Raw genomic sequence first — 144,179 nt, 5'->3', positions numbered from 1 at the left:
TCTGTAGTGATTGGGGTATTTTGAATTGTATTACTATAGAGATCCAAAGGGGTCGAAGAGGGTGATGAAGGTATAATAAAATGAACTTTTGGTGTTGCAAGGTTTCCATTTCTTCGAGCGTGAATAATTTGTCTAATGATTGTAGATGTTAAAGTTGGTTTTGTCTAGGATGTCTAGTTCTGTTAAGATCCTGTCCTGTTGAAGTGAGTGATAGATGTTTTATGTTGACTCGTATTGTGGATCACTTAGGCGTGCTTGGCCAGTAGCTGGTTTTAAAGATTCGGATCATGATGCGTGTCTTTCTTTAAATTTACAGGATTTTTATGCAAAAGAAAAGCATGTAGATGATTAAGGTTGATTTGTTTGACTAGATGTTGGCGTTGTTGGGGGTCCTGGGTTGCATTGGTTGGTGGGCATTGTTTAATTGGTTGCTGATTAGCATTTTTGGATGTTTTTTGATAGAAATTTTTTTCTTAATTATACCCATTTTGTTTATAGTATTCTTCGATGATCATTATCAGAAAAATTGTTGCCAATGTGAAGATAAGTATTGCTTCTTGTTAAAGAAATGTCGTAGCTTTTAAAATGTTAATGAAATTTCGTACCTGAGAAGGTGGTCAATGATTTTTGACAAATTGTGGTAGGTTTTTTTTGCTAAAAGGTAGTAGAAAAATAATAAAATGCTGCAAAATGTTATTAAACGAAGGAATGCTATTTCTAGAGTGCCGATGATAAAAAATAACACAAAATTGGAAAATTGTTACAAATGTTGCAAAGAGAGTTGAAATGGTTAATTTGAAATGGCTATAAGATAGCTAACTGTGATTGAAAAACTGATTTGAAATGGCTATAAGATAGCGAACTGATTGAAAAACTTCACAATAATGGAAAAAACAACTGTTAGTTTTGATGAGTCTTGTGAAGAAATTTCAAATATCAAGGAAGTAACAAGAGACTGATTACAATATATATTAAGCATAACTTGTTTCATCAAAGCAAATTAGGAAGAGATGTAGAGCTACAAAACACAAATATAGTCTTATTCATGTCACCGAGAAATGTTTACAAAACAATGCAATAAGTCAACCACTAGGTCTAGGATCTCAATTGAAAGAGTGGTATTTACTTCCAAAAACAATTAATTTGTTAAGATATTGCACAAACAGCGGTTCAGTTCCATCAAAATTTTATTGACCAGCAGAACAGCAGGAACTAAAAAAAATGTCTGGACGATGAGTATACACTACGTCTCTATACTCACAGAATTGTTCCCAGAAACAATTCATCCTCCATTGTCCAAAAAACTCATTCAATTCCTCAGCGAATCTCTAGTAGGTTTGCTACGAGGCGAGATACAGGATCTCCAAAAGTAGAATAGTGAAATATCGAAGTGAAATATCAGATTTCACACGAAGAAGAACTTCACTGCATAAAAAGAGATTTAAGTTAAGCTCGGCCAAAGGCGTTATAATTAGTGGAGAAGGGCTGCATAAACCTCAGTATTCTTAAGACATTATAAGAGCTACAGGATCTCCAAAAAGTAGAAGTAGTAAATATCGAAGAGAAATATCAGGACTCACACGAAGAAGAACTTCACTGCATAAAAAGAGAACTAATTTATGCTCGCCTAAAGGAGTTATAATTAGTGGAGAAGGACTGCATAAACCTCAGTATTCTTACGACATTATAAAAAAACATTCTTTGATGAGATATAGTGATGTTATAGAAAATAACATAGTCAGTGATACAAAAACCTCTTCACTGCGTTGTATTCCAATCAACTCCAAAGTCAGAAGTGTATATATAAATTCTACGGGACAGTACATTATTTATCAGTCCCCTTTAATTTTGCACTTAGAAAACTGTTAACAAAAACTCTTTTCATAAAATCAATAAAGAACTAAGAGATAGTACAGGCAAAAAATTTTATTTTGTGTCCGTAAGTTTTACACGAGTTGTTCTCCTGTTCCGCAAGGTTTCGAGTAATCATTTTTGACTTATACTTCAGACGAAATGGTTGCTCAAAGTTCAGCTGATTTCCCCATTTTTCGAAGACATACAGGACAACGTGGAAGAGGTTTTGGTGCTAATGCAAAAACTCATGGGAGAAGTGCGATTCCCTTTTTCAAAATAAAAACAAAGACCCAGCTGCACAAAAAGAATTAGAGCAGATTTGTTTGAAATCGTTGCTCCAGAGCTTGGGGAAGCTGTTAGTGGACACAAAAACTCAAAAAATTTGCAAAAATTGTCGGAACAAAAACAGTTCGTAAAAATTAGGAGATGAAAAAATCCAAGCGTAGAACTAGAAGAGCCAGTCCCTCGCGCAGAGACAATTTTGATTTTTGACATTATAAAATAAGTCTATACCAAAGAAGTCAATTTCGGTACGGAGCTATTATAAATTTTTCATTGGTGATTTTTGACAAAGTCTGCGTTTTGGAAACAATTATGTCATCTTACACACGAAAAGTATTCCCCAGTACTTCTCTAGATAAAAGCAAAATTTAGATTGAAAATGAAACCGATCGTAATGCGTGATGCGTGATTGTCGTCTCAGTTTAAAGCTTCAATTATTCAAAGGAAAGTTATTTGATGCTTTCAAGAGGCAAAAAAAGCAGAACAATAAAGCAAAAACCGAGGATGAATGAGATGAGGAACCATAATATTATTTAATTTATGTAAACAATCTACTAAAATCACTATTCTCCAACTATGAAGTTTATTTTAACAATTCAATATTCACAACACCAATGGATTAATTCCTCATGAGGCACAAATATCGAACGAACTCAGCTCGATGACAGTGAGTAATAAAGTATACTTCCATGGGTACAGTTTTGAATAACTTCCTGATGCATTTGATATGCATCCGTTCACTGATAAAGATAATCCTTAGGAACTGTGATAATTTTTTCATTCTATGGGAGGCTTGCCATTGATTTGTTCACTTGCGATAAGCTGTTCCAATCAAATACCAAAGTTCGAATTAAACTAATTTGAGTTAGACCTATTTTGTACATGCAGTCTGAAAAATGTTGGTTGTTCGCGGTTCACTAGAAAAGCTTTAGTTGCTGAACCTAATCATCAACAATTGCAATAGAATATGGAAAGAGAACCTGCTCGATTCAATAACATGGAAACTATAGCAAGGACCTTTATCCTTCCATCTCGTCAAAACCAGTTCATACAAGGATATATATTCGAATACGCTCCAATATGAAGGATAGCTGTCGCAGTGAATACACACTCAGATGTTGCAAAATTTTATATAAACCCTTTTAACTATCATTATTTTCATTTGAAAGAGCTTAGAATTATTCAGGGTGGAAGAGCAGTTGTTTCATTAGATACACCTTCTCCTTGCCGCCCTTATGTTACAACAATGAAAGCAATGCAGTTTAACGAATATTTCACAGCTCTTTCTATGGAAGCTCTTCAAAACCACTGTTTTCTTATTTTTCACTCGACTTCACTGCGGATGCAGCTGAACAGTTGCATTATCCAGAACTTAGTGGAGACAGCTTGAGACTAGAAACGTTTTTCCAGTTTTCACTGGAGCAAGAAACCAAAAAAATAGTCTTGGGAGAATGACTATCAAATTTTCATATTGACAAATTCGAAACACTCACTAAAAATAATTAATTTGTTTTTGAGTTTTCAAGTTCCTATAAAACTATTGTAATTTTTTTGGGACTTTTCATTGTCTCTGTACCATCTATTTTGTCTTTCTTCAGATTCAAATTGCCAAAAGAGTAGACAATGAATGCAGTTTAATTAAAAACTTGAGCAATTTCTTTATCTAGACTGTGGAACAGTGTTCAATAACCTTTGTCGACTTCATTAGACATGTGTATGGCAAACCAGACTTTGTTGATTCAATACCTAAATGCGGGTGAGTCATTATTCTTACTTTTTTATCTTAAAACACATTATCAAGCTATAAATTTCTTTGTTTTTAGATTTAAATCAGCAATCAATTGCAAAGATGGATAGTTCTTCAGTACTGCAAATTATTGAAAGAATTTTTGAGCTCAGTTTTATGTACATGGGATCGTACCCATCAGATAAAGTACCTCAACTAACAAAAAACTCTTTTGTGGTCATCAACTCAGCTCCAAACAATGATAGAGGAAAACACTGAATCATGACTGCTCGAATGGACAAAACTTACTAATTTTTAGAATCTTGAGACAAAAAAGAACAACTTATTCTTTAGTAACAAAAAGGTTTGGCAAATAGTTCCCAGAAAACTACAAAAAACTGATAATTTTTGCGCAATTTATTCAGCAATTCTTCTTTTTGAAATCTACCAGAGAAACTTGAATATTATTCATGACGCGCTTAGTTTCAATTTCCAAAGTCATATTAGTTAAATGAGTTCTTCTTTAATTGTAAGTGTAAATCAAGGCAGTAAATTTACTATGAGATGCAGTGATTTATAAACTTTCAATGTAATTTAAATTTTTTTTCATAAACACCCGGTTTTTCGAAATTTCAGTAGGTTTAAGAATAGCTTCAGGTAAATAGAGCTATGGTTAAGAAAAAACGATTGTCTAATAGAATAGTTGATAGGTCGAACTATACCAAATCTCACCGTGTTTTAAATGTTTTAAAAGCTCTTACCATTGATTTACCTTGAACCAAAAAAACTATTTACAAGACCTTCATTCCACTACCTACACAAAATTAACCGTTGGTATTTACCCATTAGTTAATGCTGACCGAAATTCTTGCAAAAAAAAATTGACATTTCCTTCAAAATCTAAAAACATACCGTTTTTCTTACCATTCTCTTACCATCACACAAACTCTGAAACCTTACCAATTCTATTCCCCATCATAATACATTGTAGGCTATGTGGCTTTCAAGTCACATGGTAATTGTACCTTTTCTAATTGAATTTTCCAATCAAAACACATGATTTCTTGGTAACCTTTGTCTTTGTGTTTGCTTTACAGTTCGAGAGTTCACTATTTCCTATGTGTTTTATCCAATTTTTATCAAGTGAAACATAAGTTAAGCGTCCGTGTGCACCGTAATACGGGTATTCCTTGTCTTATTTCATATGACCTTGGTGTCTTTCGTTTTCTGCCTGTTGCGTAGAGTCTGATAAAACTTAAAAACTTACTATTTTACGATTTGTGCCTTTTTTGCGGTTATTTTTTTTTCATTGTAATCTATATTTGCGATCTTCAGGGTTAAGAAGCAAAAGCCCTTCTTTATTCATTTGATAAAATGACTCGTGATCGAGACTGTTTTTATTTCCAGTTAAGACTTGTGAACAATTTACTTTCTTTTCTGAGGATTTTGCTGTAAGTTTACATACTGTTAGAGTTGTAGCTCGTGCTTTCGAGTAAAGTGTTGCTTTTCTATTTGTTGATTCTTTGTCTTGTGGCTCGGATTCACATTGTGTTTCTTGATTAATTGCGTATTTATGTAGTGTTTTTGTTGGTTTTTTTTCCCAATCATAATGTGTAAACAGGAGATCTCGTGGTCTTATTCGAAGGAAAGGATTTTGATGATATGTGGGTTCTAAAAGTACAAGGGGGGAAAAAGTTTTGAGGAAGAGAACTATTATAAGATACATGTATCATATTTATAGGTAAGTTCTGTTGTGATAAACGGAGGGGGTAAGGATTGAGCTGTTATGTTTGGTGGAAATAATGGTAGTGGGTGATGAACTACATTGGTTAGTTTTACTGTTTTTGCGAATTTAGGTGTTGAGTTATCTTGAGTAAGCATTTGTATATTATGTTCTTGAATATCTTTTTGAATGTCATGTCTGTTTTGGTAATCGGTTTAGTGCCCATTTATGAAGTCGATTACTATCAAGATGCTGGCCAAAGGGTTGAGGGTTGCTACAAATATATTACGATCTAATCGTAAAGGTATACTTGTGCTGAGAAGTTCTCGATATCGATCGTGTAGATTAGAAAGAAAATTTAGAAGGAACGTAGTGGTAGGGTTTTTGGCAATGATGAAGAAATGTCTGATGAAAAATCTATGGGGTCGCTTACTAAGTTTGGTTCGCCTTCCGAGATTGCTTGTGTAATGCTTGTATAATCCGAGAAGACGTTGTGTTGACCTAGGAAGATTAAAAAGATGAATTTGAGGTTGGTGTTGAACCTAAAAAATCTGAGGGGATATTTGGAGTCTTTTGTTGGGAAAATGTCTGTAGTGATTGGGGTATTTTGAATTGTATTACTATAGAGATCCAAAGGGGTCGAAGAGGGTGATGAATGTATAATAAAATGAACTTTTGGTGTTGCAAGGTTTCCATTTCTTCGAGCGTGAATAATTTGTCTAATGATTGTAGATGTTAAAGTTGGTTTTGTCTAGGATGTCTAGTTCTGTTAAGATCCTGTCCTGTTGAAGTGAGTGATAGATGTTTTATGTTGACTCGTATTGTGGATCACTTAGGCGTGCTTGGCCAGTAGCTGGTTTTAAAGATTCGGATCATGATGCGTGTCTTTCTTTAAATTTACAGGATTTTTATGCAAAAGAAAAGCATGTAGATGATTAAGGTTGGTTTGTTTGACTAGATGTTGGTGTTGTTGGGGGTCCTGGGTTGCATTGGTTGGTGGGCATTGTTTAGTTGGTTGCTGATTAGCATTTTTGGATGTTTTTTGATAGACATTTTTTTCTTAATTATACCCATTTTGTTTATAGTATTCTTCGATGATCATTATCAGAAAAATTGTTGCTAATGTGAAGATAAGTATTGCCTCTTGTTAAAGAAATGTCGTAGCTTTTAAAATGTTTATGAAATTTCGTACCTGAGAAGGTAGTCAATGATTTTTGACAAATTGTGGTAGGTTTTTTTTGCTAAAAGGTAGTAGAAAAATAATAAAATGCTGCAAAATGTTTTTAAACGAAGGAATGCTATTTCTAGAGTGTCGATGATAAAAAATAACACAAAATTGGAAAATTGTTACAAATGTTGCAAAGAGAATTGAAATGGCTAATTTGAAATGGCTATAAGATAGCTAACTGTGATTGAAAAACTGATTTGAAATGGCTATAAGATAGCGAACTGATTGAAAAACTTCACAATAATGGAAAAAACAACTGTTAGTTTTTGATGAGTCCTGTGAAGAAATTTCAAATATCAAGGAAGTAACAAGAGACTGAATACAATATATATTAAGCATAATTAGGAAGAGATGTAGAGCTACAAAACACAAACATAGTCTTATTCATGTCACCGAGAAATGTTTACAAAACAATGCAATAAGTCAACCACTAGGTGTGGGATCTCAATTGAAAGAGTGGTATTTACTTTCAAAAACAATTAATTCGTTAAGATATTGCACAAACAGCGGTTCAGTTCCATCAAAATTTTATTGACCAGCAGAACAGCAGGAACTAAAAAAAATGTCTGGACAATGAGCATACACTACGTCTCTATACTCACAGAATTGTTCCCAGAAACAATTCATCCTCCATTGTCCAAAAAACTCATTCAATTCCTCAGCGAATCTCTAGTAGGTTTGCTACGAGGCGAGCTACAGGATCTCCAAAAGTAGAATAGTGAAATATCGAAGAGAAATATCAGAACTCACACGAAGAAGAACTTCACTGGGTAAAAAGATTTTTAATTTAAGCTCGGCCAAAGGCGTTATAATTAGTGGAGAAGGGTTGCATAAACCTCAGTATTCTTACGACATTATAAGAGCTACAGGATCTCCAAAAAAAAGAAGTAGTAAATATCGAAGAGAAATATCAGGACTCACACGAAGAAAAACTTCACTGCATAAAAGGAGAACTAATTTATGCTCGCCTAAAGGCGTTATAATTAGTGGAGAAGGACTGCATAAACCTCAGTATTCTTACGACATTATAAAAAAACATTCTTTGATGAGATATAGTGATGTTATAGAAAATAACATAGTCAGTGATACAAAAACCTCTTCACTGCGTTGTATTCCAATCAACTCCAAAGTCAGTAGTGTATATATAAATTCTACGAGACAGTACATTATTTATCAGTCCCCTACAAATTTGCACTTAGAAAACTGTTAACAAAAACTCTTTTCATAAAATCAAAAAAGAACTAAGAGATAGTACAGGCAAAAAATTTTATTTTGTGTCCGTAAGTTTTACATGAGTTGTTCTCCTGTTCCGCAAGATTTCGTGTAATCATTTTTGACTTATACTTCAGACAAAATGGTTGCTCAAAGTTCAGCTGATTTCCCCATTTTTCGAAGACATACAGGACAACGTGGAAGAGGTTTTGGTGCTAATGCAAAAACTCATGGGAGAAGTGCGATCCCCTTTTTTAAAATAAAAACAAAGACCCAGCTGCACAAAAAGAATTAGAGCAGATTTGTTTGAAATCGTTGCTCCAGAGCTTGGGGAAGCTGTTAGTGGACACAAAAACTCAAAAAATTTGCAAAAATTGTCGGAACAAAAACAGTTCGCAAAATTTAGGAGATGAAAAAATCCAAGCGTAGAACTAGAAGAGCCAGATCCGTTTCCCGAAAAAGTAGATTGAAAACCAGTCCCTTGCGCAGAGACAATTTTGATTTTTGACATTATAAAATAAGTCTATACCAAAGAAGTCAATTTCGGTACGGAGCTATTATAAATTTTTCATTGGTGATTTTTGACAAAGTCTCCGTTTTGGAAACAATTATGTCATCTTACGCACGAAAAGTATTCCCCAGTACTTCTCTAGATAAAAGCAAAATTTAGATTGAAAATGAAACGGATCGTAATCTCTAGTTGGATATGCGTGATTGTCGTCTTAGTTTAAAGCTTCAATTATTCAAAGGAAAGTTATTTGATGCTTTCAAGAGGCAAAAAAAGCAGAACATAAAGCAAAAACCGAGGATGAATGAGATGAGGAACCATAATATTATTTAATTTATGTAAACAATCTACTAAAATCACTATTCTCCAATTATGAAGTTTATTTTAACAATTCAATATTCACAACACCAATGGATTAAATCCTCATGAGGCACAAATATCGAACGAACTCAGCTCGATGACAGTGAGTAATAAAGTATACTTCCATGGGTACAGTTTTGAAGAACTTCCTGATGCATTTGATATGCATCCGTTCACTGATAAAGATAATCCTTAGGAACTGTGATAATTTTTTCATTCTATGGGAGGCTTGCCATTGATTTGTTTACTTGCGATAAACTGTTCCAATCAAATACCAAAGTTCGAATTAAACTAAATTGAGCTAGACCTATTTTTTACATGCAGTCTGAAAAATGTTGGTTGTTCGCGGTTCACTAGAAAAACTTTAGTTGCTGAACCTAATCATCAACAATTGCAATAGAATATGGAAAGAGAACCTGCTCGATTCAATAACATGGAAACTATAGCAAGGACCTTTATCCTTCCATCTCGTCAAAACCAGTTCATACAAGGATATATATTCGAATGCGCTCCAATATGAAGGATAGCTGTTGCAGTGAATACACACTCAGATATTGCAAAATTTTATATAAACCCTTTTAACTATCAATATTTTCATTTGAAAGAGCTTAGAATTATTCAGGGTGGAAGAGCAGTTGTTTCATTAGATAAACCTTCTCCTTGCCGCCCTTATGTTACAACAATGAAAGCAATGCAGTTTAACGAATATTTCACAGCTCTTTCTATGGAAGCTCTTCAAAACCACTGTTTGCTTGTTTTTCACTCGACTTCACTGCGGATGCAGCTGAACAGTTGCATTATCCAGAACTTAGTGGAGACAGCTTGAGACTAGAAACGTTTTTCCAGTTTTCACTGGAGCAAGAAACCAAAAAAATAGTCTTGGGAGAATGACTATCAAATTTTCATATTGACAAATTCGAAACACTCACTAAAAATAATTAATTTGTTTTTGAGTTTTCAAGTTCCTATAAAACTATTGTAATTTTTTTGGGACTTTTCATTGTCTCTGTACCATCTATTTTCTCTTTCTTCAGATTCAAATTGCCAAAAAAGTAGACAATGAATGCAGTTTAAATAAAAACTTGAGCAATTTCTTTATCTAGACTGTGGAACAGTGTTCAATAACCTTTGTCGACTTCATTAGACTTTGTTGATTCAATACCTAAATGCGTGTGAGTCGTTATTCTTACTTTTTTATCTTAAAACACATTATCAAGCTATAAATTTCTTTGTTTTTAGATTTAAATCAGCAATCAATTGCAAACATGGATAGTTCTTCAGTACTGCAAATTATTGAAAGAATTTTTGAGCTCAGTTTTATGTACATGGGATTGTACCCATCAGATAAAGTACCTCAACTAACAAAATACTCTTTTGTGGTCATCAACTCAGCTCCAAACAATGATAGAGGAAAACACTGAATCATGACTGCTCGAATGGACAAAACTTACTACTTTTTAGAATCTTTGGACAAAAAAGAACAACTTATTCCTTAGTAACAAAAAGGTTTGGCAAATAGTTCCCAGAAAACTACAAAAAACTGATAATTTTTGCGCAATTTATTCAGCAATTCTTCTTTTTAAAATCTACCAGAGAAATTTGAATAAAATTCATGACGCGCTTGTTTTCAATTTTCAAAGTCATATTAGTTAAATGAGAATTCTTTATTTGTAAGTGTAAATCAAGGCAGTAAATTTACTATGAGATGCAGTGATTTATAAACTTTCAATGTAATTTAAATTTTTTCTCATAAACACCCGATTTTTCGAAATTTCAGTAGGTTTAAGAATAGCTTCAGGTAAATAGAGCTATGGTTAAGAAAAAACGATTGTCTAATAGAATAGTTAATAGGTCGAACTATACCAAATCTCACCGTGTTTTAAATGTTTTAAAAGCTCTAACCATTGATTTACCTGGAACCAAAAAAACTATTTACAAGACCTTCATTCCACTACCTACACAAAAATAATTATTGGTATTTACCCATTAGTTAATGCTGGCCGAAATTCTTGCAAAAAAATTGACATTTCCTACAAAATCTAAAAACATACCGTTTTTCTTACCATTCTCTTACCATCACACAAACCCTGAAACCTTACCAATTCTATTCCCCATCATAATACGTTGTAGGCTATATGCCCAAAACTAATACATAGCGAGGCTGACCGAAATACTTAAGGTACCTTAATACATAGCGTCATCCACATCAGCCACCCCTCCCCCACCCCCCACTCCCCACTTATTTTACCATTCAGATGACTATTATATAAATTAGAGTGTATAAATTGACAAAAATCATCTACTATTGGTGGAAGCGCTTCACATGAGGCCAGGGATCAACACGCGAGATGAGTTGAGGAGTAGGGACCTAAAAAATAGGTTTGTCCAAAATTAGTTTTGGTTTAGAAAGTTGTTGAAAAAGTAAAATGCTTATCGAAATATTTCAAATCGAGGAGTAAGAGGGAAATAAGGAGTAGGACAAAAAATCTCAGAAGTGTCAGAAACAGTAGGAATTTTAGTATACCAAAGTCTAATGTAATATGGCTCAAAATTGATGGGTGGAAATTTTTGGTTTTTGCTTAGAACAACTTAAGTGTCTTTTATTATGTTTTAACGTTTGTTAATCATTTTATAAGAGTTTTATTTACCTAAAAATGAAAATTTTGATGAGCGTTTTTCAAAAATTGTGAAGAAGTGGTTATTTTCGAGCATGTATTTTCAACATTTTTTTATTTTTTTTAACCTTTCTGATGACTATTATATCAATTAAAGTGTATAAACTGACAAAATTTGATAATTTCTTCTTTCACTGCTCTTGAATTTGTTCCGCACTTAGATCATTCTGTTCATTGATTGGCCACCCTTGATGATAGACATAGTTACCAAAACGTGCGAAATCATATTCAATATTTTTGGTCGGAACGCAACACGTGATCCCAAAGGTTTGCTCGATGAAAAAAAAATAGTTTTACTAGGATATCCTATCGTTGAACTTTGCCGTAAAAAGTGCTGGATGAAAAATTTAACCTGTTCCAAAAAAATTCAAAAATGTTTCGCTTACCAGCTCTGGTTTTTTGCAGGACGTTTTTTTGGATTGCTGAGACAAAACACTAAGAAACTAATTATGCAATGTCACTATTGTGTGAAAATGGATGACAGCCAGTTTTACTGGCAGTTCTACTGGCAACTAAAAGTTGCTTGGCTGTTTCTCTGGCTCTCTTACCAGAGTTGATGAATTGAAGCATATTGTTGGAACTAACTATGATGCGCGTAAACCATTTTTTTTGGAATTGGAAAAATTGAAAAGGTCCCGTGAAACAGTAGCGCAAAAAATTGGCAGAGGAAAGACTTGATTTTGAAACTCGAACCAACGGATGTAAAAATATTCAACGCGTTCCAAAATAGACTTTTGCCTACCAATGGTTGAACGTCGCCCCTTGGTTGAAAGCCTTCTAAGGTTAAAACTATCCAACCAAAAACTCGGAGTCGTCGCGATTGGACTTTGATTAAACTTTTAAACTTGCTAACGGCGTGAAAGACGTTACCAAGTGCAGTTGGCATGGCCTTTTTTGCCTCAAAACCGAAAGGATTTTTCTAGACATTCAAATCTGAGTGCTCTTTTAAAGCATAGTTCATTTGGTACGCACAATCCTTCCGTTTCAGAGTCACGACACCACTACAAGACCGATTAAAGGCGACCGAATGGTTCATTTTGTACTATGAACTGTAAGTAAGAAGTTCTTGTGTGATGTGACCGTAGTAGATTCCCTAGCGCCCAGTAGGATTAGTGCGGGGTCGGTTTGTAACACTGCTTCGGCTGCCGCTGATGCGGAATAGCAACAACATTGATAAGCAACAACATTTTTTTGCATCTTCAGATTTTAAAAACTGAAACTATCTCTACAAAATGATCAGATAAGTTTTTGATAAAAAGTAAATTCAAACGCTTTGGCAATTATGTGTATCGTTAGGATTTTTACAAGAAACTAATGTAAATGACAAAAAAACATCAAATTTCAAATTACAAACGCTATTTACAATAATTCACATAATTTTTTATTCTTAACCATCATATTTAAAAGTTAGCCAATCACAGTTGACTTCTCCAATTACTATTTAGATTAAAACACTTTTAATCTCTAAAATTATTTGAACAAATTTTTTTCAACTTGTGTGGAAGTTTCTTAGTCATAATTTCGATTTGAACATGTACGTTTCAAATAAAAAACCAAAATTAATTTGGAACTAAATTTTCAGTTTTAAAACCCTGCTCATAAACTCATTGCGCGTGTTCAAGCCCGGTTTCTCTTTCCTGATACTTATTGCCTCTAGTGTCAACAGTTTTGTTTGGTTGTTTCATCTATCTATAATTTCCCAATTAAGATCTGCGCTATTTCCCTCAAGACAGCCCTGCTGAAGGTGGAGTCTACCGGTGAGTATGCTTTCTTATGTTCCTCAATTCTAGTGGTCAAACTAGTTTGTCCGACATAGGTGGAAGTGCATCCACTACATGACAGTTTATAAAACACTCTTAACTTGAGGTCATTAGAAAATGCTGACTTCAGTGATGGTAAACTTGATTCTAGTTTCTTGTGGTGAAAACCACTGGGACGCTGATTAAATTTCGTAACCTGCATGCAAATTATTCGCTTTGGTTACCTCTATATTGTACCATCAGCATTGGGGGCTTCACATCCTTTGGTGATTGAATTGACGAACACCTCTCACTATCAAGGGGCTTGCCCTTACCCTCGATGATTTTGCACAGGGCGTCTGCCGCCACCTTTGCGGACCGATTTTCAGGGTACTGAAATTTCAGCCATTGAGCCCTATTAGTTTCCATAGCCTTATAAAATTGCTCCCAGTTAGATATACTCCTAAAAACTCTGTGTACAGTGCCTTGGATAACACTAGGCTTATACTGAGTTGGGGCGCAGCTTCAGTTCAGTATAGTCACAGTATCTGTTGGTTTTTGATACCAATTGCAGCTTATCCCCCCTCCCCCTATCCTGCAACACATTCATGTTCAAATCCAGAAACAGCTAATTCCCCTATGATTTAGTTTCCTGTAGAGTGAACTGCAGATTTGGATGAAGGGAACTGGCGGCATCGAAAACACAACTCGGCTCACCTCTGACTGTTCTAACAATGTCATCCACATACCTGACGAACAGTTTTAACTGTGGAGTATCCTTCTCCTTGGTCTTAGCGCGCAGCAGCTTTCACAGTACCAGAATATTTCGGTTATTCATGCGTACACACAAGCGGATTTTTTTCTGCGTTTTAGACGATACCAGTTTCGGTAACTCCTGTATTCAACCCCTTTTGATATATATGTTACTTTCCTGCAACAACAGGGGCACAAACCGTTTTTGTCATTCATTGTCTGTATCTTTTTTCCCACCGGTATTTCTTGTCTAGGAGCAAACTTGTACTCTTTCAGCCATAGGTTTGCCAAAATGTCAGTGAGGAAAGTGCCCATTGCTAGAACATCAAATTGCACATACCATGAGTCATTACACTCGAAATATACTTTGCTGACCGCCATTTTCAAAATCTTTTTCATGGTTGCTCTTTGAATTTCAGGAGGAGACTCGTGGCTGCACAGCTTCTGTAAGGCAATTTCAATTGCTTTCTTCAAGAGAACATTAGTGAACAAACTTTTCACATCAAGAGGTATTATGGTTTCATCCGGATCTAGAGCAATGTTTTCAATTGTTTCTGTGGCATCTTTAGTATTGATTTCTATATTCGCTCCATCGATATTGTCAAAAAACTTTGCAAGCGCTTTGTTAGGACTTTCATGCGAGCTGCTCGGAAGTGATAGTATTAGTCGTACGGTTGTCTCAGCCTTGTGTACCATAGCTAAAACGTACAAACGAGAGGGTTGCCCTCCTGTTGATCTCATCTTGGATTTTAATTGATCACTTATCTCGTCTCTTTCGTTCATGGCAAATGCTTTTTTTGTTGGGTTCCTTCTCAATTTTTAGTATAACCTCATCAGTGGTTGCCTCTTTTTTCAAAAACTGAAAAAGTTTTCTCTAACCATATCCTTTTTTTGTTATCTTTTCCATACCTAGGAAGTTCTTTGACTTTGAATGGAATATGTGACGAAGGGACTCATGTCTGTAAACTCGGTAACTATGGTAATCTGATTTTAAGGAACAAGAAGACCGGACTCAGTCGGTCTCAAAGTGTTGCAAAAAATGATGCATTTGCGGAAAAGATGTAATCAAATAGAGATGGCATGGCCCATTGTTATGTCACCGACGACAGTACCTTCTTGGAGTCTGAAGTTGTACGCATTCTGGATGAAGGTATCATTGTATCTTCTGTCTCTCCATGGCAAAACCAAGCTTTCACGTACAGGGGAGGAAGCAAACTACGAAAGGTAATTGATTTTTCAGAGACAATCAACAGAAGTAACTGAAATACTGAGCCAAATCGGAGTAACACCAAAAGCCCTAGAACTTAAACGCCTTAGAGTTTAACGCAGAACGGAAAAATTCTAGAACGCCACTGGTAATGGTTTCCAGTCAGACATTACCTTGCGAAATTTTATGAACGATGTGTACATCCTGCCTGCTTTATCAAATTAAGATGCTATCAAAGAAAAGTAAATCATGAAAAGAAGAAGGAAGCTTCTGGATGAAGACGTCCCGCACAAAAAGCTCAAGAAAAGGAACTTGGAGTTGTTTAACGATGGGTTGAAAGTCGAATTTGCCGATAGGAGCCAGTCAACGTGACTAGGTTTCTTGAACGTCTTGCAGCTGAACACCAGAAGCCTCGTCAACCTTGAAAGAAAAACGACATTCGCAAATGCAGTAATTGCCTCTGATTATAACGTTATCTGCCTATGTGAAAATTGGCTAAGGGAAAACATCAATGAATCAGAACTACTGCTAAACGAGTGGTATATCTACCGAAATGGAAGGAGAAGTGTGGACGAAAAAAACTCACACGGAGGAAGCCTTATAGTTTCTTTTTTTTTCAAGATTCATGCGGCTCGTGTAAAGTTAATCTCAACAACTCAGTAGTTTTTATCTGCGCATTCTATAGTCAACCAGAAGCTAGTAAGTATCGTTACACTATCGAAGACTTCCAAAAACTCCTGAAAACATTCCCAAATAAAAATATGCCCTGATCTGTGGGGATCTAAACTTTTCTGAGGCAAATTGGAAACCATCAGAAAGCCTAAATGAAAATGAAAACTTGATAATTGAGTTGTTTGAAGATGATCTCTTCAGACAAGCCATTGATTACCCGACTTCCTTTCAGAGCACTCTGAATGCAGCTTTATATCGTAACTGCTTTCTAAATGAGGAAAAGGACAAAATTTATGATTGCACAGATCACGAAGCTTGTCATCTGTCGTTAGAATGCCCGTTGACCGAATGCAAGTCAAGGTTGTAAATTTTCAGAAGCTTCCGAAATGCAGACTACGAGGTATTAAATGATTACCTATTGAAAAATCCGTTCTAGCCTATCTGTTATACTTAAAGCAACAACCTGTACGATGATCTACACCAGTATCTTGACAAAGCAATTGAGATATATGTTCCAAGAAAAACAAGGCGCAGACAGCGTCTTCCTCCTTGGATCTCTAACTTCACAACAAATTCAATGAAGAAACTGAACGCATAGAGAACTCTATCAAAAGTGAAGCCGACTAACTATAGATGACAACAAGTAGCAAAACTGGAAAAATTAGTTACAGGATGGTGGGAACAAGACAGGGAAATTCACCAGAACAAACCGCTTTACTCCAGATCTAATTTTTAAAAACACCTAAAATCTAAAGAAATCTCCCGGTCTAACAAATTTTCTGATTAGGGGTGAATCTCAGTGTAGCATTCTCAACAAACAAGTCGATATCTGAACAAGTTCTTCCATTCAGTGTTTGCTGCAAGAAAACCATTCAGTATAAAATATGTGGAAACTTAAAATCCAACATTAACAAACTTCAAATCTCTAAAACGAAATTTCACCTCATTTTATACTCCAAACGGTTTACCACCTGCCCTCTTCCAAAAGACGCCCAGTAATATGTGCGAAACCCTTCACAAATTGATTAAGAGCATAAAGAAAGTCCGTAAGATACCCGACAAATGGAAAGTTGCCGCTGTAACCCCAATCCACAAAAAAGGAGACAGACGAAGAGAAGAAAACTACCGACCAGTCTCACTCGCAGTCAGCGATAGCTAAATTCTTGAGAAATCGATATACATTACACTGTATGAACACTTCTGTCGTTACTTAACACCGCACCAACTTGGATCTGTCAGAACAGACAGAAAAAAATTCGTCAGAGTGGACAACACGAGGTCAAGAGTTCTAGATGTTACCAGTGGGGTACCTCAAGGGTCACTCTTGGCACCCATTTTGTTTTGTATCATTAACAAGCTGCCTGATGTTCTGAAGTTCTCTGATCCTTTCATCTTTGCAGACGATCTCAAAAAGTTAGCTGTTCGGAAGAACTTCTAGCAAGTACAGGGTCAAACAGAATAAGATGGAGTTAGCAATGGACAAGTGTGCCAAAATCCCGTTCAGAGGACAGGACCGAAGCTACAAGCTGATGGATGCCAATTTGGAGGAATCTAAAACCGTTAAAGACCTCGGCATCTATGTAGCAGAAGATATAACATGGAAAGCGCACATTGATAAACGACTGAAAAAAGCGAACAAAAGACTCTACATGATCAGAAGGAATGTAGATGTGAACGTAAAAACCTTCATAAAGCTTGGTCTGTACAAATCACTCATTCTGCCAAACTTGTTATATGGATTGTCGTAAAGATCCGCCTCACGAGCAGAACTTCAGTCTCTTGAACGCTTTCAAAAAACAGGTTGTCAGATGGATAACAGGTATAAAGGGATCGTGCTGTGGAAATCATTTCCGACTTCTGAATATTCTGCCACTTCGAATGTTCAACCAAATGAGTGGTATTTTGTTCCTCGCAAAGGTTATGACCGAAGTTTATTAGTTTACCTGAGCGTCAAGACCCGCAAAAAAGAATCACGGAATTGTTTAAACATTACAAGACGAGGACTGAAAAGGCCAGAGGTGAATTTGTCTTCAGAACTTGCAGGCTTGTTAATCGAATCGAGAAATACATCGAAATCAGTAAACCCTTCGGATTAAAAAGTAGATTGACCAAATTCATGTGGAAATTTGTTACCGGTCTTCCAAGACATTAAGCCGAGTTTTTCCAAAGGAACAAGCTAGAGAGTTCTCATCCGTATCTAAATGACATGATTTTAGTTGGTCGGACGAAGAAGGAGAACGACAAAAATCTGGAACGAGTCCTCGAGGCTGCCTACACGAAGGATTAACACTCAATTGCTTTAAGTGTATTTTCCGATCTACAGGTGTTCCATGCTAGGACACTTGATTGAGGCGACTAGCACACAGCCTGACCCACATCGTCTCAAGGCACTATTGGACTTCCCAGTGCCTGAAACATTCAAACAGCTATAACGGTTGATAGGCTTCATTGGTGGTGTCCAAATTCCGTTCATTCTACATTGGTCTTGTGTGGAGAGCCAAAGAATGAAAAGGAGAGAGATTGTTGCGAGAGGTAAAGAAAGAGAGAGAGAGAAGGGAAAAAGAAAAGGAGGAAAGACGAAGAAGAAACAGGAGATAAAAACGGAAGAACAAAGAGAAGAAAAAAGATATTTTTGAGCAATGAGCAGCCAAAACTAACCTAGCTACTCATGTAGTTGTCACTGACTGGACTTCGAAATCTCTCTCTGTTATTCCGTAGCGGAAGTACCGTATTGCAACGATAACACAAAATTAGTAAATTATTGCAACAATAACGCGTGGACAAAAACGAAAAAATATATAGACTTTTGGATATCGCTGAAAAAATTTTTTTCTTTCAATTTCCACAAAAAAAATTAATGAGAGTTTGATTTTTCAACTCGAACGTTTCCGCATATTTTGTGCCCTGTCAAGATTATAAATTAAAATTTAAGGAAATTGATAAACGATCAAAAAAAAGTCTAACATAACTTATATAACATTTTATAAAAATCACTTATGATACTGGAACAACTGTCATAACGTAATCAATTACAGAATTGTTAAACAGCAGATTTCTCAAGTTTCAGATAGACTTCCACTGTTTGTTCCGAATTTCGAAGACAACGGAATATTTATGCTCGTTGTATTTTTTTAATATTCAGTCAAGTTTCACAAATCGAAAAACTAGGCAAAAGATCCGACACTGTACACGCATCAATAACCGACTCTGGTTTTGTGAAAGCTGCTGCCACGCTAAAAACAATGAAAAGGATACTCAACGAGCAAAATTGTTCCTCAGGCATGTGAACGACTTTGTTAGAAAAGGTAAAGATGAGCCGATTTGTGTTCTCGATGCCGCCAATTCTCTTCATCCAAATCTGCAGCTCACTCTAGAGGAAACTAATTCAGAAGGAAACTTGCCGTTCCTGGATTTGAACATAAATATTTCGCAGGATAACGGTATCACCTGCAATTAGTATCAAAAACCAACAGATTCTGGGAATAGTTCGAACTATAGAAGCGGCGCCCCAACTCAGTATAAGCGTAGTGTTATCCAAGGCATTGTACATAGTTTTTAGGAGTAAATCTAAGCAATTTGATAAAACTATGGAAACTAATAGGGCGCAATGGCTCACAAATCAGTGCCCTGAAAATGTTCCGCAACTGTGGCGACAAACGCTCTGTGCAAAACTATCAAGGCCCTGTGCAAACCCATTTTCTTACCATCTCTCTGGTCATTGCAATGTTTTTTGACGTTTTCTTTTCACCTGCAGGCCTCGAGCACTTAAGCTCACGCGACACTCAGCAAGGAAAAAATCTACAATTATTGCGTACCCCCTCCTGGTCTGCGTTCAGATCCGAATCTTCTCTTTCAGATTCTCCCATTTTTCTTCACCCATTTCTGCGGCGACCTTGCATAGCCTCTTTGTCCTTAATCTTATTTTCAAAAAAAACGGACAGAAGGTTCCTGTGGGTCAAAATAACGCAGCGACTTGATTTCCAGCTCACTGGACTGATGAAGCTGGAGATATTTAGCTAACACATAGGGGGTCTGTCTCTTGCCCTAACTGATCAAGTTCTTCGTAGCAGCAATTATTAAAAATATCTGTCTTTGTCTTGGATTATTTCCGGTGTCCGCGTTCGTCTGCAATAAATGATGGCTTTAACCCGCTCTCGCTTCGATTGCAGATATTCAAGGAGTTCGGCCAAGAATCAGGGTTTGTAGTCGTTTATTCTGCGAATAGATAGGCTGTTGATCAGAATATCGTGCCAGATATCTTTCACCGGCAAGTGAATGTTGTTCTAGCATTAACCTTGGATTTTTCCTTCGATTTTTTTGTGCTTGGATTCAGCGACAGTCCTGGTACAGCTTGGACTGTTTTATTTGTCTCCCTTTATTCTTCAATCAATATCGAGGTCCTTCAAACTATGGAAGAGCAACCAGTGGCAGCTACCACTCAGACCATTTCGACCAAATAAAACAACCATAAAAATGGTTGAATAACCACTAAAAAATGAATAAAAAATTGGTAGATATTTCAAAATTACATCAAATAAATCACATCGAGTTCTAAAACTCCTAGTAATTAAAAAACAAAACAAACTTGATTCGTTCTTATCTTTAAAAGTAAAATCAGTCTATTTTATAAATATAGCTAAAGATGCATTTTTTTAATTTGACGAATAATTTTAATGAGAATTTAAAATTGTCAATTCAACGTTTTCGCACATTTTGTGCTTCTTCACAAAATTTAAAGAACAAGATCAGCGATCATTAAAAAATGTTGATCATATCTTATATATCATGTTTAAAAAATTCACAAATCAAATACGAACAACTTCTATTACGTAATCAATTACATCATTATTGATTAATAATGATGTAATGGTTCCCAGATTTCTGATTGGTTTTTATTTTAGTTTTCCATTTTACAAAATTCTTTTACGCCAACATGCCAATAAACTTTTTATTCATTTTATATTTTTATTAAGCTACGTTTATACACAGACTGCAATCTAAGACCTTTTCTCAGCTATGTTAACACATAGTGTACAACTATTTTCATTTAGCTAAATTTTTACATCGACTACAGTTTTATTTATATACTCCATCTTGAATAAATATAACAGATTCCTTTCGTTAATTTTTCCTCTTTTCTTTTTTATATTCAGCAGTTCAAAATTATCATAGTAATCGAGGTAACAGACAGGAGTCTTTTCAGCACATATTCCAGTCAAAATCCTCAGAAGTTTCTAGACAAGGAAGAGTAAAAACAAACTGGATAGAAGTAAAGATAGTCAGATGGTTGGGAGTCATGCCAACAAAAATAAAACACCTGCACAGAACTAATCTCACTCGAAAAAAAATAATTGATCTGAGATGAGGCTACGGGGCTATCAGATACTTAAACTAAGTTGCCCTTTTGCTCCCTTCGCTCTAAAAATGAAAAAATCTTCGGAAGTAATCTTATCATTCATAGTGCAGAGTTCACAGCCAGCGTCGTACGCAGCCTGTATTGCCAGGGAGATACTCTGCTTAAGAAGAGTACCTGCCCTGTGTTCCTCGGTACATGCGCTCAAGTTCTTAAAAAGCTTGTTTAGATAAATCTGTGCTAGGGGGGCCGGACGCACCTTGAACTTATTGATTGAAAAAAAAATCCATCAATAATTAAATGCAGGCAGCAGTCGAAAATCGGATATCGGACAAATATAGAGATGTCAGAATTCCGATCTTCAGATGCTGCCGTTCCGGGGTTACAAACCGAGATTGCGCTTATTTCGTTACTAACGTTACATCTCATAGAAGCTGCCTACCAACAGCTCTTGGGACGAGCGTCAAACCGTCTAGTCTCCCTTCATCTGTCCCGGGGATGTCTTTGGGTCTAAAACAGAAGGAATGTGCGTGAAGCATCCAGCTTATCAATAACTTCCGAAATCGTTTCCAGCTAACATACATTTTCATTCAGCAGTTCTTCGCGACAAGATTCGCCTCTAAGAGAATATAAGATTAGAAGTTCATCCTTGGGTTTGATTTTAACGTTTGGACAAGGTTTTTGAAATTGACCTATAATTGTAACGTACTGCGTACTTGTGGTTTGTCCTAGGAAATGTACAAAAACTTTTTCCAGTTTTTTTTTTCAAAAATCATTTTGTCTCAGTTTTTTTTCGATTTCAGTATGTTTTATCTTATAGTCCTTGTGTAGATGGAATCAATTTTCATTCAATTTTCAATTTTCATCATCTAAAAACCAAACATTTGTTTTGGGTTCAAGTTTTTAACAAGCTTCTGTAATATTTTGGCGAATAGCGAAGGAGCCTGGAGGTCACCTCGTTTTGTTCCGTCTGCCGTTTACGTTGAAAAGGTAACTCGGTTTACTGTAGTCGCAATGAGTATAACTGTACGAAGCCGCGCGATTGGAAAAAAAGTTATTCAGAATAGTTTCTCTATTGAGCGAAATAAATGCATTACTAATAATTAGTTTATGTTCAAACTAGCATTTCGAGTTGTCATCACGATCATTCATTTTCTAAAGGTATGTGCAACAATTTTGGCTCCTCGTTTAGTACATCATACCTGAAAAATCAAAAAAAATTGTCGCTGTGCCAGAGCCGAACTTTCCCCGTATTTAGACGCAAAGCTAATCGGTCGCAAACGTTTGTCAATTTTCATGAGGGCAAAAAGTGTCTCTCCTGAAAAGAAAGCGCTAAAAAGTTCGGGTTTTTAAGTTTCTCCTATAACGTTTAGAAGTTTAGTTAGTGATTTCGAAAAATTTAGCCCCGTATGCCGTATCATTTACTAAGAAGGGTTTTAAAAATTTGCAGAATAGTCTTGTCCAGTCCAACTCTCCAAGCATTTCCAAAAACACTGTTTTTACACTTTGAACTCACTTACGAAAAAGCTATCGACCTTTTTTATCTTCGAGGCATTTCTATCAGCTCATGTTGGTTGCTTAGATACAGACTTTCTCGGAGTTACGAGTCAAAAAAGGTGCGATCTTGTCAATTTAAGCAGCCAGTTTGTTCCCCCTCTCTATTTCGATCACCGAAGTTGCTGCTTATTAGTTTTATTCTCTGCTCGAGATCTGTATAGGGCAGGCTTCACCCTTGAGGAAAGGTTATGGCAGTGAAATAACACTGGCTCTTTTTTCTGTTTACTATAGAGCTCAAACACGTCACTTGTTTACGATAACTTCCTTTGGATTGTTCATGAAAAAACATGAAAAGCCGTCATAAAAACCAGCTAAAAAATAACTTTTTCTACATAGTAGAAACTCTCATTCAATTTATCCGACAAAAATTCTACTAAGGGAGCACGCGAGTTCTAATGTACTCTCCTGAGTTCTTGACCATTAGAATTGACTGTTTTAACACAAATATCTTGCCCTAAGAGTTCATTTTAGTTCTCTTAGGACATTGAAATTATTGGCTCTTGTTCGAGTCGCTAAGTCTTTCTTTTACACAAATGATATGATACCACTTAGAACAACAATCAACTCTCATCCAAATTTAATCCCTGAGGGTTTTAAGTATTCTTTGCTTGTACACTCTTTGTTGTTTTTCGGTATTATGTTACATGTATTTATTAAAAAAACTCGCAGATAAGGAATAAGGACCAATCTCACCCGAGCTCAGAATGTTTAACAGCGCACCACCAGAATCCTTAGACCAGGAACTCCTTCTCCTAAGCCAGAGACCTACTTGAGAGAGCTGTCTCTAAAATCAATCAAAGTCGCATGACAAACAGGTACAAGCATGTCATATTTATTCAGTAAATTCAAACTTAATTGTTTTTTTTCATGTTTGCAGGTTTTAACTCACCTTGAAGATAAGACAATTGATCGCAGGTCAAATATTTTCCACTTTTGAGCTCAGAATTTATATCTATGATGTTTATTTTTTCTCACTGTTGTCTGTATTCTTTGTACTTTTTTTTCTAAAAATTGCTGTTTTTCATTTTTATCACAACTATTGAGTCTCACAACGAAAATTTAAAACTCAAAATGTCTGGAACTTTGACGTATGGGAGAAATTTGTACAAACTGTTTTTTAGTATTTTTCTGGACAAGGCATGCAGATTCCAATTGAATTGAAAGTACTGCAATTTATCTCAGAAAAATTTGAGCTTTCTTTCATTGCCCGGTTCTGCTTTTTTCTGTATAATGAGGAAAACTCTCAATTTACAAGACTGAAAAATTTTTGCCTGTCCTCAAAGAAGCAAAGATAACTATCTTCTTAATGTGTTGCAGTTTGCATTTGTTAGTACTGCGAATGCTTGGAAAGTTCATTTTCAATTGGCATTGGGAACTATAGATAAAAGTTCTGAACAAAAAGTTGTTTTAATTTATATCAAATTAGAACAAAATTCCTCCGCATTGTATAAGTTTTTTCGTTAAAGCGCTTGGTGCTATTTTCAGCATGTTTTTTAGCGTTCAGAGTTGCCTTCCGAGAATACTCCAATTGAATGTATAATTCCCGGGTTATCGCCATATGGTTAATCAGTTTTGTTATAAAAAAAAATTAACACATCAGACCTTATAGTTTACGTAGGTCACCCCATTTACCGCATGTCACAAATGGCATCCTGCTACATCTTCACTGCCTTCCTTAAACTATCACAAAAAGAGCACTTTGAGGATATCTCTTGGATAAAATTATTTTTCTGACTAGTCACGGCATTGCATAAAAAAATTGAAACCTGGACCGCGCCACGCACCAGCTAAAATAAATCTAGCGTTTCTCACAAAAATTTTTAAAAATGGGATTGTCCTAAGTGTTATAGTAAAGAAGCTTTGTGGCTAGATAAAATATTGAGGTACTCAAACTTCAGAATGAGAGCACGCAATTGCCACCAGATCGCCTCAAAGGGATTACGTGTCCTAATCAGTGTCCTATCTCAGGAGTTTTTAAACGTCGAATTCCTTGTCAAAATCTCGCGCAAAAGGGGGTGTGCCCACTTGCTCGTCGCACAGCTTCGAGTTGATGATCATAATCCGACTTGTCGGACAAAGTTTCATCGCCGGGTGAATACTCTGATTCAGACTCAGAATCTGGTTTTGTTTCAACGAACTGTACTCTCCTTCCCATAATGATTTTCAGACTGACAAAAACCCCTTGAGTTTTCAAATTTGCTCTATTTCGAGCTTTTTATTAGATGATCTGGTCAGAACCTCTTTTTGTATCGAAGTTACTAGTTGCTGTACGATATATCGGCAAGTCTGTTATACCTGCTTACTTCGTTTGAGCATCGTTCTGATCTCTGCCTTCTCAGTGACTGACACTCTCCTCATGCTTTCAGTTAACGCAAAACCTGCTCCTTGAATTTCTCTTTCAAGCAAACTGCAGAACTCGTGCATGACGTCCGGAGCTACGTTCACTTTTTTGTTAAGCATTGAGTTGCTGTTAACGCCTAACCTGGTTAGTTCTCGTTGGACTAACTTAAATCGCAAAGATAAATCTATGGGAACTGGTTCACCTTTTGCTAACAGGGGGCTTGAAGTATCCCCGGGGCTTGTCAAACCACCCGGAGAATTGTATTTTATAATAAGTCTCTTAATCTAGAAAAATCCGCGTTCATCTCAGCAAGGTTTGCCTGCTTTTCTCTAAGTCGCCCATAGAACTCCGTTTTCTTGCTGACAATCAGATTATAACCATCCAGCTTCACTATCCATCGACCAAAATAGCTCTTATCCATCGCGTACGTTTTCAACCATGCGAGAGTTTGATTGTCAATAAGCAATTCAAAGAGACCACTTCATAGGTAAGCTGGATACTTCTCAACAGAACAATAACTGCGGAAATTTCAGCCATAGATGCAGCTTAATTCATCTCCGCCGTTTATCTGAGAACTTTGCTACCGTGAGCTATGGGTCGCAGAACGTTTCGACCCTTCCATTATTGTTCTTAATAGAGTATGCTTGTTATCGCCACTGCAGATGCATCAGTGTCTAGTACATATATTCATGTTTCAGTAGGCATACCGAGGATAGGAGCCTCGCATCGCTCACGTTTGATTGTTTTGAAGATAAACTCGCGCGCTTCCTAGTTCCAGTGTAATTTCTTGTACTTGTTCGCATTAGTTGTCCGCAGATCCTGTGATAAACTCACGAGAATAGATTGCAGGAAAAGAAAACTCATCAATTGTGTGTTTTTTGGTGCTTTTAACGTCAATACCACTTGACTGCTTCCGGTTTTGGTATGGTTCTATGTCAACCCATCATGCGACCTAGATATTTTAGGGAACCCCACAGGAGCTAGGACTTTGATGGTTTAGACTTCAACCCGGCTTGTTTAATGCAAGTGAAGACCTCATCTGGTCCTACCGCGTTGGAGTTGCAACCACAACGTCGTCAACAATGCACCTTACCACGTGAATTCTGTATTTTTTTCGTTTTAGTCGAGCGCTTGAACCAGTAACCGTTATAACGTGGCTGGCGCATTGCATATGGTCGCGTAGATGGTCTTTCGGGGAATTTCGAGCAGCTAGGCAGCCCGTGGACAGTCTCTGATTTCAGTGAAAACACCTTTTAAATATTATTTAATTCATTAGTCATTCATTAGTTTGCTTCAAGAGACACTCTTTACCAACACGAAATAGAAATTTTTAGAAAGTTTCGAGTTATTTATACTTTGATACTTGGGGTTCAGCTGCAGAACATATCCAGGCTTTATTTCACGTTGCTTCGTGACCGTCGTAACCTGAGTATTCAACAACACACTCACACATAGTCCACTTTAAAATTGTCCGCTTCTTCCTAAAATTGCTGAGCTTTTAATTTCTGGTTGGATAGTAAACACGCCTGTTTTTCTGTCAAAGTTTGTTCATATTTACCATTCTAAAGGTCTCTATCACGGCTTGATTTGGTTGCAGTTAAACTCTACGATCTGATCTAAAAGATCGGGACCCTGGCGTTGTTTATCAAATTTTTATTGACTGGTTTCTTTTCATACTTTCTTTCAGGGCCTTTTATCGTGATTTTGCCTTCGTTCAATTCGATGGTGACGCACCGAATCGCGTCCCAGGTTGAATTTGTCTCATTCGACATGATCCTGGACTACCAGAAAGCTCACGCAAAGCTGTCTTCCTCCCTACTGCAATGAGATGATCGGTGGTCTTCCAGTCACGTAGATAGCCACTTAGTTGACTCGAGTTCATCAAACCGTGCCTGTCGTATTGCATAACCTAAAAAGCGGTGTTGTTCCAGTCACGTATATAGTCCCTAAGATGACTGCAGTTCATTGAAACGTGTCTGTCGCATTGCATAACCTAAAAGGTATCTTTTTCCACTGGAGCAGTCAAATTTCGCATGTAAAGCTTGTCTTCTTTCTGTCCAGCTTCCTCGGGTGCAGCAGTGAAAATGCAGCTCCAAATTCAACGTGGTGAAGCATTTTGCGTCTCCTAGTTGGGAGAGACTCATCAATTCTGTGTATCAAGTCGTGTTCCATCAACATTTTGATCTAATTTCTACACGCTTTTGCTTTATGTGGGGTCATCCTCCTAATTCCTTCCCTATGACAAGCCGCGCCCTCTATTTCTATTTCGTGCTCCAAAAAACTGCAGAATCCTGCAAATTGCAACATCCAAAAACTGTCTGCTTTCCAAACTCACTCGTCTTCTAAGGATTCTAGTTTTTTATCCTATATCCTGCCTCCTAGATATTTTTTAGGCAAAACCAGTTGGTCTGTTAATTCTGACTCAGATGATCTTTCGGGAAAATTCGAGCAGCTAGACGTAAATTCGAGCAGAAGTCTAGTTGTTTGTCAAATATTCCCCCACACTTTTTCGAAGGGTGTAGACTGAGGGGTCAAACTAAAAACAACTCTTTTAATTGATACCTTTTTTTGAAAATCGGGCAAATTTTCTCAGAACTAAAATTTTTGCAAAAAATGAAAACAATTTTGCATAACAAAAAATGAAATTTTAACAAACGGATTGTTCAACATACAACCAACTGGATAATGCGGAGGGGAGTGCTAAAATTGTATTGATATTGAAGCGTCCCAAAATTAGGTCTTTAAGCCGATGAAAAAATTTTGGCCCAGGAATTTTTCAACGAATTAAAAAACAAGGAAATATGAAGTCAAGGTAAATGAAATTACAAATGTAGGCGTAAATAAAACATCAGAGAAAAATGCGCGCAGCAAAAAGAAACGATTCTGTGATGTGATATCTAAGCCAACAACAGATAAGCAGACAAATAATTGGCCGACAATTTCATTTGAAACAGAATATTTACCGTTTGAAAAAAAAAACAAGTCCTGTTCAGACTCGAACTCACGACCTTTGCCGTCCCAGGCGTATTCGTTACCAACAGGCTAAGCGTGCAAAAAATACTACAAATTTTGAGTTCAAAATGAACTAAGGTACTACCAGTTAAATGAGTCCTGTGGACTAAGTTGTTTACGGGAAAAAGACTAGTACCCATTGCAATACCCTAGCTATTGCAAGGGTAATAAACTGAAAAAAAAACTAAAATCACCCATTTTTCGGATAACATTTGGCCCCAAATATTGCAAAACAAATTGTATCTCCCGGCTAAATTGGCAAGGAACGCTAAGAAACTTGTATACACAATGAAAGAAGGCAGAGATGAGCCAAGACGAGTCCTGTGGACATAGTTGTTCACGGGAAAAAGTCTAGTACCCGGTTGCAATACCCTTGTTTATCGCACGGGCAATAATCGTATAGTCCCGGCTATAGTAAAACTTATAATAGTATTTTTTGGCTTCCGTTTAAAAAACGTATAATCGTATAACTTGAGATCAAAATTCATACTCAATTATAGCAACTGCTCAAAGCTTAGTGATCCATTTAATAAAGAGCAAAAAACAAACCGCAAAAAATCGAGTCTGAGCGCGAAAAAAAACTTGCAACTTTCCTGAAATAAAACTACGAACTTGACCCGACCAATATAAGTAATTCTACACAAACTATTACGTTCATGGATATAGAAACTGTCATTGATGTTTCGTTTTCTTCCAATGATTTTTCTGCTAATTTGAAGTTAGCTAGAACAGTACATCTGGAATGAATGGATTCGATTAGTCTCTTTACTCATAGCCGATCTTTGCAATGCTCAACAGACTGATTTGTTCAGAACTTTTCAAAAGCATATTGGTTAATTTTTATTTATATTTAAAAGAATAACTAAGTTAATTCGAAGCAGAGTAAAGGTTATGACCTTATAATCTTCAAAAATACATTTGTTTTGTATCAATCCTCATCAAGTTTCATTTGAGCAATCGAAATAACTAATCGCATTAAATATGAGTAGGTGGCATGTTAAACATATATAGCTATTGGGAGATGCAAAAACCAAATAAGCAACAATCATTCGAACTTCAACGTCTGATTTGAGTAGGGTACGCACGCCGTACTGAACAAATATTAATTATAAAATATCAATTTTCTAATGACTATTACTAACTGCATCGTGTTTTCAAGCAACTTCCATTTATTTTCCCGGAAAAAAAGGTTGCCCCTTACAAAACCACCTACTCTAATATGATCACCTGCAGTTTATTTAAGAGGTAGATGAGCCTCCTGTGTCTCTAGGAGAAAGAGGCGGCGGCTTGCTCATATCATTAGCGGCGATTACAGCTGCCTTTTCTATCTTTGAGAACTTCTCAACTGGTCGCTTGCAGAAGAAGCACTCGTTCCTGTTCATTAATTGGTGCTGGATGCAGGACTTACAAGACGTGTGGCCACAGGGCTCAAAAGCTACACTGATTTCAGAAGCACAGCAGATCGGACACAGTTCTTCGTCCGCGATCACTCTTCGTCCAATCATGGAGATCGCAGAGCCCGCCGAGTCTTTCTCCGTCTTTAGAATGTGAACCAACTTTTGAATCTGCTCAATCTCTTCTGCCGATATCTAAAATCAATACACTCAGCAAACTGTACATCTATTTAAACCAATTTAAGTTCATTCTTTTAAAATTTTATTGTTTATCAAAAAAATCAAGTTTACAGTTCAGGTTTAAATTTTAGTAATGTTTCATCAGCGTAAGTCTGATCAAACAGGACCTACAATGCAATCTATGACCTATAGTACCAACCTCTTCATAATTGCAAAACGAAAACTTATTTGAGGACACCTCTCCTCCCATTCGATCTTCCCCCTCGCATACTGCAGCTCCTCCGCTTTTGGGCACCATAAACTCCAGCGACTCCAGAGTGAAAGAAGCCTCGTTAAACAAGGCGTTGATAGCCACTTCGCGCCCCTTGGCCGGCGTCTGGAAGGCGAGTCTGGTGAGGATTCCGGCAGTGGCTGTGAGAATGGGGTAGTTGTCAACTGAATCGAGAGACCCGAACTTCTTCTTGCGAATAACTTGTTGGAACGCACCTGTCTGAGATGTCACGCGACAGAACACCTACATACAATAGTACGACTGACTGCATTGAGACTACGGCAATTATATTGCACAATAATTTTATCGAAAACTATAAAAACTACGGCCTGTTATTAAAATATCAGGCACACAGTATTACTAGCCTGGCTAAGTAGCTGCATGAGTCTCTTGAGGAGCAATTCGGAGTTGGGTCTGTTCGGATCTGTGAATAGCTGCGGCGCCACTGCAACTATCAACTCGATCACCCTCAACAGCCCAACCGAGAGGTCAAAACAGGTGGCCACCAGTTTGTGCTTCCTCCTGTTCTCATTCATCCCATTGGAGCTCTCCGATGAGGCGGCAGCAGATGCGGAGAGAGGGGATGTCTGGATCTCGGAGAGTTGGGTGAGGAACTCTGAGAAAGCCCAGTTGAGTTGGTTCAATACACTGTTTATGAACTGCTGCATGGATTCGTCATCTTGAGTCAGCTGCTCGGCCACATGTTGTTGGAACACTTGAAAAGAGGCCTCAAATTGCAATACACATCAACAAAATTTCCCGTGAAAAACAAAGTCAATCGAAGATTGAAAAAGAGTAATGAACGTAACTAAACATAAAAAAACACTGACTTTGTTCTTAGCTTTCGAATTTCAAAGAAAAAAAGAGATACCCTACAAGCTCTTTGAATTTCTAGAACGATTTATGATTGGCGCTTTTTTGATAAAATTAACCCAACTTGAGAAAACTGGATCAACGGGTAAAGTTTTGATTCGACTGGAAATCTAAAAATTAAATACCACTTTGAAACTAGAAATCCTTCACAAATTTTTGCGCCATTTGCACGTTCGTATTTGGAGAGTATTACAGTGCTGATTTAAATTATCCGGACAAAACGAACAAAACTTGAATTTTCAAACGCGTTTTTCTCAAATTGGGTTAAGATTAGACAAAAAGTGAAGAGGCAAAAGTTGCTTACAATTTCACCAGAATTAATATGGTGCCATTTTTTCTCCGAAATTCTCAACAAACATTTTACCCCAAAAATGGGTCATTTTGGCTTTTTTCAATTAATCAAGAATTACGCAGAAGCTACTTTGTTAATTGATGAGAAAATTATATCACAGGAAGCCTCTTACGCAGCTCAACAAAGTTTAAGAAGGGTTAAATCTCCAAAAATTTGCGCAAATTGTTTAAAATTTATTTTTAAACAGAACTTCTGGGTTTTATTTAGTAAAAATCACATTTATTGACTATCAAGTGATAATTTTTTCTCTTATACTGGTTTTTGGAGATTTGACCCTTCTTAAACTTTTTTGAGCTGCGTAAGAGGCTTCCTGTGATATAATTTTCTCATCAATTAACAAAGTAACTTCTGCGTAATTCTTGATTAATTGAAAAAAGCCAAAATGACCCATTTTTGGGGTAAAATTTTTGTTGAGAATTTCGGAGAAAAAATGGCACCATATTAATTCTGGTGAAATTCTAAGCAATTTTTGTTCTCTTCACTTTTTGTCTAATCTTAACCCAATTTGAGAAAAACGCGTTTGAAAATTCAAGTTTTGTTCGTTTTGTCCGGATAATTTAAGATAACGTAAATCAGCACTGTATTTACGTCACTTTCAGCAGATGAATTTCAATTGAACTCAAAAACTGCATATATACCTGAGTGCATCAATATGTTTAGACTTTTTCCTGAAAAAAGCGAAAAACAAAAAATCAGCAAAATATATGAGTCTTCACTACGTTCAATACTCTTAAACAATTTGCCAGTACTTTTCAGTTACCCGCATGAATTTTCAGTCCTCAAAATCATTGAGTTTCATATAACAATGCCAACTGATTGCTAGCATTGCACTATCAAGATAATTACAACGAAAGAAACCTAGATTTAAACGAAACAGATTCGTATCGTACCCGGAGATGGGCATGGTCGTTGAAAGGATGCGCTGTCGTAGTCTTGAGTGTAGTGTCTCAGTCGAACGGGACTCATATGGGGTGGGAAGGCATATCGATAGCCGAAGCCACACCCCTTCCATAAACGCACCAAGATCCAGTTGATCTGGGGCCATGAGCTGAAACCAATCCCATGTGAAGTCAGAGAAATTTTCGAATCCCAACTAACCTACTGTTCGAAAAAAAAATTATTTCCCAAAATACACTCGGAAAAGTGTCAATTAAATAACTCAAGGAGACTGAATGACTTTCCTAAGGTATACCTAGATTTTTCAAGGCTTAAGTAACCGATTTCAATCCAGCAAACATTACTCGCTCAAAATAAGACCACAAACCAGGAGGTTCAAATCAGTTTTCCTTGACATTGAGAGAATTTGAATCACGATTTAAATAGCTCTAATATGATACCTCACACAGACACAATCCGTTCTGATGTCCCTGTTTGTTCTACCTGATTTTGCGTGGGAAAAAGTATGAAAAAACCACACCCGAAGACAAACTTCTTCCCCATGTTCAATGGCCAGAACGAAATCGAAAATAAAAATATCAAAATCAAACTAATCAAAAACAAATTTGAGCGCGACAATTTCTAAGAATTTGTCCTGAAAAAAGGAAAAGAAACGAACACGACCTAAATAAGTGTTTTCAACGGCATTTTAAGAGAAAAAACACAAATCAATTGAAATTTAGTGTATTGATTATGATAAACCTTCTATAGATCCCAATGTGAGGAAAGGAAATCAAAAGAAAATTTCTGAATTCCGCTAGAAATTTTGAAAATAAAATTTATTGAAAATAAAATTTATATGTGAGTCATTCACGTTTCTTCGCAACATTTGCCTTTCTTTTAGCCAATAAATTTGAATTGAGATCAAAAAGAAAGAAGTTATGCGCTCAAAATCAAATCTGAACGTGAACGGATTTTTATAAAAACAAAAAATCAACAAGACCAATATAGTGTCTTCACTATGTTCATTAACAGGACGTCATAATTTACATGTGCAACTTGACCAGATTGGCGCAAAATTCACCGAAAACTGGTTTGATGATTTAGTTAACGACAAAATTTAGCTGGGACAAAACGAGCGTCCAAGAAAAATGAATGCTCAAAAGTTAACACTGCTACTTAAATTTCACTGAATTTAGTTCACTGTAAGACTGATAACCATACAACTTGAACCAAAAACCCCACCGTGACTCGTAGGGCGACAGTAGTGTCCTGATCATGGATTTCCTCATCGTCAAGGACATCTGTTCGAGACTCTTGAGAGATTCCGGGTAGCATACGAAGCATGCCAGAGACTGAATGATGCTGTCCTTCACATCACTGTTCACTATAAAGGATCCTCCAGCCTCCGAGAAGTTGTACGCGAGGAAGAAAGCCATCTCGTTCAGGGTCGAAATGTATCTTTGGGATCCTAAAACACAAGTCAGCATTAACTCGTTGAAAAAGATCAAGCTAGAATCTGCTTGTAAAATCGCACAAGTTTTCCTAATTTATTTCTCTGAGTTTAAATATAACAGTAGCTTAGCTAATCAATCAAATCACTGTAGTTAACGTATGACGCTCTTTTCTAGGACCCACCAAAACTATTTCAGCTCTAGAATCTCACCTTCGAAAGGAGCGACGAAGGAGAAATATCTTGTCAAAGCTTTGTAAGCATCCAACACTACATCCACATAATATTCAGGCAAATAGGAATAGGCGTTGCCATGGTAACCTGCCTTTCTCATAGTCGCCAAGGAACATCTGAGCAACCAATGAACGTCTTCCTGCTTTTCTTTCGAAAATACGACAGCAATCAGCCAGGACAACTGGCGTGAATTCTCCACTACCTTCGTCTTGAGCACTTCTTTCGAATTCAGAAGTTCTTCTCTAACTTCTATCTCACTGTTTTCCACCTCACACATGTGCAATTTGTGACACGTTTCGTTCAATGCGCACGACATTTCCCTGAAATTCTCTCTCAATTCGGACATTTTCATGAGCTGTTTGTGAGAGGCCAATTGGTACAGCATGATGGCACAGTCCAGAATCTCCAGCAGTTCGTTATGCGACGGAGCAATTTCGGAGTGAGCCAGACTTTCGCTCACATGAACTGTCTTTCTGACATGGGCCAGAACTCCTCCAAGTCGCTCCGTCATCACTTTCTGATTTGAAGATTTGCCTTCACCTTCGCTAAAACAGCACACGATAACGAACCAATTTCAGAACTTTCACACAAATTATTCATAGAAAAACGCCTCTATTTTCTCAGAAGACAAGTCTGCTGCTGACTGATGAGCTCAACAACCATTTCAAAATATGAGGATAAAACAAGATTACAAACGATCTTAGTACTAAAACTGTCAAAAGACATCGAATCACATGAAATGAAAACGAAAGCTCAATAAGCTAACATTAAACATAGCCAACTGACAGTTGGAAAAGAGTAATGAGCGCAAGGAAACTGAAACAAAAACTGACTTATTTTTTTCCAAAAATCTCCAATTTTTTGAATTTCGAAGAAAAAATAGATGGCCCTAAAACTCTTTGACTTGTATAACAATTTATGATGGACACTTTTTTGTTAAAACTAACCCAATTTGAATCAAAAACTGGATCAACAGGTTAGACTTTTATTTCACTGGCAAATCTGATAATTAATTTCCATTTTCGAAATTAGAAGTTGATCACGTATTTCGTGACCCTTACATTTTTGCTGTTCGATAGAAGAGTTTGCCTTCTTTTAACAATGGAAATGAACTGAACTAAAAAAATAAATCACAAGTCAAAATTGAGCGTGAAAAATCAAAATTGAGCGTGAAAAAAATTGACTTTTTCCCGAAAAAAAAAAAATCAGCAAGACCTATATAAGAGTACTCACTACCTTCATTTCTCTTAATTATACCACGAGTACTCTAACTGGACATAATGAACATGGTCATGATTAATTGCATCAAGGCTCATCATCGTCATCATCATCATCATAGTTTGATTTTGTCACCCCTTCTTTGAAACTCACAGGTGAGGAGAAATGTCTTCGGCCTTGAACTAGGCTTGTTATCTCTGTGAGTCTGGTGAGTCTTCGGCACTGAGCTGGACCTGTTTTAGAACCCTGCTATTCAATTCTCAGTGAGCTAGGCCTGTTATTCACTTTTAAAATTTTAAAAAATTCAGCCCTGATCTGGGCCTGGTCTCATCTGATAGTCATTTATTAAAAGCTTCCCGAAAATCTGCTGCCAGTTCTCTGACGTGCTTTGCATCTGGATTAATGCCATCAGTTCTCATGTGAAGGCTGTATCTGAATCTTCTGTGATTGTAGCAAGGGACTTTCAGTTACCTCGCTAAATCTCGATAGTAGCCGTTTCGAGCTTTGATAGTGCTGTATTTATCCATTCTGCTCGTTAGTTCCATTAATCCAACAATTAACCCGTGAAATTTCAAATAACGAATCAGATAGTACAGTTGATCAGCCGTTTCTACTGGTCACATCAATGGTCGATTCTCTCGATCGAAGCGGTTATTGCTTCCTCTCATGACTATGTTTTTTGCATCCGAGTTTCTAATATCTCTCAGAACATTGTCGCTGCACAATGGGGAGATGGCTCCACCTGGGCACGAAAAAGTCATTGTATTCTTCAGGAAGACTCCAAATACTAGCGAAGATCCTAGCACACAGTTGTTCACTCGGTTGGTAGAATTAAAAATTATTCTCCGAAATGGCTGCCTTTTGCTTTCAACAACACAGCGATGATTGGCAGGTGACCTTTGAATACCACGGATTCGATTTTTGCAGTCTGCATTATTTCTGGAAGCAAACTTTTCATTAATTCCACTACTTTACACGCCATATGCGTTCTCGAAAAGGTTATGTTTTAAGCGTTCGTTTGAAAGTATAGTGATCTAAAATACTCCATGAGCTCAAGTGGGAGCGAATTCCACTGTTTGGCGCAAGTAGCGAGAACGCACGGTTTCCGAATGATTTTCAAGCTAACTTCATTTCTGCTTGAACATGTTAGGTGTTCTAGTGTGTTACAATGCCGTTGAAATGAGGCCATACCAATCAAGTAAGATGGAATTTCTGTATCGTGTAGTATTAGAGTAATTGATTAGAAAATAACTCTTTGTTCAATGGGAAGCCAGTTCAGGTGGTGCCTAAAGTCTTTACACGAGTCAGATTTCCTTAACCCAAAAATGAATCGACATGCTGAGTTCTGAACTCGTTGTAAGTTAGCAGAAACATACTTGGGTGCCCCATTTGGAATTATTTTGCAGTAGTCTAAACGTGATATAATTAAGCTATTGGCCAGCATAATCCTGCTATCTAGGTTCAAGTAGCGCTGGATCTTGTATAAAGTCGAGAGTTGTGAGTAACAGGAACTGCAAATGTTGTTCGTTTGCAGGGTAAAGCTTAGATTTAAATCAATCTTCACACCGAGGGATATTATACTATTTAGTAGCTTAACTTCAATTCCAGCCAGAATCATTGAATCAAGCTGAAATTTTCAACCCTTGGATCTGGCGCATATAATTTCAGTCTTATCAGGATTTATTTTAAACTTGAGAGAAATGAAGGCTGACACAATCTTTGTGGCAAGATCCTGGATATGCAGACATAACGACGCGTTTGACAAGCTTCTATCAATGGAAATATACAGCAAAGTGTCATCAGCGCATAGCTGATATGGTAGCATTAGTGAACGGAGGAAGTCGCCAATCGGCGTCATATACATATTGAAGAATTTATCCTTGGGGGACTCCATAAAGGACATCGCTTTTCCTTGACATGGTCTTCCGTATTTGAATCATTTGTTTCCTGTTTTGTATGTAAAACAGGATCCATTTCTTGCATGTTTCTTTGATACTAAATCGTTTAACTACAATTTCATCGAGGATATGGAAGTCTATTGTATCAAACGCAGCAGATAGATTCAGACCAAGTACTATGACTAGGTTATCTCTATCCAGATGGGTAAAAATTTCATTTGTTTTCTTCAGCAGGCATGTTTCCGTTGAATGAAGAGCCCTATAAGCGGATTGGTAAGTGTCAATCAACTTTTCGTTTTCAAGGTGAAGTTTCAGTTGAACAGCAGCAACCTGCTCCGGCAACTTGGAGATGGTGTTAGTGTTAGCAAATGGTCTGTGGCCGTTCAGTGATTCAGGATCAAGGGTTTGTTTTTTCAACTTTGGATTGATGCTAGCTATTTTGAGAACCTCTGGGTATACGCCCGTTTCCAAACTGCGATTAACTAAATTGAGGGCGAAACGTTTCCAGGCAAACGAAGTTGATTTCAGATAAAATGTTGGAATGTCATCTAGCAGGCAAGTGCTATTTGACGAGGTTGTGATAGCAGTGATAGCATCTTCTATTGTAACAGTTCGAAAGTGTGACAGCTCAGCTTCATTATTTGCTGGTCTTATATTAAGTTTTCCTGCTTTACTGGGTATTTCAGACTTGATATTAGTTACTTTTTGTTCGTAAAAACTACAGAATGCGTTAGCTATTTCTAGATCAGTATTGTTATTTTTCGGGAAAATGAATGCTTCTTTTAAACCCAATAAATCTCTTATATTGTTAAACTTCTTCTTGATCTCAAAGGTGCGGTTTAAGTTTCCATTGTAGAAAACAGTTTTCTTTTCTTTAAAGATTAGTTTGCATTCGGTAACTGATCTTCTAAACTCAATTTTATTTTCAATACTCGGTTGTTTTCGATATGTAGTTTCCCATTTGCGTCTCTTCCTTTTTAGCAGAAGTAGCTCTGCGTCGAAGAAAGGAAACACGAGGCTTTTGCCGCTTCTTTTCTCAATGGGTCTTAGCTGATGAGCTGCGCTGGATAGAACCTCCAGAATCAAATCTCCCATTTCATCTGGATCCTTAATGTTATCATTAAGTTCTAAGTTTATTTTTACTTCATTAGCGAGCATTTTGAGGTTAGTTTTCTTCCAAATTTGTTTAGCTATTGTGGTACTTTGGCTTTTTGTAGCGATACTTTATAGTTGAATTGAACCAGAAGGCGATCCGAGAAACCAGAATTTATAGGTTCCACATTGGTAACATTAGTCTTGTTGTTCGTTATGACAAGGTCAAGCAGGTTACCTGATCTATGAGTGGCATCAAAGTTAACTTTAGATAGTGATCATTCAAATAAAATATCCTCTAGATTGGCACTATTTGGAAGGTTGAGGTCACACAACAGAATTAATTTGGATTGTAGAGGTCTGTGATATCTCGGTATAGAGAAAATTCCTGAAGGCGTTGATTTGACCGTTGGGCGGTCGATACACAAACAAGACACAAACTTCGAAGAGCACCGCCTCAAGCGAGGGGGACCATAAATGCTTTGAACACGAAAAATTGAGATCAGATTTGTAGATTAACACCAAACGTCCACCTTTGCCGCAAGTTCGTGGGTAATTGAACTGTCGGTATTCAATAGAAGATGTATACCATTGTCTTACCAGATAGTTTTCATCCTTATCCGATGAGGTCCATGACTCTGTTATGAGAAACATATCAAATTCGTCCATGATTATAAGAGGTGAACGTTTTTCAGCTTTGTTGCGTAAGGATTGAGTATTGAAAAGGCCACATTTGAGTCAATCTCGCGAAGTATCCTCACTTTGCGAAAGACCTTTTAACCAATCAAAAGCATTTTTGTTGAGGTAATACCTGCCATGCATCACTCCATCTGGTCAAAAGTCATCATTTTCAACGACTCCAGCGTATTTCTTTTCAAAGACTAAATGGAAACTACGGAGGGTGCTTTCGGGTTTGGTCAGTTCTCTAATATGTGATATTTCAGCCCCATTGCTCGAGCACCAAGATACGATGCCCTCGATTGTATATTCTTTTGTTAATCTTCCTATGTATACGTGTCTTCGTCCCGTCTGTTTCTCAACTCCTGCAAAGCTAGGGTTACTTGCTTTTGTTCCTAGCTTTGGTGGCTCTCTTCTAGGTGCATCGTTTATTATTTGATTGGGTCCCCAGTCATTCGGTGTTGGTCTTTTTACGCTTCCGGTGCTGTTCAGTCTGTTTCTCGCGAAATTGTTTAATTTGAAACCGGTTTTTCAGAAGTTGATGCAGAGCTTGAGCTGCTTTTTAGAGCAGCGCTGTATAGTGGAGCTGTTGTTTTGAAGGAATCTATTGTTATTCGTTCTGGAAGCTTGCTTAGTTTTTCTAGTTCATTCTGCATTTCTCTCAGCGTAGTTAGAATTGATTATGAGGTTGGAGATCTGCAGTCGTCACCGGACCAAGAAAAATGGCCCTTTATATCTAGTGACAGTCCAATGCAATTTGAGTGTGCTCCTTGGTTGCATATTGAGCAGCAAATTGTTCCGTTATCTTGGAGTGCACCTGAGCAGTATGGACATGTCATGTGTTCCGCCCATGACCGCAGTTCTCGGCCTTCATTCATTAGACAATGATACTACAGCCCTAGATCTGGGCCTTTAGTTTCTTTTTTATTCGTAGATGACTTTTAACGGATGTGTTTTCAGCCCTTGATCTGTTCAAGTAACGTTCTGACCCAAATGCCGGATTTTCTGAAATCCTCAAAGAGGTTTTAGATACACCTAAAGCGGCTCAAAAAATCTGAACTGACTTATTAAACAGCAATAGCTATTTAATAAGTTTATCACAACAATTAGGCTAATCTTACCTTTCCTTTGACTTCTTTGTGCTTGCCGTGAAAATCCACACTGGAACAAATGCTTCATTCGACCCCACACATGTGGGGTTATTATTCGCATATGCGTCCCAGTAGAACCTCAGTGCCTTAGTCAGTCGGTGCATAAAACATAGCGTCACCGGAAGTGGACAGGGCGATGGCGCAAACTTCTGACCCTTTTGACACGAGTAGAGAAACTCGCGTAGCTTGATCACGAAAACAGAACGGGAGGTTTTCCCCGACGACGTCTCGCCGGCATCTGAGTCACTCATGAGAAGCTTCAAGATCTCCACTTGAATCTCTTCGATTTCGCCCACTTTAGTTTTCAACGCTGAGCAGTGTCTCAAATATGCCTGCTTCTCTCGAGCTTCACTTTCGTCTTCACTTGTCGCAGAATCGATTGGAGCGAACTCCGGTCCCAAGTTTGTGAAATCGGCGCTATACTTCTGCTCCTTGCTGGACTTGTCCGTTTTGTCCCACCAGACATCAGGAATCAGTTGCTCCAATACCGGATCATCAGGGGGTTTGATGTGCATGAAAAGAGGAAACTGTACAATGTCCCATAGAATGAAATCCAACGCTAAGTGTCTCGTTGGCGCGTGACGCAGCAATGACAACAGAAGCACCAAATAGGTCAGTTGATTTTTCAAATCGACTGTGATTTGCGAGAATCTGTAGCTGTTCAGAATGATGGAAAATAGATTCATCATGCACACTTTTATGTCTTCCTCTTCTAAACAAGTCCACATGAGCTGGAGAATTCGATCCACAAATGGCTGCAGTCCCGTGTGTCTGCTCGCATTACAGAACTTTAATAGCATTTTCAGCAACACTGCTTCTGTAACGTAGGCGCTGTAGAACAAAGGCGCTAGTTTGTCAAATATCTGACTGGCCACTATTATTTTGATGCTCTGACTGATTGCGTCTTTTGTAGGTTGATACTGTCCTTCCGTATTCGCGTTCTGCTGCTGAGGTTGTGGCGTATTGGCAGTATTCGCGGTCAAAAGACGTTCCAGATATTTCACGAGAAGAGAAGCTTGTTGCAGCTGCGCATTTGGAGGATCCTACCAAAATAATCAATAGGAACTTTCTTTGAAAAACTATTGAATCTTTTCATAAATCTTTCAAATGCTTGAGCATTTTTTTTTCAGTCCAATCGCAACAGAGTCGAGACAAAATTTATATTCCAGTCTTTTTATTCCACTCAAAATTAGGTACTCCAAAAAATTTCTAGGAAACTGAATTATATTTTCACATTGCAGTAATTTTATCTATGATTCAATCTGCATAAAATCAACAAAATGTCATCGAACAAAAAACTGTCCCAAGACGTTTACTTTTCAATTTTTCGTGTGATCGGCTATTAAATGCTCATTAGCCGATCATTTCAAGCTCAAAAGACAAGACTTAAAATAGAAGTGCAGCTGAGCTGCGCACCACTTGTAATACAACAAGTATAAAATTAAAACAGCATGACCCGCAAAAATTAATTCGAACAATGAAATTGAAGTTTAGTCCATGATTAAATTTACAGTTCCTAGTGGGGTTGATTTTGAGCAATCTAAAACAGGGTGACAGGCTCTTATTGATCTAAAAAATAGCCGGAAATTTTTTGGAAAAAAAACAACATATCCAACTGACAGTTGGAAAAAAGTAATGATCACAAGGAAGCAGAAAAATAAAACTGGCTTATTTTCTACAAAAAAAACGTTGGAAAGTTAAAGAAAAAATAAATACCCTTGAATCTCGTCAAATTTCACAATTAAATTTATGATTGGTGCTTTTTTGATAAAAATAACCCAATTTGAGAAAAATGGGTCAGTAGGTAGAATATTTTATTTCGTTGATAAATCTGATAATAAATTCCATTTTCGAAATTAGAAGTTGAAGTTTTTAGATCAAGTTTTTCGTAACCTTTACACTTATTTGCCTGAAAACAAATTCATTTAGAAAAAAAAAACATGCCAAAAAACAAAAAGTTAAATTTGCATCGTAGCAAAAGAATCAATAACAAGCCGACAATGCTAATTGCGAGCATAACAACCCTATGGATAATAATTCCGTGCATATTAAACGACGGTGCAAAAAATAAGTATTAAAAAAATTAAAATATCAGGCAAGTAAGCCGAAAAAAGTTGGGACGAAATCCAGTAAGCCACTAATAAATTGAATTCAACTCTGAAAAAGTTTCCAGTGTCAAACATTGCATTAGGAAACACATTTAGATGTTAAAAAGCATCTTGACTAAACTTCTACATTTGAGATCCTGAAATTGAAAATCCTGAGAACAAACTTGGGTACTGGAAAAAGTCTAGTACCAGGTTGCATTACCCTTCCTTCTCCCAAAAGTGAAAATATTGGATCTATTTTATACACAGAGGTGAAGCTGAGCTTCGTACCACTTGCGATACAAATATGAATGACTATAAAAATCGAACGGAAAAAACCAATAAATCTTTTTTGTCAATAAAAATTGCAACAAAAAAGCCAAAATATTCGAAACAAAACTGCTTGCACCAAGAAAAACTCTACAAAGAGCTTTGGGAATGCTATGAAGTAGCCATTTTTATTTAGAAACCCTTTCTGCGAAACTAAGCAGACAAACAATAATCTAAATAAGCAAAGATTTTCTATTTGCAAAAAAAAAACAAGTCTCAACTGGAATCGATTTACTGGGCATTGTCGTCTCAAGCAAATGCCCAGTAAATCTTAAGCAATTGCCGTCACAGCAAATTCGAATCAGGCTGAACCATAAGGCTAATTTATAATTACCAAGTGGTAACAAAGCCGAAAAAACCTGAGCAGAAACCCTTCATGCCGACAAAAAATTCAAAAAAAAATTCTAAACTTGAAAAAAAAGTCAAGTCTTTTTTTCCCGTTAGAGCACACACATACGCGCACAAAAACAAAAACTTTTTCCGTACGTAACGACGCAACAAGAGTCCACTAATTCGACATTCATTAGGCCAAATATTAATAAGGCGATACCAAAGACGAAAAAATGAAAAAAGAGAAATTTTAACAAATCGAGCTGGTTAAAATACAATGGCAAATTTCGATTCGGCCGGATTTTTAAAATGCCAAAAACAACTGCTGTTAAAATTGTTTACAGCTAAAATAAACGATCCTTAGATGTGGCAACTAAACCGATAAAACATAAGCAGACAAATAACAGGCCGAAAATTTTTTGAGCCGGAAAAATTACCGCTTGAAAGAAAACTGGTTCTGGTCAGATTCAAACCCAGGACCTTTGCTACTCATAACTATCAGACTCAGCGTGCAAGAGACACTACGAATTTTGAATTCAATATGAATCAAGGTACCACCACTTCAATGCTTTCTGTGGACTAAGTTGTTTACGGGAAAAAAGTCTAGTACCCGATTGCAATACCTTTGCTAACGTAAGGGTAATAATTAACCAAAACTAAAAATTCAATCTCAGAGTGAACACCGGTTCTTTACCTTTTTTCTTTCGAAAATTTTTAAAGTTGTCAAATTTTCAAAAATTAAATTTTTTCGTCCAAACTTCATTTCACAATTGCACTGCGAAGGTCAAAACATTCTGCAGCATTTGCAAAACAACCCAGTAATTTTATTTAGATTACAGAGCTGATTTAAATTATTCGGACAAAACAAAAAAATCTCGAAGTTTTTCTCAAATTAGGCTAAAATTACACATAAGAGAACAAAATTTTCTTAGAAATTAACCAGAATTATTGTGAGTCACTTACTTTGCAAACTTCGGAACCAAAACTTTACCCCAAAAATGGGTCATATTCGTTTTTTTAGCTTATAAAAATGACACTAAAATTACTGAGTTACTTGATGACAATTGTCTATCGAAAGAAGCTTCTTCCACGTCCGAAAAAAATTTTAGAAGGGTGAAACCTCCAAAAAATTGGGCAAAAAAATTGAAACTTGATTTTAAGCAACGATTTTGGGTTTTACATAGTAAAAATGACCTTTATGGCTATCAAGAAAAAATGCGCACTAATTTTGGAATATTTTACCTTTCTAGATCTTTGTTGGACGAGGCTTCTGTATTATTATAATTCTCATCAATTAACTCGGTAGTTCTAGAAGGAACTTTTACACAGAGTTGAACCTCAGCTTCGCACCACTTGCGATACAAAGATGAATGTTATGAAAATCAAACGGAAAAAATTCAATTAAAATCATTTTTGTCAATTAAAATTGCAACAAAAGCCCAAAATATCCGGAACAAAATTGCCTCCATCTATAGAAACTCTAAAAAGAGCTTTTGGAATGCTAAAAGAAGCCAAGTTTTCAAAAAAAGTCTTTTTGTCGAACTAAGCAATAATCTAAATCAGCCAAAATTTTCTTTTTACAAGAAAACAAGTATCAACTTGAATCTAACTCCAGAGCTTTGTCGTTTCAAGCATGGGGGTCACAGCAAATTGGGATAAGGCTGAACCATCGAGCTATGGGAGCTAAGCCGACCAAAATAAAAAATACATAAGATAATTCGAAAAACCACAAAAACTCTAGTTTGCGAAAAATAGACCGGCCAAATTCGAACTGCAAATCTTTGCCGTGTCAAACAGTTGTTTAACATGCGCTGGATGGTTGAGTGAATTTGAATTTATAATTACCAAGTGGTAACAAAGCCAAAAAACCTGAGCAGAAACCCTTCATGCCGAAATGAAATTCTAAAAAAATCTAAGCTTAAAAAAATGTCAAGCCTTTTTTTCTGTTAGAGTACACACACGCTCCCAAAAACTTTTGTCGTAGGTAACGACGCAAAAAGAGTCCACTAATTCGACATTCATTAGGCCGAAATTTAATAAGGTTAATAAAGCTGGTTAAATTACAATGGCAAATTTCGATTCGGACGGATTTTTAAAATGCCGTAAACAACTCCAGTTAAAATTATTTACAGCTAAAATAAACGATTCTTAGATGTGGCATAAGCAGACAAATAAAAGGCCGACAAATTTTTGAACCGGAACAATTACCGTTTTAAAAAACTGGTCATGGTCAGATTCGAACACAGGACATTTGCCGTGCCAGGCGTATTCATTAGCAACAAGCTAACCGTGCAAGATTGCACTACAAATTTTGAATTCAATATGAACTAAGGTACTACTAATTCAATGAGTCCCGTTTTTTTTACGGAAAAAAGTCTAGTACACAATTGCAATACCCTTGCTATCGCAAAGGTAATGAACTAAGAAAACCAAAATCACCCATTTTTGGGGTACAATTGGGCCCCAAATCTCGCAGAACAAATTGCACTATAATAATTCTGATCGAATATTTATTTTTCTCTTCACTTTTTCTGTAATCTTAACCCAATTTTAGGAAAACGAGTTTGAGGTTTCCATGTTGTTCGCTTCGTACGGTGAATTCAAATCAGAACTGGGGCACTTTCAATGTGACTATGAACTTTTTCGACTTGAGAGAGGACGATTTAGAAATAGAATGTCCTTATTTAAGAAAATTATTAGTACCGCAAACAGTTATTTTTTGGATGAAAAGGGTTTGTCAAAATTTTTCAGAGTTTTTTCAGCGCAGCTTTTGAAAAAATTTTGCATGGGCCGACCAAAAAGGATGTCGTAAATGGTGCCAAGGTGCTCAGTAAGAAACGTGGCAAACCCAAGATTGAGATGACACCTTCGTACATGACCCTTTCGGCACGCTACTGAGTGGTATATCGACGAGTAAAATTTGTCAATAAAAGTGGCTTCATTCCGCTCGCGCAACCTGAATAGGTGGAACACAAAAAAGTGCATGGCCTTTTAATCCCTCTGAGCTAGCTAATTTAACACTCATAAATTACCATATCTGCAAGCGTTCAATTTGAGATTGCACATGAAGTTTTTCTTGCACATTACCTGAAGTGGTCTGTGACCCTCTATTGGGTACTTGAGGGGACTGGAGCCAAAGTTCAACCTCACAGATTCATGTACAGAGAGAGATATAGCCGGCAGATAGGCGAACCCCGGACCCAGTGTTATGTTATCATAGGCCACTCCCAGATACTTCCCATTCCTATAGAACCCAATTTGGCCCTCGTCACAATCAATCGTGCACGAAATGACATCACCCGAGCTCCATGACTCTCCGTATTTCTGCGTATTCATGTTCCATTTTCTGGTTCTGTTGCCGTCGTACGCATACGAATTGGGAGTGTCTCCGACGCCCTCTTGCGGCGAGAAGACACACTTAGTGGTGCACCATCCGATTTGCATGAGACCTTTCGATCCCAGCATCACTTCATAGACCCATTTGCCCTTGAAAACACATGCATTGGCAGTGATGGTCGAAAAGTTTGACAGACTAGTCACTCCAAGTTGGTCGTGCTCGAAGAAGAAGTTTCCATGAGTGAGTTTTCGGTCCAGAAGTACGTAGGCATCACTGTTTCCGAAAACACGACCCTCGTTATCTTCTTCAGATATGTGCTCATTCTAAACACAGTTATTGCAACCGAGAAAAAAATTGAAGACTGCATATTTATCAAGGACAAAAATCATGAAGCATACTGAACACAGAAATCAACAATTTTTAAACAGGTTGAAAATATTACAAAACACATGCAACTGAAACTTTTTTTAACATAGCCAACATACACTTAGAAAAGAGTCAATGAACGCAATGAAATAGAAAAAATGGTATTGACATGTAATTTGAAAAAAAACTTTCGAATTACAGAGAAAAAATGTATGGCCTGGAAGCTCTTTGAATTTCAATAATTTATGAATGCCTTAATTTGCTAAAATAAACCCGATTTGAGAACTTTGGATCAAAAGGCAAATTTTGTATTCCGCTGGGGAATCTTAAACTAAAACTCACTTTCGCGACCTTAACACTTTTTTGGTTCGATAGTCGAGTTTGCCTTCCTTTTATCAAAAAAATGAATGAACTTTGAAAGAAACTCAAAGTGAACCCGCGAAAAAAACTTGAGCTTGACAAAATTTCTAGACTTTTCCTGCAAAAAGAAACAAACAAAAATTACCACGACCTATATGAGAATCTTCACTAAGTTCATCGAATCAATACTGTTCTGGAATAATGTACGCTAATGTTCAGTTTTCACGCAAGTGAGCAAAAATTACTAACAGCAAGGAAATTCTCAAAAAAAAAAGTCAGTCATTTTGCAAGTGTAGATAATGATCCGACCAGTTTTTCTTATAGAAAATCCATTTTTTCCCGTTTATTTTAAAAGCGTTTGAAACCGAAGGCTAATAAATAATTTATTGTTCCGACCATTTGAAAAATGGGGAGAGAACTTTGTATTCGAGTGTGATTTAGTTTTTTCTATTTTTTGTTTTCCACGCAAAACCAGGTACCAAAAATAAATCGGACTGGGTTGAGTGATATAACATACACAGAGGCGTACCGGAGCTTCGCATCACTTGCGAAACCACAAAAATAGCATTGCAAGCTAGCAGACAGGAAAGAAGAGCCACTAAGACCAAAATTTAGTCAGAAATGATGTTCTATTGGCAGAAAACACGTCCAGAAACACATTCGATTGCTTTTAATAAAACTTATAAAACAAAAAATGCGCGAAAATAAAATTGTCATGAAAAATTTATAACTAGATTTCTTTTCTGAGATTTTTAACGTCTTGTGCGATCCGAATGAAAGCATACAAATTATGGTTTCTTTGAACGACCCAAATTTAGGTTAGTAAACCGATAAAATATAAGCCGAAATCATGTAGGCCGAAAAAATTCCGCAGTAAATGAAAGCATAAAAAACAGCTGCAACGAAAGCTACGTACGGCAAAAAAATCTTCAATGGGGCAACTAAGCCAATCAAACATAAGCAGACAAATAATAAACCGGCAATTTTTTGAAACGGAATATTTCCAGTTAAAAAAAAAACAGGTCCTCGGTAGGCTCGAACTCACGACCTTTGCTGTCCCAGGTGTATTCGTTGCCTCCAGACTAAGTGTTCCGGATACACTGCAAAATTTTTCAAGAACCAAGATATAATGATTCAAAACATTCTGTTAAAAAAGTGGTTACCCGAGCGTAACAAAAACCCTATCAGTCGTGATTCGAACAAAAAGAAAAAATTTCCAAAAAAACTTTCAGTGGCGAGGAAAATCGATTTATATGATGACGGAACACCTGTGGTATGCATAAACATGCGTTATTGTTCCGACAGAGGAGCTCTATATTCGGGTTGGTTTAGTTTTTCGCTCTTTTTTTAAACATTTTCTTTCTATTTTCCACGCAAAATCAGATACCACAAATAATTATGGGATTATTTCGAGTGATGTATCATATTGAAGCCCTTTCAGTCGTCTTTCACACAATAGCCTGCTCGCTTGCATTTTTTGCTAACAATAAAAGTTCAAATCAAAAACACTGGGACATTTTGAAAATTTTGTAATGTCGTTCGAATCACGACTGAAAGGGCTTCAATTGTTTTTTTTCTGTTTTTCTCGCCATCTGTTTTTTTTACTGAGCTCTCAATCTCAGATTTAGCAGGGTAGCTTTTGAGAAGTCCTGAAAATTCGAAAAAATGGTCCCAAAAAACAAACTTAACTTTTCCAAAGCAAGCTGTTTTCTAGTTAGATAGCTGTTTTCTACTTAAATAAGGGCATACCAGCTTATCCAGCGAATTAATCTGTTATTTCATTTGAACAATTAATAATGAAATTGGAAGGGTATTTTTTGAGAACAGTAAAAATTTCCAAAAAAAAAAGTCAAAGTATCAATTATTTCCCTAGGCAATTAACTTTTTCCTATAAAACGTAGTGCAAAATCGCTAATGCAGAGAGGATTGTTAAAAACTTTTATTTCGATTAAATTTTTTGATACCACTTGGGCCGGTGGGGTTCTCACAAGCTGCTCTTTCAATTGAACCCTTAATTCAAGATATGACGGGATAGTTTTTGAGAAAAAACTCGAAAAAAAAGACCAAACTTTCGAAAAATGGCCTATTTTGAATCCACTACTTTTTTCTTTTAAAATTATGACGTAGTGGCTTATGTAAAAATGATCTCTACTATCTTTTTTGCCATTGAAATCTTAATTTCAGATTTGGCATGGTGGTCTCTGAAAAAATCCAAAAAATTGAGTCAAATATTCCCCACGTAAAATTTCGAAGACCTTTGAAGGAGGAGAAAGGTTAAAAGAACATGCAGACATACAATGTAAGAACCGATCTTTCATTGGTGCCAACTTTTTGAAAATCAATGAAGAAATTGTCGAGAAAAAGGGAAACTTCAGCGAAAAAAATTCGCCAAAGCGTCTCAAAAGATTAATCAAAACTTAAAAAAAAGGTTTCTTAATTCCCAATTTTCTCGAACAGGAAATTTCTTCCCTCCGAACTACGTAAACGGAAATGATTCTGCAATTCCACAACGCCAAAACCTTTCAATCGAACAAAAAAAATTCTAATACAGAAATTAAAAATCAGATATGGAAAACCGAAAAATTAAAGATTTCAATATTGTAAGAACATCTAAAATCAAAATAAAATCCATGCTTTACAAACTAAGCCAATAACAAACAGTACCAGATAATTTAACTTCAATTTAAAAAAACGGAAACTGAACTGACTGCAAATTAGGCCAAAAACCATTTAGAGAGAACTATTTGAAAAAAGATTAACCCCGGAAACTGTCAACGCTTATTTACTACCTAAATAAAGGTAATTTTATTTGAACATTCAAGAAATTGAGCATGTCTTGAAAATTACCATTCCTACAAAATTGACCATTCTGTGAACTAAGTTATTTACGGGAAAAATTCTAGTAACGGACTGCAATACCCTTGCTTATTGCAAGGGTAAGCGCGACATAGCTGAAGCCCCGCTAATCAAATAGCGATGAGAAAATCAAACTTCAATCAAAAAGAAAAAAGTGAGCAGTATCAGAAAAAACATCACGACCAAACCTGTTCATTTTCCAATTGAGTATTATTTTGCTTCAAACTTTTTTCGATAAAGCCCTCTAGAGTTTCCAGAGTCAGTCGCTTTTTCGACACATTTTCTGCTGAGGAATCACAATGGTAACTGAAACTTGGTGGCGGAGAAAATACTCTGTGCAAAAACTGTTCGACTGCAGGAGCTCTTCCCCCGCTTCCACTTCCAACAATTGCGACTGGAAGCCCACACTGCTGAATCGAAGGCGGAGCCATAGTATTTTACCTGAATTTTTAAATATAAATTATGTTAAGGTCAATGTTTGAGAGATCATAACAAAGGTATAAAAAATGCTCTTCCGTGTTTAGGTTAATCAGAAGGTCAAAACTATCATTATAACTGAACTTTCAGAACAAAGCCGTCAAAATTATATTGATCAGGGAAAGATGAATCAGAAGGTAAGAAATAAACATAGCCAATCAAAGATTGGAAAAGAGTAACGAATGCAAGTAAACATAAAAAAAACACTGACTTTCTTAACACTGACTTTCTTGAAACAATCTCAACTTTCGAATTTCAAAGAAAAAAAAATAGATGCCCTTTAAGCTCTTTGAATTCTAGAACAATTTATGATTGGCGCTTTTTTCATAGAATTAACCCAACTTGAGAAAACTGGATCAAAGGGTAAAGTTTTGATTCCGCTGGAAATCTAAAAATTAAATTACACTTTCGAAACTAGAAATCCGTCACGAATTTTTGCGCCAATTTCACGTTCGTATTTGGAGAGTACTATTTACGTCACTTTCAGCACATGAATTTCAATTCAACTCAAAAACTGCATATATACCTGAGTGCATCAATGTTAAAACTTTTTCCTGAAAAAATAAAAAAGCGAAAAACAAAAAAATCAGCGAGACCTATATAAGAGTCTTCACTACGTTCATTACTCTTAATCATGGTAATCGAAGTTGTTTCACTAGTCCTCCATCATTTCACCTAATCAAAAAACTATTAGACTTTCGTAAATTAAGAAAAAGTAAAGTATAACGTGAACGAATGTTGGGAACCAAGCCAACCAGATTGAGACACCTGCACACAATAAACCGAGTTGAAAAAAAACTCAAAAAGATTGAACTGATATGAGGCCACAGGTCTATCAGATATTTATACTAAGCTGTGCTTTAGCTCTTGGCTCCACAAATAAAAAACTCTTTATCAATTAATTTTCTATCTTTGTTATTTGTTTAACTTCTATCATTAATAATGCCGAGTACACAGGCAGCGATCGCAACCTGCATAGCGAGGGAGATTCTCTGCTTAAGAAAACTAACTGCCCTGAGTTCTTTGGTACACATGTTCAAATTCTTACAGCGCTTACGAAAAACTTGTGATAGGACCAGCGGCACCCTGAATTTGAAAAGCTTTTTGGTTGAAAAAAATCCATCTTTATTTTAATCTCTAAATTTGTCAAATTTGCGATTTTTAGTGTTGGACGCCGCCGTTCCGGGTTTACAAACCGAGCCTGCACTTATTCTACTAGGGGATAGGGAGTCAACTTCCATTACATGCCAAACGAGCTGAGCAGCAACAGCCCAGGTACAAGTGTCAAACCGTGAGGTAGTTTCTGATCTGATTACGGCAATTTCGTGACTCTAAAATAGTAAGAATCTGAGTATACAAATTTGAATGCCTAGAGAGACATTTGCACTTTTCAGACAAGGAAGCTGTTGTGTCTAAAAAAAACACTGCTTAGTTAGGTAAACTTTTCCTGAACAAGTTCATACATCTTTACAAGTTCTGAATAAAACGTCAAATAATATCAAAATATGAATGAAACAAGATAACAGCGAATAACATTCTTCCCCGCTGAAAAAAAAAGAAAAAACAGATGGACCAGAGCTTGATATGGCATTGAAATATCTTTCAGATACGGGTTTCCGTCGGATCCTTTGCGATCGTCGTTACGGCTTCAAAAGAAGAGTTTTTGCATAACGTTGCGCCGTGTTGCTGTTGTTGTAAGCTCGTATGCTACAAATACGGTCTTCTGATACGGTTTGATTGCTTGGTTGTCCGTGTTTTTGATTGGTTTGACAGAGCTTAGTTCGTTTGTTCTCAATACTCTAGTTCAGTTGAAACAGATTGATTTGTTGATTCCGACTCTCTGGCAAACATGCATTGTGACTCTCCCGGGGTGCCTCTGGGTACGAGGAGAGACCGCCAATTCCAGTTCGAGGCCCGCCTATTGTATTAGCGTCTTCACTAGTTGCTAGTCGCATCACTTGTTTGTGCACGTGGTTGAACTTCGGCGTGTTATCGACTCGATGTGAAGATCCTTATGCCTCTGGCTGGTGCCCAAGAGGTAACCTAGTCATCATAAGAGCCATGCTGTTCGCTGAGAGCTAAGAAGGAAGCAGCTTCGATGCGGTCTTCCAATAAACATTCAATTGTGAGATCTGTCAGATTTTGTTGACAGTTGAACAGATGTTTGGTATCTTGAGGCACAATTTTGCTGAGTGGGCATTCATTTGTCCTTTGAAGATATATTCTATTAATGTAGGAGTTTAGGCGGGTACTATACCCGAACGCATTTGTGATAGAATGACTCTTGTGCCTCCTGATAGTTTGAGTTCATACTCATTGATTTTTGTTGGGAGGGAGCCAGTGACTTTGTCGTAGTTGCAACGGATGTATCTTGACACATCATTCCGATGAATATATCTGTGCTTTTTGGTATTCAACCATGTTGGTTTCTTTTTTTATTTTTTTTCAAGTCAAACAAGTCAATTTCATCGCCGGAAAGATCTTTCAATATTGGGTGGATGTCATTGAGAGGCTTTACTTCAAGCATCTCTGTTTCGTCACGATGTTTGGTATCAGCCATTTTCACGTTTCCAGTGATTGATCTGAGAGCAATGTTTTGCTTCACCTGGATATTATTCTAGTTTGTGTTACTAATAGCTGGCGTCCAGATTGGTGCTCCGTAATTGAGTACACTGCGCCCGATGGCCTTGTAAGTAACACTCAGTGTTTCTTTTGAGCCACCCCAATTAGTACCAGATAGCATTTCAATGATATTATTGCGTTTTTGAAAGTTCCCACATGTGTTAGTAATGTGTTATTAGAAATTGAGCATGCTATCAATTGTCACCCCTAAAAAGGCTTGGTCTTCAGTGCGATAGGAGGGACTACTAATTGATAGCTGTGAGTCAAATCTCACCTCTTTGCAGTCGTAATGATTACTAGGTTTTTTTGAAAAGAATAAATTTTTAAAAAACGTCATATCTCGAAAACCAGAAGAATTTGAGCAGTCATACTTGTACGCTAGATTTAGAGCCCTTGAGTGTACGCCGATAGCACCCCACTATGGGGTTGAGAAATTCAAGCTCGGTTAGTTTCTTTTTATATCTTAGTTTTTTGCAAAAAACTGGAAAAATCATAAAAAACGCCATATCTCAAAAACCATTAAAATTTGAGCAGTCATACTTGGACGATAGATTTGCAGCTCTTGAGTGTAGCCCAATAGGACCCCATTAAAGGGTTGAAAAAGTCAAGTTAGATTAGTTTTTTTATATATCTAAGTTTTTTGAAAAATAAAGAAAAAAAAATTTTAAAAACGTCATATCTCAAAAACCAGAAGGATTTGAGCAGTCATACTTGTACGCTAGATTTAGAGCCCTTGAGTGTACCCCCATAGCACCCAACTATGGGGTTGAGAAGTTCAAGCTCGGTTAGTTTTTTTTTATATCTAAGTTTTTTGGAAAAAACTGGAAAAATCATAGAAAAAACGCCATATCTCGAAAACCAGAAAGACTTGAGCAGTAATACTTGGACGCTATATTTGCAGCTCTTGAGTGTAGCCCAATAGGACCCCATTTAAGGGTTGAAAAAATCAAGTTAGATTAGTTTTTTTATATATCTAAGTTTTTTGAAAAATAAAGAAAAAAAAATTTTAAAAACGTCATATCTCGTAAACCAGATGGATTTGAGCAGCCATACTTGTACGCTAGATTAAGAGCTCTTGAGTGTACCCCGATAGCACCCCACTATGGGGTTGAGAAATTCAAGTTCGGTTAGTTTCTTTTTATATCTAAGTTTTTTGAAAAAAAAAACTGAAAAATCATTTAAAAAAATCCATATCTCGAAAACCATAAGGATTTGAGCAGTCATACTTGACGCTAGATTTGCAACTCACGAGTGTACCCCGATAGGACCCCACTATAGCGTTGAGGAAATCAAGTTCGGTTAGTTTTTTATATCTAAATTTTAAAAAAAAAAACAATTTTAAAAAACGTCATATCTCGAAAACCAAAAAGATTTGAGCAGTCATACTTGTACGCTAGCTTTAGAGCTCTTGAGTGTACCCCGATAGCACCCCACTATGGGGTTGAGAAATTCAAGTTCGGTTAGTTTCTTTTTATATCTAAGTTTTTTGAAAAAAAACTGAAAAAATCATTAAAAAATCCATATCTCGAAAACCATAAGGATTTGAGCAGTCAAACTTGGACGCTAGATTTGCAACTCACGAGTGTACCCCGATGAGACCCCACTATAGCGTTCAGGAAATCAAGTTCGGTTAGTTTTTTTATATCCAGTTTTTTGAAAAAAAAACGAAAAAATCATAAAAAACGCCATATCTCGAAAACCATAAGGATTTGAGCAGTCAAACTTGGACGCTAGATTTGCAACTCACGAGTGTACCCCGATAGGACCCCACTATAGCGTTGAGGAGGTCAAGTTCGGTTAGTTTTTTTATATCTAAATTTAAAAAAAAAAAACAATTTTAAAAAACGTCACATCTCGAAAACCAAAAAGATTTGAGCAGTCATACTTGTACGCTAGATTTAGAGCTCTTGAGTGTACCCCGATAGCACCCCACTATGGGGTTGAGAAATTCAAGTTCGGTTACTTTCTTTTTATATCTAAGTTTTTTGAAAAAAAAACTGAAAAAATCATTAAAAAATCCATATCCCGAAAACCATAAGGATTTGAGCAGTCAAACTTGGACGCTAGATTTGCAACTCACGAGTGTACCCTGATAGGAACCCACTATAGCGTTGAGGAAATCAAGTTCGGTTAGTTTTTTTATATCTAAATTTAAAAAAAAACAATTTGAAAAAACGTCATATCTCGAAAACCAAAAAGATTTGAGCAGTCATACTTGTACGCTAGATTTAGAGCTCTTGAATGTACCCCGATAGCACCCCACTATGGGGTTGAGAAATTCAAGTTCGGTTAGTTTCTTTTTATATATAAGTTTTTTGAAAAAAAAACTGAAAAAATCATAAAAAAATCCATATCTCGAAAACCATAAGGATTTGAGCAGTCAAACTTGGACGCTAGATTTGCAACTCACGAGTGTACCCCGATAGGAACCCACTATAGCGTTGAGGAAATCAAGTTCGGTTAGTTTTTTTATATCCAAATTTTTAAAAAAACATTTTTAAAAAACGTCACATCCCGAAAACCAAAAAGATTTGAGCAGTCATACTTGTACGCTAGATTTAGAGCTCTTGAGTGTACCCCGATAGCACCCCACTATGGGGTTGAGAAGTTCAAGTTCGGTTAGTTTCTTTTTATATCTAAGTTTTTTGAAAAAAAAAACTGAAAAAATCATAAAAAAATCCATATCTCGAAAACCATAAGGATTTGAGCAGTCAAACTTGGACTCTAGATTTGCAACTCACGAGTGTACCCCGATAGGAACCCACTATAGCGTTGAGGAAATCAAGTTCGGTTAGTTTTTTTATATCTAAATTTAAAAAAAAACAATTTGAAAAAACGTCATATCTCGAAAACCAAAAAGATTTGAGCAGTCATACTTGTACGCTAGATTTAGAGCTCTTGAATGTACCCCGATAGCACCCCACTATGGGGTTGAGAAATTCAAGTTCGGTTAGTTTCTTTTTATATATAAGTTTTTTGAAAAAAAAAACTGAAAAAAAATCCATATCTCGAAAACCATAAGGATTTGAGCAGTCAAACTTGGACGCTAGATTTGCAACTCACGAGTGTACCCCGATGAGACCCCACTATAGCGTTGAGGAAATCAAGTTCGGTTAGTTTTTTTTATATCGTTTTTTGAAGAAAAAAAAACGAAAAAATCATAAAAAACGCCATATCTCGAAAACCAGATGGATTTGAGCAGCCATACTTGTACGCTAGATTAAGAGCTCTTGAGTGTACCCCGATAGCACCCCATTATGGGGTTGAGAAATTCAAGTTCGGTTAGTTTCTTTTTATATATAAGTTTTTTGAAAAAAAAAACTGAAAAATCATTTAAAAAAATCCATATCTCGAAAACCATAAGGATTTGAGCAGTCATACTTGACGCTAGATTTGCAACTCACGAGTGTACCCCGATAGGACCCCACTATAGCGTTGAGGAAATCAAGTTCGGTTAGTTTTTTTATATCCAAATTTTTAAAAAAAACAATTTTAAAAAACGTCATATCTCGAAAACCAAAAGGATTTGAGCAGTCATACTTGTACGCTAGATTTAGAGCTCTTGAGTGTACCCCGATAGCACCCCATTATGGGGTTGAGAAATTCAAGTTCGGTTAGTTTCTTTTTATATCTAAGTTTTTTGAAAAAAAAACTGAAAAATCAGTTAAAAAAATCCATATCTCGAAAACCATAAGGATTTGAGCAGTCATACTTGACGCTAGATTTGCAACTCACGAGTGTACCCCGATAGGACCCCACTATAGCGTTGAGGAAATCAAGTTCGGTTAGTTTTTTTATATCCAAATTTTAAAAAAAAAAACAATTTTAAAAAACGTCATATCTCGAAAACCAAAAGGATTTGAGCAGTCATACTTGTACGCTAGATTTAGAGCTCATGAGTGTACCCCGATAGCACCCCGCTATGGGGTTGAGAAAATCAAGTTCGATTACTTTCTTTTTATATCTAAGTTTTTTGAAAAAAAAAAACTGAAAAAATCATAAAAAAATCCATATCTCCAAAACCATAAGGATTTGAGCAGTCAAACTTGGACGCTAGATTTGCAACTCACGAGTGTACCCCGATGAGACCCCACTATAGCGTTGAGGAAATCAAATTCGGTTAGTTTTTTTTATATCCAGTTTTTTGAAGAAAAAAAAACGAAAAAATCATAAAAAACGCCATATCTCGAAAACCAGATGGATTTGAGCAGCCATACTTGCACGCTAGATTAAGAGTTCTTGAGTGTACCCCGATAGCACCCCACTATGGGGTTGAGAAATTCAAGTTCGGTTAGTTTCTTTTTATATCTAAATTTTTCGAAAAAAAAAAACTGAAAAATCATTAAAAAATCCTTATCTCGAAAACCATAAGGATTTGAGCAGTCATACTTGACGCTAGATTTGCAACTCACGAGTGTACCCCGATAGGACCCCACTATAGCGTTGAGGAAATCAAGTTCGGTTAGTTTTTTTATATCCAAATTTTAAAAAAAAAAAAACAATTTTAAAAAACGTCATATCTCGAAAACCAAAAGGATTTGAGCAGTCATACTTGTACGTTAGATTTAGAGCTCTTGAGTGTACCCCGATAGCACCCCATTATGGGGTTGAGAAATTCAAGTTCGGTTAGTTTCTTTTTATATATAAGTTTTTTGAAAAAAAAAACTGAAAAATCATTTAAAAAAATCCATATCTCGAAAACCATAAGGATTTGAGCAGTCATACTTGACGCTAGATTTGCAACTCACGAGTGTACCCCGATAGGACCCCACTATAGCGTTGAGGAAATCAAGTTCGGTTAGTTTTTTATATCTAAATTTTAAAAAAAAAAAACAATTTTAAAAAACGTCATATCTCGAAAACCAAAAAGATTTGAGCAGTCATACTTGTACGCTAGCTTTAGAGCTCTTGAGTGTACCCCGATAGCACCCCACTATGGGGTTGAGAAATTCAAGTTCGGTTAGTTTCTTTTTATATCTAAGTTTTTTGAAAAAAAACTGAAAAAATCATTAAAAAATCCATATCTCGAAAACCATAAGGATTTGAGCAGTCAAACTTGGACGCTAGATTTGCAACTCACGAGTGTACCCCGATGAGACCCCACTATAGCGTTCAGGAAATCAAGTTCGGTTAGTTTTTTTATATCCAGTTTTTTGAAAAAAAAACGAAAAAATCATAAAAAACGCCATATCTCGAAAACCATAAGGATTTGAGCAGTCAAACTTGGACGCTAGATTTAGAGCTCTTGAGTGTACCCCGATAGCACCCCACTATGGGGTTGAGAAATTCAAGTTCGGTTACTTTCTTTTTATATCTAAGTTTTTTGAAAAAAAAACTGAAAAAATCATTAAAAAATCCATATCCCGAAAACCATAAGGATTTGAGCAGTCAAACTTGGACGCTAGATTTGCAACTCACGAGTGTACCCCGATAGGAACCCACTATAGCGTTGAGGAAATCAAGTTCGGTTAGTTTTTTTATATCTAAATTTAAAAAAAAAACAATTTGAAAAAACGTCATATCTCGAAAACCAAAAAGATTTGAGCAGTCATACTTGTACGCTAGATTTAGAGCTCTTGAATGTACCCCGATAGCACCCCACTATGGGATTGAGAAATTCAAGTTCGGTTAGTTTCTTTTTATATATAAGTTTTTTGAAAAAAAAACTGAAAAAATCATAAAAAAATCCATATCTCGAAAACCATAAGGATTTGAGCAGTCAAACTTGGACGCTAGATTTGCAACTCACGAGTGTACCCCGATAGGAACCCACTATAGCGTTGAGGAAATCAAGTTCGGTTAGTTTTTTTATATCCAAATTTTAAAAAAAACATTTTTAAAAAACGTCACATCCCGAAAACCAAAAAGATTTGAGCAGTCATACTTGTACGCTAGATTTAGAGCTCTTGAGTGTACCCCGATAGCACCCCACTATGGGGTTGAGAAGTTCAAGTTCGGTTAGTTTCTTTTTATATCTAAGTTTTTTGAAAAAAAAAAACTGAAAAAATCATAAAAAAATCCATATCTCGAAAACCATAAGGATTTGAGCAGTCAAACTTGGACTCTAGATTTGCAACTCACGAGTGTACCCCGATAGGAACCCACTATAGCGTTGAGGAAATCAAGTTCGGTTAGTTTTTTTATATCTAAATTTAAAAAAAAACAATTTGAAAAAACGTCATATCTCGAAAACCAAAAAGATTTGAGCAGTCATACTTGTACGCTAGATTTAGAGCTCTTGAGTGTACCCCGATAGCACCCCACTATGGGGTTGAGAAATTCAAGTTCGGTTAGTTTCTTTTTATATATAAGTTTTTTGAAAAAAAAACTGAAAAAAAATCCATATCTCGAAAACCATAAGGATTTGAGCAGTCAAACTTGGACGCTAGATTTGCAACTCACGAGTGTACCCCGATGAGACCCCACTATAGCGTTGAGGAAATCAAGTTCGGTTAGTTTTTTTTATATCGTTTTTTGAAGAAAAAAAAACGAAAAAATCATAAAAAACGCCATATCTCGAAAACCAGATGGATTTGAGCAGCCATACTTGTACGCTAGATTAAGAGCTCTTGAGTGTACCCCGATAGCACCCCATTATGGGGTTGAGAAATTCAAGTTCGGTTAGTTTCTTTTTATATATAAGTTTTTTGAAAAAAAAAACTGAAAAATCATTTAAAAAAATCCATATCTCGAAAACCATAAGGATTTGAGCAGTCATACTTGACGCTAGATTTGCAACTCACGAGTGTACCCCGATAGGACCCCACTATAGCGTTGAGGAAATCAAGTTCGGTTAGTTTTTTTATATCCAAATTTTTAAAAAAAACAATTTTAAAAAACGTCATATCTCGAAAACCAAAAGGATTTGAGCAGTCATACTTGTACGCTAGATTTAGAGCTCTTGAGTGTACCCCGATAGCACCCCATTATGGGGTTGAGAAATTCAAGTTCGGTTAGTTTCTTTTTATATCTAAGTTTTTTGAAAAAAAAACTGAAAAATCAGTTAAAAAAATCCATATCTCGAAAACCATAAGGATTTGAGCAGTCAAACTTGGACTCTAGATTTGCAACTCACGAGTGTACCCCGATAGGAACCCACTATAGCGTTGAGGAAATCAAGTTCGGTTAGTTTTTTTATATCTAAATTTAAAAAAAACAATTTGAAAAAACGTCATATCTCGAAAACCAAAAAGATTTGAGCAGTCATACTTGTACGCTAGATTTAGAGCTCTTGAGTGTACCCCGATAGCACCCCACTATGGGGTTGAGAAATTCAAGTTCGGTTAGTTTCTTTTTATATATAAGTTTTTTGAAAAAAAAACTGAAAAAAAATCCATATCTCGAAAACCATAAGGATTTGAGCAGTCAAACTTGGACGCTAGATTTGCAACTCACGAGTGTACCCCGATGAGACCCCACTATAGCGTTGAGGAAATCAAGTTCGGTTAGTTTTTTTTATATCGTTTTTTGAAGAAAAAAAAACGAAAAAATCATAAAAAACGCCATATCTCGAAAACCAGATGGATTTGAGCAGCCATACTTGTACGCTAGATTAAGAGCTCTTGAGTGTACCCCGATAGCACCCCATTATGGGGTTGAGAAATTCAAGTTCGGTTAGTTTCTTTTTATATATAAGTTTTTTGAAAAAAAAAACTGAAAAATCATTTAAAAAAATCCATATCTCGAAAACCATAAGGATTTGAGCAGTCATACTTGACGCTAGATTTGCAACTCACGAGTGTACCCCGATAGGACCCCACTATAGCGTTGAGGAAATCAAGTTCGGTTAGTTTTTTTATATCCAAATTTTTAAAAAAAAAACAATTTTAAAAAACGTCATATCTCGAAAACCAAAAGGATTTGAGCAGTCATACTTGTACGCTAGATTTAGAGCTCTTGAGTGTACCCCGATAGCACCCCATTATGGGGTTGAGAAATTCAAGTTCGGTTAGTTTCTTTTTATATCTAAGTTTTTTGAAAAAAAAACTGAAAAATCAGTTAAAAAAATCCATATCTCGAAAACCATAAGGATTTGAGCAGTCAAACTTGGACTCTAGATTTGCAACTCACGAGTGTACCCCGATAGGAACCCACTATAGCGTTGAGGAAATCAAGTTCGGTTAGTTTTTTTATATCTAAATTTAAAAAAAACAATTTGAAAAAACGTCATATCTCGAAAACCAAAAAGATTTGAGCAGTCATACTTGTACGCTAGATTTAGAGCTCTTGAATGTACCCCGATAGCACCCCACTATGGGGTTGAGAAATTCAAGTTTGGTTAGTTTCTTTTTATATATAAGTTTTTTGAAAAAAAAACTGAAAAAAAATCCATATCTCGAAAACCATAAGGATTTGAGCAGTCAAACTTGGACGCTAGATTTGCAACTCACGAGTGTACCCCGATGAGACCCCACTATAGCGTTGAGGAAATCAAGTTCGGTTAGTTTTTTTTATATCGTTTTTTGAAGAAAAAAAAACGAAAAAATCATAAAAAACGCCATATCTCGAAAACCAGATGGATTTGAGCAGCCATACTTGTACGCTAGATTAAGAGCTCTTGAGTGTACCCCGATAGCACCCCATTATGGGGTTGAGAAATTCAAGTTCGGTTAGTTTCTTTTTATATATAAGTTTTTTGAAAAAAAAAACTGAAAAATCATTTAAAAAAATCCATATCTCGAAAACCATAAGGATTTGAGCAGTCATACTTGACGCTAGATTTGCAACTCACGAGTGTACCCCGATAGGACCCCACTATAGCGTTGAGGAAATCAAGTTCGGTTAGTTTTTTTATATCCAAATTTTTAAAAAAAACAATTTTAAAAAACGTCATATCTCGAAAACCAAAAGGATTTGAGCAGTCATACTTGTACGCTAGATTTAGAGCTCTTGAGTGTACCCCGATAGCACCCCATTATGGGGTTGAGAAATTCAAGTTCGGTTAGTTTCTTTTTATATCTAAGTTTTTTGAAAAAAAAACTGAAAAATCAGTTAAAAAAATCCATATCTCGAAAACCATAAGGATTTGAGCAGTCATACTTGACGCTAGATTTGCAACTCACGAGTGTACCCCGATAGGACCCCACTATAGCGTTGAGGAAATCAAGTTCGGTTAGTTTTTTTATATCCAAATTTTTAAAAAAAAAACAATTTTAAAAAACGTCATATCTCGAAAACCAAAAGGATTTGAGCAGTCATACTTGTACGCTAGATTTAGAGCTCATGAGTGTACCCCGATAGCACCCCGCTATGGGGTTGAGAAAATCAAGTTCGATTACTTTCTTTTTATATCTAAGTTTTTTGAAAAAAAAAAACTGAAAAAATCATAAAAAAATCCATATCTCCAAAACCATAAGGATTTGAGCAGTCAAACTTGGACGCTAGATTTGCAACTCACGAGTGTACCCCGATGAGACCCCACTATAGCGTTGAGGAAATCAAATTCGGTTAGTTTTTTTTATATCCAATTTTTTGAAGAAAAAAAAACGAAAAAATCATAAAAAACGCCATATCTCGAAAACCAGATGGATTTGAGCAGCCATACTTGCACGCTAGATTAAGAGTTCTTGAGTGTACCCCGATAGCACCCCACTATGGGGTTGAGAAATTCAAGTTCGGTTAGTTTCTTTTTATATCTAAATTTTTCGAAAAAAAAAAACTGAAAAATCATTAAAAAATCCATATCTCGAAAACCATAAGGATTTGAGCAGTCATACTTGACGCTAGATTTGCAACTCACGAGTGTACCCCGATAGGACCCCACTATAGCGTTGAGGAAATCAAGTTCGGTTAGTTTTTTTATATCCAAATTTTAAAAAAAAAACAATTTTAAAAAACGTCATATCTCGAAAACCAAAAGGATTTGAGCAGTCATACTTGTACGCTAGATTTAGAGCTCTTGAGTGTACCCCGATAGCACCCCATTATGGGGTTGAGAAATTCAAGTTCGGTTAGTTTCTTTTTATATCTAAGTTTTTTGAAAAAAAAACTGAAAAATCAGTTAAAAAAATCCATATCTCGAAAACCATAAGGATTTGAGCAGTCATACTTGACGCTAGATTTGCAACTCACGAGTGTACCCCGATAGGACCCCACTATAGCGTTGAGGAAATCAAGTTCGGTTAGTTTTTTTATATCCAAATTTTAAAAAAAAAACAATTTTAAAAAACGTCATATCTCGAAAACCAAAAGGATTTGAGCAGTCATACTTGTACGCTAGATTTAGAGCTCATGAGTGTACCCCGATAGCACCCCGCTATGGGGTTGAGAAAATCAAGTTCGATTACTTTCTTTTTATATCTAAGTTTTTTGAAAAAAAAAACTGAAAAAATCATAAAAAAATCCATATCTCCAAAACCATAAGGATTTGAGCAGTCAAACTTGGACGCTAGATTTGCAACTCACGAGTGTACCCCGATGAGACCCCACTATAGCGTTGAGGAAATCAAGTTCGGTTAGTTTTTTTTATATCGTTTTTTGAAGAAAAAAAAACGAAAAAATCATAAAAAACGCCATATCTCGAAAACCAGATGGATTTGAGCAGCCATACTTGTACGCTAGATTAAGAGCTCTTGAGTGTACCCCGATAGCACCCCATTATGGGGTTGAGAAATTCAAGTTCGGTTAGTTTCTTTTTATATATAAGTTTTTTGAAAAAAAAAACTGAAAAATCATTTAAAAAAATCCATATCTCGAAAACCATAAGGATTTGAGCAGTCATACTTGACGCTAGATTTGCAACTCACGAGTGTACCCCGATAGGACCCCACTATAGCGTTGAGGAAATCAAGTTCGGTTAGTTTTTTTATATCCAAATTTTTAAAAAAAACAATTTTAAAAAACGTCATATCTCGAAAACCAAAAGGATTTGAGCAGTCATACTTGTACGCTAGATTTAGAGCTCTTGAGTGTACCCCGATAGCACCCCATTATGGGGTTGAGAAATTCAAGTTCGGTTAGTTTCTTTTTATATCTAAGTTTTTTGAAAAAAAAACTGAAAAATCAGTTAAAAAAATCCATATCTCGAAAACCATAAGGATTTGAGCAGTCATACTTGACGCTAGATTTGCAACTCACGAGTGTACCCCGATAGGACCCCACTATAGCGTTGAGGAAATCAAGTTCGGTTAGTTTTTTTATATCCAAATTTTTAAAAAAAAAACAATTTTAAAAAACGTCATATCTCGAAAACCAAAAGGATTTGAGCAGTCATACTTGTACGCTAGATTTAGAGCTCATGAGTGTACCCCGATAGCACCCCGCTATGGGGTTGAGAAAATCAAGTTCGATTACTTTCTTTTTATATCTAAGTTTTTTGAAAAACAAAACTGAAAAAATCATAAAAAAATCCATATCTCCAAAACCATAAGGATTTGAGCAGTCAAACTTGGACGCTAGATTTGCAACTCACGAGTGTACCCCGATGAGACCCCACTATAGCGTTGAGGAAATCAAATTCGGTTAGTTTTTTTTATATCCAATTTTTTGAAGAAAAAAAAAACGAAAAAATCATAAAAAACGCCATATCTCGAAAACCAGATGGATTTGAGCAGCCATACTTGCACGCTAGATTAAGAGTTCTTGAGTGTACCCCGATAGCACCCCACTATGGGGTTGAGAAATTCAAGTTCGGTTAGTTTCTTTTTATATCTAAATTTTTCGAAAAAAAAAAACTGAAAAATCATTAAAAAATCCTTATCTCGAAAACCATAAGGATTTGAGCAGTCATACTTGACGCTAGATTTGCAACTCACGAGTGTACCCCGATAGGACCCCACTATAGGGTTGAGGAAATCAAGTTCGGTTAGTTTTTTTATATCCAAATTTAAAAAAAAAAAAAAACAATTTTAAAAAACGTCATATCTCGAAAACCAAAAGGATTTGAGCAGTCATACTTGTACGTTAGATTTAGAGCTCTTGAGTGTACCCCGATAGCACCCCACTATGGGGTTGAGAAATTCAAGTTCGGTTAGTTTCTTTTTATATCTAAGTTTTTTGAAGAAAAAAAACTGAAAAATCATTTAAAAAAATCAATATCTCGAAAACCATAAGGATTTGAGCAGTCATACTTGACGCTAGATTTGCAACTCACGAGTGTACCCCGATAGGACCCCACTATAGCGTTAAGGAAATCAAGTTCGGTTAGTTTTTTTATATCTAAATTTAAAAAAAAAAAAAACATTTTTAAAAAACGTCATATCTCGAAAACCAAAAGGATTTGAGCAGTCATACTTGTACGCTAGATTTAGAGCTCTTGAGTGTACCCCGATAGCACCCCACTATGGGGTTGAGAAATTCAAGTTCGGTTAGTTTCTTTTTACATCTAAGTTTTTTGAAAAAAAAACTGAAAAAATCATAAAAAAAATCCATATCTCGAAAACCATAAGGATTTGAGCAGTCAAACTTGGACGCTAGATTTGCAACTCACGAGTGTACCCCGATGAGACCCCACTATAGCGTTGAGGAAATCAAGTTCGGTTAGTTTTTTTATATCTAGTTTTTTGAAAAAAAAACGAAAAAATCATAAAAAACGCCATATCTCGAAAACCATAAGGATTTGAGCAATCATACTTGGACGCTATATTGGTAGCTCTTGAGGCTACCCTGATAGCACCCTACTATAGGGTTGAGAAATTCAAATTCGGTTAGTTACTTTTTATATTTAAGTTTTTGGGAAAAAAATTGAAAAAAAAATCTTAAAAAACGCCATACCTCAAAAACCATACAGATTTGAACAGTCATACTTTGACAATAGATTTGCAGCTCTTAAGAGTACTCCGATAGGGCCCCAATATAGGGGATTGAGAAAAACGAAAATCTAGTTCGGTAAATTTTTTTATATCTAAATTTTTTTTAAAATAAAATGAAAAATCATAAAAAGGCCATACCTCGGAAACCATAAAGATTTGAGCAGTGGTACTTGGACGCTAGATTTGTAGCCATCGAACGTACCCCAATAGCCCCCACTGTAGGGTTGAAAAAATCAAGTTCGGTTAGTTTTTTTGTATCTAAATTTTTTGAAGAAAAAAATTTAAAAAGGCCATATCTCGAAAACCATAAGGATTTGAGCAGTCATAATTGGACGCTAGATTTAGAGCCTTTGAGTGTACCCCGATAGGACCCCGCTATAGGGTTGAGATAATCAATTTCGGTTAAGTTTTTTATATCTAATTTTTTTTTTTAAAAAGTATGAAAAATCATAAAAAACGCCATATCTCGAAAACCATAAGGATTTAAGCAGTCATACTTGGACGGTAGATTTGCAGTCCTTGCGTGTACCCTGATACCAAACCACTACGGGGTTGCGAAATTCAAAATTATTTAAGTAATCTGTGAAAGAAAAACTGTGATAGTTCTACGTTGCGAAAAGAGGAAAAAATGTAAAGAGTTTTGAAGCATTCGAGCTCCATCAGATTTCGAAACGCTGACCTGAGTAAACTTTTCAACCCTTGCATGTTTTGTCCTTTTATTAGACCGGCATAAGGACTTCATAAACCTGTGCTAAATGAAATGTCTTGAGCGTTTTAATAAACGATATAGCTTAAACGTGCAGAAAACACTTTCGTTAAACATGCAGATTTGGACGCTAGATTTGTAGCCATCGAACGTACCCCGATAGCCCTCACTATAGGGTTAAAAAATTCAAGTTCGGTTAGTTTTTTTGTATCTAATTTTTTTAAAGAATAAAATGAAAAATCATAAAAAAGCCATATCTCGGAAACCATAAGGATTTGAGCAGTCGTACTTGGACGCTAGATTTGTAGCCATCGAACGTACCCCGATAGCCCCCACTATAGGGTTGAAAAATTATAGTTTGGTTAGTTTTTTTGTATCTAATTTTTTTGAAGAAAAAAATTTAAAAAGGCCATATCCGTAGCCACCGAACGTACCCCGATAGCCCCCACTATAGGGTTGAAAAATTCAAGTTCGGTTAGTTTTTTTATATCTAAGTTTTTTAAAGAATAAAATGAAAAATCATAAAAAGGCCATATCTCGGAAACCATAAGGATTTGAGCAGTCGTACTTGGACGCTAGATTTAAAGCCAAATGTAGAAAATCGTTGAATAATACGTTGAAAGGTTTAAACATGCAAAGATAGGGTTCTCTTAAACATTTCAACATAGGGACTTCTTAAACATGTGTCACATGAAACGCCAATTAAATAATAGATAGATAGATAGATAGACAGATAGATAGATAGAAGATAGATAGATAGATAGATAGATAGATAGATAGATAGATAGATAGATAGATAGATAGATAGATAGATAGATAGATAGATAGATAGATAGATAGATAGATAGATAGATAGATAGGTAGAAATAGATAGATAGATAGATAGATAGATAGATAGGGATATATAGACAGATAGATCGATTGACGATGATTTGTCAGCGGACAGTGCAAGTTTTCATGAGACAAGCCATTCATCCAATTCTGTTAGGTGCGGCGAGGCTTATGAATTCAGTTATTTGACGTCACTGTTGGATGTTTGTATAACGATATCATCAGCAAAGGTTACAATAATTATGTTAAGGGGGCTTCGAAAGAGTGCTCATGTAGATCTTAAATAGCATGGGCAAGATTTTGATTTGGAGCGAGCTCCAGAACTCGACAAAAGTGATCCGCCCTTATAAAACAGCTGCTATCCATCTCTTGGTGTTGTTCGAGATGTTGGCCTCAAAAACATCTTTTAGAAGCGTCGTATGGTCGACCTTGTCAAAATTCGCGGTGAAACCTAACGGTACCAAGAGAACGCGGTCACAAGAATTTTGTTAGTTCAGCCTTGCTCGGATATTATCGGATTTACAATTTAGAGCAGTTATGGTTGATCTGCCACTTCTGAAGCCATGTTGATGGTCTGAGTGAACGATGTTAAAATCATTAGTATGAGTTCTTTTTGCATCTGAAGAGCAAAAAAGAGAAGAAGAAGACGACAAAAGAAGAAAAAGAACTTGATAATTTACAAAGCGCCTGAGAGTACCCACCAAGATGGACATAACAGAAAGGTAGAAGACAAACAACTGATAGAAGCATTTCTAGCATCGGTCGAAATGGGAAACAAAACAGCCACAAGTTTTGTCCGACTTGGGAAGAAGAACGATGAAGCCCCGACAAACAGACCACTGCCTGTATCTTTTGATAACGAAAAAGATGTAAGCGAGATAATGAAAAACTTGAATAAGTTAAAAGATGCCGAATATAAAATCAAAAACTTGCGGATTGGCCCAGACAGGAGTCTCAAGGAACGAGAAGAAGTCAGAAGATTGATAGCAAAGGCAAAAAACTTGAACGAAAAGGAACAAGGAGACTACGTGCACCTTGTGAGAGGGTTGCAAATAATGAGAATGAAGAAAAAACCTCAAACCGGTCTTTATTAAACTGGTACACAAACATAAACACATTAACTCAAGACAAACTGCACGAAATCACGTGGAGAACGAATCAAGAAAAATGCAAGCCTGATGTCATCGCTCTAGCCGGAGGCAAACCGAAAAATTCTCGCGCAGAATGGAATCCAGTATAGCATAAAATGCAATACTATAAAATAGAATCAAAAATATTAACCCATCTGATCAAGGACGCTGAATTTTAGTTTATATTAATGAAAACCTTGACTACTCCTTGAGCACAAATAAATCTTCTTTCTGTGAAAACTTGTTTTTAAAAATCAAAACTGGCAGGAACATCATGAACTTTGGTATATTGTATAGAAGTCCAAACTCAACTAAAGAAAATAACCACCAACTAAAAAATTTGATCGCCAATTTGAACAAAACACAGTCAAATGATTCAACACTAATAGTGGGAGACACAAATCTACCACAGATAGATTGGGAGGCCATGAGTACATTAAAAGATGAAAATAGCACTGAGTTCACCTTTATAGAGGCAATAAAAGACGCACTACTAACACAACATATCAAAGAGCCTACAAGGCTAACTGGCAGAGACAAGGCATCACTGCTTGATGTTGTCATGTCAGATATAGTCTTAAAAGATCTAGACATCACGTTAGAGGCGCCAATCGGAAAAAGTGACCACGTCCTTGTCAAGATAGATGTGCCAGTAAACAGGATTAAATCGAAATGTAAAAACTGGAGAAACTATGAAAAGGGAGACTACCACGGGATGAGAAACCACCTAGCTGACCCTAACGTTCAGTTAAACACATGGGAAAAACTGAAAAACTGCATGAAAGAGTTTTTCGAAAAATTCGTGCCTTTAATTAAGATACGCAGCAGTGGCAACCAAATGCCGCTAACAAGGGCGATGCGCATGAAAATAAAAGAAAAAAAGAAAGCATGGAAAACATTCAAAAATTATCAAACAGCCGACAATTTAACCAAATCTAAAACCAAACGAAATGAAGTTAGATCTGCCACGCGATCGGAGGCACTCACACGTGAAAAAGAAATATCATCAGAAGCTAAAACTAATCCGAAAAAGTTCTGGAGTTACGTGCGCCAAAAAACTACCATAAGAGAAGCAATCCCCGCTTTAATAAAACCAAATGGTATGCTAACTGACACAGACGACGATAAGGCAGAAGCGCTCTTAAATTTCTTTGCATCGGTTTTCACTGACGAACCCCCGGGTAACTGGGAGATCAGCCCTCCACCAACCGCCAGCATTGATGACAACCTGGAGCTAACAATGAATGACATCCGAGAAGAACTCAATCGGTTAGACACTTCAAAGTCGCCTGGACCAGATGGAATTCATCCTAGGGTCCTATTTGAATTACGAGAATTCATCTCAAAACCACTTTTGATTATCTTCCAAACCTCTTGGGAGACAAACAAAATACCCGAAGACTGGAAGTTGGCTAACATTTCTGCAATATTTAAACAAGGTAAAAAATCGATGGCAGATAACTACAGACCAATCAGCTTAACATCAATATGTTGCAAGTTATTCGAAAAGTTTGTTCGAAAGCATTTAATGGATCATTTCAATGAAAAAGGGCTAATAACAAATGCACAATACGGTTTTCGATCTGGACGTTCACTGAACTTACAACTCCTGAAAGTAATTGATGACTTCACGACCAGGCAATGGACAAACATGAAAATGTCGACGTGATATACTTGGACTTCAACAAAGCCATCGATTCGGTACCACACAGAAGACTAATCGGAGTTCTTAGACAGTATGGAGTAACTGGAAGAACCTTGAACTGGATAACAGACTTTCTTTCGGGACGACAACAGAGAGTGGTAATCAAGGATTCAAGATCCTCAGGCAGCCAGTAAAAAGTGGGATACCCCAGGGTTCAGTACTCGGCCCAGTACTGTTTTTGATATACATCAACACAATGCCGGACACAATAGCGTCAAAAATATATCTGTTTGCTGACGATGCGAAATTATATCGTCAAATTGAAGACAAATCGGATGTAACACGCATACATGAAGATTTACAATCACTAGAAACTTGGTCAGGCCAAAGTCTTTTGTCCTTTAATATCGACAAATGTGTTCACATGACAATAGGAAACAAGAAATTGGATATGGAGAGGATTTATAAAATCAATGGCGAAAACATTAGAGAAGTGCAACTCGAAAAAGACCTGGGTATCTGGCTTGACAACAAACTGACATTCGAAACACACATCACTAAAAAAGCCAATAAGGCAAACGGCATGATAGCAGCAATCAAGAAAAGCTTCACTAAAGTCACGAAACAAGTATTTTTAAACATCTACAAATGCTTGATACGGCCACACCTTGAATTTGCGAACCTAATCTGGCACCCAAGACTGATCAAGCATCAAAAGATCTTAGAAAACGTACAAAGCAGAGCGACGCGTCTAGTTAGTGAAATGAAAAATCTATCCTATTACGAACGCCTTACAGAACTGAATCTAACATCGCTGGAATACAGAAGGAACAGAGGGACAATGATAGAAATGTATAAAATCTGCTATGGTTTGTATAATAGGAATGCGACTGCGGGACTATTCGAGCGGAATGATAGGGATTCTAGAGGTAACGCATGTAAAGTAGTAGTACGTAAAGCAAATCTAGAAATGCGAAAAAATTTCTTCACGACTAGAGCACCTCTCGACTGGAACAATCTGCCACAGGAAACAGTGCAAAGCAAGACCATCGACCAATTCAAGTGGAAACTGGACAAACATTGGAAAGCGATTGGAATTGACATGTACGAATTCGAACGGAGATAGGAAAAAAAAACATTCGAAATGACCACAAGAGGCACTGCCTAATGGTCATAAAAACTTGACTTGACTTGAGTTCGGCTAGTTTGGCTACAGGGGACAGAAGGGCAATTTGCCGATAGCTTTTAGATTCCTGAGCGAGTTTGTTGGGTTTTAGCAAAGGAATTACTTTTCAATCAACTCTCCAACTTATCATATGAGCCATGCTGTTAGCTGAGGTTTACGAACGCAGCAGATTTGATGGGGTCTTCGCATAAACATTCAATTGTGAGATCGAATGCGAATACGTTGCGCCGTCATCGGGAATCATCGTCCCATCATGTCTGCATTTTCTCGTTGATTTCTTGTCCAGGAATAGGATCATGTGGTATCGTAGAAGGCACTGATGATTCCTGCAAGTTGATCATAATTCAATTAGTTGCCATCCTTAGGTTTGCGAGATACATCAGCCGAAGAAACCGTATTCACGAGACCATCCATATAAATAACTCGTACCAGCTTCGGTGAGATAACCTCAGTGACCGTGACGGTAGCCACAAGCGACTGATCTTTCGTACGTACATGCCTGCCGGCTTCTAAAATAAACCTTCTCTGCTGGTTTCAGCCAACAAGGGAGCGCAAAACGTTTGTGCTCTCTGCGATCAAATTTGAGAAAAGGTTTGTTGTGGAGTTTCCTTAGTGGTTGTTGTTGTTGTGAATTTTCAGTAGAACACTGATAGGATGATATCCCCAAAGTTCTCAAAATTTTGTCCAGTTATTTCGGCACATGTTACAGTCACAGAAGAGGACCCATGTGCACCTGTTTTGTTCTGAGAATTGATCAGCGAAACACTTCCACATCATCTGTATCAATCTTCACTTTAAGCCTCGCATTTCTCGAAATTCAATTTTCTGATTTAGTCGGTTTATTAGACGGCACGTCCAGAATATAAACTCTCATCTAGCTTTTTCAGTTCTGGTCTTGTTTAGGTTGAAAAGTTCTTTCGTTCTTCCTGGATTTTCAATTTTTGCCGGGAGCTTAATGTGATCGTTTTCTTCATGTATGAAATTCGTCATCATCAGTAAATCGTTCAGCGGGAGAAACAACGCTAGAAGCAGGATGCTTAACAATCTCAGCTGCTCTGTATAGTCAGAATCGTTCCCCGTGATCCATTTTAAGACTTTCTTTTGAAACCATTCTAATCTCCTTAAGTCGTTTCTTGAGATATTGCAAACAATTAGACCATACGTTAGAACAGGAAATATTAAAGATTTGTACAGATCAAGTTTTATGCGCAGTTTGACTTTGAATTCTAAGTTTCTACGGATGCAATAGAACGTTTTATTTCGCTTTCGACATTCTTGGGTCAATATGGGTTGTCCATGTTAAATAATTGAACACATGTATTCCTAGATACTTTATCACATTCGGCCTTTCCACTGCTGTTTCACAAAGAATGAATTCATGTTGGTTTCCTCTAAATTTGACTTTAAAACATTTGTCCAGTGCCAGACTCATTTTGTTTTTGTCTACCCAGTTTTCAACGCTTTTTTTATCCTGTTGGTTGTCTTTTGTGTCTACATTCACTGCTAGTAATTAAAGATCGTCTGCAAAGATATATGGGTCACTAAATTTCAATACTTCAGGAATATCATTTATAAAGATGCAGAAGAATAATGGACCAATCAACGATCCTTGTGGTAAGCCACTTAAAATTTCTAAAGTTTCTACGGATGCAATAGAACGTTTTATTTCGCTTTCGACATTCTTGGGTCAATATGGGTTGTCCATGTTAAATAATTGAACACATGTATTCCTAGATACTTTATCACATTCGGCCTTTCCACTGCTGTTTCACAAAGAATGAATTCATGTTGGTTTCCTCTAAATTTGACTTTAAAACATTTGTCCAGTGCCAGACTCATTTTGTTTTTGTCTACCCAGTTTTCAACGCTTTTTTTATCCTGTTGGTTGTCTTTTGTGTCTACATTCACTGCTAGTAATTAAAGGTCGTCTGCAAATATATATGGGGCACTAAATTTCAATACTTCAGGAATATCATTTATAAAGATGCAGAAGAATAATGGACCAATCAACGATCCTTGTGGTACGCCACTTAAAATTTCTAAAGTTTCTGATGAGAAATTGTCAGCACGAACAAATTGTTTCCTGTTGCTGAGATAGTCTGAGATTATTTCCAGGAAACAGCGCCCAACTCCAATGTTGCTCATTTTCTGTAGTAGTTCGTAGTGCGGGATTTTGTCGAATGCCTCAGAGAAGTCAGTAAGGAATGCAATCACATGGTTTTCAGCGTTGTTGTCAATTGCTTCGTAGATTTCTTTCAAGAAAGATAACATGTTTGTAACAACTGAACGGTTTTTTTAACAAAACCGCGCAAACTTCTTGTGAGAAATGTGATGAAGTGGTCGTACAGTGCTGGATACATGCATTTTTCCAGGAGTTTTTTCATGAGATTTAGGAGTGACACCGGCCGGTAGTTTTCCATTAGTCGTTTGTCACCTTTCTTGTAAATAGGCAACACAGCCTCAACTTTCCAATTATCTGGTATTTTCCTTACCCTCTTGATGTTTTTAAAAACGCAATGCAAAATTTTGGTCATTTCTGTGGCCGTTGGCTGGAGGATAATCGGTGGGAGTCCATCTGGGCCCCGCGATTTTGTTATGTCAAGCTTTGTCATAATTTGGTTTAAATATGTTTCTGAGATACTGAAGTTACTCAATATCGTGTTTTCGCACTTGATGTCACTGAGGTTGAAGCTTGATTTGGGCGAAAAAAAACAGAGTGAAAATAATCATTCAAGAACATCGTTTTTTATTTGGCTTTGGAAACAGCTATGTCGTCCTCGATCATAGTCTTTGGGAGATTTTCTGATTTTTTCAGACTCTTAAAGTGTTTGAAAATTAAATGTGTGTTACAAGTAGACATTTTCCTGATAATTTAATCTATCTTCCTCTACTGCTTCTTCTTCCACCATTTTACCTAGAGATAGAATGAGATTTCTGTGGTAGCTTGTAGGTTTCAATTTGTATATTCTGGTTTGTGTTCGCAGTTTGTTCATGATGTTTGAGGTAATTGGCGTAACCCATGGCGGAAAGGATAGGCGACGTCTCGTTGTTCTGGGCACATGTTGGTTTACCAAATTTTCCAAATAGTCGTAAAGTTCCTCGCACACTCTACTGATATTTGTGTGACATACTGGTGAGAAAGGCTCACTTAGTATTGATTTCTTGATTTCGTTGTAGTTCACGCTACCGAAGCTTCGAAAGTTTTCAAAGCGACTTTTTCCTCATGGTGAGGACAATCAAGTAAAATGCTGATTGCTTTGTGGTCGGAGCAATTGTAAATTTTTGAGAAATTTTTGTCAGGAGTCGCATGAATGTGACAATTTTTGAATAATGTAATGACTAGGGTGTTTTTGCCACAAGTTGGAAAATCTATTGCCTGCTCGAAGTGATGTTGCTCGATTAGTTCAATTATGGAGTTTTCTTGATCTTCGGTGCTACTATAGTCAATCCAGTTTGCATTTGGAAAATTTACATGTCCGCAAATACGTGTTGCAGTTGATTGATAGATTTCTCGGTTTCATTCAAAAATTGTGCAAAATCACCTAGACAATAGCGATATTTGCTGCTCGAAGCCGGATTGTAAAAACAGCAGACAATAGTTCGCTTATCGTTTTTTTGGATGCTGCAAGTTAAACAACATTCAGGTTGCTTATTTGGCAAAAATTTAAAAGGAAAATGTTTGTTTCACTGCCATTAGTACTCCACCAGTTCCAGTTAGGCCTTTTCAGGCAATGCTGCCCTTTTCCCGCCACAACATCACGCACAAGTCCACGCCATTGATGCTTGTCCGCAGCAGTTTCTTTACAGACGTCGAACCAATATTGTTCTCACTTTTTGAAAGTCATCCTGGGGGGTTTCAAATGTGGCTTCAATTCGTTTTGCACCAGTCTCCTCCATGTTTTTCTTGTGCGCCCGGGTGTCCGCCTCTAACTTTCACCTTTGACGAATTCTAATGTTGCGTTTGGTACTTCAACTTCATTCATTCGAGGCACGTGTCCAAGCCAATTTAGCCTTCGATTTTTATTGTATGCAACATGTCGGCAGGGGGATGTGAAGTTTGGTGGTCGTCTTGATTGTGGTTTATATTTAGAGTTGACTTTCTGAAGGCATCTCTTTTCGAAAGTTTGAAATTTTTGTTGATTCTGAAAATTTGATGTGGCTTTCATTTATCGGCCGTGTTTAACTTTCATAAAGTAGGATTGCTTTTACGCATGCATTGAAAATTTTTATTTTGATGTTTCTTGGTATCTTCTTTTGCTTCCAGATGGGGTTTAGGCTGGCCAATGCACCTACGGCTTTCCCGATTCGGGCCTTCACCTCGGACGTTACACTGCCCTTTAATGCAATCCGACTACCCAAGTAGGTGAATTCATCCACTCTCTCTAGAAGCTCGTTCTTCACGGTGAACTTGGCGTTAGGGTTGTTCGAACAGAACTTAGTTTTTTTGGACATTTATCTGGAGATCAACATACGCTGAAGTTTGAGTAACCTTGTTTAGGATTCGTTGCGCATCACTCTTGTTGTCTTCAAGTAGGCATATGTCATCTGCATTTTCCAGATCAGCGATGATCATATCATCCAGTACAATGCCTAACTTGTCACCCTCAAGGGTTCTTTTCATGACCCAGTCAATGGCAAGGTTAACGAGAAAGGGAAATAGCATCGACCTTGTCTGACTCCACTGAGGATGCTGAATTTATCTGTGATACTGTTGTAGCCTCGCACTTGACAGTACGTCTCAGTGTACATTGCTCTGAGAATGTCGATAAGTCCAGAATCTAATCCGAGTGCCTTGCATTTGTGACAGATGCATTCTCTGTGGACACTGTCAAATGCCGTCTTGAAATCAATAAAGATGGGGTGTGTCATTCTCTTGTACTCTTCACGTTACTCGATTTTTTGGCGGATGGAGAAAACTTGTTCTCTACAGCCTCGCTCTGGTTTGAAGCCTGCCTGATTTTTTCTTGCATAACTTGCATAAGCAGGTTCTAGTCTGTTTTTCAGTGCTGCTTCAAGCACTTTGAATGCTATGACTAGAAGCGGGATTCCTCTGTAGTTGGCACAAGCGGCTTTGTCTCCCTTCTTAAAAACGGGTACTACAATAGCAACTTTCCATTCATTTGGGATCTGCTTTGAATACCAAATCAAATTGAGCAGTTCGGTTAATCTACGGGTGAGCGGCTGTCCTCCGTCTTCAAGAAGTTCGGGTGGTATGCCATCTGTTCCTCCCGTTTTGTTTCTCTTCAGTTTGCTGATCGCTTTAGCAACTTTTTTCTCACTTGGTTCTCCAGCACTAACATTTTCAAATGGTTTCGCTCGTTCATGTGTGGTTGCGACTCGGGGTGGAGGGGGTCTATTTAGAGGGTTCTCAAAGTGTGTTGCCCACCTTTTAAGACGCTCCTGGACATCAAGAATAATTTCCCCCTTTTCATCTTTAAGGGTTTCATTCTGTCTTTGTCCCTTCCCTGTGAGTTGCTTATTGGTGGAATAGACCTTCCGTGTATTTTCCTGTCTTGTCAGCATGTGATATTTGTAATAGTTGTTTTTGTCTGCTCGTACGCTTTTTCTATTTTCTTTCCTCAATTTGCTTTTTGTTGCTTGGTTTCTGGTATGGTCTCTTTTTGAAATCAAAGCGATGGTCTGCTCGGATATCCACGGGTTTACTTTATGCTTCGAGAACCTTACGGTCTTTTCAGCAGCATTTCGGATACTATCCCTGAGTCCTTCCCATGCTTTGTCTACAGTGTCCAGGGTTGGAGAGTCCGAGTCAAGAAGCTGCAAGTAATGGTCGCTGGATTTCGCGTCTTTTAGTTCTGCGACGTTGAATCTGACGCTGCTCTCCTTTTTTGTGTACCTCTTGAGTTTGATTAGCAATTTTACTATCACTGGACTATGATAAATTCGGCTTCCTATAGTAAATTGACCGATGTGACCACGTTCCTCCACTTAGGGCTCTCCTACTGTTGCGTTCTTGTCGCCACCATAAGGATATAGTCCTTCCTTGGAACAGTTGCAAGGAGCCGAGTTATGTTGATGTAGAAGCTGTCCTTGTCTTCCATAGGGCTGTCCTCAGGGAGTGCGTATGCGCTAATGATTGTCAACGGTACTGGGCGGACTGACAGACGCAGATAGCATAATCGCTCATTCAGTGCCTTCCACTCTACCACATGGTTTGCCAGACTATGCTTTATAGCTATGGCGTAACCATGTTGCCCTTTTGCCTTATTGCCCGAGCAGTAAAGTTTGTATTTCGTTTTGCCTTGGGTGTTCTGGATCACTCTAACAGAGTCTTGGATGCGAGTTTCCTGGATACATGCTACATCAGTTCCAAATGTATCCAGGTCCCCGGCAAGCAGGCACTCCGCCTCCTCTCTAAAAAGTGTCCATACGTTCCATGACGCAATTTTGACAGTTTCTTTTGCAATGTTGGGGCGCTTGGGGTTTTTTTGATTTGGGGAGTTTGTGGGGGAGGTGTTGGTTGGTTTCATTTGGTCACCCGATATGACCTGGTCGAGCGCCCCAGTTGCCGCTGGGCACGTAGCTTTTAGTTGTTTTCCTGAGCGTAACTTCATTGTGGTTTCTTGGATCGATTTTACAGGAGTCGCCACTTACTAACTCCGCCTCTGGTGGTAACGGTTAGTGGGTTGCTGCGGCAAAGCAGACGAGCATCCGCTGTACTGCCGTGGTTGCTTCTCCCGTTTCAGGAAAACAACTGAATGCTACGTGCCCAGCGGCAACTGGGACGCTCGACCAGGTCATATGGGTGACCAAATGAAACCGACCAACACCTCCCCCACAATTTCCCCAGTACTCCACCGTGCAAATTTTGATCTTTAGCTGATTGTCGTTCTGATCTAAAAAAACTATATTCATTTAGCATTAATTCAGATGATGCAATGTTTTCATTTAACCAAGTCTCGCAGAGACATATTATGTCATAGTTTGATCTTGCTATTCATTCGTCGTTCGAGATTTATGAGACTTCTTACATTCATTTTCAGGATGCTGAGAAAGCCTAGTCAAGCATCATCTGCTTGTTCGGCTTCTATCATCTCTCTTTTCCCATCATTGAACAGCTCGAAATTCCTGATTTTGATTTTCTCCATTGGAACTCCTTCGTCGAGAAGTTCTCTTCGTCTTTTTAGGCATAGGTTTTCCTTCCTCGCATCTTCTTTCGACAATGCTGGCAGACGGTAAGTTTCCTCATCTCGCAGCTGATCTCTTTTTTCGAAGCTCTTAGCCAGCATCAATTGTGCTTCATGTTCCGTTGACAGAGTTATTATTAAAGTTCTTGACTTGATGCGCTCTTTGCTGAATTTCCCTAGCCTTCTTATTACTTCAATTTGTGGTTTAACTCCGTACTTGTTTAGTACCTCATGTACTTTTTCGGTTGTGGGGACAAAATTTCCGCCTTTTGATTTATCGGGATCTTCTCGTTACCCTGTATACGGAAGCTTTTTTTGATTTTATGATGTATTTCATGTTTTACTTCTTTTCCAGCTCCTGGTTGAGCTTTCATATCTTTAACAGGTTTCACACTGAGTACATCTGCGTAGCTTTTTTCCAGTTTTTCGCATGTGGTTTTCGTAGCGTTTTCGACTCTTTCATCAACCAATGCCGTCAACCTTTTTTCCATTATTTCAAGACGTGCTTGTATTCCCTCACTTTCTTTTTCAATTTTCTCGTTTATTTGCATCATGGTCCTACGTTGTATTGATCAGATAAAGAATAGCTGAAAGCGCCGCAGGAAGGTGAGTCTCCAAATCACCACTTAAGGACTGACCGTAATGGAGTAGATATCATACCTCTTTCCAGATGTCTCTATTGTATCTTCCATTCTGGCCATTGCCAGCAGGGTGGTAGGGCGTTGTCTTGACATTGCGATGCCCATATCGTTGCAGAATTCTGAGCCCAGCTGACTGGAACTCCATTCATCTGTCAGAATGGATGAGTGTAGGCTTCTCAAAGATCCTGAAAAGTGTCGTTAGACACTTAATAATAGCTGCCGTCATTCTACCTCAAAGAGGAAAGGCGGACATAAAAACAGCTAGAGAGAGAGAAAGAGAGAGAGAGTGAGAGAGATGGAAAGAGAGAGTTTATGCTTCTGTGTTTTACACAAGGATTTGCACATATAACTTGACGGCTGAGCTGATTTTATGCACCCGGTTGCATATAAAAACCCAGGAACATAAATTGAATTCAGAGTATTCTTTGAGGACGTACTTTCAGTATGATTTTGTTGGGTATAGCTTGTCAATTTGTTCGCGGTCGATATTTCTTTTTCATTATTATGTTTAATAAATGACTGGTTCTTTTCCAGAAATTTTTGTCAGCCTTACTTGTTCGAGTTAATTTTTTCAATATATACGGATTATGTGCTGCCGAACCTTTTCAAAAAAGCCCACATTACGGGCCAATAAAACCAATAAAAAATCTATCTATCTTATGGGCTCATTGCCAAGATAACAATAGTAATAATAAAAATCATAATAATAATAATGGATGAGCGTAGGCTTCTCAAAGATCCTGAAAAGGTTCGTTAGACAGTTAATAATCGCTGCCGTCATTTTAGCTCAAAGAGGAAAGGCGGACATAAAACAGCTAGAACGAGAGGAGATGGAGAGAGAGAGAGCTTAGGAATACAAAACAAGGGTTCGCATAAAACCCAGTCATTGCAGTGTTCAAAATTTAGTTTTTAGTTATTGGTGTAAGTTTTTTCAGATCTCTACACTTGTTGCATTCGCATAAAATGCGCCAAGTACATGTATCTGATTCGTTGTAGCGAGTTTAGAAAAACTTCATGTACATTCCCAGTAGGCTGTTTTTGCATTCTGGGTCAAAAAATATGTCACATTTGAAGTATTCGTTGTACAGATTAGCAAGACGACATGCCCGAAACCAGAAATTCGACTCGCACTTCTTCAGACGCATTTGTTTGCGGACAAAGTTTCGGTGTCATTTGAGCTCTACAGCATTCCAACTTGAAGCTCTTGGTATAGAGACAAAGAAAGGATGTTATGTTTTGCGAGTTTGTCTTTATAGGAGATATGGCTTTTGCTTGTCATGAAAATCCACGAGATCGCTTTCCTTTCTATGATTCCTAAGTCGCCTTTTGATGGTTTCCAGATAGCTGAACCGTGGCACAGAATTGGCACAACGTAACAAATATATGCGTTGTTTCTGGTCGCGAAATTTGCATTTGATAGATTCCTTTTGAGTACGGAGAGAGCGTTTAAGGCTTTTTCAGCCCTCTTTTTTTGCGTGTTGCGTCCAAGAGAGAGTGTTGGTTATCAGATGCCCAGAGGTTTTCATTGGTTTTCATTACTTCAGTGGTGTGCTGAGCCCAGGAGTGCAATCGTAGCTGCTCTTTTCATACTAGGACTTTGCTTTTCGTCAGGTTCAGGTTCTTTGACCACCAGTTTTCCTCGCACCACTTCCAAATTATCATAGCATCTAAGTTGAGAGTTAATGGGTTGTCTGCGAACATTTTTGTTGTCTGCATAACCAAATGTTGCGGAGATGACACAGGACGGTAGATCATTTATGAAGACTAGGAAGAAAAGCGGCCCTGGGAAACGCCGCTGAAGACTTCCAGCTCTCCGGAAATTAGGCTTTCAGCCTCACTGTTTGTTTCCGACTCGAGAGGTAGCTGTGTATCAGAGATAAACAATTTTCTACAGTTCCAGAAAATGACAATTTCTCCATGAGGTTTCCTTGCGAGACCTTCTCAAATGCCTTTTGAAAGTCCAATTAGAAGGTGTTCAGGTAATTGCAGTTTGGCAAATCTAGGCAGCTAAATATCTCGTGTAGATACTTTATTACGTTGGTTATCGTCGATCGTTTGATTCTAAGATCGTGTTGGTCTGGTGTTAGGGTTGGGTAGACCATTGGGGCCAGTTTCTCAAATAGTAGTTTCTCAAGCAGTTTTGACACTGCTGAAAGCAGGCTGATCGGCCTGTAATTTGATACGTCTTGCTTGTCCCCGTCTTTGAAAATTGGTGGGATTTCCGTGATCTTCCATTTTGTTGGAAATATCGCTTTATTTCCATTCAACTTGAAAAGAAGTAAAAAGATTTTGGTAGTGACTTTGCGAGGCTTTTCAGAAGTGCATTACCAATCTTGCCTGGTCCGTTGGCCTTATTTACGTTCAGCACGTTTAGGGCATCTTCTTTTTCATCGATAGTGAACTTGATACCATCAGAAGAACTTTATCTTGTCGTACTGTTTTCTCAATATTGGCGTTTCGAGTGAAAACTGATTGAAAATATATGTTAAGCAATTCAACTTTTTAAGCGTCTGTATTGGCTATTTTTTTATCTAGGAAGATCTCTGAAGGGATCGTGTTAGACTTGGTAATCTATTTCAGGTATCAATTAATTTCACTGAATTTCCCATTCTCAAACAGTATTTTTTCGTGGAGATGCTGGTCATTTTGAAGGGACAGTGTAAGCTCAGTTTGCAGATTTTCAGTTTTGCCTTCGTTCGATGAGGTAGGTTTTCGCTGATTTTTAAGTTGAAGTGTATTTAATTCTTGATAAGTTTTGAGGAATGGCTCTCCACCCAAGAAGCTAGTTCAGACCTGTGTTTTGTAAAGATTGGTAGTAGATCCTGTAGTTATTTGTGTAACCACTCGTACCAATGATCGAGCATCAGTTCAACGTTGCTCAAGCAAAATGGTTGGAAGGGGTCGTTGACGAATGAATTCATCCATTTCTTCCCAGTTTGTTTTCTTGTATGCGAAAATGCCAAAAATTAGTTTTCGTTGGATGGCTGGTGTCTTTTTATGAACAGATCGGTAGTCAAATGTGACTTTGGCATGGAGTGGCAAATGATCGGAACTGAGTAGACTTCTCAGACGGTTGTCAAGTATTACGCTGGTAACAAAATGTGGTTTGATACTAAGGAGAACTTCTAGTGATTTTCCATCAGGGGCTTTTATCAGTTGTTGGAAATTTAACTCACAGAATTTGCCGAGCTCATCTAAAGAAGTTGAAGTATTGACGGCCAAGTGTTAACAGTTAAAGTTTTTATGTCCAACTACATACAAACAAATTGCACCTTATTCAAATTGCTTACGCCTCAGGAATTCTAGGAGTTTGCTAGATCTGAGATATCCTATGTGTATATACTTTTTGAAGGAGCGCTGTAGATGCAGCATATTATAATCGGCTTGTTCAGGGATACGCGGATGACAACACAATCTTGAAACGCGGAATTGATTTGGCTACGTGGAATGTTACGTTTTATTGCTACATGTACTCCACCATATATTGTCATGCCTCTGTCACTCGATCTGTCAATTTAGTGGATAACACAGTTTGTCAAAAAAAAGTGCAGCGTTGCCAATGCTTTCTTTCAACCAGGTTTCAGTTAGGCAGATGACTTGATAAGCGTTTTTTACTTGTGTAGCATTAAAGAAGGTTGTCCGCCGTTGATACCCAAGTATACTTCTGACAATGTAAACAAGGATAATTATCGTCGCTGCTAAACATTTGGGTGCTTCGGATCTGGGGATTTTCTCTCTTATCCCCTTTCCACCTTTCCGAACGTGCAGAATTGCATCGCGATCTCTTAGATCCTTTCTGTCTATAGATTTGTTGATGATAAGTTGCCTTCTTCTGACGAGGGCAAAATGTTCTTGATCAGCTTCTTCCGTCGTCAGTTGTCGGCTGAGGAAAAATTATTGAGGGAGTTTTTCAGTTTCCTCGCAGATAGCAATATCATTTGTCGTTGGTTTGCCTTGGGCACTTTTAATAGGATTGTTCTTGTCTTGTTCTCATCTTGTCGACCCGGGCGTATGACATCACCAATTGAGGCATTGACACCCATTTGGGTCAACACTTTTTGAACTTCAGTGAGATTGTCTTCTTGGCGCAATCTTACTTCCTTATCCGTGGATTCAGGAATTCTTCGTATGAGAAAGGCACCGAGTTCCTCGTTGGATTTCGGTGGCAATTCTTGGCGACTGGCAATCAAATTAGATTGGGTTGGATGATCTGAATCAAATTGTTTTGCGGTTAGCAGCGTTTTGATTTCGGTCAATTTTTTCTTGAGGTCAGTCATCTCGATTTCCAGTGTTTTCATTTGAGTTTCTCGGAGTTCTTTTGAGGTTGTAGTTTCATGGGCAGCTTGGGTCAACCAATTTTTCTTCGACGTATTTGTTGCATATCAGAAGAGCATTTTTTTTAAGGCTGGCGCTCCATTGACAGCGTTTTCACTTAGACCAGTACAGTCTTCATTCAGATGAATTCGTCAACCACGGCAAAAGCATTCAAAAGAGCTTTCATTTTTCAAGATTTTCTCGCAACATGTACTGCAAGAATCAGAGACTGACTTGACTCCATTTCGGGTGTTATGTTTGGACATCTTCAAAGGGGCTCAGGGCCAGAGACTCGATGAGCACGCCTGTTGAGTTTTTGAGTTTAACGCTTTAGGTTTAGTACTCAGATTTGCGTACCTGTTTAGAGTTTTGGTCGTTTAGCTTCGCGCTTCTCGCCAGCCATTCGACGCTTCTTGCCACGTGTTCTGAAGATTCTATTGAAGTCGGGAAAATAGTGCAGCACAGTAGCTAGAGTCCTCAACTCTATGTCAGCAGCCTGTGGCAGTTTTCGGTATTCGGCAATTAACGATTCGTCAATTCTTTCGGAAGCACTGAAAATGTGCTTGGTGTAACAGTCAATGACGTAATAGTCCATTAAATTTAGAAGATAGTCGAATATCTAGAGAGCACCTTTGCGTTGACATTTCACGACGCAAAAGATGTTTGGAATAGTCATAAGGGTCGCGATCAATTCTTCAACTGTTTGGGGTATGTTGCCTTTTTTCGGTTGCGATGTTATTGTGTTTTTAATAAATCGTGCCAGAGAACAATTTTGCACTTCCTAAGAGGGACTGATGTTAGGTAATCAAGGCAGTAATTTGATGTGTTAGGGTCAAGATTCAGGCCAGGGAAAGAGTGAAGAGGATCAGCAAGCTTATCTTGTTCCGATTGGTCAAGTTTACTGATGGAATGGTAAAGAGAAGTAGCAGCTACTATTTTGATCATAAGGTATAGAGGCTAAGAAAAACAATTAAATCAACAAAATTTGAATGAAAACTGATTGGGAATTGGGATGGTGAACACGGCAAGTGGGGAACCGTCCAGTGTGGATTTCCACCGAGTTTACAGTGATAAGTAATTCGGAAAAAATCGTCGTGATCAAACTTTTTAACATTTAAACAGTGACTACTGGTGTCGCCACGGCTGCCCCTTGTATTCATATTTAACTGAAACTATTTAATAATTACCATCTCCCCAAAGGTTTTTAAGAAATGCGGCTAGCGATAAGCACACGTTTAACGTTCCGTAATAGTCTTCTTGACATCATCCAAGCTAAATGGCAGCTTGTTGTTGTTGTTGTTGTTGTTGTTGTTGTTGTTGTTGTTGTTGTTGTTGTTGTTGTTGCTGTTGTTTTTGTTGTTGTTGTTGTTGTTGTTGTTGATGTTGTTGTCGTTGCTGTTGTTGTTGATGTTGTTGTTGTTGTTGTTGAGGATTTAAAGCTAGCTGAAGAGCGCATGGTCCCAAAAGTAGAAAATTGAACTAAAGTCGTCCGATAAATTCTGCATCTGTTGCCACGTGCAGACATTTGTTTCTGAGAATCGTTCGTCAACAAATTTCCACATGATTTTGATCAATCTACTTTTTAATCCGATAGGTTTACTGATGTCGATGTTTTTCTCGATTCGATTAACAAGCCTGCAGTTTCTGAAGACAGATTCACCTCTGGCTTTTTCAGTCCTCGTCTTGTATTGTTTAAACACTTCCGGGATTCTTCTTTGGGGGTCTTGACGCTCAGGTAAACTAAAAATCTCGTCTTTTTTTGTCATAACCTTCGCTATGAACTAAATACCACTCAATTGAATGAACATTCGATTGGCAGAAAAATCAGAAGTCGTAACGGATTTCAATAGCACGATTCCTTTATACCTGTTCTCCATCTGACAAACTTTTTTTTGAAAACGTTCAAGAGAATGGAGTTCTGCTCGGGAGGAAGATACACACGAGAATCCATATAACGGGATTGGCAGAATGAGCGATTTGTACAGACCAAGCTTATTGAAGGTTTTTTCGTTCACAGCTACATTCCTTCTGATCATGTAGAGTCTTTTGTTCGCTTTCTTCAGTCGTTTATCAATGTGCGCTTTCCATGTTAGATCTTCTGCTACAACAATTCCGAGGTCTTTTACGGTTTTAGATTCATCCCGTTTTGTATCCATCAGCTTGTAACTTCGGTCCTATCATCTGAAAGTTTTTTTTACACACTTGTATATTGCTAACTCAATCTTTTTCTTTTTGACCCAGATTTCAACTTGATTTAAATCATCCTGTACTTGCCAAAAATTCTTCCGAACAGCTGAAATTGTTTTCTGTTGTTCAGGTATTTTATTATGATTTCACGCAGACAGTCTCCTACTCCTGTCTTTCACCAGTTCGAGGTGAGGTACTTCGTCGAACGCTTTCGAAAAATCAGCGTAGAACGCAACAATTTCTGAGTTTGGATCGCTGTCCAGTGCTTCGGGTATCATCTGCAGAAATGACAACATATTCGTCAGAACAGATAATCCTTGGTCAGAACAGAACTTGGAAAATCCATGTTGGTGAAGTGTTAAGTAACGACAGAAGTGTTCATAGAGTGTAATGTATATAGATTTCTCAAGAATTTTGCTATCAATGTCTAGGAGTGAGACTGGTCGTTAGTTTTGTTCTTTTCGTCTGTCTTTGTGGATTGGGGTTACAGCAGCAACTTTCCATTTGTCGGGTGTCTCGCGGACTCTCTTTATGTTCTTAATCAGTTTTCGAAGGATTTCTCAAAAATTACGGGAAGTCTTTGGAAAAAGACAGGTGGTAAACTTTTTGGACCACGAGACTTAGTAGTATCTAGCGAGGATACAATGAGGTGAAGTGTCGTTTTAGAGATGTTGAAATTTGTTAATGTCGGATTTTCAGTTTCCATAAATTTTATACTGAATAGTTTTTTGGAGTGAACACTGAGTGGAAGAACTCGTTCAGCATGTTGATTTGTTTGTTAAGAATGGTACACTGAGATTCACCCTTAATCAGAATTTTTGGTAGACTGGGAGATTTCTTGAGACTTTTTAAGTGCTTGAAAATTCGATCTGTTTTTCTGGAGTGAAGCTGTTTGTTCTGGTAGATTTCCCTGTCTTGTTCCGACGATTCTGTCACTAAATTTTTCAGTTATGTTTTTTGTTTCTATAGTTAATCGGCTTTACTTTAGATAGAATTCTCTTTATAATCAGTTTCTTCAAAAAAAATGAAGTGAAGTTAGAGATCCAAGGAGGAAGACGCTGTCTGTGCCTTGTTCTTCTGGGAACATATATCTCAATTGCTTTGCGAGATACTGGTGGAGCTCATCGTACATGTTGTTGATATTAGTATAAGAGAAAGGCTCGAACGGATTTTTCAATAGGTAATCATTTAATACCTCGTAGTCTGCATTTCGGAAGCTTCTGAAGTTTTGCAACACTGGCTTGCATTCAGTCACCGGGCACTCTAATGACAGATGAGAAACTTTGTGATCAGGTGATCAGTGCAATCATAATTTTTATGCAATCCAGACCTCCACAGATGTGACCTTCCAGTCCACAGACTCCTGCGAGACAGCTACCAGGTTTGACCCAGTCCTCTGGTCCACAGCCAGGCAACTCTACTTTGTCTTCTCCGTTGCTCTTAGAGGCTGTCGTCATCGAGTTATAGATGATGTTAAGATCACGCAGGTTACAGTCTGAGTTCAGTTCCCTCTGTACGTCTTGTTCAGCAAGGCTTTCGCTCGTTCGTCGCCTTTTCTTAGCATCTTGACACAAGTGCTCAATGCTGGCACTAAAATTTGTTCTACCATGAACCGAATGAAACAGAGAGCGTCTCTCCGCTTCGCGCACGCTATTGCTGCTCCCTCTTGGGTTATCAAATCTCTCATATTGTCACTAAGAACACCTTTTCTTCCTTCGAGCTTTTCCTTTCTACTGAATCATATTCCCCGTCAGTCCAATCATGCACCAAGAGAACCTCAATTGTAGCTCAGTTCTCACGTAAGGTACTGCTATCAGAGCGTCTATCTTCGGCGTGGTTCTCATTTCCTCTTCGAAGTATCATAACACTACCGCTCTCCATGGAAGGCTCACCAACTGCTCGATCGTTTCTGCATGCATTTCAGACGATACCAGAGTCCCGTATGCCTTCTGCTTCAGGGTGGTGCCTTGCATCATTGTCTCCAAATAACCTTCCATGGCACTTTTGTCTTCCAGAGCCATTAAGTGTCCTCTGGCCGAATTCCTGTACTCCAACATCTCCATGTATCCACTGGCGGGTTCATCTACTGTTACAGTTTCCGACGCTGTCAGTCGGTTATATTCTACTGGGACTAGCTGTCCTACGACACTTCCCTTTCCGTGGTTCATGGGAGACGGTTTAAAGTCTTTCATAGTACTCTCTCCACATTGGCTGTGTATCTCCATTTCTAATGCTGCTCCAGTCAGAGTGTGGTTGCTCCTCTTGGTTTTGTAACCAGTTTATTTTATCCCTGCCATGAGAATAGGTGGCACCATTGCTACATCAGTCAGCATCCGGTCTGTGCCAGGCATTCGATCATCACCCTGTCCCAAATCCATAGCTCCTTCGACGTGTTTTCTTTTCGCTTTGTTGACAGCTTTCATCAATATTTCAGAATCCAGCTTTGTCTTTCCCGATTTACTCAATATCACCTTGCTGTCCAGTTTCATGTTCATTTCATTAACCTTATCAATTACCATTTTTGATCGCATTGTTCCCCTCTGGGTTCTTGACAGATATACTACTTCTCCTTTGTCTTCTTGTGGCGTCATCTTGATAGAAGAGTTTGCCTCACTTTTGTCAGTGGCTGAGTCGATCAACAACTTGCTCAATCCCCCTTCACACTCGTCGAGTTTGTCAAGGACCTCCCGCATTAGTGGTCGGTTGAGACCTAGTTTCAAAATAGACTGGGTACCGTAGCTCTGAAATAATGTCCCGACCTCTTCCATGAAGGCTACTCTATCCATTCTACATCTCGTCCTATTTTCATGGTCTCTGTGATGCACCTCCCACTCTTCTTCGGTCAACGTTCCCAAGAAAGGTACTCTGGCAGCGCCTTCTATTTTACTTCTCCTTGGTGATTCCATCAAGACCTTGCATGGTTTCGTACGCTTGAACCTCTTCTTCTACTCTAGCCCTCTTTGGTGGCGCAGCTACTCTCAGTTGTGAACTAGACGAGGCAGCCTCGCTGTTCATTTCCTGATGCATCCTCCTCAGTCCAGGCCTAGGCTTGGTGGGCAAAGGCATCTCACCTGGTTGGTAGGTCCTCGAACTTCCCAAGCCAGGCTCGTTCGCCAAGTCACTCCCTGAGAGAGCCCTGTTTCTCCACCTCATCACTCTCATGTTTGGGCGGTCTAGTACTCCTCTTTCTCCATATGCTGCCATCAATAAGAGTTCCGTGGGGCGGTCCCCACGGTTATCATGCCCCAAGATTTTGGTTAAGGCTGTCAGCAACATGACTACCTCTGGGTCCTTCAAAGCGAAGTCTCGATCCATCAGCCGACGATAGATCGCATCTATCATCAGTCCCACATATGCCTCTGCCAGATCCATCAATTCGTCCAAGTTGAACTTGTCCATTTTGTTGCAGTTTTGATTCTACTATCGATTCGATGATTTGAAATTAAGTGAGTAATTCAACGATCAATCAGGATCTAGAAAAGAGGTCACGAATATCACATTTGTCAGCTTTACACTAATTTTATATTAAAGTTTGCTTAAAACAGTCAGATAAAGAGATTTTGATATTAAAATTTTTAAAAATCATTCCATTTCCAAAATTTTGGAACTCGACCTAAGATTGGACAGTCCAATTTTTGGATCTATTCCTAAGATCGTCATTCGGTTGTTCATGGTCACTAACCCCTTCTTACCCAGGGTCTTAATAACATAAAACATAACACACATATCACACACAACACACTTTTAGTACAACATCGCCCTGTATACCACCTAAACTCAGCTTATACTTAAGAAATATTTCTTTTGTAAGTATACTTGTATATTAGTATCAGAGAAGATTACGTGTATCAGTGCGTACAGCTCCCGTGGAGGCAGTCGTCCTCTGTTCGGATCGTGCACTGGAAGCGAGAGCTCCTTCACTTCCCTTTCCACAAGGAAGTCTCTCAATCTCGTCAAGGACAAGACTAGGTTTTCCGGGTCCACGTGCCGTTTCTCCGTCGCCCGTGTCACCAAGAAGCATTGATATTTTCTCGGTTTCTGCGACGCCGCCGAAGGCAAGGCTGCTACGCCCCTTATTCCTGGTCTTTGCTTCCAAAGGAATTCTATGTTTTTATATTCTATCTTAAAATCTGCGGCTAATGCTGTTTTAAAACTCATGACTGCTTTGATTGCTATCGCACATGTTCTGTTTGTGAGTATGAAATTGCATTTTGTCAATATTATGCTACTTGAGTATTCATTTGGGGAAATAAAATATGACTCAACTACCCTCCCTATGTCCGGTTTCTAAGGGTCCGCGCCTGTTTCTGCTTCTAGATCACCTGTCTCTCTTGATGCTCTTAATTTTTTTATTAATAAATTTGCAATCCCACCCCCACTCCACGGACAAAAATATCCATTGATGTCCCCGTCGATCGCATACCGGATATCAAGTCGAGGTTGAAAGCCGGAATGAGTAATTGCCCTTCTTGGGCAGCTCAGCAAGGATCCTCTCTTCCGGTTTTTATGTATTTCATGCTTTCACGATCTACATCTTGAATCGTGACACTGGTCTCCTTTGGGTCCGACGTCATTTCGTTCAGCCACTCCAAGACAAGCAGATTCGTCAACTCTTGTTCGTAGGACTGCTTTTACTCGTCGTCGAATTCTACCTCCTGTTTCGACCGGTCCTCGATCCATTCCTCATCGTGGTCATCTACTATGTCGATTTCTTGCGACACGGTTATTCCTTCTAGACCCACCACTGCTTCAACTATCTTCTTTAGACCTATACTGTCCACTACGAAGTCATCGCCGTAAAGGTTATAGTTCTTCCTGGATCTTGTCATGTCCTTCTGTCGAGTCTGTATCGTAAACGGACGATCTGGTTCCAAATTCTAGGGGACCTTCATTTGTTCGGGGTCTTGCCAGACCTCCTCTGCGTAGGATAAGGTTTTAACATCCGCTTGAATCACCTCGTTGGGATCCAGGTCCAGTGGTGGACTTGTTCCTCCCTCTACGACCTCATTTCCATCGTTCTTTTCCCTGGTGCGCTTCTCGTTGACATCACAAGCAGGGTCAGTCCCCCTCATCCATGTCTGCAGGTATACACCAGTCTTCTGTCGATGGGTTGTGTGGCTTAATGTTCTCGTAGTGGGCGGCTCGGCCAGTACTCGGTCTATAAAAGCGTCCCTCCTGGTGCCCTTCCGTAATCATGAAAGGTCCCCTCCAATTTTTCAGGAACTTTATCGTTCCTTTCGGCGGTATAACGTTCTGAAAAACCCATACGTAGTCTCCTACCGAGTAAAGTTTTGTACCGTCTGCTTTTTTATCAAACTTTTTCCTCTGCCTTGCCTGTGCCTGCTGAGTGTTCCGTCTAGATAAGTCGTTTAACTCCTGTTGACGTCTAATCACATCCTGTACATAGACCAGTGGAGAAGTTTTTTTCCCTCATACTCTGGGTCGAAGCAAGTCAAGGACAGAGACTTCTCGTGTCCGGTTAGCATCATGTGTGGACTAACTCCGGTGGTGGAGTGTTGTGTGCTGTTATAAGCTCCCATCACCTGTGGAAGATGTCTGTCCGAATCGGTCATTTACCTGGAACAATATACTTTCAGCATCGACACTTACGTTCGATTCTGCCTTTCCACTATGCCATTCGTCTGGGGATGGTAAGTCGTGGAATGAGCCTGAGCCACCTGTGAACGTCTCATGAGCTCTTTTGTAAGTTCTCCCACGAAAGCTGTCCCGTTGTCGGATTGAAACCATGTCTCGCTATCCACGTATCGATTAGGTGATTGCACGTCTCATCTGCTGAGGCGGTTATGCATGGCACGGCCTCTGCATACTTCGTCAAGTGATCTATCATGACCAAGACTTGATTGTAACTAGTATTTGTCATGCATATCTTTCGGTGATCAAACTGCACCACCCCGTTAAATTCAGATGACTCGATCGACTGCAAGGGAAATTGCAACTTCCTTGGATCCTTGACCTGTTGGCATGACAGACACGCTCTTACCCACTTCTCGCATACCTTTTTCATTCCAGGCCACTCAAAGCGTTTCAGGATCCTCTGGTATACTTTGTCGATTCCCTGATGGCCCATCTGATCATGCGACATGAATAAAAGTTCTGTCTGATAGAGTTGCGGCAACAATATCGCGCTATATTTGTACAGGAATTTATCTTCTTCTCTTCTCTTGCAAGCCACGATTCCGTCCTTGTTCGGATATAACCTTCCCGTTATGCGGACATTTTGTGCGGTCATTTCTCTGCGCTCTTAGTAGGTCCGAGAGCACCAAATCTTCGCCAACGGCTGTGTTTCCTGTTTTAACGGTTGAAGATCAGTCCTGACTACCTCGTTTTGCGGCAGCAAGCTTATCGAACGTTTCGATACTGTTATTGTTTTCAGATCAATTGCTGCGTTGTCAAAGACTCTTTCACTTGGAATGAGGTAGCGATCACTGTCAGGGTCTTGATAAACCTCCCTGTCGAGATTCCTCGCTAGAGTCTCCACTAGAAGTGTGTGGGTCGCTTGCTCTGATAGCTCCGATCCTGAGTTCGCGTTCCTGTCTGAGAATGTGTCAATTCCTGAATTCCGGGAACTGTCATCTATTGAAGAGTCTGCGATGGAGCCTGTTCCCTCTCCTGTGTCAATTCTGTGCGTTCTGCTCATCCACCTGAACTCCCCAGACAAAATTTTGTCCTGCTGGTCCTGTTCCTCATCAGAAACTTTCTCTTCTACATCAAACTCCCCGGACAAACTTTCTTGTCCCGGGTGTCGATCCTGAACTCGCCCTCTCTCTTCACCGTCCGTCTCCCCGGACAAATTTTCTTGCTCTAGGCTTCAAATAACTTCCTCAACTTCCTTCCTCTGGTCATCAAAGGTAACGGTTTTCTTTTTTGTATCGTTCCCCTGTTCTTTCCGTTTGTATGAAGTAATTGTTAAAACTTCTCAGGGTATTGAGGACATTAGTTGCTGAACTATTGTCCTACAATCCCTCTCATTATCTTTGTGTTGTCGTATTGACGGCATGATCTTCACCTTCTCACTGAGTGTCATTGATGCCATAGCTGCTGCCCACTCGGGTTCATCTCTGGTCACTTCTCTCTCTAACAATCCACCCAGCATCTGCGTCACTTGCGGTGTGACCTGCACTGTTTTATCCAACAATGAGAAGCTGTTTATGTTTATGCGAGAGAGTTCCTGCTGGACCAGGTTTGAGCGCAGCAACAGATCCAAGGCACCGGGTCCTCCTTGGATACAATCTTTATCTCGGCTACTTTCTCTACAGGTACCTCAGGATGTCCTGGAATAGGATGTCCAGACTTGTCCAACCTCGTCAAGGTAAGCGCTTCATAAGTTTCTTTGTCCAGAAACGAGAATCCTTCCTTGATTTCTGCCTGATTGGCTTGCTTCTGTTCCAATCTTTCATTGAACTCGGTTTTCTTGCTGAGGCTGCCAGCATTCTGGTGTTTGTCACGCTCCCTGTGCTCGATTATCATGTGGTAGCCATCTAATCTTACTATCCATCTACCAATATAACTCTGGTCCATCAACCAGGATAACGCTCTGTTGTTCACGCGTAACCTAAAGAGAGCGCTCCTCAAGTATGCGCGTTACTTTTCCACGAATGTGACTACTGCAAACATTTCTGCTTTCGGTGCACCATACTTCAGCTCAGTGTCCCTAAACACCTTACTGCCATATGCAATGGGACGGAGAACTGTTCTTCCATTCCATTCCTGCTCCTAATGCAGTATTCTTGAGATGGCTACTACTATTGCGTCTCGGTCAAGAACATACATGCCCTTTTCTGTAGGCATGCCTAGCACTGGCGCTTCGCACAGTTACCGCTTTATGTTTTCGAAGGCAACTTGTGCTTCTTCGTTCCATTCGAACTTCTTTCTTGTGTTGCGCATCAGCCTCTGCATTGGATACACCTTGTCTGTATATCTTTTTATGAACTCGCGGTAATAATTGGCAAACCCTAGGAAGCTCATGAGTTGTGTGTCTGTTCTGGGAGCCTTCTATGTCAACACAGCCTCTACTGCTTCCGGGTCCGGCCTTACGCCATGCATGTCCACCATTCTTCCTAGATACTTGATTGAATACCTAGGACTTCACATCTGGATGGTTTGCATTTCAAGCCTGCTCTTTTCATGCATCCAAAGACCTCGTCGAGCCAATCAATGTGGTCTTCCAGGGTTGGTTTTGCTATGACCACGTCATTCACGTAACACATCACAATATTCCCGTATTTCTTCGTCACTCTGGTCAAAGCCTGAGCCATCAGTCTTTGAAAAGTGGTCGTTGCGTTGCACAAGCCGAAGGGCATCCTCTTCCACTGGTACAACCCCAATTCACATGCGAATCCTGTCTTCTCTCTATCCTTCTTCCGCAGAGGAACCTGCCAGAAGGCAGAACCCAAGTCCAGTGTGGTGAAGAACTTAGCATCACCAAGTTTAGAGAGACCCTCGTCTATCCGCGGTATCGGGTACGCATCTCTTATTGTCACCGCGTTCAAGTAGCGAAAGTCGCAACAGAACCTAAGCTACCCCCCTCTTTTTTGCCATGACTACCCTGCAAACCCACGACAATTTCGGTGGTTCTATCATGTCGTATTCGAACAACATTTCTATTTCCGCTCGGCACGCTTCCGACTTATATGGCGTCATGCGTCTTGCGCCTTCCCTATGAGGAACGGCGCCTTCCTCTAATTTGATTTCCTGTTTGACGAAAATACAACAACCGATATCCGCCTTATGTTTTGAAAATACATCCGCATTCCGATTTAAAACCGCCCGCAAAAAATCAAAATCTCCCTCGCCTGTTTTCCTTTTCAAGTGTTCTATTTCTGGCAAAACCGTTTTTGTCTGATTCTAGTTCATATGACGAGGGGCGTTCCTGAAAATTCGAGCAGCTCGATAAACCGTCGTCCGTTTCAGACTTCATTGAAAAAAGTTTATGAATATATTTTAATTCATTAATCCTTTTTAAAATTTTATCTTTTTTGGTATGATAAGGACAGTCTTTCACACTATATCTCTTCAAGTTTTGTGTCTCCTCATAGTCGGTCCTCATCGGCAAAGCGTAACCAAGTTTCTTTCCACGTTGGATTGAAACCGTAGTGTCCAGTGTGTTCAATAGCACTCTGGCACACAGTCCGTTTCGAGTTACCGAGAAGCTCCGACATAAAATCACTGAACTTTGACTATTTGGATTCGGTACCAAACAAACCTGTTTACTATCACTTAACGAATTCAAAATCCTCATTCTAAAAATCGCAACCACAGCCTGTAGTTTTACCTTTCTATCTAAAAAGATTGTTACCTTGTTTTCATCTGCTTTTATTCTATTAATTGGTTTCCTAACATACATCCGTTCCGGGTTTCTAATCCTTATTAGACCGTTGTTCAAGTCAATCACCATGTCGAAATTCCTGACAAAATCTCTGCCCAAGATGAATCGGTCGGAGTCATCCAGATTCTCTACCACCAGGAAGCTCATCCAAAGATCCCGTCCTCCCATGTGGAGGACCATTATTGGTGTTCTTCCTGCTACGTAAATCGCTCCTCGATCGCGTAAATTGCGGCCAGTCGGAGATTCGTCGGAATTAGATCTTCCTTCGTGAAGCCCATTCTTTCCCAATTTTTTATCGGCATCACGCTCAATACCGCTCCTGTGTCCAGAAGCCCTGTGACTCCGATTTTCTTCCCGTTGGTGTCGAGCAGATGTGCAGTCACATCTACTTCGTATCCAATGTGAAGCGCGTCTTGCTCCATCATGGCGTCGTGGCCTATCCTACGGACTTTAAGTTCTTCTTCACCCAAATAGATCTGCCCTATTTGGTCACTGTCTGTTGTCCAAGTGTAGATACTGATTCCATCCACGTTCAGCGTCATTTGATACGGTCCATAGACTTCCACGTAACGCCCGTGAAGCTCTTTATTCGAGGGCCACCGATTTTTAGTAGTGCTCGAAAGGCTCTTGACTCAGTGCGTGGTTCCACCTTTCTCTTATAATCGGCATATGTATCCAAATGCATCAAAGTGAAATCTGATGGTTCACTCAGATTTCTGATTACCTGGTGTCCCGCTACCGAGATTATTGATTGTATTTTGCTTCCCTGTGGCACCATACCGAACCTCTGCCCGGAGATCACATTTAGTTTCATGCTCAAACTACTTGATTCTTTCGTTTCTTTGACCTCTGATGCCTCGCAGGCGTTCAGCTTTTCCTGTATTTTCTCATTCTCCAATTCGAGCTTCACCTTTTGCTCGATCTCCCTCGTTACCAATTCCTGCTGAACTCTGTTTAGAGCATCCCTCGCGGCTGCCCTATAATCGATCTTGAAGTCATCCACCTCAGTCACCGGTTCCGGTTCACATGTCTCTTCGGTTACCGCCTGCATCTTCTGCGTTGCCAGCTCTTGCGGTTTTTCTTTTCTGCGCGCCTCCGCTTCACTCAACAGGCGAGCCTTGTTGGCTTTCACACCCGATATAGCTTCCTCATGCCTTGGATGCTTGATATCTGCTACAGCATCCGAGAATTGTGGACAATCGGATTTAAAATGACCTTCGAAGTTACAAAAGAAGCACGTCGGGCCGAATTTTGCAATTACTCCTCTCATGAAATCCTCGTGGTTGACTTCTGACGCTTCTTCGTCCTCGAGGCTGAAGCCTATTGCTGTCATGCCCTGTTTGTAGGTTGGGCATGCTGACACATGATGGTCCGTCAAACTGCAATTTGCACAAGAGCGCCTCTTGTCCATATCGTCCCTTGGTTTGTACCAGTTGTTCCCTTGGTTTGCTCATCCGTTGTTAAAAACGCCAAGTTTTTCTTGTAATATCCAGATCTCGAAGGTGGTTTTAATAAAAGATATTCATTTGACTTGAGTCTCAACTCCTCTGGTGTTCGCGCATTGGTTGAGAGTGGTGTGTAATGTGTCGCTAACATTGTTCGAAGTTCATCGTTCTTCACACCATCAATGAATTTTGAGGCTACTGCCAGGTTCATCCTTCTGTTTGACTCATCTGGTTGGCTACGCCTTCTCAGCATCTCCCAATTGTCTAGAAAATTGTCTATTGTCTTATCTTCACGTTGCCTTGGTTTCTCGAAGCGCATCATTGCTTGGTGTCCCTGCACCCCTGAGTCAAAGCGATCTAACAAGATTTGAAATATTTTCTCAGCAGTATCCCGCTGTTCAGGGCTGTCCCTTCCAAGTTACTGGTAAGCCCACTGCATTCTTGCCTTTCTGACAAGTACTCCTCCTCAAAATGCAGTTTCATCACCTCTAGCCAGGTATCAATACAGCCATCAGGTTCGTCTTTGTAGCATCTTGGTTTCTTAAAAACCCTTCTGGACTTTTCGCTACGTTCATTGGTTCTAGATAACCTCGTAAGGAATGTTTCCAAAGACCTATTCAGAGGTTCAAAGGCTGTGGCCATTGATGTAGCATCTCTCAAATGCCCCGCCTGAGTATCATCGCCCCCTGATAAGGGTTCTGTATTTGGTACTTCCCTTATGTCCGAATCGCTGGGATTGTTTCTTCCGCATGACTCGCATGACTCCTGTTCCTGGAATCACATCTCCCAGTCGCATGTATTTCTTGCGTTGGTCGTTCGTTTGAGGTCTGTCTGTTGCCAGTCGAGCTTCCTCTGATGTTTCGGCCACGTGTTCTACTCTCTCCTGCGGCATAGCCTGATGAACTGCCCCTTCCTCTAGTGGATCCATATGTCCTTCTCCCATTCTGCTGTTCATTGAAGTTCACCCTCGGCTCCCTGCTGGGTTCTCCCGAGTTCGATTCTCCATCTTTTGATCCACTCTTACAGCCTAATAGCCCGTCCAACCTATCCATGATAGCCTGAGTTCGCCTCTCCATCATCGCATCTATCTTGATGTCAGGAGTCCCAAGAGTCTGCTCTTGACGAATTCTCAACTTCTCCATGTCATCTCTCAATCGTAATTCTCTTTGCTCAGCTTCCCTCGTCATTCGCGACAACTTCTTCGCCAAGTGTTCATCCGTTCTTTCTATCAAGCGTTTTTCGCTTCTACCAATTTCTTGTGTGTTGCTGCTGATTTCTTCCGGCAGACTTTCACTCTCGACGTGGACTGCTCTTTCTTATTCACTCAGTCTTATGGACATTTGCTCATTTTATTCTCCTATCCTGCCCACTATGTTGGTCAAGGCTTCTTCAATTGATGCTCCGTTGTCCACACAGGGCCGGTGCGTTGCTTTTCCCTGTGTTATTATTCTCTCCAGTTCGCTTTTCCGAGTTTGTCATAGTCACAAAAACTCCTGACTGGCCTGATATGTTTGTGGTTTTGATTATTGTCTTCACTAAACCAAATTGGTCCTTGGTGCCAGTCCCTCTTTCGGTGTATGCTTCATTTTCCTGAGTCGAACTATTGAGGCTGACTCGAGATCCAAAGTCAACTTGCTCATCATCGTCTTCTTTTTCTTCCTGGCATTCTCCTTCATCATCTATATTCGTAAATGGAAAGATGTTTCCGAAAGTGTTCTTCACTCTTTCTGAAAACGATGAGGACGTTGCCTGTTTCTCCGTCACGCCTGCCATCATGGTGTTGTCTGAGGAAGATCTTCTAGTTGTCACAATTTCAGTAGATATGTCGGACAGTTCCGACATCTTTTCTCGGTCCAGTGTCCCGGTGGAAGTGCCAAAATCTTGGCCTTGTTCTACCGGAGTAGATTCACTCACCAACCTTCTGTTTCTTCTCCCCTCCGGTCCATGTCTCTCCTGGTTCTCATCCATGGTCATATGGACCTCCACTTCTAGCATTGCTTTTCGCTCTTCTGAGGACTTTGACTCCTGGTCTTAACCATTCTGCCTGGAACCGTCTCCCATTTGTCGGTCCGGGTTCGTGTGATACTTTCCTAAAAAGGGTCGTTCATTGCTTTTCTGTTTCTCCGGTATAATTTTCTTGAACTATCACTTAGTTTAGGTATCCTTGACTTATCTAGACTCATTTTCAATTTATTACTTCTCACTGCCTATACACTCAATTCGATTGCTAGTGTCCTTTTAGTCTGACTACTGATAATAATAACACAACACAAAAAATTTCAAAAGTTTCTTTTAAATAGTGACCATGAATCCTTGTATGTTATCACAGTACAGCGTGTATACAATTTATTCACAATAATCGATTATTAGTCATAAGATGTGAGACTATCACAGTATGATGATATCAGTCTATTTAAAAGATAGTGTTATCACTACCGAATCGAGCACAAATAAAATTGATTTAAAACCGAAAATGGTTAAAAAAAAAATAAGAATATTTACTATGAAAAACGTATGTGTTTTGTACTTTTAGTCGGTCGCAATACAATAGTCGAACTTGTTTCTAAAGAAAGAGCTTTTCTGCTTGGTGCTGCACCCAACAGACAAAGTTGAAGGCAGTAATTTTCTCAAGTGGGCATCTATTGCACCCACCGAGTCCTGTGTACCTATCTGCCTTCGGACTGCCCGAGCTAGACCTACTAAAATCCTCAGGGCAATCACTTTTCTCAAAAACGATTTGGATTTCAATCCAAACCAATGAGGTACCCTCTCTTTTTTTTTCAATTTAGGCTTATTCTCGCGAATATCCGAGTTTACAGCTGTTTTGTTTTGGTCTGATCTTTTTATAAAAGGCAAGTTACCAGTGCAGTCACTGGTTTTTATCCTGTTTCTTAAAAACCTAATACCTTTTAACTTCTTAATCTTAACAAAATAAAACCCTCCGGATTGACAAAAATAGGACCTCTCCGGATTGGCAAAAATAAGACCCCTCCGGATTGTCAAAAATAAGACCCCTCCGGATTGGCAAAAATAAGACGCCTCCGGATTGGCAAAAACAAGGCCCCTCCGGATTGGCAAAAATAAGACCTCTCCGGATTGTCAAAAATAAGACCCCTCCAGATTGGCAAAAATAAGACCCCTCCGGATTGGCAAAAACAAGACTCCTCCGGATTGGGACCCCTTCGGGTTTGGAAAAGAGAGACCCCTCCAGATTCGGACCCCTCCGGGTTTGTAATCATAGCTTCTCAGAGACTTTCTAAATTTTCAACCGACACCCTTCTGGATACGTTCTTCGATGCTACTATGCTGTTTGAACTAACTAGGAAGGGTGTATCTACTTTCCCAAGACCCTTCCGGATTGAAGCTAAGCCTCTTATTTGTTAATTCACCCTAACGGTGAAGGGTCTTATCACTAGCCTAGTTTCGACTTGAATAAGGTTTTCTGGTGCCCTTAGTCTTCCCTTTTTTCTAGAACAGCGCAAAATTGCTTTATTCAACCGTTTTTACCTTTTGGTAGGGGTGTAAGGGCTTTCCAAATTTTTTTAAATAAAACGTGAAGGGTCTACCTTCCCGAGTTAGTGAATTTGCTAAAAACAATCTTAACAAATTTTCACGCTTACTTTTTTGAATAATTGCTGTTTTTATTAGTAAGCTCAGCTAATTTCTGATCTAATGGTACCAAGATCAATTTCTCTCTTATAGGTTCCGCCTACCTTTTTTCGCAATTCTGTTCTTCTCGACCTAAAACTATTAATCCAAGCTCAAAAAACCTATACTCTTCTAGTTCAATGCAAAAAAAAAACCGATCTAAAATGCTCTAGCTGAAGAAATTTGCCAAAAACTATGCTATTTGGACCCCTACGGATTGATGAATCCACTAAATCAAACACGTTTTCAAATTCGATTTCTCTGTAACCCGGAAAGTTATCGGCAAACGGGTTTTAAAACCTGTCAATTCGCTAGTGAACGTTGTCCAAACAACAACTTTTTTTGTCGTAAGTCAAAAATTTCAAAAAAGTTTCTTATTTTATAGTTTTTGCAAAAATCGCGAAAAATCGGTTATTGGTACCCAAATAGTTCCAACCACTTCTGAACTAAACTCAACCTGTTTTACCTATTATACTAGAACAATATCGATGTAACAGATCAATTTGGCTTTTTTTTTGTTGCAAAAAATATTGATATTTCAAAAACCGCGATTTGTGGGATGATCAAAATATCGCTATTTTGACCCTAAAAACCGCACCGCTTACTGTGTTTTTCACTGAAAAACGATATAGGAGTATTAATATAGGCTGTATAAATAATAATACTAGTAATACTATACCCTCCGGGTTTTTTCAATATCCGAAGGTGCTTAACTCGGAAATTCGCAGTTCGGTGAAGGGTCACTACAATGCAGCACTGTCGAGCCCCCACAGATAACTATCTTAATTTTGTACCAAAAGGGATAAAAAACTTGTTAACGATTTCACAACAGTCGATTGTTGTTGTCGTTGAGCCCCTTTTTGTCGCTCCTTGAAAGCTTGTCGGATCAGTCTTCTTCACTAATCCCGAGACCCTTCCGGATTGAGCGCAAATTAGCATTAACGTGCTTGAATACTCGAATAACCCTACAGTACAAGCACCACAAACAGGCCATAAAATTGGTCGTAACGATCTTGACTGATATAAATGCCTGTAACAACAATATATCTAACAACAACAAACGGGAGGGTCGGATCACATCTTGTCTGGGGGGATGATTTTTTCTGATTTTCTAATTTTTTACTTTTCTTGGTTTTTTTTGGTTATTTTTAAGTTTTTTGTTTTTCTTGGGTACTAAACTACTTTTTGTTTGGTTTCTTGTATATCTTTAAGTGTTTTTGGTCACAGACCTCTCAGGGAACGAGGGAACGACCAATCTCGCCAGTCTTCCTGGAACGTGGATTTTCGGTCTTAACTATGTTAAAAAGCTATTCACGGAAATCCGCCCCGGTTCTGTCGGTCATGATGTTAAGAAAGAATAACACCCAGGAGCGCCATAAAAACATCTATGTAAAATTCGCCCGGAAGTACATATCGACGGAAAATAAAGCAAAGCAATAAAACGACTGGCCAGCGTCTAAACAAAGCTCCACATGCTTTTCACCGTCTCTAACAAAGCCAGTTCTTTTGGTGGTCTTACTAACATCCGGTCGACAAAAACGTTACTGTTCTCCGGCTTCGAACAGAACGCTCAAATTAACTTAATTACATGCTAAATTAGTAAGCTCATGGCTGGGTCTCACTATCCCCAGACCACGAGGCCACTCCTAAAAACAGGGCTACTACTATTTATTATATTTCTATTGATTTTGCTCAGTCGATAAAAATCATCTCCATCAAAGATGGATCAACCCTTTCCCTCAACTCCTTGCTTCGCATTATCTGAAAATGAATCTGAATGTTAATTGAATTCAATTCAGGGCATGACCAGGAAGCTAAAAAGTCGTATAAAATAGTTTAGGTTCAAGTCTCGAGTCCCCTCCGGATTCCTGAATCCGAGGAAAAAACACTCTTAGGCTGGACTCACTGTTCCACCACCCTTCACCGTTTGCGTGAATTGCTTTGTATCGATTGTAGCGACACAATCGCTACAACTCGGAGCGGTCTCTGATACTTCTCTGTTTTCTGTCTTGTTATTTCTCGTCGTTATTTCTATCGCAATTATCGTTGTTGTGTTTTCTTTCTGATTTTCTTCAAAAAATGGCCGTTTCGACGTTTCTCAGAAGTGTGACGTCACCATTCGAGTTTTTAAATTTTAAAAATTCCAGAATCTTCTGACCTTCACGATTCGTCTAACCAATCAAATAACGTTGCTAATCTTCTAAAACTGTCAACTCTCCAGGTCAGCGGCTATCAATTTGAAATTGCATTTTCGTCCATTCTGAGCGAATGTCACAATGCATATAACAAGGATAACAAAATATAGGATCTGAACAAGTTCGTTTTGGTGGCTAAAGAGAGAGAGAAAGGCAAACTGCGTTTGAGAGCAAAAAACATACTGTAATTAAATCCCGATCGATTTTTGATGTGATGGCTGGATTTTAGATCAAAATGCAGGATAAGTCCGAGATCTTTAACCTTGCCGTCAGGAATCAGGGGACAGGTGTTGAAAAACAAACATTCCTCGACCCGAGTTCTGCCAAAAATGATAAACTGGGTTTTCTTTTCGTTGAACACCATCTCATTTTCGGAGCACCACAAAATACAGCTACCGAGGTCACTTTTTAGTAGCTGCAAGGACGTAGATGCTGCTTTCGAATCATCGGCAAATAAGTACAGGAGGCTGTTAATACATGAGTAAAAACGGCAGATCAATGTAAAATAAATTCCAGAAACGTTTTGACATAAAAGTCATCATCAGCCAATCTAAAAAACAAGTCGCCTGTAAAACCGGAATGGAATTGGATGTGTAGAAATTACAAAAAATATATAAAAACTAACTTTAAAAAGAATATAAAAATAGATCAGTTAAGATCCGAGTTAGTCATGTGACTAAAACAAACGGACTTAAAAAACCTCACAACTTGACTGTGAGGTACTTCTGCCGGTATTCCTCGCGCGTGTTGAGGGCAGGTCTTCTCCTCGAAATATGAAGCCTTTCTATGGTCAAACGTTTATTCGTTTTATTCGTGTCTAAGCATCTGTCCAAAATTCTCGCCTCAACTGCAGCCTTGTCTGCTCCGCATTCCTTTAGATGACTACCCACCGGGGCAGAGTCCCTACGGTGTTCAATTTTTCGGGTGATCAGGTGTCGGACGGTCTTTCCAACATGGCAGGAATTGCATCCTGGACAAGATATCTCATAAAACACCCTACTCGTCAAATACCTAGGGAAATCTGTTTTCAAAGTGGGAAGACAGGTTCTGAGTTTGCGGGTCGTGAATATTGTAGAAATACCACAGTTTTGCAGCCTTTTCGCGAAAATATCAGACACTTTTCCTCGATACTGGAGCCGGATAACTGGTTTCTCGTTACTTTCAGGCTATATTGAATTGGTTTTGTTGCTTGTGTGGTCGTGTTTTGGTTTTCCTTGAGTTTAAGAAGAGAATTTGTCACTATGGTTTCATAAAAAGCCGGAGAAAACTGATTTGCTTCTCAATCATTTTTTTCTTTCCTCAAACCTTTATCAAAGGCCTCCCAAGTTGAAGTGGAGTGATCAATTCTGTGCACGGTGCCCTGAACAATGTTTCTCTTGTATTTTTTTGGCGCACAGGCGTGAAACCCAAGGGTGAGTCCAGTGTCTGTAGGTTTGCTGTACCATTCTGTGCTGATAGTACGGCCGGACTGTCTAATAAGCATATCGAGATAAGGAAGCGTTCCATTGAGCTGTAATTCTATCGTGAACTCAAGGTTTGGATGTAGTGTATTCACATATGATAACAGGTGATCAATCTCAGCAACCTTGACCGAACGCAAGATGTCACCTACGTACCTACCAAAAATGTTAGCTGTTTTACCAAAAATTTTCTTCAATACAAGAATCAGGGAGATCGTTAATGAAAATTAGGAATAGAAATGGCGCTAGAGTTGAACCTTGGGGCACGCCACTATAAACCTGCTTAAAACTTAAACACGCATTTCGGAATTTTAGTACACTGGCGTCGATTGCTTAGATAACTTGAAAGTAACTTGAGTAATCTACCGCCAATTCAAAATCACGCAGCTTTCGGAGCAGAATGTGGTCAGGCACCATGTCAAAGGCCTTGCTTAAGTCAATAAAAAATGCACACACGTTTTCGTTTTCATCAAGTTTCCGTGAAACGTTGTCAAGGTAGGTTATCAATTGAGTGACTGTTGAGTGGCGACGACGAAGCCGAAATGATTTTGGTGAATCTTACGTTCGATGAAGTCATGCAGATGTCTGTAGAGCAGCATCTCAAATACCAGCGATAATTTAGGTAGAATACTTATTGGTCGATATGAGGAGACGGAAAGTACGGTCACCGTGTTTGAACACAGGTGAAACATAGGAAAGTTTCCAGTTGCTAGGATAAACACAAGACGACAAAATAGAACTGAACAGTAGAGATACATGAATAGATAACGGGGCTGCTGCATGCCGTAAGAAAGAATCCGGAAGTTTGTCAACGCCAAAGCCAAGTGACACATTTGCGAGATCATTTTCAATCTCCTGTCCACCGAAAGAAACGTGGTTCAATTCATTGTCGGAGAAATCAATTGTGGATGTCATATTAGGTTGTATACTGTACAGAAGTAGTCGTTGAAAGCCTCCGCGATTTCAGTATCTTTGTATACTGGCGTGTCTTGTCTAAGCACGAATCCAGCAATGTCTCCCGTGTTGTTGAGCAGTTTGATCAACTTGAAACAGCCTTGTAGATCAGTGCAGGTAAACTTATTGATAAAAAGAAACGTATCGAGCTCATTAAATCGGTCACAGTCGCGTTCAAGCTGCGTCACGGACTCACTATGTGCCTTTCGAGCCGTATGTAACTTGTTGAGATGATGGACAGTAATGGATGAGTAGTATGAAGGATAAGTAAGGCGTTTAGAACGTTTCCTCTTGAAGAAGGGGAGGAGTAGTTGATTAAACTGGTAAAACCAAAAGTCAGTATACAGAGAATCCTCTGTTGACTTAGTAACGAAAACAAAGCGGTTGAGAATATCAGCTTCAGATCCAAAAAAGACGAACTAGGGATATTCATGGTTTCCGTAAGCATGTTTGAATTTAATACTCCATCAAGTTCAAACCTCAACGTTACAGCAAAATGGTCAGAAAAATCAACCGTATGAGCGTAGCAATCTGTAGAGGCCACGTCAGCAAAATTTGGTCAAGGATATTTCCAGAAATATGTGTAGGGAAGCTAACCAGCGGACACAAGTTCTTTTGAAACAGAAACTCTGAAAAACCTGTGTTGCTGTCAAAAGTCGTCCAACAGGCGTGAGGTTCGTTAAAGTCCCCGCTAACTATGATGTGCCACTGGTTTGGTAAACGCTTCAGGATTGAATCCAGGAAGATCAACAAATCGGCGTTTTTATGACGGTATGCACTATTAAACGGAGGATTATAGTTACATATAATTGCGAGCGGGAGGGACATGAAAAAGGACAATAGTTGCACAGCCAAAGTCGGATGTACCTAAAAGCTCCCGGCTAGCCACGCCGCAGCTGGACAGAATAGCTGTACCGCCGTGAATTCCATGTGATCTATCACGGCGAGCTAATACTCGGTAGGATGTGTGAAGGGTTAAACTTTGGGTAAACGAAGAATCCAGCCATGTTTCTGTAAGACAAACAAACGTGTGATTTTGTAATGATAAATAACTAGTTAAACGGAGTCTCTTGTTGAGGGAAAGAATACTTCTGACGTTGATTGAAGCTAGGGTTAGTCAATTTCCGACTTCAACAATATTGCCGTCAAGATATAATTTGAGGTTGCGGATTTTCAAACGTGATTTACCATGACCATTGCTGAGCATTTCAAATCGCTTTCGAAGAAGAGCCTTTTCAATTACTTTATCGTTGTCTGACAATTCTGGAAGAATAAGAATGCCAGAGCTTTTGTAGTATCTCCGCTCAATGGCTCTGCTACGACACAAGCGTGAGTCCCAAACAGAGTTAACAGTTACTAGAAGCGGTCGATTTTTGCCATCGCTGAATCTCCCAAGACGATGACAGTCACGAATTTGACAATTAACTCCAAGGTCACTAATGACATTATCAACGCTGGTTTTATCTTTCAGTTGTCGTTCTAAGGAAAACTTATTTGTGCTTTCTTTAACACCAATAACCTGCTATTCGTATTCAAAGTCTGGATTATTCACTCCGAGTGGACGATAAGGAACAGAAGAAGGTTTGGTAACGACATTTTCTGCAAGTGTCGTCAGATGTCCTGAATTGGTAACATCAGCACCGTCTTCACTTGGTTCCCATAATTGAGAAACCAATTCTGCACTCAGGTCAAGCTTGTCGTTAATCTCGTTGAGCGCGGGTGAAATACTTGATTGTACCACATTTTTCAGGGTTTCTGACATGTTTTTCTCGATAAATAATTCAGTGAATGAGGATCAGACTTACCTTTGAGAAGTTGTTTTGCTGTAGTAAGGCAATTGCTGCACACCCAGAGAATCCCAGACACAGAAGGAAGATGCTCGTACAAGTGCTAGGGTACTGTTGTGCAGGATAGATGAAACCAGTCATCACATCGGTCACATTGGAGACCCTTGTCCTTCCGTTTCACTGTAGATGAGCAGTGAGAACAGCAGCTAGTTGATGTCGAGCTGGGTAGTCGATCCCGTGAGCCAGTCATGAATCTTAAACTATTTAATAAGTTTATCACAACAATTAGGCTAAGCTTTTGCTTTCACATCTTTCACGATGTCGTGCGTAATTGATCGCTGACTGGCTGACGCTACATATGTCGCAGATCTTTCGTGCGCCCCAGGTATTTCCTTCTCTTTCCCTTGGCGGGGGAGCTTTGTGGAGGTCTCGCTCTGCATGTTCTTCAATGCCTCGCCAGAGTGCATTTCGACTGGGCGTTTGCAGAGCGGGCAAGTATCGATTGGTGTGATTTCTTTGTGCAGTTACCGTTGCAAAATCCGCTCTATCTGTTCTATGTTTTGTGGTCTTGTGGATTTTTTAGCCCGCTTTTGGTCGACATTTCGGATTGCACGTGTTGCAGGTTAGTTTCATTGTATCTTCGAATTGGATTCTCGGAGAGACCTCTTTCCGGTCCGCTTATTCTTCCTCCCATGCCTGAAGGTTACTGTCTCTGGCTTCCACAATGTTTCGTTACTTTTTCCTGTCTTTCACTTTCTCCAGTAGCTGATGGTTGTTTGTCTCTAGAAGTTTTGTGGTGGACTTCTTTCTTTGCCGGGCCACCCTAAAACTACTTGTTTTGTTAGCCATGTGTTATCCATTCGCAACACGTGTCAGATTCTCCGTAGGGTTCTGTTTTCAATCTTCATTCTGATGCTGTTAACTTTCAGATTTTCACATACTGTTACTCCGTTCATGTTCATGTGTTCTTCGGCCATTTGTTATAACGATTGTTTCTTTTTATTGCTCCAAATGTGTCTGTAAAGCTTGTCAGCCTCTTTTTGTAGTTTGTGGACTTCGGAGTTATTCCAAGGGCGTATCGCACAGTCGAATAGCCCCGTAGCTTCCTCTGTGGCTTCTATATTTTTGTTCTGTGGCTTCTACATTGACTATTCTGTATAGTAGTTAAAGTGTTTCTTCTATTTCGGTTCTTTGATTGCGGAAAATGCCTAATATCAGAGGATCATAATCTTGAACAGACCCCAGGAAACAAATGTAATAATAAGGCTTTGCCCACTAATTCCTGTCGAGAGAGAGAGAGAGAGAGGAAGGCTTAATTTACCCCGTGGGGAGTTTACAATCACAAATAATGAAATGCAAACATAAAACGAAAAAAAAAATATAAATATATAAAATAAACTATGACCGGCAGAAGGTACAGCAGCACTTTCCATACCAAGTACACGGAATGTTTTCTTCGAATGTTTGACGTAGCTTCGTATCATAGAACTTCATAACTTCACGCTTGTACCGGGGGAATGATAGACGGACATCAAGCTTCATGAAATTCAATAGTCTAGGAATACGGTCAAAATAAAAGGACTTTGTCTTCTCGTATTTTCGCTTCTTTAATTTGAAAGAGTATATATCAACACTCCGTAATGATACAGATGGGTCATTTATATCAACAAAATCGAAGGGGTTTAAATCGTACTTGTCCTGAAACAGTTTATGGAAAAACAGAAGATTTGAGATTTCAATATGATATGGCAGAGGATAGATTCCTAACTTTATCAGTGACGTTTTATAATCACCTGACAGACCGATCCATCTCACACATCTTCTGTTGAAAGCTTCGAGCTTGGATAAGTCGGTCTTGTTAGGTATCCAGATAGAAGAACCATAAGTAAGCACAGATAGAATACATGCTTTGTAGAGCCGAACCTTCGTTTGTCTCGGAGTACTGCTCGGAACATTTCGCTTTAACATAAAGTACACTTTGTTGCACTTGAATAACTTTTCAGAAACATGGTGCGACCACGATAAATCAGAACTGAAAATGATCCCAAGATCTTTGACGTCTAAAGATTCATCGATTTTGTGATCACCAATATAGAGATCTGGGTTTTCAGAGCTGTGGTTAAAAAACTTCAGGACTTTACATTTGTCAGGATGTAAATCGAGAGAATTTTCGCCACACCAATTGATAACAGCATCTAGATCGCGTTGAAGTACGGGAACAGAGGTACTGCAGCATTTCAGATCATCAGCAAAGAGGGATGGCTTGGATAAGAGATAATCAGGAAGATCGTTCACAAATAACAAGAACAATAACGGCCCCAGAATACTACCTTGCGGGACACCACTCATAATGCTCACAAAATCAGAGAGCACACCATTGATTCGCACACGTTGAAAGCGTCCAGAAAGATAACTTTTAAGTAATTGGAGAAAGCTAACATCCAAACCGAAATCCGCAAGTTTTTTGAGCAATTTATGGTGAGGAACCGAGTCAAACGCCTTTTTGATATCCACATAAAAAACAAAAGACGAAATACCAAGTTCGTGATTCCTATAAAGCTCATCACAGAAGTTTAACAGTTGCGTGACAGTTGAACGCCTTGACATAAAGCCGGATTGGTATTTCGTAATTTTCGGCCTAATGCTAGTGTAAATGTAATCAAATAAGATACGCTCCAGACCGAGGGAAAGTTTCGGTAGCAGGCTGATGGGACGATAATTGGACACATCACTGTGGCTATCCTTCTTGTAAAGAGGAGTTATGTACGCAGTTTTCCAAACATCGGGCCACTTTTTTCGCTTTAAAATGTCTTCATAGAGAGCAGCCACTAGAGGACTCAGTTGAAATGCACAATGTTTTAGGAAAGCCGGCGGGACATCGTCACAGCAGACAGAAGCAGAGTCATTTGCCGACTGAAGAAAATGTAAGACTTTTTCATGACTAACAGACACCTTGCACAACTCAATGGTAGAAGAAGTACTAAGGCTGGTAATCTGAATCTCCCCGGAGGTCTTGAAGACAGACGCAAAAAAGTCATTAAAAAGATTTGCCTTCTCAATAGTAGTGGAAGCAGATCTTTTTGCAAAATGCATTGTGCCTGGGTAGGGAGAAGAATTGCTCAAGCTTTTCAAAATCTTGAAGCAAGAATTGACGTCCATAGTCTCATAGGATTGCAGGAAGCAGACCTTGTCAAGTTCCATTGACACATTTAGTCTGTCTACAAGAGTGCTATGATCGTGCATGGGATTGCGCTTTTTCTGGGTGCCAAGTTTATTTAAAAGGTGGACCGTATGTGAAGAATAATAAAACGGCAGATTTTGACGTTTGAGTCTTTTACGGTAGGAAGAAACACGCACACTCTCATTTAGAATTGAGAAAATCACCACGCTGAAGTCATCATACAAATGGGCATACTGCAGAGCATTATAACCAGAATTAAGCATCACGGAGAACGTAGTATAGTCAAAGGAGGATTTGGAGTAGGCTACTGGTCGAATTTCATCGTCTGATTTAGTAGGAAACGTAATGCTGACAGGCTTGTGATCAGAGAAATCGGACTCCAAAACTTCAATATCACCAGGATTAGCACGGTTAAGCAATAGGATATCGAGAATGCTCCCACTGCAATGTGTTGGTTCAAAGATGTGCTGCTCTAGATCATAATCATGAAACAAAGAAAGCAAGTTTGCGTCATAGCTCGAGGAGCTGTAGCAAGAGTACCAGTCAATATTGGGAAGATTCATATCACCCGAGACAAGGAAGTAGCTGTCGTGCAGAGATCCGCGCTTAGCACATTCAGATTTGAATGCAATATGTGCAGTTTCCAAAAACTCACTAATGCTTATAACGGATAATCTGAAATGCGAAGAAGCGGGAGGATTATAGATGACAGCAATGCAAATAAGGAGCGAAGCTGAAACCAATAAAACTGCACAGCCAACAGGGGATTCGCAAACAACCGGTTGAATATGGAACGTAGAAGGAATTGAGCCCTTTATAGCAATAAGGCTACCTCCGTGTTCACCATTTTTACGATCAGAGCGAGCAAGAACAGTGTAATCAGCATACGGGAAAACAAACGATGATTCAACCGTGCTGGTCAACCAGGTTTCAGTCAAGCAAATAATATCACAATTCCATTTGTATAACATATTAACAAACTTCAATCTTCTTTCCAAAGAGAGCATACTTTGGCAATTGAAAAAGACAATCGATAACTTTTTCTCTAGTCAATTTTGCTTTGGCTCAAGTTGTTGCAACTCGTCATCAAGATAAAGCTTCAGGTCACGAATTTTGATCTGCTTGCGATCATAGCCGCCTTCGATTAGTTCACGACGTCGTTTCAGGAGCTGCCTTTCAAGTTCCTGGCCAGCTTTGGTTAGGGACTTGGAAATATAGACAGCATCACAATACTCTTTCAGATTGTAACTCTTGCTTAGAATCTTCCTTGTAGACCAAACAGAATTGAATTTGATTATAACAGGTCTCGGCTTATTTGGATCCGTATTGGGTTTTCCCACGCGGAAGACCTCCTGAATCCCCGTAGAAGAATTTGCCTCGAGATATTCAAGTATATCAGTCACTGATTTCCCATCATCCTCAAAGCGCTTGTTAGCAGAATTGGCAGAGCTTTCAGGTATGCCTTGAATCCTGATCTCGTCCAACTTCTCAAGTAGCTCCGGTGACGAAACAGATGAAACTTTGATTCGGGGTAATTGGGGATCGGTCTTTTCAAGCTTCTCAACAACAACATCAAGTTTCTTTTCAATAACATCAAGACGTTTATCGGCATCTTCCCCTGCATCAACAGCATGAGTACAACTATTTTGATTATACTTAGCTTCCCGAAGTTGCGTAACAGCTTCGCGCAACAGGCAAAGTATGCTGTCTTTTTTCAGCTTTCCAGTCAGCTTTCCGAACGTCTCAGTGCCGTCAGCCCGAAGTAGATCATCCACGGTTGGGTAGTAGTCAGCGGTCACAAGGCCAGATGTGGAGTTGAGCCGCTGGGGGGCAGGCTGTGTTCCCTCAGGATCAGTCATAACATATGAAACTATTTAATAAGTTTATCACAACAATTAGGCATTTGTGTTTGTTTAAATTTTGCCAGGAACTCGGAAATTTGAGGTCAATCATGGCAGTTTCTAGAACTATCAGAGGTCCAGTAGCGTCATATCAACCTACCACTCCTCTGAACTTCTCTCTAAGTGTTGGACAGACTCCGACGTCAGCCACAATGAACAATAAGAGCCTCTCTCTCAAACAGGTTTATATCAATGAAACAATTTTACCAAATGTACACTATTTTTACGAAAAACTTTTTTTATATGAAAGGACTTCTGAGGAGTCCAATCCTCTGCCTCAGGGGCGCAAAAACTTAATAATACATACAAAGACAGTTCCATCGGTGATATTATTGAGCAGGGTAGATTTTAAATGAAAATTCTCTGGATGCTTTAAAATTGATTTGATTTATTCATAAAGTTTTGCCGATATATATAGCGTTGGTTTGGCCCTACCCAACCTCTGCACGGACCGTCGCAAGATGGATGGGCCCATTTTAATTGACCCTTTAAAAAAGAAATATGCTCCCTTATAAACAAGGTTTACACGTCACGATAAACCAAAACTAAAATGATCATTCTATATCACAACTATCCAGCTCAAAAAAATGCTAAAAATACAAAATCATCAATGCTACTAGAAATTCAACAAAAATCTGCAAAATTTGATATAAAATTACAGTCTTAATACGCTAAGGACGCAACGTTTTAATCGAGCACAACGTTTGAGAATCATTCAGAGCGACCATCAGAGGAAGGAAAATGGACTCGATCCAATTCAAGGCTAGACAGTACCTGCCTAATTTTTGTCCCAAGTTTTGCGTTTACAGATTCGTTTCATTCTGAAACAAATCAGCTAAAAACAGCAACCTCCATGCTAAGAAGAAACTTTTTTCGACCAGATTCAGTCTATATAATGAATTGAACTATTTCAACTTTTCATAACTTAAAAAGCTTGTTGGCAAAACTTAAATTTTTTGCGAACCGATTTGGTCTACGAAATAACTTGAAATATTCCTTGAAAACATTACAATCTAAACTCAATGCTATTGAACTACCGGGACCGTCTGTCATCCCGGCATTGGCTTTAAAATACTGTTATCCCGGCGTAAACCGTATCCTAGTTCCCTTGTTTATGAGAATCTGAAAAACGATATCTTTCCACAGAAGTTAAAAAAGCAATTGTTTTACTAAAATACAAGATAGACTACCCTGAACTGCCAGAGAACTACAGTTTCATCCCAACAACAGGCGCATTCTCAGAAGTTTTTGAAATAATTATACAAATCAACGATTAACTTTGAGGCAGAAACTTTAAAGTATTACTCAGAACCTCCTACTGAACAGTGAATGCAGTACTAATCTGAACCGAAACCCGAAGAAAATCAATTGATAACAATGATTTTGTTCCCTGCTCATTAGACTTTTTTAGAACCTTTGCTTTTTTGATCGTAAGCTTCAGTACCAAGAAGTTTTTAGCTTTTCTGAAAATGCAATGGAAATAGTACCCTTTCATCAGCAAACGACACTTTCAAAAAGCATTTAAAATTTTGGTTGGATTGATTTCTGCACTTTGAGTCAAGGATAATACATATTTTAGCTTACGAAAGTTTATGCTATAGCCTAGACAAAATTGTAATGTTAGATTTAGAAATTGTACAACACGTATCGTGAAATGGATCTTAACCAAATGATGATAAAGATTTAATCGATATGCTCCTTTACTCAGACTCCCCGCTCTTCAATATTTTTCAGCTCTAGAAACCACGATAAAAGGTTTAAGAAGAGAATTTTTATTCAGTTTTGCAGGCTGGCAAAGTTTATTTGATGCAAGCACAAAGTAAACTGGAAAACCGGCGGGTAAAAGTTGGCGTATAATTGGCGGGAAAATCACGCCACTAACTGAGGAAAACCTTTGATGAAAATCAGGATTTAAATTAATGATTTAAATCAAGCAACCCTGTCAATTGACGTCCACTTGCACTTTGAAAGCATTTCAATTAGCTAAAAGTGTATTTAATTTTTTTACCCTCTGTTAGAAGAACTTCCATGAAGCTGGTTTCTGCCTTGCACTAATAAGACATCGTTTTATTGGCAATCAGTTCCGTCGAACAATTTACCATTACTTTGGCCTGAATTCTGGAAACATATCTCTCTGTACAGGTATGATAAATTATTTCGGATTGGCATGTGGACTTTAAATCAGTCTTTTTGTAGATATGCGTGAGCAGTGAAAACATCCAAGTTAGTGTGGTGAAGAGAGACGCAGTGATCTATGCGGCAGAACTAGAAATCAACTCCCTCCCCAGCTCAGTGTGCGAGACACTCATCAGAGGTCAGTCCGCTTCATAGCTGCAGTGTTCTGTTTCGTCATTTTACACTAACCGGGAACAAGACTTTTACCCCCAACAACTTTCTTACAAATTTGTAAGAAATTTAACTTGCTCTATTATTGAACCTTTCTAGGATCCTGTCCACATGGTCTAGAGGCAAAGCGGTTGCTTTTGCATCAAGGTTTAGGGTTCTAGTCCCGGTCGAACCTTGTTTTTTTCAGTATGCGGGAAAAAACGAGTTGTCGGGCTATTTAAGAGTAATGAACCTAGTGATGACTCTTATATAGGTCTTGGTGATTTTGTTTTCAGGAAAAAATCTTAAAATACTCTAATAACTACAAATTTGTATTCATACATATTCATGCATTTATTAATGCTTTTAGGTATGTATGCACTTTTTGAGTTCAATAGAAATTCATCTGTTGAAAGTAAAGTAAATAGCACTCTCCAAATACGAACAAGGAAATGGCGCAAAAGAAACGTGAACGATTTCTAGTTTCAAAAGTAGAATTTAATTTTTAGATTTCCAGCCGAATAAAAACTTTACCTATTGATCCAGTTTTCTCAAGTTGGATTAACGTTATCGAAATGCGCCAATCATAAATTCCTTTAGGAATTCAAAGATCTTAAAGGGCATCTTTTTTCTTTGAAATTCGAAAGTTGAGATTTTTCAACGAAATCAGTGTTTTTTTTATGTTTACCTGTGTTCATACTCTTCTATAGGTCCTGTTGGATATTTTCTTTTAATGAAAAGTCTTTTAATTTGTTTAGGCACAAATTTTCTTTTTCGCGGTTTGATTTTTGATTTCTTTTTAAGTTCATTTCTTTTGTTAAAAGGAAGTCAAACTCCACTATCGAACAGCAAAAGTGTTGAGGTCACGAAGAACGTGATCGACTTCTAGTTTCGAAAGTAGTTTAATGTTCAGATATTCATGCGAAATAAAAATTTTCATTTTCTTATCGAGTTTTCTCAAATTGGGATCATTTTATCAAAAAAAAAACAATCATCCATTGTTTTAGGAATTCGAAAAGCGTCAAGGGCATCTATTTTTTTATTTGACCATCGAAAAACAACAAACGAAATTTAAATAGATTTTTTCTGCTTATTTGTGTTCCTTGAATTTTTACAACTGTCTGTTGGCTATGCTTTGTCTGTCTTTACTGTCCGATTTACACAGTTCTGATTATAATTGATTTTTGTCCTGTTATTATTGTCAATTTAATTGCTTGGATTTCGAATAATTTTTTTTCTTCATTTTTTAAAACTAAAATGGTATTGGCTTAGTCAATTTTTTTTGTGATGTGAAGGGCAAAACATGATCAAAACAATTTTTTAGTTATTAAGTGTCAATGAACGTAGTTAAGACACTTAATAGGTCGTGTTATTTTAAAGATCAGTCGTATTCTTTCGAAAAAAAAGTTTTTTCACGTCAAGTTTGAGATTTCCTTTCAACTTAATTTCAGTTTATTTCTTTTGTTAAAAATAAGGCAAACTCCTTTATCGAACAGCAAAATTGTAAAGGTCACGAAAAACGCGAACGGCTTCTAATTTCGAAAGTGGATTTCAGTTTCCCAGCGGAATTAAAACTTCCCTGCGTTCTATTACGGTTCTTTTTTATCGCAGGTGATGCGCAGCTCCGCCTCATTACAGTGTGATAATGTCCAATGAGTGTTTTCATATAAACAACTTTCATGCAAATCGTTAAATTGAACTTGCTCTATTATAGAACCTTTACAGGTTCCTTCCCACTTGGCCTTGAGTTAACGGGATTGACTTTGCACCCTCAGCTCTGGGATACGAATCGCGACCGGGCCTTGTTTTGTTTTCAGTTTGTGAATTAGAAAAAAAATTTCTTTGAAAAATTGAATGTCGGACCTTCGCTTGTCGGCTTATTTGCCAAATCCCGAATTTTTCTTTGAATTGATGATTAATCTCATTTGTTTTTATCAGGAACCATGTGTTTCTTTTGAGGAAAGCCGTTAAATAGCCCTGATTAGGTTTCCCAATACAAAATTGTAGATTTTTAAGATTTTTTCTGTTATTCTATATGAGAAATGTAGTAAACACTTGCAGAATACAGGGCGTTTCAATAGGCCGAAAAAGACTTAATTAAGATTTTGTTAACCAAACCACGTGATATTTAAAGCTGTATAAAATCAATTTTAATTAACGTGACGCTTCAAAAGTTTCCATCAACCCAGATGTAAATGCATGAACAGCAATCACCACTCCCTTTACACCACACGAATTGACAACTACCAAGAGGAGTTGTTTTTTTTGTGCGTTTTTTCGTGTTTTTAATACCATCCCCCCATATGCTATGTAAAGTCCAAAAATATAGCAAAGTATTAAATATTTCGAAAAGCATACTCGTTTTCTTCGTTTGTCCAAGTTCGGCCAAATTGGCAATAAGTAAACCCCCATAACTTTACGAAAATTGATCACAGGTGAAATATCACAGGAGCTAAGGACAACAATAACTTTATTGAATGATTTTAAAGAAAAACTGCGTCAAAAATTGCTAGTTAAAAAGTCGAAATCTGTCTGGAGAAAAAACACCACTTCGTGCACAAGTATTCCGTCACTTTCTTCGAAAGTCGAAACAGCGAAATCAGAATATTATGTTAAAGAATAGAGAATAAATTGGAAACGATTAGAAAATAAACAAAAGTTAAATAGGAAGACGGTTGACGCTAGGGATCAACCCCCTTTAGTCTGCTTACACCGACCTGACCCGGTAGCCTTGCCCACCGTGTTAATTATTATGTAGCTCCAAATACAACCAGATAATTTATCTGCAAAAGGTAAAAGAGCTATAAGTTTATCCTAAACCTTCCGGCTGGCGTTTAAACATGCAATCACAGCCACGCCAGCCCTCCTAATCAGGGTTGCATGAACCTATCCGGGCGAAAAACGATTTCACTCTGTACTAAAACAAAAACTACTCCGGGATGCTACATCTAAACTGTTAATGAAGCATCTGCGTTAAATAAACAGACTTTATTATTGCAGGTCAATTCCACTGCCAACTTGGCTCTTTGACAGGGGCGCATATAACTGTGAAAGGAAAGTACTTCTCGAGTGAACAGAAAGCCAATTTCACCTCCACCGGAAGAAGTTTGCCATTCAGGGCACTCTATTTGGACATCACTGCACAGAATATCAATTCAGTTGAAGGTGAGAACCATTGTCCCTCGAAAATCAAACCGAAGTATTGATTTTCTTGTAGCAGAAAGAAATGTTTAATTAGCGTGTAATTTTTTATTTGAATCCAAAATTGATTCAAATGTGCATTTAACCGAATGACAATTCTAAAAGTTAAATGATATTCGAGAAAAGAAATAATTCTGTTTAAGAATCGGTGAATGTAGTTCAAACTCGTATATCTTCAAATACCAAAAGAAAATGGGCGTTATATGCCAAAACAAAATGGGAGTTATAGTTCTTCCAATCTTCGGCGAATGCCTATGCATAATACTTATCAACCTTACACTCAGAATTTCATGCACTAACGCTTGAGTTGAGAAAAAAAGAACAGAAAAAAACGAGTGCGATTAGAAAAATGAACCAAATTTTATTTTTTTTCTATAATAATTTTAGGCCTCATAATAGTTAACTTAAAACTTACGCCTCTCAATTCCAGAAACAATTGTTTTGTTAATATTATATAGACTCTTATAGGCACCTACTACTTCTATTCTAGGAAGTTTTTATCAACCTAAACGCTTCATGTTATCAGATCAAGTATACCCATGATCTCCGAATTTTAGAGCCATTCAAACATTTGAAATATTATTGGATCAGTTGAACTTGGAAAAAAAACAGATTTTTTAAACAAAATGAAATAAAAAACGTTTTTTGGAAATTTTACCGGAGAATCGTTTTTTCATTGTCATTGAAACTTGGCAAGATGAAAATCAAGTAACAGAAACTGTTTCCCTGTCCCAAGTTAAGTTCTTACCACACACACATGCAAAGTTCATGAGCCCCTAAAAACTAGATCGTGAAAAAAATGGATGACCTAATCACAAGGAAAAAATTTTTTAAATCAACATGGCTAGAAATATTTCAACTATGTCCCAATAACTGCTTTTTTCTAGATGAACTAACCTAATGTCAAAATCAGAAATATCGGCGGCATCTGAAGCATCAGATGAAGTTTTGATTTTTGGTTATTATAACGTGGATGTTTTATGAAACCAAAGCCTTAACCAAGTTGAACAGTTTCGGGGCAAATCATGGAATCAAACGTATCAATTTTGATACTCCCACGAGATTGGATATATCATATTCGCTCCTTTATCATTGTTTTATGTCGAAAAACCAGATCTGTTATTTTGAATTGTTGTGAATATCCCATGATTAGTGACAATTTTTTGCTGACTTTAAAATTCAACCTGAGTATCAGTAATGACAAACAATATATATTTTGGTTTTTAGAGATTAGAAAAAAACTCGAGGTGGGACTTAACAAAGATTTTTGATTTTTATGTACCAACAAACAGATTTACCAAGCTTGTTTTCCGTTTTTATAGATATAATCAATGGTAATTTGGAAAATTTTTCTCCTATATTTCGCAAAAATTAGATTGAATAACATTGAAGCAAAGAAACCCTGGTTAACAAACTATATAAAGCAGATGATCAATGAAAAACATCGATTATTCCTTAATTGAAAAGTGATCGAACAGTTACGAGAAAGTACTTATTAACAAACAAAGATAATTTGTGGATCGTTTTTTGGAAAACGCTGAGAAGAATTACTGCATAGTTATATAAAAAATCCTAAATATCAAAAAACAAGCTTTTATAAATCAAAAATAGGAAAAGAAATACACACACAAAAATAAGTTCTTTAAATTCTCCTTCAGGCGAATAACTAGCTAATCAAAATCATATGGCAAATACGTAAAAACGAGTGTTCTCAGAACTTGGAAAATACAAAGCAGAATTTGTTTACGAGTCAGGGTTAAAGAAATTCCCTGTAAAGAAATAAACTCGAATTCAGGCCAATTACCAGAAATGAAGTATTTCAGTCAGTTGATATTTTTATAAGTAATAAAGATACTGGTTCTATGAATCTACCATTATGGAGCATCAAGTGTTCAAAACTTAGGTAAACACCTACTTATCGTAATAAACGAACTGTAGGTGTTTACCTAAGTTTTGAACACTTGATGCTCTATAATGGTATATTCATAGAACCAGTATCTTTATTACTTATAAAAATATCCACTGACTGAAATACTTCATTTCTGGTAATTGGCCTGAATTCTAGTTTATTTCTTACCAGGGAATTTCTTTAACCCTGCATCAATTCGAATAAATTTCCAGATGAGCTAAAAAGCGGACGTTACTCCGATTTATAAAAAAAACGAAATGAGTAGCGGAAAATTGTCGGCCGATTTTTGTGACCACTAAATTTTCCTAGCTCTATGAAGGAATTTTATTAACACAATTACTTGATTATATAGACAAAACAAGATTTGAAATCGAATGAAAAAAAAAGAAATCTTCCCTCGACGCTTTAATTTTTTTAAAGGAAATACTAGAATTTAATGGTGGCAGTAGAGATAACTCAACTGTTTTCTAAAGATCTCGCTAAGTTGTTCAACCCAATATCGTATGATAATTTCTGCAAAGTTTTTGAACAAATAGGTATCTCAAAAACGACTATAACCCTTTTCGAAAACTTTCTGATAAATCGCCACCAGGAAGTAAAATTGACAAATAGAACTTTTGTATGGGAATTTTGTGTCATGGAGTGCCAATTGAGACAGTTCTCGGATCAATAGTTTTCATCCTTTTTGTTAATGATTTCCATTCGGTTTAAAATAGTCAAAATCAAGCTATTCAATTTGCAGATGATACCAGTCTAATAGTGGAACAAACATTTCCAAAATAATCGCAAGAAAACACAACAAAATGCTAGATAAAATCGATGTTTGCTCGAAAAAGAATCGTCTGACTTTGAATTCAGGTAAAACAGAACTTTTTTATACACAGGAAAAAATTATACGTACTCAGTTTTTCATAATTCTCACGAAATTATAATTTCAAATTCGTGCAGATATCTAGGATTTTTCTTGGAAACAAGCTTTTCAAAAAATTTCCTTGCAAAAAAGCATAAGGAATCCGTTCAGTTTATCTTATCAACAACGTACTTCCTTTGGTTGATCGGATTTTTTATTCACAGCTGCATTATCAGATATAGTGCAGTTTTCATACAAAATTTACAAATTCCAGAATTGAACAGAATAAGTAAGCAAATAAACTGGGGAGTCAGTCTGATTTTTACGCAGAACACTTGATAGTGCGCGGCGTAATTTACTAGTATAAATTAAAAAAATTTCCAGCTGAGCTATTATGTACGAAAACGAGTCTTCTGAAATCTTTCGATTGTTTAAGAAAAAAAACAAAGACCAGGAAATGTTTTTGTCCACGGAACACTTAAGCTGCATAAACGAAAGAACGCTACATGTAATACCCCAGAGTCGATCTAACAACAAAAAAGGCCAGCAATCATCGGCAAGAAGGTTAAGCTTTTTTCCACGTATTGTTTTTGCAAGTTCAACAAAAGAATTTTTTTAACGTTTAAGATATATCGTTTAAGTTTTTTGCAATGGTTAAGATTCCGAATTTTCGGGACATTTTTGAAAATTGAAGTTCCAGAAATTTTTGAAAAAATTTCGGAAATTGCCGTGTCTCGTAACCTAAAAGGATTTGGTTATTCATAAATGGAGGCCAAAATTGCAACATCCAGGAAAACTCTGACAGCATCCCACTGTTGGGTTGCTTATTTCAGACTTGGTGAAATAAACGCAGAACTCAAACAAGAAAATCGAAAAAAAAACTTGAGTTCTGCGTTTGTTTCACCAAGTCTGAAATAAGCAACCCAATAGTGGGATGCTGTCAGAGTTTTCCTGGATGTTGCAATTTTGGCCTCCATTTTTGAAGAACCAAATACTTTTGGGTTACGAGACACGGCAATTTTCGAAAAATGTCCCAAAAATTTTGAAAATTTCATCCCTGTAGTTGGGGCAGTCAGGGTACTCCCAGGAGCTTCAATTTTTGCCTCAATATTTGACTGCTCAACTCCTTGTTGTTTTCGAGATATGACGGTTTTTGTTATTTTTGCAAAAAGTTTTCAGAAAATTTAAATTTAATTGTTTTTCTTGAAAATTTGAAATTCCTAACCGTGTCGTTACTGGCTACCACAGTGCTCGCAGGGGTTGCAAAACTTGCCTCCGAGTAAGACTGCTCAAATCTTTGTAGTTTTCGTGATATGAAGTTTTTTGCGTTATTTTTTCAAAAAAAATTCAGAAAACTTGCATTTTTTTTGTCAAAATTCAAAATTCCTAGCCCTTTTAGTTGGGGCTGCCAAAGTACTCTCAGGGGTTGCAAGTTTTGCATCAAAATGTGACCACTCAAGTTTTTAAAGTTTTGTATGGTTTTTGAAGTTTTGTTTTTAGAAAACTTAAATATGAAAAGTTTCTCAATTTGAAATTCCTAGCCCTGTAGTCGGGCTTTGTGAAAGTACTCTCATGATTTGCAAATCTTACGTAAAATGCGACTGCTCTTTGTTTTGAGTTCTCGAAATGTGACGTTTCTTAGTTTGTTTGAAGTTTTTTCAAAGAAATTTTTTATACAAAACTTCGGAAATTTTTTTGGTTTTTCAAAATTTGAATTAAAAAAAACTTGAATAAACAACTTTACAAAATCTGAAGCTACAAACCCTGTTATTGTGTGCTCTCAGGGTACACTAAAAGGATGCTGATTTTAATTTTAATATAAGAGATTTTTTTATGAGTTGTTAAAAGTTCGAGGCACCGGAGGTGTGTTACACGCTAATTCACTTTCTAACGAATCAGACTGGTCACATCTCACCAGAAATTTGAAGAAAAAAAAGACATACCTGCTTCAGAAACACGAATCAGTAGCAAATGACAGATAAGTATGATGTTTCAAAAATTACTTCTTTAAATATTTTTTCTTAGTAAGCTTCTCAATTAAGAATTAAATAATTGGTGCCGCATGGAGTTTTTTTTATATAGTTGATTATTTGTAAATGACAATCTTCGTAGACATGTTTTTATTGAACAAGAAGTTGTATGAAATTAACATGTTCTGCTAGAAAAAATATATATGTGGCGTGGTGATTTTTTCAGAAGTCAAGAAGTTTGTTTTGGCTCAAATTTACATTTTCGCGGTTTGAATTTTTTTTAAATTTCAGTTCATTTCCCGTTAAAAGGAAGACCTATCATCTATCCAGAAGTTTTTTCTGTCCAGGTTATTTCATCTATCAAGGCTTGTTTTATTGCAGTGTTGCTGCAGAGATTTTTTCATAATTTTCAAAACTATCTGGTTCAGCTTCGTCGTGTGTAAAGATTTGTGGAAGCATGAAGTATTTCATGTCTGATTGTTTTATTATTTTCTTAATCGAAGCAAGAGTTTTGTTTAGCCGCTTTAAATCTTCTCTCGACCGCAATCACAACTGCAATGCAGAGTCATTCTCCAAAACAGAGTTGTAGTGTGGCGCCTCCAGTTTCGGCTCAGTCGTCAGGACAAATGCCTCCTACGACAATATGTCCAGATCCAATAGCATCTCCGGGAGTCAGAATGAATCACAATCATGCTATCAGTTTTTCACACAAGGCGACGAACTTGTTACCACAACCGGCATTTCTACAACCTCCAACAAGACCAACTTTAAGTGCAATTCAATCTGTTGCCGAAAGTCAGTTAATTAGTGTTCAACCATTTGAGGACAGATTGTTGGTTGGCATAAATAACGTGCCACCCACGTTTAACCTCGTGAACAAACTCCGAGGACTGAACAACGTCAACGTGAACTACATTGAAGCGGAATCGGGTTCCGAGATAAGTCTCAGAGGACGTGGTTCAGCAAAAGGCCACGATGCAATTACTGATACAGACTCAAATCTGCCCTTGCACTTCTTGATTCGCGCCAAGGATCAGGTCTGTTTGAGTTCAGGCAAGCAGCTTTTGAAGAGTTTGATCGAAACTACGAGACGAGAGCTCTCAGAGCACATGGGCATAGTAAATGAAGCTGCTCCTTGGCATCCATGAACTCGTTGAAATTAATTAATGACTTGAAATGTTATCAAAACTCGTTTTATTTTGTAATAGCCTTTATGGTTGAATGAATTTGAAATCTGAATTTTATAGCAAGTGTGTTTCTATCAGATACTAGACTTTCCGCCATAAAACTATTTTTCGGACCAAACGACGTGATTTTTTGATCGCGATAGCTGTGAATAGAGAACATGTGAATGGAGAGTCAACAATTGGAGAGTTAAAAATTCAAAAAATGTTTGCTCAATTTTAGGACGAAAAAGGTTTTATGTTCGTTCTGCTTTTTTTCTTCGATAAAAACAGGTATTATGAAAATGGCGTTTGGGATTGGGTTTTTTATTTTTTTTGAGAGGCTTTCATTTTTCTCTTTAACTACTGTACAGATTTTCAACACATCTGTGTGCCTGTCAACTCCCCTATTCTGTTTACCTCACCCCACTTTCTACAGCCTTCATAAAATGTTTTGGGGAATTTTTGAACCGGATTTTTACAATTTTCCAAAAACTTCCCACCCAAATCAGATTTTTAGTTCAATGGATAGAACAGGTTGTGAAGCGGCTATGCCCAACTTTTTAAACAAAGTTATGGACCTCAAAATAGTCCATTTTTTGACCGATTATTGAAAACTGAAAAAAAAATGATAAATTTTGAAAATTTTAAAGTCATTATATTGGGATTTACTTTTTTTGCTATAGATCTGTTTTTAAAATTACCCGGGTCATTTCGCATCAAAACAAAAAATAATCAAACGTTTTTTCACCTTTAGCTGGCCTTTAAATATTTGAAAAATTAAATAATTGAGCTTACCATTATTTTCTGAAATTTTAGGCTGTAGTATTTTTCAAAAAAAAAAAACTTGAGGTATTTTTTTTTGCAAATTTTTCAAAAAAAATAATCAAGTACCTGCTAAGCAGCCATTCATTGTTTTACCGACGGAAAGATTTATTTAATTTTGAGCTAAAATTTAGGTTAGTAGTTCACCAGACTTTTATTATTTACTGATTTTTGTAATTAATTTTAAGATAAATTTTGTGAGAACTTCAAAAATGGCAATTTCGCTTATTTGTTGGACTACTTTATTTGCGCCTGTCGAAGTTCAGCTATGATGGCTCAAACGAATATCCAAAAACAATACGGGTGATCAGATACATCCATGGCTTTGTCATGCTCAGACAACCTTTGTTACAATTAAATCTTAAGATCGAAAAAGCAAGAAACGTTGCTCTCATTAGATGTTTTGCTGATTATACCGCAAGGCCAGAAAAAACTAAAAATTATCTAACCGAATAATTTTCTAGAAATTTTTATTTATTTGAAAGCTTTGTGCGACTTTTAAACCAACTAGTTCGGTTCGGTTGGAAAGCAAAAATTTGCTGCCCAAACTTTTTGTTTATTACAAGAACACTATGCTGTTTTGTTTATAATCCAAAACGAGTCAGAAGCGTAGAAAATAGACTCTGCGATCATAAACTACTTTATAAAATACAAGATTGCTTTACACTCGAAATTAAACAAAAAATCGATAAAAAATTGAAACTATTTTTCTCGATGCTGGAAATATTTTTTGAACTTCTTAAATGTTCAAATCAAGTAAAAAAGAGCTTTAAAAATTAGACAACTTGTTTCTTTTTTTGTGGTACCTAATTTTGCATGGAAAAATTAGAAAAATGATTAACAACCTGAGTACAAAGTTCTCACCCATTTTTATTGATCGGAACAAGAAATAGTTTTCGGGTCTTCTCGTATAAATCTATTGTTTGTTTATTATTATGCTGTTTATTTTTTTAAGCTTGATTTTTTGCCTAGCATCACACACAAAAAATCTGAAGAAAAATTGATTAACTTTTGAACTCAATTTTGCAAAACAATCTTTCATGGAAAAATTTTGTAATCTGTTAATTTTGCTTGTCAAGTTTGTACATAGTTCCACGATTTTACTAAAATTGGGCTGACTGTTAATTTCAGGACCGATTCAAGGGATGCTTATGGAGAAAGTTTTCAAAAAATTGAGATCGCAATTTCCGCACCAAACTGTACAGCAGTTGCCTGTTGTTTTGGCTAACAAAAGCTTCATAAATCAAGAAAAAATTTTACATCCCTCATTAACTTTATTGATTTAATTCATGAAAAAATTGAAGTTTTGCCGTAACTTGATTGAATAGCCAAAAATTAATTGTTTTGTAAGAAAATGAAGCCTGGAGCGGAACTACTTGTTTAGTTTTCAATTATTTTCAGCCAAAATTGGAGTTGTAGCTCAAGCTGAAATTCAAAATTTTAAATAGGAAAACTGAGTTAAAAAAACTTGTCAAAGTCATTTTATAAAAAACTGTTTCACAAAATAAAACTTAACAACTGGTAAAAATAACGATTCTTTTTGTTTCTGTTTTCAGTTTTGTAGGCTTTCTTACACGTTTTTTTAAATTGATTGATTTCCCAAATTTGAATGTGAAAGTATATAATTTCTACTTAATTAATAACAGACAATAGATTTTGAATCTAATATTTGTACTCCCCTACGAAAAAAAACTACAAATTACGGTTTATCCTGGAAGAAAGAAAAACCATTTTTATTGCAATTGAAATCGCAATATTGCCAAAATTTGTTAAATAACCAAAAAAATTTGGGCTTTCACAACTTTCAAAACTTTGGAAAAAATATACTTTTAAGGATTTTATTTTGCGTTAAACAAAATTTCAAATTTTTGTTTTGTTTCAATATTTGTAGTGTATTATCTTTATAACAGTTTAAATCAGTTTTTTGAAACCATTAATTTTTCATAAGGTCTTGATTTTTGTTGATTTTATTTGAGTTACACTTATTTGATAGTTTTTTAGTTTCTAATCAATTAAGGTATTTTCAAACCAAACATCGTTTGGCGCCCGCTAAAGTTTTTGCGCTTATTTTGAGACTTGGTCTCAATTTGTGAAAAAATTATTCTATTTAACACAAAAAATGGAAATTATTTATGTAAAAATCAAGTTTCTCTAGCAGTAAATAACTGCTTTTTTTACAACTGCGCTGACTCTTTGTCGATAAGAGTTTAATTATCACCAGTCTGCAATAGCTTCTAAAAAGTTCAATTTTTTCCCTCCTGGCTTAAAGTAAAACGGCCGATAATTGAACAAAATTTCGAAAAGAACAGGACACACTGGTAGATTGAACAGAAATGATGGACCTGCTAAAGTAGCCAAACGCTACAACGGAACACAATGCAGTACCCATTTTAACTTTTTAAGAAAATGAGCACAAAAAAGTTCTTTTTTCTTATTCTGTAATAAATTTTCAATCTAAAAATCACTGAATGATAATAGAGTTGTGTCAAGTATGACACTAAAATGATTTATAACAGTAAAGATTTGCTTTTAAGATCTATTGAAATGTTTTTCAGCAACCATCCAAGATCTCAAAAAACACAATTTTTAGTTTTATAGCGTAGAAAACGTTTATAAATTGAAAACTACAATTTAAGCATATTTGACCCTCGTAGTAAAATAGGCAAACTGAAACAACACAACAGTTTTTGAAGAAAACTGACTAGAAAACAAAAAAAAAACAAGATTTAAAAAAACTTGAAGTTTTATAATTTTTTGCAGGTTTTTTTTCTTGGAACGGCGTTTGAAAAATCAAAAAAAAACTAATTTTAGCTAAATAAAACGAAAATTCGGAAGAATTATGCTATTTTGAACGGTCTTAAAAAATTTTAATTATGCATGGCTTCTCGCTTTACTTTCGAAGTTACACAAAAAATGAAAAGTTGTAGACCGGATTTTTCTTGACATTGAAAACAATTTTTGGAATTTTTCAATGTCATTCAAACCAAGATTACAATGGATCTAAACTGATATGTCACTTGACTCATTCCGGTGATTTTTTTGCGGTACCCCTTTTTGCGTGGAAAATAAAAAGTAGAAAAAACTAAAACACTCGAGTGCAAAGCTCCTACCCATTTTAATGGTCAGAACAACAAATGCATTTGGAATCTTTTTTTGAATAAATCAAAATTGCATTTTGATTTGCTTGCATACAACTAAAAAGTTATTTTTTCTAATTTGAAGCGTAATACTTGCTTTAGCCAAGGTAAATTGAAGCGTAAATCTAACTATTTATTTTGAAGTGTATATTCAAACTAGTCCCACCCCTTTGGGACTAGTTAGGTTATTTGTTGCACCAAAGAAAAACGATCAATACGTTTACTTTGAGAAAAATAAATAGCTTGAATTCAAAATCTTTCTATTCAAATATTTTTCTGAAAAATATCAATTTTAAGAAGAGCTAAAAAAGACGCGTCGGTGTCGCACATTAAATTTGAAAAGTGATAGCGCGAGTTTTTTGTCTTTCCAATCAAATAAAGCGTGTAAATTTTTGTATTTTTGAATCTTATTGTTTCATTTTACACATACTCTTTCCTAGAAAAACAAAAGGCTTAATTTAGCGTCAAATGAGTTTGATTGGTACACCATAGTAAGGCTGTTCAGTAGTGGTTGAATCATGTTTCTGAAAAGTTCCAGCCTTGAGAAAAACTTGTTCTTCCTGCACTAAAACTTTATTCACTGGCGGTTGCAAAGCATGATTAATTTTATTTGATTGTTTCATTTGATATTAATTAATTTATTTGATATGATTAATTTTATTTGTTTTTTAGGGCGTTTTTCCCTACAAAAGTTAAAAATCAAAAAACTTTACAAACCAAGTGATTTTAAAAAATTATGCCAAATTTAAGTTGCTAATTTACGATTAGAACGGGTATTTGAAATGAAAACCTGCTTAAAAAGGTGTGGTTTGTCCAATCTGTATTTAAGAAAATGATGTAAAAATTTTGTTAGACAAGTTAATTAATGGCTGAAAAAAGTGGCGATTTTTGAACAGGCGGGTGACAACTCAAAAATGTTAGGACACACTGGTTCTGGTAGGTTGAATATAAACACCGGGCGTGCTAAACTAGCCGAACCCTTTAAATGAATACAATGCAATATACTGAAATTGCAGTTGTGAATAAAGTCAACAACTGAAAACATTTTTTAAACTCTTTTTCAGGGAAAATTTTGCCATCTAAACATGACTGGATAATAATGAAGTGGTTTCAGGTCTGATCTATGAGAGAAAAGATATGTTCTTTGAAGATCAATTGAAATGTTTTCTGTGTAGCATTCATCTGAGACATTATAAGCAAAAATACGTAGGAGTTTTGTAAAAGCAAAAAAGTTTCGGCAGCGAACCCTTCCAGCCCATCCTAATGGGACTAGTTACCTGAAAAGTCTCGCGGTGCTCGAACTAGAAAATATACTGTCTGTGCTATTGGCACAGTAACCGTTAATTTTGTTTTTGATCCGACCGTTGAAATTGGACAGGAACTTTTTCTTTTGTTGTTTCGAAATAAATTTAATTGGAATCAAATTATTGCATCGTTGAATAAACTAAAAAGTTTACTATGAGTGTGGATCTTTTGAGGGTATAATTGACTAGGTTTTTTTGAGTACTGATTTTTGTACGACAACGTTTTTTTCGGCTATCAGCGTCTGTAGAAGCAATATTCTTGATATGATATACAAATTTTTGAAAATTTTATTTATCAATCCTGAGCAAACTAAATCAATCCTGAGATCTTAAGATGATCCATCAAACAAAAAATAGTATGATCAATTGTAAAATTATATGATCAAAAGTTTTCATTATTTGGGGCAACAAAAATAAGCTTTCATTTTTGGTAACGATTTCAAAAAAATTTCCCAAGCTGAAATGAGTATTATGCTTCGAAATCAGAAAATAATTTTTTCATTGTATGCCAGCAACTCCATATCCTTCAAGATGTATCGGAAAAGACTCAAAAAAAATTTGTTGTTCCAACTATTTAAAATGTGGACGAGTTTTGTATTCGGGTGTCTTTTTTCGTTTTTGTTTTCGCCGCAAAGCCAGATACCTCAAAGAATCATCGGAATGAGTCGAATGATATAGCATTTTAAATCGCTTTTAGTCTTGAACTGAAAAATTCTAAAAACTAATACCGATCTTGAGAAAAATTGTTTTATTTTTTTAATGATTTTTTGTCCAAATTGGAGTGTAAAACGAGACTGTATGCTTGATTAAGGCCGCCTACAATTGCTAATTTATGCTTAATTTTTGTTCTTATCAGCTGAAAATAAATTTTGGAGTTTTCAACGCCATTTTGGAAATCAGAACTTTTCTGCAAAAGTTATAACTTTTTTGATTTTCTTGTCATGTTTCTTCAAAAACTGTTGTCTACTTTCAATTCGTCTATTTAACAACAACTGTCAAACAGATTGAAAAATGGTTTTTTTTCTTATCTACTATGGTCGGATCAGTCTGTGCACAGTAACCGGCTATTATTATTTTTGTTCCGACCATTGAAAATGGGGAGGAACTTTGTATGAGCACGAACATGACTTTGTAGGTAAAATACATGATAAACGTTTTTAGGATCATATTTGAGTCTTAAAATGTGAACTGTGTGACTCGCAATTTTTGTTTATGCGTGTTAACTGGGAAATTTTCGAAGTAAAACAGAATATATTAGGCTAGATTAAAATTACTTATTCAAATGTTGAGCAATGTTTTTATCACTTTCAATACAAACAGAAGTGGCCAAGTTTTCTTCAAAACTGCATCATTTTCTGCAATATCTCTTAGTTTTTTTTTGAAGTAGAAAAAAAATGAAAGTTCAAATTTTGAAAATGATCTTTTTTTGCAATTATTTTCAAACAAGAAAAAAAATAAATTTGCTAACCAGCCATTTTACCGGAAATTTTATTTAAATTTGAGCTGAAACTTAGTGTAGTTGTTATGTTTGGCAAAATCACATTAAATTGACAGATAGTTTGAACTCAACTAGACCACAAAACGGGGGCGTCCCTCTTGCTTGAGGAAACGAATGCTTGAAATTAATTTTAGCTTACTTTCAGCCAATCAGAATTGAGTATTAAAAATCTCAAAGTAAATCGCGAAAAACTCAAAGTAAGTGAATGAATCCAGGTCATTAAGGTTAATATTGACCGATTAGATAATAAGCAGATGAATTTTCAAGACTGAAAAATTCATAAGATTTTGAAATCGTTATACTTGATGATTATCTGAATAGTAATGCGGTTCTAAACCGCAATTTGTAATAATTTTGATTATTTTCCACTGAATTAAAATATTTTCTGTTAATAGTGATTTAGATTTTGTGAGAAAGGCGTTTAGCCAATAGAAACGCGTAGCGATTTTGATTGGTTGAAATTTCTCGAGCATTTGGTTTCTCAAGCATGAGAACGCTCCCCCATAAGACGAGTTGAAAACCTTTTAAGTTTTGGTAATTTAACTTAATCTCATAATTGTTAAAACTTCAAAGTTGGCAATCTTGCAAACCTCCTAGACTAATTTATTCGCGTCTGTCAAAGTTTAGATTTGATGGTTTAAACGAATATCCAATAACAGTTAGGGCAATCGGATATATCAATGGCTTTGTCTTGATCAGGTCACCTTTGTTGCAGTTAAATTTAACGACAGAACAGGTAGTAAAACCTCGCTGGTCAAAAAATCGACTTATTGAACAAAAAATTTATCCAAACATCTTCTCATGTTTTATAAGGTAGCTTAAGACTAAAGTATATTTTCTACGCCACTAAATTTTTTAAGTACTTCTGTTTGTTTCAAACCATTTTCCATTTTTTTGACACAAATATTAATGACAGTCACCGTCAAGGAAAATGTTAACCCGGAGATTATGCTTGAAGACCCAGAAGACATATTGGAAGAACTGTCCCCCCAGACCTGAAACACCGAGTGATGGGGAGGACTCAACTGCAAAAGCAACTCGAGATCTTAGGGACAAACCAGCCAGAGACAGAATGGTACTAGAGAACGAAGAGAGAAGAACACGAGGCCCCAGAGCTGGTCACAAAACTTATTACAATGAAGTGCAAAAAAGCTCGTATATAGACTATTCCTTTCTCTATGGACTGATGGAAAGAAGAAGTTTCTGCAAAAGAATCCCCAAGCGGAAGTATATAAAATATCATTCCAGGAAAAGAACAAGTTAGCATCAAATTCATTCCAAAAAGTTGAATGTGTAACATACGAAAGATACAAACTATTTAGGAAAAACGAAGGAACAGGGAGAAACATTAAAAGCTTTTCATGCGGCACTGACTGCACAAGCAGCACGATCTGAGTTGGGATTTCTGGAGGATGAGATAGTTTGTGATCTGTTTATCTTAAAAATGAAGAACATAACCTTGCAGGATACGCTGGCCTTCGAAACGCTCACACCCGACGAGGTGCTGGAACGGGCTACAAAATTTGAAAATAGTAAGCTGACAATATTTGCGTTCCAAAAGACAAATGCGGCAGCAACTGCGAGAACATTATCCTTCAACTCGGGTATTAAAATAAAACAAGAACCAATAATGGGAGTAAAAAATTCAAATGCAGTCATTATAAAACAATCTTTCAAACGAGAGCACAAAAAACAAAACAGCAATAGATCTACAACTTCTAATGGTCAAACAAAACAACCCAGTAAAAGACGTGGACGCACATTCAAATCTGGACACCTGAAATCCCCCTGAACAAGTGCATGAGCAGTAGGCTAGAAAACAATTGTCTGCTCAACCGGAACGAAAACTTTCTAGAACATTTTAGAACGAAAGAAGTACAAAACTTATATCTTCATGGTTGCTATGGCAACCAAAACGGTCAAAAACGAACAAAGCTCGACCGGAACGACATAAATCAACTTTCGTGACCGTTCACACAGCTAGAGAGCAAATCTCTATGAAAAACAGTCTTTTTCTGTAATTTTAAAACCGGCAAACGGCCGGCAAGAAAAACTGCAGAAACATTCGAAAAACCTTCGAGTAAAGTTTCAAGAAAAAAGATCGGGCAGCACAACACGAACAGATCACTCAACGACTGGCGGTCGAATACACCAGAGGAACGCTGGAAAGGTGAATACAAGGATTAAAGCCTAATGGATCCGCGATGGAGTCGATCTTTCAATAAAACAAACAATACGTCGGAAGAGGAAGAAGTCACAGAGACGCTACAGAAAACGAGAAAAATTATCAGAGGGAGTCGGATAAATCGAGACAGCTCAGAGAGTGAGATGCGCCAACAATCACGAAAATCATGGGTATTGTCGGAGGAGCAATAAAAAGAAGGCTGACAGCAGACTGCCTTCTTTCTTGCTAATTGGGGGAGAATCATGCATACCACCGAATAGCACACATCAACCAGAGGCAGCAACTGAAAGAAATTTCCCCGCTCCAATCAGTTTATCATACGCGCAGCCTAATGAAACCCTGTGGAGTAAAATCCAGGTGATCGAAGTCGATCTCACCTCCACAGAGGATAACGAAGAGGAAAAAGAAAAATGAACAATCGAGCCACCACGACGGAATCGCCAAAACCCCAGAAAGGACAATGAGCTTCCAAAACAGTCAGAGGAGGACTCACTTGAAAATCTCTCAAAATTTACTGACAAAAATCTTCTGGCAGAGCTAACCTCAGAAGATACCTGGATGATTCAGCTCTAGAGGATGACCGAGAGAGGGGACAAACGGTAAACCGAACCTTCAGGAAACCAGATGGCAGTGCAAGACGACTGTATACTAGTGGAAAATCGGATATCCGTACCCGTACAACTTCGCCTGGCTGTCCTTAAACGAATTCAAAGAGGACAACCAGGACAGGAAGCGATGCTGGGGGTATCATGATCCCGGTGGTACCTCACATGCACAAGGAAATAGTGAATTTCGCGTAAGAATTCCAAAGTTGCACCCGATATGGTAGGAACACAAAACACCAAAATGCATCAAAACCACTACCACTACTTACGCAGCCGGGTCAAAAACCCAAGTTAGATTACGCGGGTCCAATTGAAAAACATAACGGAAAAAATATTTTTGCTCGTAGCTATTGATCGATTCTCAAAACTTTCGTCAGTAAAATTAACCAAATCAACGAATGGGAAGACCACGGTAAAATTTTTGCAATTTTATATTGATAAACATCGCATCTTGGATTCGATTTTCTCAGATCAATTTTTTGGCTTCAAGGGGAAAACGCTTAATATTTTTTGTACAGAAAACAAAATTGAACAAAAATTCTGGCCGGTAGGTGAGTATCGGGGTTGCGGATTAGTCGAACGAACTATACAAGCAATAAAGCGAAGACTCGGAGTATTGTTATTAGAAGAAAATAAACGTCCGATCAAACTCTGCCTCAGCACAATAATCCGTGATTTACGACGGAACAAACAGAAAACCATACAAGTTTCTCCGTTTCAGGTACAATTCGAAAGACTCCCGGAAACTGATTTTAAAATAATACGGGATAAATTTATAAAGAAATCTGATTATTTAGAAAAACAACATCTGGAACAATCAACGCTGACAGCATCGGAACTCAGGAGAAGAATCTGCCAGTCAGGGGAAAAGCGGGTACTCAGCAGAGATACTAGTTCGATATACAAACAACAACTTAGCACAGCACGAGCTCCACAACGAGCAAACGTTCCAAAGGACCTATTGGAAGCGAAAGCCAGATGGAATAAGGAGCGGAGAGACGCCGCAAAGAACGAAATCCGACGAACTGTGAATGCAGCCGGTTAGTCAAATCGCGAACTAAGAAAACGAATGATCTACTCCTGGGAGAGGAAATTCATTGAGGACAAGCAACAAAAGAAATCGTGTTCACCAAAGAAGACGATAATCAGGAAAAACAATCTTAGAAAAAGCGGCTAGGCACTCACAAAACCTTTAAAAAGAAAGATAACGTCCGAGACAGGGTCGACAGTGTAAACAGCCGGAGGTGCAATCTACCGGAAATTGAGTAATGCAGAAGCCAAAATTCGTCTGCAACCAGAAAAGACGCAAGTATCGAGTAAGAGCATATCCACGGAGCCACGGAAAAAACTCCAAAAAGTCAACTCACCTGAGAAGATGGAGGAGATCGACTCGGAGGAGGAACCCCAACTGCAATCACAGCAAGCTGACTCGTCGCTCCTCAAAAAAAGGTTCCAACAAAGCGAAACAATAGTCACTTCTAAGGATACAGAAGCTAGGGGAGGGCTGAACCTAGCAACAAAGAGGGCTACGACAAACAAGGGAGGACCGGGATCGTCTAGAGTACCAAAAACGCAAGCAGAGGTCGTTCTGGAAAAGGTCGAGAAAAAAGAAGACCGGACAAGAAGCCCGAAAAAAGGCTGCGACGGCAGTCAAGGAGCCGGACACAAAAGAAGGCGATGGAGCGAAGACAACGCAAACCAGTTCAAAACCGAGGAAAGAGCAAAAGAGGAAACTGAAGCAAAAGGACCTTTCCACTAAACCGGAGGACATCTTAAACACCTTCCAAAATCAGGACTTAGCACCGGCTGAATGGGAAAAAGAGGGGGGGGGTAAAAAGTGGTACACAAACTAGAGGGGGAAAACAATCCGCGGGAGACAGAGATAACGATTTGACCCTCAAACAGACGCATCTGACGACTCCAGCATGGAAATTACCGGGGTTAGGAGAAGCTCACGAAGAAGTAAGAAAAAGGAACCCCAACATTTAGGCGACTCAGTCAAGGATTCGTTAACAGAAATGTCGGAGAAAGAACTATCAGGGGGGTTCTTCTAAAGGCGGCCCTTTAAAAATACAGGAGACAATTAACCTAGTTTAAGAGACAAAAGTATAGACCAATTGAAACGCGACTGGGGCTCCTGGAGAGACATCTATTCAGACGCAAGTTCGAATACGCTATTCTAGACGAGGGAGTAGACTGGAATTCCAGCTGGAGAATAGAACTGGATGAAGATTGAGGAAAAAAATAGCCAACAAACTTTTGCAATTGAAATTGAAATTTCAAAAACTGAGACTAAAAAACTCCTTTTTTTTAATAAAATTTCCACAAATGTAAAACTGTTTCACCCGCTGAGGTATGTGATACTGCTACTACAATAGCAGTAATGTGACGTAACCCGAGTGATCTGTTTTTCTATTTATTTTATAGCATTGACCATGTCACTGTAATTGAAACCTTCGGTACACCGCTGAGTCGATCATACTGTCATTAAACTACGTAGATCTCAGCAGTTCTCACAGAGAAAACTTATTATTTAAACAACAATTTAATTCCTCGGAATTATTTATATGTTAGTTTTCCTTAGCGATAGTCCCGTAGGATATCACAGATAATAACAAGAAATCAGGTTGCACTGAAGCAAAGAAATTAAAACATAAAATTTTTTACCATCTGAAGAAAAATTTACTGGTGATTAAATTGAAAATTGAAACTATCTAACCTGTGCAAACTACCTGGCCAAACAATTTTCATGACTTATTTTAGTTAACGAGGGAGTTAAAGTTCAATTTTTACGAAATTGCCTGATGCATATTACCAAAATCAGGTGGCTGCTCGGTAGAACCATGGCTGTTCCATGGCTGTTGCGTAGCGGGATCAAAATGCATACTTTGGACTGAGTGCTCCCTCGCGAACTTATGTATAAATGTCGCGATAGTCTCGACTTGCCAATTGATGGTTGCAACAATCAAACCGAAAATTGCGAAGTTGTCGGCGATAGCCTGAACGAAATGTCGCTAAACTCAAGAGTTAGTCGGGAAAATTAGGGATTATGTTGCTTATGTAAAAGCTACATTGGATTCAGTAAACGATCTTTTGTCTAAGATAAATTTACATGTACTTCTAAATATTTGTGTTGGAAGTTTTTTTTTGATAGGTCACAATCATGTAAAAATACAGAAAAAGCATCATACATTTCATAATTAGATTTTTTATACACATAGAATAAGACTCAAAATCTCCAAAATCCAACAAAATTGTTTTCAAAAATGTAGAAATTTATAACGTTTTGCTGAATAAAAGATCTATTGTTTGTCAAAAAATTGATTATTTTACATGGAAAAAATTTTTATCATACAGTTATTGAAAAAACTTCATTTCATTTTTCATGTAAAGCTCTAAATCAGTTTATTGGAAGTTCAAATTTTTACGTAATCCACACACAGGTTTTTTTGTACACAGAAGGATCATGAATTACAATAGAATTTCTTTTTTGTCAATTTTTTTTTTTTCAGATTTTGATTAAACATGTAGCCTAAAACTGCAAAAAGGCTTAATTCTTCAATCAAGGAAACTTTTGAAATAGGGGCCTCAAAACCACAACAAAAAACATTTTGTTACAATAATAGTGATTGAAAAGCTACTTGGCATCTATTAAACGTACTTAAATCTGAATTTATAGCTCTATGTAATTTTGAAACTGTGAAAACTTTTGATTGTTGTGCTTCAAATTTAAGCCTATAAACATACAATTGATCATATTTCATTGGAACTGTTTTTATCATGCTACATTCAAACAATTTTTTAATTGATGAAATTGGTTGGAATTGTTTGTTAGGCATTTTTTGTCAACCCGGGAAGTGACTTTATCTGTAAATAAACCTCCAACTTTTGAACATAACCACGTGTTTCAATAATTTTTACGTGCATCGTGTACGTTTTCCGTACCTTTTTAGTTATGGTCTGACTCTGGGGGAGAAAATGGGGAGGACATTTGCGCGGAGAGACGAGAGGTTCTTTACACTTTCAATGGTCGGAACAATAGCAAAAACTTACGTAATAAATATATATGAAAAAAACTATTAAAACTATATATTATATATGTTATACTATATTTATTATACTATATATTAAACTATATAAACTATATATATATAAACGTATGAAAAAAAAACTTAATTTCGGCTGGTGTTCAAAAATTGAATTTTCATATTTTTCAGATTTGTACCAAATGAAGTCTGTTGACCGCACTGATCCAATTTTTATTTCACTAAAAAGCGCTGCAATTAGTTTGCGTGAATGTCAAAGAGCAGGTTCTGATCGACATATTGAACTTGACAGGCAATTATGATAGACAGTAAAGCAGAAAAAACAACAGCAAGCCACTTAAATAGCATCAAAATTTTAGCTGAATCATTAATCACTATTTATTAGTACTTAGTCTTTTGAGGGCATGCAAGTTGCAAAACATTTTTTCATTCACGCCAAGTTTTTTCAAATACCCGCCAAAATGCCTTCTTTTTATTTTTTTGCTCGTTTTTAAGTTCACTATCATGATCAAACCCGGTATGTTTTGTACTTGGCTTGGACTCTTTCCATCTCCTTTTAATGTAAAACTTTTTAGCATGCATTAGTTTTTCATTTTTAGCTATTGAACCCTAAACTAAAACTTTTTTTCAAACGTTTCATGCACTTTTTTGCACGTATTAAATCAGTACTATGAAAAATAAGTTTTTCAGTTATAACGTAGACCACACACGCGTTTGTTACACAGAAGAATCAAGAATTACAATAAGTTTCTCTTTTTTGAAAGGGTTTTATTTCAATTTAGTTAAAAATTCTGATGTTGGATAAAAATATGCAGCCTAAAAACTGCCAAAAAAGCCACATTTTCCAATCAATGAATATTTCAAAATAGAGCCTCAAAGCCATATACAAAAAAAAATCCAACAAAAGTGGTGTGTGAAGTGCTGAGGTTAACTTACTTGGCATTTATGAAACGTAGTTTATTTTCTGCAATTGTAATACTATGTAACTCCAAAACTGAGAAAACTTTTGGTTGTTGTGATTCAGATCTAAATTTGAGTTGAACCCAAAAAACTGAAACATTGCATACAGCTGAATTTACAAAAAAAAGAGTTAATTTTGTGTGGATTGAATGAAAAATAAAACAAAACACTTGCTGACAAAATCAGGCACCCTAAATTACAATCACAATGAGCCATGCTACATCAAATTAAAGGTATTTTGTTCTTAAATTCTACTTAAAAAAAAAACAATTTTTTTTTTCAATTTCATAACCCATTGATTCAAAGTTTTTGCTTTTATGTCTTACTTTGAGCTTTTTCTGGCTTTTATATAAATTATTAGTACTGTTGTACTCAAGTGAACCATACTTGTAGCTTTTCGCCTATTTTGATTTCGTCATTTTTCTTCGTTTTCTCTGTGAATACAACTTTGATAGGCAGTTGTGTTATTTTCAAATCTGTTGACGGTAATTCATTTTTGCTGATGTCCCTGTGATTGCTGATAGATTACTTTATCGCCTATTACAAGTTAAATTCTTAAAACTACCCTCATGTGACGTTAGTTAAATACCATAGATCGTGTCTGCATCAGAATGGATGAATCTAACGTATGATTCTGCAAAAATGGAGGTATTCCTCTCACATTTGATTCGGTGCTAATTAACTGGGCCATGATAAAATGCTCCTCTGTTACAGCTAAATTTACTTATTTATAAAAAAAATTGTAGTAGTAGTGATGTTAAAAGACTTCAAATTACTCCGTTGAGAACTTATATCAGTCAAACAAAAGCGTTGTTAAATTATGTACAGAATGAACCACAGCACTTAAGTGGCCATTTGCCTGAAATAAAAAAATATGTATTTTTAAGAACGTAACTCAGTGAGAAAAAGATGCAATAAAAAGTCTCAAGCTTTTCGTTGATTGATAATGCTATGACCCGATATCTCAATGTAGTTGTTGTCAAAATTCACGGTCCTGTAGAAAAATGATTTCCATGTCAGAAGTTAAGTGACTTTGCTGGGTTTCAACTTGAGATGTGGTGACTTTCTGGGAGTCCGATTTGATTCCTGGATTTCGGAAATTTCAACAAAGCTGAAACCATTGGTCCGAGACAAGTACTGATTAGGAATCGTATGCCTCTTTCAATTAGCCGGTAAGCTATAGGCAGCGTATTTGAAATGAACAGCCTTTCATGATACATTTTAGAGCCGTCGCACCACTTATGACTAGAGTAACTGAACCAATCGAATTGGTTCAATGTTTCTATGCTCATAAACCAAACAGGATAAACATATAGCAAGATGGAAATTTACACGCCCGGAATCGATTGATTTCACACCCACAGGAACACTTCGTGACGTACAGTGCCGTAGATCACCAAAAAATCTTCGCGTCTTCTCTACTTAGTTACGTTCCCGGCATGACAAGTTCATTTCATATTAAAAGTACAATTTAGTCCTGAATCAGAACTAAGATCTAAAATTTAAAGCTCAGTTCTTTCAAGAAATAGGTGTGCCCAATTCTTGATCCGATTGGCACAACACATCATTTGGGTAAACTAAAACTAAGCTCATCATTAGTTGCCCAAAAATTGAGTATATCCAAGTCATCCTGCAAATTGGAATAGAGAGTAGCAGGCCATGTATTTTTTTGTATCATCACCGAAACAGTTTAGGTTATGTTAATGGGCATATCGAGCATGTCATCTATAAAGATGATAAACAATAAAAATCCAAGTACACTTCCCCATTGAATTTTTTTTATTCGAGGTAATAGGCTAGATAAACATCCATTTACTTAAACACTGCATTCGTGGTTCCAAGTGATTGAGCCAAGTTTGTGACGAAATAAAAACATTTAACTAGGAGGTAACAAAAGATGCATTATGGCTTTGGGCTACGTTGGGCACGCTATCCAAGCCACATGATCCAGTATTGGGTTTATCACCGCAAGTTTAATTTAGTGCTAATCAATTGATAAAATATGCAGCGTCGCGGTCTCAGCGTCGTGACAAACTGAAGAAAAAAATCGAATACTCAGCTTTGTCCACTTTTTTGCAGTCTTTTTCATCATTTCAATAAAACTGACAGAAAAAAAGTTGAACCATTGAGAAGCTTCAGCAAAAAAAACACTGATTGGTTCATTTCCTTGTATTACTATATAGTAGCAGTGACTTATCCTACTCAATCAAAATTTGTAAGTTTATCTCAAGCTACTTTGTATCGGAACAATGTCTTAGAGCTGTTTGCAGCTTATTTAAACTCAAGCACAGTAAGCGAAGATTAGTAACACCGTACAGTGCTACGTTTACATCGTTTTGTCATGCATCAGGATTTACTGGCTATTTGAAAAAAGCTTGTTCCACGCTCTCAAAAACCGATCAAAAATGTGGTGACATAAATTCGATTGCTCTGAGTAAAATATGAGGAGGCGTTGAAATTTTTGTTGATTAAAAGTATCAAAAGAATGCAGTGTATTGGGGTTATCTGTTGGTTCCACAGTTGATTTGAAAACAAAATGATGGGAACATGATCAGATAACGAGATTGACGATGAAACTCCGTCATTCCAACATTTTCAATTTGATAAAAAAAAAGCCAGACCAAAATGTTCACTCTGATTGAAATAATCGGTGGCTGGAATAATTGAAAGAGCTGACCTTATGCAGTTAGACACTTTAAATGCTTGTTCATCTGAGCGGGTCGACAATATAGCATCCCGATCTACGGGGAAAAAGTTGAAGTCACTTAAGATTTTCCGCCGGAGTGTAAAAACTCCAAAATCTAATGTTTTGGTAAAAAAAACTTCGTTTTTGCAAGGAACTCAACGCTAAAAGCTTCATTCGCTCCTCCATGCTGTCCATTTTACAATAGTTAAACGTGCAGAATAAAAATTTGTCTGGTATGGAAGCATCAAGCCATGCTTCGGTCAATAGAATGATACTGATAATTCGTGACAACAAAAATTTACAACTTCGCATCCTTCGTTCTAAGGAAAAGAAACTTTGGCAACTTAATAAGCAAAATGAGACTTTGTATCAGCTGAGAGGTACTAGTCAATGAGTCTGAACTTGAATAACTTTTCGACTTTGTATTTTGATTGATTTGCCACGATTTTTTTGTTCAGCTTACTGTTTTAGTCCCCCACATTGAGTTGTACGGTCTGCTCAGCCAGAGTCAGGTCTGGATTGACAAACACTTCATGTAACTTCTCTGTTTTCCTGAACACTTTTGCTTCCCGTAGATGTTTAATTCATAAAACAGACTACTCAATCTTAAGAAGGAGCGATTGAGTTCCCGACTCATCTTCTATTTTACCAATTGTTTGGTTTCAATAGTATATTCAGCGATTTTGCTGCTTTCCAACGTTTCTGCGATTTTGCTCAGGAGCTTGTGATAATTTTTGTTTCTTGACTGTTTGGTTCCTTTCACAATCAGTTTCAATTTTTTGTTATTAGCGAGACGTCGCTTTTTTTGGACTCCATTCAAATTTTGTTGCAAAAACTGACCAGTATTTTGCATAATTTTTTTGCTCAATTGCATTCACAATGAACAAAATCTACACGGAATTTTCCTAACAATGTAAAAATCAGATGTTACCTTGATTTTGTTTTGAATGGACATGAATCAGTAACATATCCCATGCTGAGTCTTACTAGATCATCTTTGTACGTATTAGTGTTTTTCTTTAAATTTGGGGCCATCACAGCACCGGAAGATCGTCTCAACATCCTAAGAATTAAACCGAGGTTGCGAGAACTCTAATCAATGTTCATGTTTACTGCACTAATAATTGAACAGAAAAAACATTAAGTATGGAGGCACTGATACTCGAATTATGAATTGTAAATTTTCAGTAGAATGGTGTTGAAAATTTTGCGTGAGTTGTTCAAAATTTAATAGAAGGGAAACGCTGACAAGTTCAAACAGATCTCTAAAAACCCCGTCAAGGGCTACCCAAATTAAAAATCCGATTCGTCGAAAAACGGAAAAGACTGAAAAGGACCTATCAAACAGCAGCAAGTGCTAACTTATAAGTTTACCAGAACAATTAGACTAAAAAATAGCTCAAAGACGTCCTTCTGGTACAAAGAAACTTGAGATAAATATACAAACTTTGATTGAATTAGATAAATTAGAGTTACTATGTAGTTTTTAAAGCTATTCAACCAATCAGCTTTTCTTTCATGGAGTCTGCACTGGTGCAACAATTTTTCCGTCTGTTTTGTTAATAATTGACGAACGATTCGTCCTTTGTTTTTCTAGCTCATATTGATTTAGACACTGTGAGTAAGCAAAAGACTCGGAAAAAGTTTTCAATGGTAGATCTTGTGCCTGTGACAACGTGCTCAGCTTAATTCATTACCAGTATGCTTCTTTCTTAACACTCTTTGTTTATCTTACCCTGAAAAAAATTACGCACATAACTACGATGAACAGAAAGGAAACCAAGTTGTCTTATAAAATTATGAATCTATTTCAATCTTACCTAAAATATCCCTCATATTTGCAAAAAACTTTCAATTTTATTTTCCGAATATTCCAGCCAAATTCAATGAAAAGTAACATGAATTCTGAAAATTCATTCATGTCCAATCCAATTACTGATGTCTTTGATAGTTTCACCTGAATTTTGACAATGAGGTCAATCGGTTCATTATTTAACTTGACTTCCAAAAAACCTTCAATTCTGTCTAGAATGTTTTATTGATCAATAAACTCGCTTTTACTGGTAATTTGGTTTTTGAAGACCTCCTCAAAATATTTCAGTCATACTTTGAATGAAGAATGCAGTGTTAAATTAAATTGAGGTTTATCTAGGCTTTTACCAGAAATAACTGGAGTGGCACGGGTAAGTGTACTTGGACCTTCGTTGCTTATCATTTTCGTAGATGAATGCTAGATCTGCCCATAAACTCATCTCATTTTTGTTTCGCTGATGATTCAAAGCTGAATACATTTCTCGCTCCTCTCTGTTCCAATTCGCAAAATGATTTAGTTTTCACTAAATTTGGGCGACTGTCATGTGCTTAGCCTCAGTATACCCAAATGAGCTGTTGTGCCAATCGAGATCGAGAATTCGGCACTCTTTTTTCTGGGAAATACTGATGTCTAAATTATCGATCTTTTTTTTACAGGATCATGACTATTGTACACGACCAAATTGAGTAATCGAGTCCTATCATGTTCAATCAATCGAAAGCTTCAAATTAATTTTTTAATCAAGTTTTCATTGAGTTACGTTCTTCGAAATTTTTTTTTGATATGTCATGTACAGGCCGTTCAATTAAAGGCCGTTGTGCGTTCTTCACAGCACTATTGTTTGACTAATTTAATTTCCCCAGGAGGTAAATTGATTTTTTACACTGCTACTACTACAACTACTATTACTACTACTTTTTCATTTTTTAATTGGGATTAAATAGAACTAACTGAAACAAAGAAACGTTTATGGCCCAGTCAAGTAAAAACGAACCAAACGATAGAGGAATAACTCCATTTTTGCAGAATCATATGTCAGATCTACCCATTCCGATGCAGACATCATTTTTTTTATTGAAATGGCCTCCTATGAGGGTAATCTTAAGAAGTGAAATTGTAATAGGCGATAAGTAATCTAATAGGCGATAAGTATAAATTCCAATAAATGAGTCGAGTGGTACATGAGATCACAATTCTTTCAGTCCTGATTTGATTGACCTTAAAAATTAGTTTCTCATTTTCAGTAAAACTGCTTTTTAGTCCTATTTTTAAATAGTTAGATATGAAAGGTAAATAAAATTTCAATCTATTTGAATTAATCATTTCTAATGAACTCAATTTTAAAAGTGGATGCGTTTATCTATAAACTTGACCAATCAAAAACTTGACTAATCAACTTCGAAAAATATGTGTTCGGTTTAGTGGGCATCATTTATGTATTGGGTAAGTTTCGCTATTGTTCTGTCGACTGAAAGGGTGGCAGAACTTCTCAGCTCTCCCTGCAAAGCTATACCCTAATTACTCCCCCAATGCTTGGATTATAAAAAATAACGTACGGAAAAGGCAAAAACTTTTAGTTAAAGTAGCCTCTCGGGCTTTCAAAAAGCTTCATATATAATTTCATCCAATTCCATAGATTAAAAAAATGTATGCAATAGCAATATAAATTTTTCTAATGCAGTTTTCCAGTTTTTGATTTCGGCTGCATGCTTATAGGCTTACACCTAAAACACAAAAACAAAAAATTTTCTCTGTTTTGGAAAGAAAAATGAAAAAAAAAACAACTTCCTCAATGATGAAAACTGTATAATAACTTTTTTTTCCATGCAACAAATTAATTTTTGCCAAACAATAGATGTATCATTCAGCAAAACGTTATAAGTATTTACATTTTCTGAAAACTAATTTCAATGGATTTTACAGATTTTGGATTCTATGTATATAGAAAATCTAATGTCGAATGTATGATACTTTGTCTGCATCCTTTGCATGGTTGTGTCCAATCAAAATAAGTTCCAACTAATTTATTCAGAAGAATAGGTAAATCGATTTTAGGCAAATGTTCGTTCACTGTATCTAATTTAGCTTATAAATAAACAACATTGGAATTTCGTGACTAATCCTAAAATTACCTTCCTATTTCTTGAGTTTTGCTACTTTATCCGAGATTTTTTGCCCATCTTGCAATTTGAGCTTTGATCTTTACAAGCATTCATCGGCAAGTCGATACTATCGCAGCATTTACAATAAATTGCGACGGAACACAGTCCAAACTATGCGCTCTGAGCCTGCTACACGGCTTTCAAAAACTGGACAGAAATCGCGCTAGACATGGTAACGGGGTTCTACCTAAAAACCACCTAATTTTGGTAATATGTATCGGGAAATTCCGTAAAAATTGAGCTTTAATTTCATCTTTAACTAAAACAAATCATGAAAATTGTTTGGCCAGGTAGTTTGCACAGATAGTTTGCTCTTCAATCAGTTGGTATAAGTTTTGTATCTGGGTGTAGTTTATTTCATAACCACACCTAAGATACTTTGAGATACCTAAAAGAAAAGTAAAAAGGGCACAAACGATCTGCCAGACTAAAATTTTTAAGAGAAAAGTGCA

General features: G+C 37.5%; 2 protein-coding genes across 2 annotated transcripts; one reads left to right on the top strand and one right to left on the bottom strand.

Annotated features, from left to right (window-relative positions):
* Positions 1-29,040: 29,040 nt before the first annotated feature.
* LOC134846176 (E3 ubiquitin-protein ligase RNF123-like) lies at positions 29,041-106,284 on the bottom strand. The gene is made up of 10 exons (XM_063863424.1): positions 106,269-106,284; positions 49,727-49,981; positions 45,707-46,279; positions 39,843-40,915; positions 33,815-34,380; positions 33,394-33,619; positions 32,163-32,320; positions 30,413-30,762; positions 29,976-30,290; positions 29,041-29,791 (listed from the first exon to the last, which is right to left on the bottom strand). The coding sequence occupies exons 2-10, from the start codon at positions 49,967-49,969 to the stop codon at positions 29,441-29,443; spliced, it is 3,855 nt and encodes a 1,284-aa protein (XP_063719494.1). The 5' UTR covers positions 49,970-49,981; positions 106,269-106,284; the 3' UTR covers positions 29,041-29,440.
* A 108-nt stretch (positions 106,285-106,392) lies between these two features.
* LOC134846178 (KH homology domain-containing protein 4-like) lies at positions 106,393-122,596 on the top strand. Its single transcript, XM_063863425.1, has 5 exons — positions 106,393-107,293; positions 111,089-111,270; positions 113,285-113,402; positions 116,414-116,578; positions 121,863-122,596. The coding sequence occupies exons 2-5, from the start codon at positions 111,139-111,141 to the stop codon at positions 122,489-122,491; spliced, it is 1,044 nt and encodes a 347-aa protein (XP_063719495.1). The 5' UTR covers positions 106,393-107,293; positions 111,089-111,138; the 3' UTR covers positions 122,492-122,596.
* Positions 122,597-144,179: the final 21,583 nt, after the last annotated feature.

This window comes from Symsagittifera roscoffensis, chromosome 5, assembly GCF_963678635.1.
Source record: "Symsagittifera roscoffensis chromosome 5, txSymRosc1.1, whole genome shotgun sequence".
Classification (NCBI taxonomy): domain Eukaryota; kingdom Metazoa; phylum Xenacoelomorpha; order Acoela; family Convolutidae; genus Symsagittifera; species Symsagittifera roscoffensis.
Note: the sequence above shows the minus strand (reverse complement) of the source record. Positions and strands in the feature narration are given on the sequence as shown.

Excerpts from the sequence above, each read along its gene's own strand:
- LOC134846176 (XM_063863424.1), bottom strand. The coding sequence starts at position 49,969 with ATGGCTCCGCCTTCGATTCAGCAGTGTGGGCTTCCAGTCGCAATTGTT. Across the intron at positions 40,916-45,706 it reads AGGGTCACAGACCACTTCAG|GATCCTCCAAATGCGCAGCT; the intron begins GTAATGTGCAAG and ends TTATTTTGGTAG. Across the intron at positions 30,291-30,412 it reads TCATGCAGCTACTTAGCCAG|GTGTTCTGTCGCGTGACATC; the intron begins GCTAGTAATACT and ends TATTGTATGTAG.
- LOC134846178 (XM_063863425.1), top strand. The coding sequence starts at position 111,139 with ATGGCAGTTTCTAGAACTATCAGAGGTCCAGTAGCGTCATATCAACCT. Across the intron at positions 113,403-116,413 it reads GTGCGAGACACTCATCAGAG|GTCAATTCCACTGCCAACTT; the intron begins GTCAGTCCGCTT and ends TTATTATTGCAG. Across the intron at positions 116,579-121,862 it reads GAATATCAATTCAGTTGAAG|CCGCTTTAAATCTTCTCTCG; the intron begins GTGAGAACCATT and ends AGTTTTGTTTAG.